The sequence below is a fragment of the Malania oleifera genome, chromosome 13 (genome assembly GCF_029873635.1).
Source record: "Malania oleifera isolate guangnan ecotype guangnan chromosome 13, ASM2987363v1, whole genome shotgun sequence".
NCBI lineage: Eukaryota > Viridiplantae > Streptophyta > Magnoliopsida > Santalales > Ximeniaceae > Malania > Malania oleifera.
Window position 1 is genome coordinate 37,421,049 of NC_080429.1, and position 144,179 is coordinate 37,565,227.

The window sequence follows — 144,179 nt, forward strand, 5'->3', positions numbered from 1 at the left end:
GACACAAAGTGGATATAAAAGGTAAAAGATAAAGTTGATGGTACTTTAGAGAATTACAAAGCACACCTTGTCGCACAAGGATTTTCTCAGGTAGAAGGTTTTGATGTTACTGAAACCTTTGCACCAACAGCTCGCATAGAAACAATCCGTCTGGTTTTAGCTACTACTGCACACAGAAGCTAGGTGCTATTTCAAATGGACATGAAGTCTGCATTCTCAATGGTTATCTTAAAGAGGAGGTTTATGTGATGCAACCACCTAGATTTTAATTTCCAAATTTAGACAACAAAGTGTCCAGGTTGAAGAAAGCCTTGTATGGGTTCAAACAAGCCCCCCAGAGCTTGGTACCAGAGGATTGATTCTTTCTTCACCAATTATAGGTTTTGTAGAAGTACCTTTAATGCAAATTTATATATACTGAAGTAGAATGAGATGTATGTAATAATTGTACTATATGTAGATGATCTTGTGCTTACAGGTGACCATGAGGATAAGATCAATAACATCTGTGAATGCCTATGCTCATAATTTGAGACGACAGACTTGGGGCTACTCCACTTCTGCTTAGGCATTGAAGTGTGGTAGCATCTAGGAGAAATCTTTATTTCTCATCAATGATATGCTCAAGAGTTATTGAAGGCATTTGGGATGGAAGAATGCACTCTAGTGGTTACTCCAATGGAAGTAAACATTAAGCTCTCCATTGAAGATCCCTCTCCACTTGTTGATACAAAGAGGTACATAAGCCTAATTGGGAGATTGGTGTACTTATGCAACACAAAGCCCGATATTAGTTTTGCAATTGGTATTCTGAGTAGATTTGCAAATAAGCCACGAGAAATTCACTAGAAGGCTAAAATGACGGTCCTCAAGTATATAAAAGGGACTCCTCATTTTGGCATCTCTTATACATCAGGGAACTCCCTAATTGGATATTGTGACTCCGATTGGGCAGGAGATATTGATTCCCAGAAAGTCACTTTTTAGATATTGTTTTCTCTTTGGGAATGGAATTATCCCATGGATAAGCAAAAAGCAGCCAATAGTGTCGCTATCATTCAAAAAAGTCGAGTACAAGTCAACTTGGCTCACCTCATGTGAAGCTATCTGGATAAGAAGACTTCTTACTGATATTAGGATAACGATAAATGCTGCAACTTCTATTCACTATGATAATCAAAGTTGCATAGCTATCAGTAAGAACCCGATGTTCTATGCAAGAACCAAGCACATTGAGATTTAGTATCACTACATATAAGAACTCATTGAGGATGAGGTTGTTGAGATGGAGTATGCCCAATAGAAGATAATTATGCAGATATCTTCACCAAAGCATTGGGTAGTTCTAACTTCCAAAATTGGGATGCTCTTAGTATTAGTTCAAGAATGTAGGTGGAGATTGAGGGGGGTGTTGGTGTATATATGTGTAATGCCCACCTCTCATGAGCTAATTGGCATACTTACCTGACATATGGTTTAGATGAGGTTGAAGCGGTAGACTGCAATGGTACCATGAAGACAGAAGACATTCCCTTCTAAGACACAGGGGTTCGAGGGCAGCGCCCCCGGTGGGGGGTATGGGGGGGGCAATGCCCCTTGAGACGGTATGACCTATCCAATGTGAACGGTGGGCACGGTATGTTAAAGACGGCCACTAATGTCAAATATGACCACTAATGTCAAAGACGACCACTAATGTCAAAGTTAGCCACTAATGTCAAAGATGGCCACTAATGTCAAAGTCGGCCACTAATGTCAAGGTTGACCATGGTAGGTGAGCTACCACCACCTACCATTGTAGGTGAGCCACCCATGTGCTTTTTCCACAGACCAGAGGCTATAAATAAGACCCCCCTCACCAGAGCACCACACACATCTCGACTGCAAGATTGAGTCATCTTTTTTTTTTTTATTCTATTTGTTGTCCTTTCACAATTGAAGCTTATTTAGTGAGTCCATGATTGGACAGATTGTTGTAATCCGATTGTTGTAATAAAATTGTGTTATCTCTTCAATCGTTTCTTCAAAACAGATCTTGGTGTTATTATTCTACACCACACACATTCGAATGTACCAAATCCAGTATCTATAAATTTATCGAATGAGGGGAATTCTTAAAGGAAACGCTGCTCTACTTCCCTGATAAACAATGAGGACACCTTTTCAGAAGTGTACTTTTCAGTCCATGTAGTATACTTTTCTTCCTTAGTAGAGCTAATCATTTCTCACTTATGTGAGCTAGTCTCTTGTGCCACAACTCTGTTGTACCATTATTACATTAACAATGTCACTAGATATCTTTGCTTGCAGAACATACAGTGCAGAGTACTTCATGCCTCAAGCCATAACCATAGAACCACTAGTGAGCTTCCATTGGCCATCACTAAAAGTGCTGCAATACCCTTCGTCATTAAGTTTACCTGCAGAAATCAAATTCAAACGAATGTCAGGAATATGCTTTTTATCTCTGAAAACTAAACTCATGCCATTAGTTGTCTTCAGATACACATCACCAATCCTAATGACTTTAACCAAACCATCATTGCCCATATTTATAGGTCCAAAGTCACCAAATCTATGGGATGTAAAGAGATCCTTCCGAGATGTAGCATGAATGGAGGCATCATTGTCAATCACCCAACTAGTCTCAAGGTATGCAACATTTATCATCTAATCATCATAGACAATAAGGAAGTTTGCAGGATTGGTGATAGCAACTCTATCATCACCATCTTTGTCATCTCCATTCTTCGTTCCCTTCCTTTTCTCATTCTTGTTTTCTTCTTCAATTGCTTGCAATATTTCTTGATGTGTCCCTTTTTTTCCCGCAGTGATGACACTCAACATTTGCAAACTTGTTGGACTTGCTTCTACTGTTATCTCTGTTCCTCGAACCTCTGCTCTTACTTCTCCCTTGAGAATCTAGGTATACTCCCAATAGGAAGGGGGTGGAGGTGAATTGGGATTTTAAAATTTCTTTTCTTGCTTTCTATTACAAGTTCCTTAGTTGAGTTTTATCTTCAGCAAAACTTTAGATATTTAATCAACCTTCAATCAATTACTTAAATAATATACAATTGATTAATCAACCAAGTTTAGTCAATATTCAAATCAAATTTAATTCTTTGATATTAAAAGCCGACTGGTAAATTCAAAGTATCAATTTAAGATTGTTATAAAAAATTTTTAGAACTTTTTGAAATAAAACTCAGATTTAATGAAATATAATTTTCAGAGATTTGATTTTATAAAACTTGCAATTCAAAATACCTTTTAGATGTTGATATTCAAATCATAATTTTATATGTTAACCAATATGATAGTAAGCTAATTGCAAATATGGATCAAAAACCAAGATTCGATCAATCCCCAAAATTTTGCAAGATGTAAAGATCATACATGCATACAATATTCTTACAGAAAATTAAAGAGAGTAGGGAGAAGAGCTGAGAACTTGATTTTTTACAAGGTTCGGCCAACAGCCTACGTCCTTGTCCCAAGCAACTGCTGTGAGGATTTTCCTTTCCAACTTTTTAATAGGTTAAGTTACAGCTTCTCTCCTTCTCAGGTGGAGATCCCTCTCTAACAAGAATACCCCTTCTTGGTAGGCAACGATCCAATACCCTTGAATTGTCAAAAAATAATTCAAAGAAAACAACTTTGTGTCGTACAATAAACACTCTCAGCTAGAGAAAGTTTGTACATGTTAAAGAACAATATACTTCAGCAAAATAACAATATAATGATTAAGATCAAGTAGATATCATTGTAGTTCTATCTTAGATTGAAAATCTCAGTGAAAGAGCGAGAATCGTGAGCTTTTATTTAGCAAGAACTTAGCAAAAGTATTTAGCAAGATAGCTTTGAATGTATGAAAATTTGATTGATTGCTAATTGTTGGTGTGTTTAATTCTTGGGTTTAACATGTATTTTTAGATAGAAAAAGTAAATTTTTGTATTCCCCAAGTTACTTGCAGTGTTTCCAAAGTTTTCTCAAAGATTGGGGACCATGCAATCAAATTTGGAAACTTTCCCTCATTATTTTAATTTTGAAAATACGTTTATCAGTCGACTAAGATATTAGGGTCAGTTGCCTGTGCCTTTTAATTCAGCGTATTATTCAAACACAGAATGGGGTCATTCGCCTAAGCCTATGAGGTCAGTCGCCTGTCTCTATTCTATCTATTTAGATTTTAACAACATAAACATATCAGTCGCCTGATGGTGTTTCATCAGCCACCTGATTTTGTTCTGTGTGTTCAATTTATTTAGCATAAATATGTTTGTCGCCTGATGGTAACACAATAGTCGTATGTCCTTGCAAAACATATGCTTTCAAGAAATTTGTTTCCAAAACTTTTTAGCTTTTAAACTTGGAATATTGAAATGAGACTTTTTACAATATTTTCCAGGGTTTTCAAAAACAAGTCTCTAAGTCAATAATAATTCCTAAAAGCTTCAAACATTTATATTGAAATTTGTGAAGTACTTACATGAGACTTCTTAAGAACTATGACTTTCTAATCACTAAGTCTTCATGCTTTGCTTCCATTATTTATGTTTGATTTGACTTCTTGCTTCAATAGTCTTTAGCTTCATCATGTCCTCTAGCTTTGAGTTCGAGCTTTCAAAATACTTGTCAAGCACTTGATCTTGATCTAAAACACTTGAGTCCCGAATCTTCACTTAACTAAATATGTTAGTCATGCACTTGATCTTGATCTAAAACACCTGAGTCCCGAATCTTCACTTAACTAAATATGTTAAGTTCTTTTGATTTTAGTCATCAAAACAAAATTCTAAACCTTGTGAGGCCAACAATCTCCCCCTTTTTGATGATCACAAACAAAGAGCAAAAATGTGTAAGCCTAAAAAAGACTCCCCCTAGCAATAAGCTTAACTTAACAATATTTGTAAGGTATGTCAGTATTTAAACATATATATCATGAATGCATACTTAACTAATTTTATATATTAAAAATCAATTTCAATATCATACTCATATATCAAGATTACTATCAATATCATACTTAATATCACATCATATAAGAATTCAGGATCATGCTCAATAATATCATGTTCAATTTTTCAATTTTCAATTTATAGTGAGCCAATATTCATAAGTGAAATGTCAAGTCATTAGCAATATCTGTGCATAGGTATGTATTATCATGCTCAATCTTTGCCCAAAAATTCTCCCCCTTTTGACATCAATCAAAAAGAGCAAGATATGAAGAAAAGTATACAATTGCTCAGGCAAAGAGCAGTAAAAAGCATAAGATTAATATGATGTAGCATGCTTAAACAGATAAGCAATAAATCCAAAAAGCATGTAAAAAAAGTAAAAAAACCATAACACAAAGCTGTTTTGTAATACAAGCATACATTGTTCCAATAAAAGTAAATCTATGCAGTTCCAGCAACTGCATCATCATCATCTTCTTCTTCTTCTTCATCTTCCCCTTCTTCTTCTTCATGTCCTTCTTCATCATCATCTTCTTCGTATTCTTCATCTTCTTCATCACCAGCATCAACGAAAATTATATCCATTGGATCTTTACCATGGGAAGAACTGGCCATATGTTGTTCAATCTAACCAAGCTGTTTATCAAGAGAATTTTAATTAGAATGAAGAGATGCATAATTTTCTTGAATTACGGTGAATCCATATCTCATTTCACCACAAAACTAGTGAATTGCTGATTATAAGCTAGGAACCATGAAGGTGCATTATCTGCTAGAAGAGCAGGTTGTTGAACTAGTTCATGAACTTAAGGAGGTGCTTGACGTACATGTCTTCCTTTCAGAAACCAACCTTGTTCATGTTTTTCATATCCCATTTGCTCGAGTATTGTAGATGAAAAGAGATCATAGTGAGTTCGCTTAATGAAGAGTTCAAATGGAGAAGTGATGCTTAGATGAGCAAATACATGATTCAGAATACCACCATATGGAAGAATTACACGACGAGCTCCTACTCGAGGCAGAATGTTGTATATAATAAGCTTTTGGAGGATTTGAGCTTGTAGGTTCAATTTCTTATAAAAAGGAGGATGGCTAAATGGAACAGGTGGTTCAGTCATAATTAGTGGGAAAAACTCTTCAGGTGGGAATTCTTAAGCTAGAATCCAAGATTGTCCAAAAGATGGACACTAAAAATCTCCCAGCATGATGTTAAAAACTTGTGCCAATGTTGGTGGAGTGAGAGCGAGTGATTTTCCCATGATTTCAGTCGAGATTACTATGTCTCCTTTAACCAATTTTGCATAAAATAATTTTACCAAGTTCGGATACACTCCCTTGGCTTGATAGGTAATAAACCTTTTCCATCCTAATGTACAAAACATTGGTAAAATGGCTGGAAACTCATTTTCAAAGAAAGTTGTATCTAAGACCTTATCGAGAATCGACTCAGTAGAGCGAAGATGATTTTGGTATGGTTGCCTCGCATGTGGAGTGACAAGCCATTTTTCTATATTGTTATTGCCATCTGTTCTAGAAGTAGAGCCTTTGTTTCCTCTTGTTTTCGTGCTTTGCATTATGAAGCTGAGCGAAAATGAACGGTGAAAACTTGTTAAATCGAGTGGGAATGAAGTAGGATAATGGTTTTCAAAGTTTAAACGGAGGATTTTTAGTGAAGGAGCACTTAGGATTGAAGGAGAATAGGTGTAGGAGATGTGAGAAATAGAGTCAAGAGACTGAAGATTTCAAAAATTAGGATTTAGCATATAATCGATATTTAAACCGCCATTAGTCAGTAGAATGATATCGAAGGGTCAGTTGCCTGACAATTTAGCGCATTTAAATTTTCTCAAACAATAGCGAGTCAGTCGACTAAAGCTCAGAGAGTCAGTTGCCTAACCTTACTGATTTTGAAAAATCAAGTAAGTTAGAAAGGATTCAGTGGACTGCGAATTAGTTGTCAGTTACCTGACCTCACATGTCCTTCAATATTTTCTTGGTTACTTATCTAATTTCTTATTTAAACAACTTCTCTACTATGCAACAACCCTAGTTCACATCTTATAGACATAAATATGTCTTTTATAAGAGGTTTGGTAAATATATTTTCCTATTGATCACTTGTATTAACAAACTCAAGAGTTATATCTTCTTTCTTTACATGATCTCATAAGAAGTGATGCCTAATGTCTATATGCTTGGTTCTAGAATGAGATATTGGATTTTTGGAGATATTGATGATGCTGGTATTATAACATTTTATAGGAATAGTCGAATACTCCAAATTGAAATCTTTTAATTGTTGCTTCATGTAAAGAGTTTGTGCACAACAGCTACCTGCTACCACATACTCTACTTCTGTAGTAGATATTGCTACGAAATTTTGTTTCTTAGAGAACTAAGATACAAGAGATTTTCCTAAGAAGTGACAAGTACCACTTGTGCTTTTTCGATCAATTTTACATCTAGCATAGTCCGCATCTGAATAGCTGATCATCTTAAATTTTGCGTCTTTAGGATACCATAGTTCTAAGTCAATAGTACTGATCAAATATTATAAGATTCTTTTGATGACTATTTGGTGTGATTCCTTAGGGGCTGCTTGAAACCGGACGCACATACATACACTAAACATAATGTCCGGTCTACTGGCTGTCAAATAAAGCAAACTACTTATCATACCTTGGTAGTATTTCATATCTACTGTCTTTCTTTGTTCATCTTTATCAAGATTTATTGATGTACTCATAGGAGTCCCTAAAGGTTTTTCTCCTTCAATATTGAATTTCCTAATAATTTCTTTTATGTATTTTGACTGATTTATAAAAGTTCCATTTTTAGCTTGCTTAATTTGAAGTCCTAGGAAATAAGTCAACTCTCCCATCATACTTATTTCAAATTCATCCTGCATACACTTTGCAAAATTTTTACATAGATCTTCATGTGTAGCACTGAAAATGATATCACCCACATAGATTTGAATAATAAGCATATCTTCATTTTAAAATTTAATAAACAATGTGTTGTTCACTTTTCCTCTAGAAAAGCCATTATCCAATAGAAATCCACTCAACCACTTATACCAAGCTCTAGGGGCTTGTTTTAATCCATATAATGCTTTTGTTAATCTAAACACATCATTAGGACAATGATCATCTTCAAATCCTAGAGATTGTGCTACATAAACTTCTTCATTTATAAATTCATTTGAGAATGCACTCTTTATATTCATTCGATAGAGTTTAAAATCTTTGTGAGATGCATACGCTAATAACATTCTTATGACTTCCATTATTGCTACAGGAGCAAATGTCTCATCGTGGTCTATTCCTTCTTCTTGATTATATCCTTGAGCTACGAGTCTAGCTTTGTTATGCACTACAATATCATTTTCATCCTTTTTATTCCTAAAAACCCATTTGGTTCCAATTATTGAATGATTAGTGGGTTTAGGAACTAGCTTCCAAACTTTATTTCTTTCAAATTGATTTAATTCTTCTTGCATGGCTACTATCCATGAGTCATCGTTTAAAGCTTCATTTATATTTTTGGGTTCTTTTTGAGATAGAAATGCATAGTGATTACACAAATTTTTCAATGAGGATTTGGTAGATACTCCTTATGAAGGTTCACCAATAATTTGGTCCTTTGGGTGATTTCTCACAAACTTCCATTCTTTAGGTAGTTTTGTTTGTTCTAAAGATCTATCATTTGAGGTTGCACTCGGTTCTTTGTTCTTATCCTTTACTTCTTGAATTTTTAAGTCATCTTTATTTTCCTTAATTTCAATTTCTTCAATCTCTGGTGATTTCGAAAATGAATTCACCTCATCAAAGGCTATATGTATTGATTCTATAATTGTGAGGGTTCTTTTATTGTAGATTCTGAATGCTTTACTATTTAATGCATACCCTAAGAAGATTCCTTTGCTTGATTTTGCATCAATTTTTCTTAAGTCTTCTTTATCATTCAATACAAAACACTTACATCCAAATATGTGAAAATAAGATATGTTAGGCCTTCTTCCTTTCCATAGTTCATAGGAGGTCTTGTCTAGGCTTGATCTTATGGAAACTCTATTCATCACATAACACACGGTATTTACCGCCTTAGCCCAGAAGAACTTTGGTAAATTATGCTCATTTAGCATGGTCCTAGCCATTTCTTAAAGAGACATATTCTTTCTTTCAACAACTCCATTTTGTTAAGGAGTTCGAGGTGCTAAAAAATTATGATTTATTCCATGTTCATTACAAAATTTATCAACTTCTTTATTTTTAAATTCTCTTCCTTGATCACTCCTAATATTTAGAACTCCATATCCTTTTTTCGTTTTGAAGCTTCTTGCATAGATTAATAACATATTACAAGCTTCGTCTTTGGAGGTCAAGAAAAGTACCAAGGTAAACCTAGAGTAGTCATCAACTATGATGAAAGCATATTGCTTTCCTCCTATACTTTGTGTTCTAGTAGGGCCAAATAAATCTAAGTTGATAAGTTCCAAGGGCTTACTAGTGGAATTATGTTTCTTCATTTTAAAACTTGTTTTAGTTTTCTTCCCAAGTTGGCAAGCATCACAAATTTTGTCTTTTACGAACTTTGTGTTGGGTAGACCTTTTACTAAATTCTTTTTAGCTAATTTAGATAATAAATCCATACTAGAGTGTCCTAGTCTTCTATGCCACATCCAGCTAGTTTCATTCATGGTTGTTAAGCATGTGACTTCTTAAGATATTAAATTTTCAAAGTTTATACAATACACTTTATCAACTCTGTTTGCAATGAACAAGATTTTATTCTTTTCTGAGTTTTCAACTATGCATTTGTCTTGTTTAAATATTATGTCAAAGGCTTAATCGCTTAATTGACTGATGCTAAGTAGATTATGTTTTAACCCGTCAACCAGTAAGACATCATCAATAGTTAAGAAGGGTTCTTTACCTACTTTATACCAATTATTCTACCTTTGGCATTGTCTCTGAAGGTGACATATCCACCATCCTTTTGCGTTAATGTGGTGAATTTTGACTTGTCTCCGGTTATGTGTCTTGAACATCCACTATCCAAGTACCATTTGTTTTTTGATGGAGTGGTTCTAAAAGACACCTACAAGAAGGGTTCAAGGTGTTACTTTTTGTACCCAAGCCTTCTTAGGTTTTTTAGATTTAGTTTTCTCTTTACTTTTGATTCTCCATACTTTCTTGATTTTAACCTTCTTTCTTTTAAATGGACAATCAAATTTTATGTGTCCTTTTTTCTTACACAAGAAGCAAGTAGTACGTTCATATCCATTGGTGAAGATGTACTAGCATAGTTTTTTTTATGCCTTTACAAAATACCCCATTGACTCACTCTAAAAATGAGTAGCCCAGAAGTTATCCCAAGTATAGGAGCTACATCGTGTAATAAATAGCCCAAGGGCCAGATCGTCTCCTTAGGGAATGTGGCTTAATCTCAAATCTTGCGTAATTCCAATCGAAAATAAAAAGTCACTGAACACAGTTTAGATTCAGGGTTTTCAGGATGTTTGAGATTTCTTTTGACAAACTAAGCGAACATGCAAATTAAATTCTAATCCTAACATGCACTGAATTTAACAATGAGAAACAGAAATCCTAAGTCTAATCAAGCAGGAATTGAAACACGCGTTGAACTTTAGAGAAAACTAAAAACGATAACTTTCCTACATAAATTAAAACACGCAATTCTAAAAATCTTAATCGAATGCAAACTCAGGAACCAAAGATTTTACGCAATTAAGAATTAACCAAAAATTAATACTTTAACAATAACACTAAACGGAAACACGATAAAAATACGAACTTAAATTAAACGAACTAAATTTAAATATAAACTAAAAAAATTTAACTTCTAAAGAAAGACAACCAATTTAAATCATAAGGAAGGTATTTTGTTTTTCTTTGGTATTTTATTCTTTTTTTTTTTATTTTCAAGAAATCAAACCGACTAAAATCAACCAGAAATTAATTCAAGAAAAAAGTAAATCTAGTACTAATGTTAATCTAATAAACTAATCAATAATCAACCAAGATTTAAACTACTTAAAAGAAATAATAAAAAAAAAGGGAAAGGAAGACTTTTTTCTTTCTTTGCCCGTGTCGAGGAATGCAGCAACAGCCGTGGTAGCTTGAGGAGGCTTTGGGTTTGCTGGCAGTTGGAAGGAAGAGCATCACTAGTAGCAGCTGCAGGAGTTTTGGCTCAACAACAGGCAACAGGTACACAACTTGGGAGCACTTGTAGTAAGGGAGAGGAGCAGCTTGGCCGTGGCATCTGGAAGGAGCAGCAGGTATGGATCCTCTTGGCTTCAGCAACCAGCAGCAGCTCAAGTATGGGAAGAAGGCAGCATGGGTAAATAGAAACACTGAAGAAGAGGAAGAAACAACAGCTGCAGGAGGAAGAAAAAGGCATCTAGAGGCTCAGGTTTGCAACAAGACAAGGAGGAGAAAGGGAAGAAGGAAGAGAAAGGAAAGGAGAATAAAGGAGAAGAGGGAAGAAAGGGAGGGCCATGATTGTGCGTGGCTGAAAGGATAAAGAGGGAGAGAGAGCTGATAGAAAGAGAAAATGAAAAGAGAGTTGTGATAGCAAGAATGTTAGGGAGAAGGAAGAAGGAGAAGAGAAGGGAAGAGGGGCTGCCTGTTCAAAGAAACCAAAAAAAAAAAGACTATATATAAGGGAGAGGAGGTTGAGAGCCCTACCCAGCATGCGTTTATAGCTCTAGACTCGATTGCATGGCCTGGTCACATCAAAATTTTTTTATTTTTCTATTTTTTGTTTTTTTTGCTTCCCTTTCTTCTTTCCTCTTTGTTTTATCCATAGCGAATGAGGATGATTTTGGCCATCTTAGAGCCTGTTTCTCTTGAACGTTAAAACACTAAAGTTGTAAATAATCTTCTCGTCTTTCTCTTGGATTTTGAATCGTCTTGATTGAAACTCGAATGGAAACATTATGTGCAAATTACAAACTGGTACTGGTTTTAGCTCCCAAGAATTTTCTTATGATAAAAAAAATGCCAAAAATTCATAAATTGCTCAATAAAACACAAATATTATAAATAGGACACCTTGTTAAAATATTGAGAGTAATTAGTTATTTAATTAAAAATATATACCCCAATGCATGAATTAAATCACCTAATTACGCAGTTTAAGCATGTAATCAGACCCCCAACTAACATTTTTCTAGTTTCTAGAAAATAACGTGAATGAATTTCAGGGCGGTATCCACAAATACTAACTCCAACAAATATAAAATGAGTGCACATGTGGCACAACCATACTGTTTCACATACAGGGATATAACTGAATTTCACACAAGCTCATCATATACAATGCACACATCTTCGAAGTAAGTCATTCATGCAAGTTTCATTGTTATATAACAATTAAGAACAGTATAATCTCATGAAGATACCTAGAAGTACAATTCAAAGTTAATGTGTTCATATAAATTTGAGTATAAACAAGTGAAATATCGAGGAATGTGTGATGTGCATGACTCGTTACACCTAGGATACCAGTGGACACGTACAGAAAGTTGTTTTGACTCGGCCTAACTGGTATACCCTAAAAAACACTAAAAAAGAATGGGTTAACTCGTCATATGTGAGGAGAGTGTCGCGATCAAACATACCGCATATTGCAATGAATAAATGCTAAGTATATGGAGTGGACTAGTTTGAAAATGATCTAACCTATCTGTGAGGTGTTGGGTCCTTTACCCTAATATCTTCTCACCTACTCACCATATCCAACTGAGACCACCCTAGATCAACTTATTCACAAACTTGGCGTGAATAAATCTAAGGTATTAAACGGTTGAAGAATCTTCATACGTGGAGAACATGTTTCATGTCCCTGACTTTTTTAGTATTTATGTAGAGCAAGTATTAATCTTTCATTTCATGTGCATTTCTAATTTTATGATTCTTTCTTGTGCTCATTCTTTAATTTTTGTCTTTCCTTCGTCAATTAGGATAATCATTACACTTTTTTATTGTCTTCATACCACTCATGTGAGTTAAGATCAAACAGTAGTCCATGAACTAAGTCTATTTCTAGGGGTGGCTCAGCCTTCAAATCTTGAGTAGGTTACAAGACCTAGGTTCTTATCTCCCCACTAGATGTCACCTCTAGGCTAGCAAGTAAAAAACATAGACTAGTCTACAAAGAGTATTTAGAAAAAAGAAAAAGAAAAAAGGAAAGTTGAGTTTCATGAACTTTAAGTTGACGTCAAAAACTCAAAAGAACGATAAATGGCTCAACAATACCTCACAAGGTGTCATAGTCGCCACGGGCACTCTCTAAGTGCTCATAAGGAACCCTAAGTGCTACAAGTCACGTGAACGTGTATTTTTAGCCTCATAAGATACCATGCAAATACAAGAGTTTATATAGCCAGATTAACACGAGTGTACTACCAATAAATTCTTCATGGAGTTACAAAATCATATAAAGAGAAATTACGCATAAATGACTCGAGTGTGTAATTCTTAGGTTATATGCAAGTATGTGAAGGGTATAATTCAGTGTTCATCATGGCATAATCATGTAATTCCTCAATACTCTTTCTTTCTTCCTTCGTTTTTTTTTTTCAAATTAATATAAAACCTAGCAAGTATACGTGCACAGTGTCACATGCAAATTCTCACCCCCCAACTAAAGTGGAACATTGTCGTTAATGTGAAAGCATCTGGGAAATAGAAAAACTATGCACGGGTGAAAAAACTAATAGAACATTACTACCAACTAATGCAATAGAAAAAGAAAAGAAAGATGCAAATAAAAACAAATAAAATGAAAAGAAAAAAAATGAAAAAGAAAAACAGTAAGATAGAAAGGTCAAAGGACTCCCTTAGGGCGTTGCAGAAGCAAGACCTCTTTATTTGGTTCGAATGGAGTCATGAAGGGCTTTAGATGCTGTCCATTGACTGTGAAGCGTTTGCCACTCTTTGGATCTACAATCTCTATAACACCATGAGAATGAACTTTTTCAACGATGTACGGGCCACCCCATCAGGACTTCAGTTTCCCATGAAACACATGCAATCTAAGGTCATAGAGAAGCACTTGCTGAGAAGGGAAAAATTGTTTGTCTTTGATTTTTCTATCGTGCAGAAACTTCATCCACTCCTTGGCTAAGCAGACATTGTCGTAAGCTTCCCTTCTAAACTCTTCAAGCTCATTACCTACAATTTCCTTAAACCTTTGGCATTATCAAGTGAAAGGTTAATCTGTTTTATAGCCCATAAAGCATGATGTTGAATTTCAACAGGTAAATGACATGCCTTATTGTAAACTAACCTATAGGGGGACATCCCTAAGTTTGTCTTGAAAGTAGTTCAGTAGGCCCACAGTGCATTAACAAGTTTTTCTGACTAGTCCTTTCGATTAGGACGCATGGTTTTCTCAAGTACGATTTTGATCTCTCTATTGGCCAACTCCGCTTGACCATTAGTCTGAGGGAGGTATGGAGCAGAGACCTTATGGGTCACGCCATACTTTTGCATAAGTTTTTCGAAAGGTTTATTACAAAAATGCAACCGTCCATCACTAATTATCGCCTTGGGCATGCCAAAACATACAAATAACTCCTTGAGAAAATGGATGACGACCCTGTGGTCATTTGTTTTACAAGGTATAGCTTCCACCAATTTTGAAACATAATCCACAACAACAAAAATGTAAGAATGCCCAAAAGAGTTTGGGAATGGTCCCATAAAGTCAATTCCCCAACAGTCAAAATTTTCAAGAGTCAAAATGGGAGACATAGGCATTTCATTCTTTACTGTAATTTTCCCTAATTTCTGACAAGCCTCGCAGGTTTTACAAAAATTCTCAACATCTTTGAACATAGTAGACCAGTAGAGTCCACTTTTCAAAAGTTTTGAAATGGTTTTCTTTGTGGCAACGTGACCTTCACATGCTCCACTATGACAAAAATGCATCACAAAAGTGAATTCATCATTAGGAACACATCTACGAACCAACTAGTCAGAGTGATATTTAAACAGATATGGATTGTCAAAATAATAATGTCGTACCTCCACAAGGAACTTACACTTATCTTGAGTTAACTAATGTTCTGGCATTCAGTCGATGACAAGGTAATTCACAATATTGACAAACCACGGAGCGTGTGACACTGCAAAAAGACAGAGAGATGGTTAGTTACAACATTTTCCATGCCCTTTTTATCTCAAATACTGATGTCAAATTCCTAGAGAAGTAGAATCCATCTGATCAACCTAAGTTTAGCATCCTTCTTTACTAACAAATATTTCAGAGCAGAGTGATCAGTAAAAATAATAACATGCGATCCAATGACATAAGAACAAAATTTTTCTAAGGCAAATACAATAGCTAACAATTCTTTCTTAGTGGTGGTATAATTTTTTTGAGCATCATTCAAAGTTCGACTCGCATAATAAATGACAGACGACTTTTTATCAATTCTCTGACCCAAAATGGCACCAAGGGCGTAGTCACTAGCATCACTCATGATTTCAAATGGCAAGTCCCATTGAGGAGGTTGCATGATGGGTGCAATAGTCAAATATTTCTTTAGCGTTTCAAAAGCTTGTTGACATTCATCAATCCACAAGAATTCAGTCTCATTCTATAATAAAGTACATGATGGTTTAGCAATACAACTAAAGCCCTGAATGAAATGCCTATAGAAGCCGGCATGACCAAGGAAAGAACGGATATCCCTAACCATCTTAGGGATAGGTAACTGGGAAATTAGCTTTACCTTGGCCATGTCAACCTCTATACCACGCTCAGAAACCAAATGACCAAGTACTAAACCACTACTTACCATAAATTAACATTTTTTTCCAATTCAAAAGCAAATTCTTTTCTTCACATCTTTTCAAAATAGCAATCAAATTTTTTAAACAAATATCAAAGGAATTACCAAACACAGAAAAGTAGTCCATAAAAATTTCACACATATCATTTAACATGTCAGAGAAAATACTCATCATGCAGCGCTGGAAAGTAATAGGTGCATTGCATAGACCAAATGGCATTCTGCGAAAGGCGAAAGTACCAAAAGGACAAATGAAGGTAGTCTTCTCTTGATGCTTAGTACCAAAAGGACAAATGAAGGTAGTCTTCTCTTGATGCTTAGGTGCTACAACAATTTGATAATAACCAGAAAATCCATCCAAGAAACAGTAAAAGGAATTACCAGCTACTTTTTCGAGTATCTAATCTAAGAAAGGTAACAAGAAGTGATCTTTTTGGCTAACCAAATTCAATTTACGATAATTAATGCACATTCTCCAACCTGTTACTTTCCTAGATGGGATCAACTCTCCATTAGCATTTTGAATGACATTCAAACCAGATTTTTTTGGAACTACTTGTGTCAAGCTTACCCATTTGCTATCAAAGATCGGATAGATGATGTTGGCAGCTAATAATTTCAACACTTCATTCTTTACCGCCTCCTTCATGATTGGATTTAGCCTCCATTGTGCATCTCGAACTGGTTTAGCATCTCCTTTAAGGAAGATGTAGTGAGTGCAAATCGCAGGATCGATACCCTTGATGTTTGCAATGGTCCATCATATTGCTTCGCGATGTTTCCTTAGTACCTGCAATAACTCAGTTTCTTATTTAAGAGTAAGATGAGAAGAAATTACCACAAATAATGTGCCTTCTGCTGGACTTAGGAAAACATATTTCAGCTCTTTAGGCAATGGTTTCAGCTCAAGTGTCAAAATTTCTTCTTCTGATGACTTCATAATTTCGGGTAGGTCAATAGCCTCAAATGTTGGCTTACGCCAACTACTTGTGTAACTTGCATCCAATAGGTGAGGGGAACCATCTATCTCTAGAAACTGCCCCTCCGATCCTAGCAATTTTTCATCAAATACCTTAAGTTGTTCAAAAGAGTCATTTTCAAATGCAGCATCAACATCAAGTACTGATTGTAGCTCTGAAATATACAAATTATCTATTACGTCAACTACATGTGTTTCTGCATCATTGCACCCACTTGACATATTGTGAGCATTGAACACGTTCATTTCCAATGTCATGTGCCCAAACATGAGCTTAAGTACTCCGCTTCGACAATTAATTAAGGCATTAGAGGTAGAAAGGAATGGTCGCCTAAGAATAACTGGGGCCTGATATATGGTGGAGACGGGCTGTTGCATGTCCAGAACAATGAAGTCCACGGAGTAGTAAAATTTGTCAACTTGAACCAATACATCCTCAACAACGCCTCGTGGAGCTTTTACAGATCTGTCTGCCAACTGTAGTATCATAGTAGTTTGCTTCAACTCACTTAAACACAACTGCTCATATATCAAATATGGGAGCAGGTTCACATGCTCCCCAAATCAAGTAAAGCTCTCCCGATACGAGATTCACCAATCATGATAGAAATAGTGGGAGAACCAGGATCTCTGAGTTTCTACGGAGTCTGACTTAATATCAACGCGCTAACTTGCTTAGTTAAGAAAGTCTTTTTCTTCACGTTCAGTTTCCTATTTACTGTGCATAGGTCTTTCAGAAATTTTGCATATGTAAGGTGGCATCCAGAAGTGGAATTTTGATCTTCACCTGTTTGAATATTTATTGGATCTCAGTGTGATACTTATTTTTCTGATCAAATGTCAACCGTTGAGGATAGGGTATCACATGTTAATATTCCTTAACAGTCTCATCCTCCTTATTATCTGACTTCTTTGAACTTGAGCTTGCTTCATCTGATTTTTCTTTTTCTTTATATGTCTCAGCTATCACTTTAGGTGTTGGAGTAACTATTTGTCAATCAATAGGAATTTCAGGACGAGAAACTTCCTTTCCGCTTCTCTAGGTAATAACTGCCTTAGTTGACTCAAAAACATCCTTTGAAACATTGTGCATCGGTTGCTGTTGTTGTTGATATACTTGGGTTTTAGGCTGAGGCTGTGCTGAAAATTTCCCTTTTTACAGGGTATTCAACTGTTATCTTAATCATGGTATCTCTCAATTCTCCAGTGGTCATGGCATGAAGCTGCATGAATTACTGGAACATGTTCTCCATCTGCGTCATGCTATCATCAGGAGATTTATTTGCTGGAATAGAAGCTAGAATTGGTTAGAATCTCGGTGGTGCGTAGCTCTGAGAAATCTATTGCAACTGATACTGCTGTTAAGGAGTTGCAGCTGGGTGATATATCGACTGCGAAGGCGGTGCATAAGATTGAGGAACTTGAATTTGTTGATTCCGTGAGGTTGATGGACCGGACTGATCATTCCTCCATGAGAGGTTCAGATGATTCCTCCATCCCAAATTATAAGTCTTCAAGAATGACTGATTCTGAGTTTTGTTGACCCAATTCGCCAATGGCACCCGATCAAATCTACTCTCCTATCATATTGGTAGTAAATGACAATCCTGAAGTATGTGGTCTGAGGTCTCACAGATAGAGCAATCCTTAGCTTTCACTTTTTTTGATTCCATAACCTCTAGTTTCTTAGACAACGCAGCAACAAGAGCCTATAAGCTAGGTTCCTCCTTGACCTCGTATCTACCTCCACCACTGATCGCTCTGAGAGGTTGTGCTGTTATTGGTACCCATTCATGACGTGTGTTCCATTGTTAGGCACTCTCAGCTAAATAATCGAAGAATGATAGAGCCTCATCTGGTTCCTTGATGAAAAACTCCCCGTTGCACATAATTTGGACAAAATGTTTACACGCAAGGGTTAGAACAGTATAAAAATAATTCACTAACCTCCAAGATTCAAATCTGTGATGTGGACATATGTTCATCAGGTCCTTAAATCTCTCATAGCAAGCTTGGAATGTCTCATCACCTTTTTGCATGAACTGAATGATCTGCTTCTGTAGGTATTGAGTTCACTGAAAAAGGAAAAAATTATGTGAGAACTCGCACTGCATTTCAGCACAACTAGTAATAGAGTTTAGTCGCATATAATTAAACCATATTTTTGCCTTATCTTTCAAGGAAAAGGGAAACAAGTGAAGTTTGACATACTCATCAATTCCAGCCCTATTAATGAAGGTGGTGCAGACCAACTCAAATCTGTCAAATGCTGGTATGGACTTTTAGAATCCATCCCATGAAATTAGGGTATTACAGATAACATGCCATGCTTAATGTTGAAGTTTGGTGCATCTTGTGGTAACACAATACGAGAAGGTGTGGATGTGCGTGTAGGCTATAGAAAATCCTGAAGTGTACGTGGTGCAGGTGCAGCCATAACTTCCTTAAAGAATTCTTCAAACAAATTACTCAAATCAATTTCAGAATCACTTGTAAAAGTAAAAGGAGAATAATCAGATTCTGTGCTCTGTGTGTCACTACTAGTGCTAGATGAAATTTTAGATAGTCTATTTGAATTATCTCGAACCTAGGGCATCAAATCATCAATGCAAACAACAAAATTTCACCAACATAGTAGCAAACAAGCATGATCAATTTTTTTTTTTTCAAAATTTTCAAATTTATTTATTTATTTTTATTTTTTTAATTAATAAAAAATAAAAATAATTGGGAAACTACAAAATTTGAAATTAAAACTGGCACTCCCCAACAACGGGGCCAAAAAACTTGACTCACTCTAAAAATAAGCAGCTCAGAAGTTATCCCAAGTATAGGAGTTACGTCATGTAATAAACAACCCAAAGGCCAGATCATCTCCTCAGGATATGCGGTTTAATCTCAAATTTTACGTAATTCCAATCGAAAATAAAGTCACTGAACACAGTTCAGATTCGGGGCTTTTAGGATGTTTGAGATTTCTTTTGACAAATTAAACGAACATGCAAATTAAATTCTAATCCTAACATGCACTTAATTTAACAACAAGAAATGGAAATCCTACGTCTAATCAAGTAGGAATTGAAACACGCATTGAACTTCAGAGAAAACTAAAAACGATAACTTTCCCACGTAAATTAAAACATGCAATTCTAAAAATCTTAATTGAATGCAAACTCAAGAATCAAAGATTTTACGCAATTAAGAACTAACCAAAAATTAATACTCTAACAATAACACTAAACAGAAACACGATAAAAATCAGGACTTAAATTAAACGAACTTAATTTAAATCAAACCCAACAAAATTTTCCTTCTAAAGAAAGATAACCAATTTAAATCATAAGGAAGGTATTTTTTTTTTCTTTGGTATTTTATTCTTTTTTTTTCTTTTCAAGAAATTAAATCGACTAAAATCAAGCAAAAATTAATTCAAGTAAAAAGTAAATCTAATACTAATATTAATCAAGGGAGAAGAAAGTAATAAAATTTAATAAAAACACCCAACCATTAATTAAAAAAAAAATAAAACTTTAAAGGAAACTCTAATAAACTAATCAATAGTCAACCAAGATTCAAACTACTTAAAAGAAATAACAAATAAAAAAAAGAAGGGAAAGGAAGAGTTTTTTTTTTCTTTGCCCGTGTGGAGGAATGTAGCAACAGTCGTGGTAGCTTGAGGAGGCTTTGGGTTTGTTGGCAGTTGGAAGGAGGAGCAGCATGGGCAGCAGCTGCAAGAGTTCTGGTTCAGCAGCAAGCAATAGGTACGCAGCTTGGGAGCACTGGCAGCAAGGGAGAGGAGCGGCTTGGCCATGGCAACTGGAAGGAGGAGCAGCAAGTATGGATCCTCTTGGCTTTAGCAACCAGCAGCAGCCAAGGTATGGGAAGAAGGCAGCAGGGGTAAACAGCAACAGTGAAGAAGAAGAAGAAGAAGAAGAAGAAGAAGAAGAAGAAGAAAAAGAAGAAGAAGAAAGGGAGAGGAGCGGCTTTGCCATGGCAACTGGAAGGAAGAGTAGCTGGTATGAATCCTCTCGGCTTCAACAACCAGCAGCAACTGAGGTATAGGAAGAAGGCAGCAGGGGTAAATAGCAACAGTGAAGAAGAAGAAGAAGAAGAAGAAGAAGAAGAAGAAGAAGAAAAGTAGCTGCAGGAGGAAGATGAAGGCAGCTGCAGGAGGAAGATGAAGGGAACTTGAGGCTCGGGTTTGCAACAGGACAAGGAGGAGAAAGGGAAGAAGGAAGAGAAAGGGAAGGAGAATAGAGGAGAAGAGGGAAGAAAGAGAGGGCCGTGTCTATGCGTGGCCGAAAGGATAGAGAGGGAGAGAGAGCTGAGAGAAAGAGAAAAGGAAAAGAGAGTTGAGAGAGCAAAAGAGTTAGGGAGAAGGAAGAAAGAGAAGGGAAGGGAAGGAGGGGCTGCCTATTCAAAGAAACAAAAAAAAAAAAAAAAAAAAAAGAGACAATATATAAGGGAGAGGGGACTGAGAGCCCTACCCAGCGTGCATTTGAAGCTCTAGACCCGGCTGCATGGCCAGGTCACATTATTTTTTTTTTTTAAGTTTTTTTTTCTTCTTTTTGCTTCCCTTTCTTCTTTCCTCTTCTTTTTATCCTTTACGAATAAGGATGATTTTGGCCATCTTAGAGCCCATTTATCTCGAAGCTCAAAGCACAAAAGTTGTAAATAATCTTCTCATCTTTATCTAGGATTTCACATCGTCTCGATCAGAGCTTGGACAGAAAAATTATGCACAAATTACGAACTGATACCAATTTTAGCTCTCGATAATTTTTCTGCGATAAAAAAATGCCAAAAATTCATAAATTGCTCAATAAAACCCAAATATTATAAATAGGACACCGTGTTAAAATATTGAGAGTAATTAGGTATTTAATTAAAAATATAAGCCCCAATGTATGAATTAACCACCTAATTACGCAGTTTAAGCGCGTAATCACCCATGTAGGGATTCTTTTTCTTCTTGTTCTCTACTCCATTGAATCCTATTCCTTCTTTATCCAAGGACATTCTTTGTGATCTAATCATTTTATCAAAATTGTCCTTTTCTCTAGTAAAATTGTAGATGGTTCTATCTTTGTCTTCAATTTTGCTCTTAAGATCACTTATCTCTAAGTTCTTTTCACTTTCACCATTTACTTGAAGCTTTACTAAGCCTTGAGATATTTTATTTATTTAACTCATAAGATCATCAATGTGTGAGTCCTTTTCTTTTCCAGCTGATTTTGAAATTTCTAGCTGTTTCTTTAGCATTTCATTTTGTTCTTTCAATGCTATATTTCTTTTGGTTACTTTTATAAATCTATTATGCAAAGAGAATAATTTAGCTTACATTTCTTTATATGGAGGCATGCTTTCACATGAGTCACTACATGATTCATCACTAGATTCCTCTTTTTTTGAAGTAGAGTAGGAATTTACCTCATCATCTCTTGCCATGAAGCAGCGGTTTGTCATATCTTGATCGCTTGATTCATTCACTGATTCACTTGAGCTTGAGTCATCCCATGTAGCTTTCATTGCCTTCTTTTTCTTATTTTTGGCATCTTTCTTAAGTTATGGACAATCAGGTTTAATATGTTTAACTTTCTTGCAGTTATAACATATAGGGGGTTCATTCTTTGTTTTCTTTTTGCTTGTCTCCCCTTTATCAGATTTTGAACCTTTAAATTTTTGAGTGAACTTCTTATTCTTTTTGAAGAATTTTATAATTCTTCTAGGAATAATGGCTATATCATTGTCATATAAGTCATTGTCTTCTTCTTCACTAGAACTTTCTTTAGCAACCTTAAGAGCTATTGATTTTTTATGTTTGTTATTTTCCAATTTTTTTTCATTTATTGTCATCTCATATGTGAGGAGTAATCCTATTAATTCATCAAGGGAGGTGTTTTTCAAGTTTCTTCCTTCCGTAATTGCAGTGGCTTTAGGTTTCTAAATTGGTGGAAGTCCTCTAAAGATTTTCCGGATCATCTCATATGTAGAGTAGTTTTTCGCTAAGGCATTGAGTGAGTTTATTATGTGGGTGAACCTAGTATACATACTAGTGATGGTTTCATTAGGGTTCATCCTAAATGCCTTATACTCACTAGTGAGCATGTCAATTCCACTATCTCTTACATTTACCGTTCCTTTATAGGTTACTTCAAGTTTATCCCATATTTCTTTCGATGATTTGCATCCCATAATTCTATTGAATTCATTAACATCTAGAGCACAATATAGTGCATTCATAGCACTTGAATTTACTTGTAATATCTTTAGATCGTTATCGATAATCTCTTTTTCTTCCTTAGGTATTTCTTCATTATTCATAGTTTTAGTGGGGATGAGGTCACCATGTGTGACTACTTTCCAAGCTTTCCAATCCATAGTTTGCAAGTATATTCTCATTTGTTGTTTCCAAAAGGTGTAGTTAACACTGTAGAAGATAGGTGGTCTAAATGAGGATTGACCCTCAGCAAAGGGAGATACACCTAGGTGTGTCATAGGGATCTTTATGTAACTTCTAGATTAGGATTTACTACAAAGAATCTAGGTATACTCCCAAGAGGGGGGTGAATTGGGATTTTAAAATTTCTTTGCTTGCTTTGTATTACAAGTTCCTTAGTTTCCTTAGTTGAGTTTTATCTTCAGCAAAACTTTAGATATTTAATCAACCTTCAATCAATTATCTAAATAATATACTATTGATTAATCAACCAAGTTTGGTTAATATTTAAATCAAATAAAATTCTTTGATATTAAAACCCAGCTGGTAAATTCAAAGTATCAATTTAAAATTGTTATAAATAAATTTTAGAACTTTTTGAATTAAAACTTAGATTTAATGAAATATAATTTCAGAGATTTGATTTTATAAAACTTGCAATTCAAAATACCTTTTAGCTGTTGATATTCAAATCAGGATTTTATATGTCAACCAATATGATAGTAAGCTGATTTTAAATATGGATCAAAAACCAAGATTCGAGCAATCCCCAAAATTTTGCAAGATGTAAAGATTATACACGCGTATAATATTCTTGCAGAAAAATAAAGAGAGTAGGGAGAAGAGTTAAGAACTAGATTTTTTACAAGGTTTGACCAGTAGCCTACATCCTTGCCCTAAGCAACCGCTGTGAGGATTTTCCTTTCCAATTTTTTAGTAGGCTAAGTAACAACATATCTCCTTCTTAGGTGGAGATCCCTCCCTTACAAGAATACCCCTTTTTGGTAGGCAACGATCCAATACCCCTGAATCGTCAAAAAACAATACAAAGAAATAAACTTTACCGTATAATAAACACTCTTAGTTAGAGAAAATTTGTACAAGTTAAAAAACAATATACTTCATCAAAATAACAATATAATGATTGAAGCTAAAGTAGATATCACCGTGGTTCTATCTTAGATTGAAAATCTCAGTGAAAGAGCAAGAACCGTGAGCTTTTATTTAGTAAGAACTTTTAGCAAAAGTATTCAGTAAGATAGCTTTGAATTTATGAGAATTTGATTGATTATTGATTGTTGGTGTTTTTAATTCTTGGGTTTAACATGTATTTATAGATAGAAAAAGTAAAATTTCATATTTCCCAAGTTACTTGCAGTGTTTCTCAAGTTTTCTCAAAGATTGGGGACCAAGCAGTCAAATTTGGAAACTTTCCCTCGCTATTTTAATTTTGAAAATACGTTCATCATTTGACTGAGATATTAGGGTCAGCCGCTTGTGCCTTTTAATTCAGCATATTATTCAAACACAGAATTGGGTCAGTCGCCTGAGCCTACAAGGTTAGTCGCCTATCTCTATTCTGTCTATTCAGATTTAAAAGCGTAAAAATATCAGTCGCCTAATGGTGTTTCATCAGTTGCCTGATCTTGTTTTGTGTTTAATTTATTTAACATAAATATGTCAGTCGCCTAATGGTAACACAATAGTTGCATGTCCTTACAAAACAAATGCTTTCAAGAAATTTGTTTCCAAAAATTTTTAGCTTTTAAACTTGGAATATTGAAATGAGACTTTTTAAAATATTTTTTGGGGTTTTCAAAAACAGGTCTCTACATCAATAATAATTCCTAAGAGCTTCAAGCATTTATATTAAAATTTGTGAAGTATTTACATGAGATATCTTAAGAACTATGACTTTCTAATTTTTAAGTCTTCATGCTTTGCTTCCATTCTTTATGTTTGATTTGACTTCTTGCTCCAATAGTCTTTAACTTCATCATGTCTTCTAGCTTTGAGTTCGAGCTTTCAAAAGACTTGCCAAACACTCGATCTTGATCTAAAACACTAGAATCACTTGATCTTGATCTAAAACACTTGAGTCCTGAATCTTCACTTAACCAAATATGTTAAATTCCTTTGATTTGTTATCATCAAAATAAGATTCTAAGCCTTGTGAGGCCAGCATCCCCCTTTTTTCTGTAACCAAGATCTCTAATTGTGAAGGGGATCCCTGTGTTTTTCTTCTCAGCTCTTCATTTAGCAAACAACTCTTGGCCATATCCTTTGTGATTACACATTCTGAAGTGAAGTTAAACAATGAAGTTTTGAGTGTCTCCCATGAGTCCGGTAATGAACCAAGCAACCATAACCCTTGTATCTAATCATCAAACTTAATACCCATTCCAGCCAATTAATTAATAATTCCTTGGAATGTATTCAGGTGATTAAATAAAGGAGTCTCGTCCAGGTACCTCAAAGCCATCATTTGTTTAATCAGAAACAACTTATTATTTCCAGTCTTTCTAGCATATAGTTGCTCAAGCTTACTCTATAGAGAACGTGCATTTTTCTCTCCACTAATATGGTTTAAAACATTATCATCTACCCACTTTCTGATATACCCATACACCTGTCAATGTAACAAAGTCCATTCTACATCGGATTTTTTTTTTTTCTAGTTTTTCAGCACTAAACACTGGTAGGTAATAATATTCCACATAAAGAAGATCCTCCATTTTTCCTTTCCATATGTGATAATTTGAACCATTGAGATTAATCATTCTACTCATATTTGTTTCCATAACTCAAAATGCCAACTTGACAATCTATCAACCTAGCTCTGATACCACTTTGTTGGGAGAGATAACGACAAACAACCACAGTAGAATAATTTTTCTCCCTATATGCAAGCAAATATAGTGTATCTCTACTTTTATACGTGTTGAAAATAATAGGAAAAATGATTAATCACACCAACCCACAAGAACACAAGCAATTTTTTACGTAGAAAACTTTTCAAGTGTGAGGAAGAAAAACCACGGGACCTAGTCCAATTGAAATACCCATTATCAACCAAATAATGGGTACCCAAAGTCTTCTTTAATAGAAATTAGAGGCTACAAATATATCTCATTAAGAAATCATCAATCTTGGCAAATATAAAGAGAATTGGAGAGAATATACCAAAATCGCAGTTACTGTTCACAAGCACAAATCCCAACTCTCGAGCTCAAAATCCAATCTCCACCATTCAGATTGTATTTCCTTAAGTCACGAACCTCTCCTCTAAATTTCAGCTTGATCGGACCACGGACGTAGTGGGATCGAAGTTTTGATGAAATCTGGGCAGTATGAGGAAAACAAAAAAAAAACCCCGTTTTTCTCTCTTTCTTTTGAAAAGTGGCGGCTCCTCCCCTCTTTCCTCTCTTTTTATGACTTCCTTTAGGTTATCACACTAAAGGGTTGGGACTTTGGGCTATTAATAAAACCTACTTGGGCTTTCCTTCACATGGAAGGAAATAACCCAACATCTAGATCCCATTCTCGGTGCAGTTGAATCCCTTACAGATGGTAGAAGGCACAGGCTTGCATCTGTTGGTGCCATTTTACCCTTTCCTTCATCTTCCTTCTCTTTGCTTTCCAACAACTGACATGTAATTTCTTCATCATCCGGGACTAGTTCATGGATCACTACATTCATATTAAACCTAACTTTGTTTTTGATTATTATTCTTGATCGCTCCTTGGCCTCACCTCTGTAAAATGAGCAAAGATGTTACAAATTTAATGATGATTAAGATGATGAAAGAGCAACTTGCCAAATTCCCTTTTGACATAAAAGCAATATTACCATCATTCTTCCAAACCAACAAAACAACTATAAATTCAAGATGGGAAAATATGTGAGGAATGACGTTTTCAATGACCAAAACTTTGTCTGCACCAAACATAATGATTATGTGGAAAAGATTTCAGGGAATTTACCTTTGTTCTGAGCTAGGACCGTGCCCTGCAGGTGGAATTTCATCCATTGATGAATGTGTGTGTGTGTGTGTGTGTGTGTGTGTGTGTGAGAGAGAGAGAGAGAGAGAGAGAGAGAGAGAGAGAGAGAGAGAGAGAGAGAGGCCTTTGGATTTGAATATGGTTGTCTTCAATGGATTCTATACATAAGAGAACACGAGTGAGGACATTGGAAACTTGACCACAAAGTTAGAATTCAATTTATGGAAATGTTCCTACTAAAAAAAATTATGGAAACTGTTCAAATTCGAAAGTATTGGAAAATGAAAAAAAAAATTGAAATAATTTATTTTTGTGAAATTTAGCTATTATAACAAAATTTACAGTAAAATTTAATACTTGAGCCCAAAACCCATATGTTCAAAATAAGACCCAAATGTTGAAGCCCAATTTCAAGGCCCAATTTCAAAGCCTAAATGCATTTAAAGGTTCATAGTGGGTCTGAGCCCAAATCACCTGTGGCCCATTGGTTAACTAAGCCCACAATAGGCCTATGCCCAAATTGAGTCTCAATTTCAAAGCACCGATCCTTTAACCCAATTCACTGCAAGCAAGTGCCCAAGGCTCACAATGAGCCTAACTCATTTAGACCTTATCCAGATCAGACCCAACAAGGCTCATCTGGCCAAAATCACAAAGTTCAATTGAGAGAGCCCCAAGGCCTGTTAGCTACCCCAAGATCTAACCCTAGTTAGATCGAACCCGAGCCCCAAATAGTGTTCGGTTCAAGAAAAAACAAAGGAAAATAAAAAAATTGAACTTATCTTGATTTTTGATGTGGTGTTGGGAATTCGAAGATCTCTCCTTCTTTTGCATAAGATCCAACCTGCAAAATAACATAAATAAATGAAAATTTGAAAAATAAATGAGAAAAAATGTTAAAACAAAAAGGGAGAAGATCAGAAAGAAAAAAATAAAGAAGAAGAAAATTAGAAAAGAAAACAAGAAAAGAAAGGGAACGGAGAAGAGGAAGAAACAGAAGAGAAGAAAAGAAAAGAAAGGAGAGGATCAAATTAGAGATGAGAGAGAGAGAGAGAGAGAGAGAGAGAGAGAAGGAAAAATCGAGGGTGTCATGACATCCCGGGCGTGAGGTGCTTCGGGAGGCGAGGGAATTAAATAAGTGTGTTTTTTTTGGAACAATTGTGTTGGCCTAACATGGTTTACTAATCTTGTTTTGATGATAACAAATAAAATGTTATTTAACATGTTTGAGTTGTGAGTATTAATCTTCAACTAACAGTTATTTAAAGCTCAAGTTTAAGTTTAAGTAAAGCTCAAGATCAAGTAATCACAAGAGTACAATGAAAACATACAAATAAGTTATTCAAGAAAAGCTAATATCAAAGTGTTACAAAGCTCAAAGTTTGAAAAATATCATGGAAGCTCAAAGAATGTTGAAGTTCAAGACAAGATGGACTCAAAGTAAGGACATACATTAAGACTTCAAGAATTGAAGGATTTAAAGTATTAAGGAAGTCTTATGTGAGTACTTCAAGTAAAAGTCAATATAAATGCATTGAAACTCTTAGGTTAATTACTTGGACCTAGATACTTTTTAAAATACTTGGAAAATATTTTTACAATGCCAAAATATATTTCAAAAATGTTAAAATTATTTTTGGAATGAAAAGCACCAAAACAGGATTTTCCAAATTCTGTTATTTTTTTCTATATCTGCATTGATGAGCATTTTTTCTATCAAACACTCCTTATCTTAAAATGTATTTAACATGAAAGTTGTGAGATTTTATTTTATCTTTTTGTTGATACCAAGAATGTTGAATTTGGAGCTGTATAGAAAATGTTATGACCAAAATAATGAAGGGTGCTCAAGGAAGACAAGATGGTGATAGGCGCCTCAACATAGCCAGACACGCGCCTGCCTTGTCAACTGGGGTGACTGACTGTGTTTTGATAGGAGCCTACCTATACACTGACTTTTAAATAAAACTAAGATAGGCGTCTGACCTTGTGAGGTAGGCAACTTCCATTCGAGAGTCTTTTAAAAATTACAAACAGGAAAGTTTCAAAAATTGATTTCTTGGGCTCCAAACTTCGTGCAAACTTGAGAAACACTTCAAGTAAACTTGGGGAACAAGGAATACATTTTTTAAACTCTATATATAGCCCTCAAGGCAAATATTTTCACAACAAGAAATATTTTCAGCAATCAACGTACTCTCAAGTGCTCTCAATTCTCAAAGGCTATATTGCTCACATCTTACTGATCTTTCAACTGAGTTTTTGCTGAACTTCTCACACCGAAATTGAGCATCAAGTCTGAATATTTCAATCATAGAAAGATTATACTGGTGATAGATTTACATTGAGCTTCAATTTCATTATATTGAGATTTACGTTGAAGTATATTTTGCGCTTAAGCTTGTACTAGCTACTCTATCTGAGAGTGATTCTTGTACACATATCTCTTCTTCTTGTTTCTTGTTTCTTGACGGTTCAGGGCTATTGGATTGTTGTACCGTGCATGGCGTATCGCTTGGAGAGGGAGCTCCACCCTATTGAAGAAGGGATTGTAACGGTCTGTTCCGCCTGTAAAGGAATGTGTTAATGGAATCCTTAGGTTGTTGCCTAAGGCGAGGATGTAGGCTAGGTATAAGCCGAACCTCGTGAAAAACTTGGTCTCACTCTCTTTCCCTTACTCTTTAATTTCCAGCATACTTATTAACTGCATGGTTGATTTAAATTTCTTGATCATAAATATTACATTGACTAGACTTTAAATAAACTAAAGATTAATTTGTTTTTGGGACTTGTGGAAACCAAAAGGAAGTACGTTAGTTAATCAATATAAATTGTGGAAACCATAAGGGAGTATGCTGATTTGTTAACACCCAAAATCTATTAACTGAAAGTTTATTTGAGATATGAATTTTGGAAAGAGTGTTGGATTTTATATTATTTATCATTTTAAAAGACGAATTTCATTAATACAGGGCTTAATCTCTGCAAACATTCATATTCAAAATTTGTTATTGAATCACTAAATCTTGATAGTGCTACAGTTCATACATTAACTTGTGTTTGGTAAATCAATTGGTTGATTTTCGTTAAGAATCATTACTTTGTGTTGATATTGAATCAATTCATTAATTGTGTGTGATTTGTGATTGGCCTATACAAGCATTGAATATCAAATTATTCTTGAGTGATTGCTAAATACAAAATAAGTTGGGAATTTATAAAAGGAATCAAAAGAGAAATTTTATAAACCCAATTCACCCACCCTCTTGGAACTACACCTTAGTTTTTCAAATTGGAGTTTGGAGTCGCCACTAACCTATTTATCTTAGGGAGGTTAGAATATCTGATTACTACTCAATTAAGAATAGTATCGAATTATGTATACCAGGATTGGGATTGAGAGTTCGATTATGCTAGGGGAAGGTATTCGCACCCCCTACACACCCGTTCTACGAACGATACCTAATTAACTAAGAATTATCCCCAAAATTGAATTTTAATAACCTTTTAATTTACTCATTTTTAAATCAACAGATAAATTAAAAAATATACACAATTATGGAATATAGTAAAAATAAGGTGTGATTTAGGAATGTCTAATAAGACCCCCGAAAGAGGGAATCTTGTTATAAAACCCCCTCAGAGCTAATACACGTGAGGTTTGAAATACCCATTGCCCTTTTTATAATCATAGGGAAACATCCATTTTTAAAATCAAGAAAATATTTTAGAGAAAATACTCCCTAAATTTGTAGGAAATTTTCAAAACATTAAGAGGATTTTTCTAAAAGTTTTGGGGTCTTTTTAAGGTTTTTTTTTTTTTAAAATTTTTATGAGTCAAAATGATTCAAAATATTTTTATTAACTTCAAAAATATTTTTCCAAAATTTTCCTAATTTTTATAAATTTTTGTGATTTTTCTATTATTTTTATCCATTTTAAAATTAAATAAATAATATAATAACGAAAATAAATAAAAATAAGTGAACTGGTTTGACTTGTCCAAATCGGGTCAACTGATTAAGTGGGGAAAGGGTTTGATCATCCAACCGGGCCATGTGTCAACTCTGGGTGGAGACGGCCCTGTATATATGTATTTTTTTTGGGTTGTGGGGTTACGTCATGCTAATGTCACCCAACCACGTGTTGTACATTGGGCGACTATCCTTTTTATTTACTTTTTATTTTTCAAAAAAGGTGGTGATGTCAAGTTGATGTCAGCTGGACACGTGTCAATATATGAATAGGCTGGGCTAATGACCATAGATCGATGACATGGCAAAATCTGGGCCGCCTTAAAAAAGCACATATTGGATGGTTCCAGAGTGACCACGTTGTGCCTTAAATATGTGGATGAGATCATGCCATGTGCCACTTATCAGTGGTGACATGTGGCCTCGAAACCTTTCATATAAAAAGCAATTTTTTTTTTTCTTTTGGGTCATTTTTCATTTCTCTCATCTCTTTCTTCTCCCAAATACTTTCTAGTCTCTTCCTTTCCTTCTCTCTCTACCTTTCTACGAACAACCCAGAGACCCTGGTTTCTTCCCTCACTCTCTCCTTCTCCTTCATTCTATACCCTCTACAAGCACCTCAGAACATTAGTTTTGAATCTCCTAACCCTTCCCCTTCTCCCACTCTCTTTCATTCTTTTTCTATTCTCCAACACAAACCCACTAGGTCTTATGCTTCCTCACACCCCATCTATTCCTACTTTGGTTTTAACCCCTTTTCTCTCTATTCTTGTGTGTGAATTATGGTGTTATCCCAAGAGGGGGGTGAATTGGGTATTTCAAAGTTATTTAAGTTTATTTTACTGCTTAATCCCTATTTTAATGTTTAAAAAAATAATCACAGAGGTCTGAAATTAATTCAAATAATTTTATCAATAAACTCAATTATACCCAATTAATTATCAAGTGCATGTAATAGTAATCAACATACAAATATGCATAAAATGATAATGAAATGTAGGTGGAAATTAAAAAGTTAAGGGAGGAGAGAAAGCAAACACGATTTTACGAGGTTCACCCAACCCGGCATATGTCCTTGCCTTGAGCAACCCACTCAAGGATTCCACTAAATCCCTGCTCCTTTAACTAGGACGAAACTTCTCTTACAATTTGCTACTTACAAGAGGTACAGATTCTTCCTACTTCGCTGCTTACAAGAGATACAACTTTCTCCTCAAACCCGATTCACTGCCCGAACCGTGATTACAATATAGAAGTTACAATTCTGCAAAACTCAATATTGCTTCTAACCAAACTAGTGAGCATAATAGAAAATCCTAACACATATTTATATGATAAAACTTGAAGCTCAGTATGAATATAACGACGAAATCGTTATATGAATGATATGCTTCACAAATCTACCCTTAAATAAATATCTCTCAAAAATGATTTTATAAATAAATGCTTTGGAGAAACTTAGGGTTTATTTTCAAATAAATTTAAGTAAGATTCGACAACAAGATCCTTTGAAATAATGTTAAATAATGCTCGGATTTATATTCTTGCTATCAAACAATTGGTAATATCGAATCTTTAAATAAAAATGACTTCGAATATTTTGCAAAGATTTAAACAATACTTAAAAAATATTTCTCAAAAATATGTTTCAAGAAGCTCTTAAAATTTCCAATCAAATACCCAAATAACAAATCTTGGAACAAAAATAGTTTTAAAATATCTCAAAGATTTAGTTATTTCAAAAATAACTTTCTCAACTATTTATTCAATCAATCAATATATAGTACCAAAATATTGATTTATGCTCCCAAGAAGTATATTAAAATAATGAATGTGGGAAACAAAAAAATTAGATTTATATGCTCAAAATACTCAAACCTCAATACCACCATTAATTTCAGAATACATGGGTGAATATCGTTATGATAAACATAACCAATGCCCAAAAACTAGATGTGAATCAATTAGAGTGCAGGCAATAGTTCAGCAGTATGTTCAATTTGTCAATCTTGTGCAAAAAGTGAGGCACTAGGGTTTAAAGGTTGTTTTTATAAGTAATCTCGGCCTTAGGTTAAGTCTAGACTGTTGGATCAATTGGATTAAGTAAATAATCTCCGTGTTTTCTCGCAAAAGTTCAAAACTTTAAAATTTCCGTAGGTTCAGACGACTGAGCTCTCGGGTTCAAACGTCTAATGTTCCTTAAAGCATTGAAAATTATAGTCTGGACACAGGGTCAGACAACTGAACTGTAGGTTCAATCTTTTGAAGTCCCAGCTCAGATGGCTGAACTTGATGGTTCAAATGTCTGAAGGTGTTCTACCTGTTCTGTGTTTCAAAAATTAATTCTTTAGATGATTGAACCAATTCTTCAATCTTTTGAGGAAATTCTTCAAATATCTGAAGTAAAACTTCAGTCATCTGAGGTTACATCTTCAAACTTCTGAGGGTACACCTCAGTTGTCTGGGCAGACCAACTTCAGAATTTTTATTTTCAGTTTCAAAATCAAAATTTCCCTCATGCTTTGATTTCTTATAAAACATTTTTCGGGGTTCAAAGTAAGGTCTCTAAGTCCATGTTTAGTCTTAGAAAATTTTCATGAGATGCATGTGTAGGGAATATTTTGAGCTTCTAGCTATATCATATAAAATATGCAAATACAATCAATTTTAAATACCCATTCCCATGACGATCTTGCACTTTGACGCCTGCATCTTCATTCTTCTACTCATTTAGTTCTATGGATTGTGTCAGGTTGTATATGCTTTAATCCTCGTGGCTTCCATGATTTCATCACCTTCCATGCATGCTAAGTAATGTTCCTGCTCACAATCTCAATGGATAAACTTATCCTTCGCAAATGGTTTTGTGAATATGTCAGCCCATTGTTCATCTATGCATACAAACTCAAGTGTCACATCTCCTTTTTGCACATGGTCATGAAGAAAATGATGTCTAATTTCTATGTGTTTAGTTCGTGAATGTGATGTAGGGTTCTTTGAGATGTTTATTGCACTAGTATTGTCGCACTTTATTGGAACTATGTCATAACTTAATCCAAAATCCATAAGTTGTTGCTTCATGTATAGCTTTTGAGCACAACAACTTCCAACCGCTACGTATTTAGCGACAGTGGACAGAGCAACCGAATTTTATTTCTTTGAAAACCAAGATACTAACGAATGTCCTGGGAAATGACATGTGTCACTAGCACTTTTTTTTATCTACTTTACATCTGGCAAAATCAGCATCTTAATAACTAATAATCTCAAAGGATGTACACTTAGGATACCATAATCCAAGTTCGATTGTTCCAATAAGGTATCTAAGTATTCTTTTGATGGCTGATAGATGGGACTCTTTAGGTGCAGTCTAAAATCTTGCACATAAGCATACACTAAACATTATGTCAGGTCTGCTGGCAGTCAGATATAGTAAGATGCTAATCATCCTATGATAAAGCTTGACATCTACTGGTATACCTTGTTCATCTTGTCTAATTTCAAAGAAGAGCTCATATGTGTCCCTAGTATTTTTTCCATCTTCCATATTAAACCTTTTGAGTAAGTCTCTAATGTACTTCGATTGATTTATTATAATTTCATGTTTTGCTTGTTTGATTTGAAGTCCTAGGAAGAAATTGAGTTCACCCATCATGCTCATCTCAAATTCATTTTGCATAATACTTGCAAACTCATTGCACAATTCTTCATTTGTTGCTCTAAGAATGATATCATCTATATATATTTGAACTAGGAGCATGTTTTTGTTCTTCGATTTTATGAATAGTGTTGTATCTATCTTTCCTTTGATAAATCCATTATCTAGTAGAAAACCACTTAGCCTTTCATACCAAGCTCTAGAGTTTGCTTTAACCAAACAAGGCTTTAGTTAGTCTATAAACGTGTTTTGGATACTTATGGTTTTCAAAGCCTCGGGGTTGTTCTACATATACCTCTTCACTTATGTAGCCATTTAAAAATGTGCTTTTGACATCCATTTGATATAGTTTGAAATCCTTAAAAGTAGCATACACTAACAACATACGAATGACTTCCAATCTAACTACAAGTGCAAAGGTTTCCTCAAAGTCTATTCCTTCTTTCTAGTTATATCCCTGAGCTACTAGTCTTGTCTTATTTCTAACAACAATCCCATGTTCATCTTTCTTGTTCCTATATATCCATTTTGTTCCAATAATTGTCTTCTCCTTAGGTTTAGGAACTAATGTCCATACTTTATTTCTCTTAAACTAGTTTAACCCTTCTTGCATGGACATCACCCAAGATTCATCCTCAATTGCTTCACTCACATTCTTAGGTTCTTCTTGAGATAGGAATGCACAATGACTAATCATTTTTCTAAGTGAGGATCGTGTGGCTACCCCACACGATGGTTCACCTATTATTTGATCAATGGGGTGTTTCTTTATGTACTTCTATTCTCTAGGTAGTTCATTAATCTCATTTTCAATTTGATTATTTTCAGCTGATGGTTCCTTAATTTCATTTCTCTCATCTGAATCATTTTCAATAGACAATTTTTCAAATTCCTTATTAATATGAATTTCATCCTCATCAATCTTTTAATCAAATGGATTGGATTCATCGAATGCAACATGAATGGATTCTACAACTATTAATGTTCGTTTATTATATACCCTGTAGGCTTTACTATCTAAGGCCTATCCTAGAAAAATACCTTCGTCTAATTTCACATCAAACTTTCCTAAGTGTTCATTGTCTCTAAGCACAAAGCATTTACAACAAAAGGCATGAAAATACGAGATGTTTGGTCTATGGCCATTCCAAAATTTGTAAGGAGTCTTATTTAGAGATGGTATAATCAAAACTCTATTTAGAACATAAAAGGTAGTATTCACTGCATTAGCCTAGAAGTACTTAGGTAACTTATGTTCATTAAGCATAGTTCTGGTCATTTCTTATATAGACCTATTCTTTCTTTCAACTACTCCATTCTATTGGGGTGTTTTAGGAGCTGACAAGTTATGAGATATTCCTAATGAATCACAATATTCTTCCATATCTTGATTTTTAAATTCTCTACCTTTGTCACTCCAGATATTTTTTATTGTAAATCCTTTTGCATTTTTAATTTTCTTGCATAGTTTAATGAATTATTCACACGCTTCATCTTTGTGACTTAAAAATAGCACTCATGTATATCTAGAATAATCATCAACTATAATGAATGCGTATGATTTTCCTCCTAAACTCTGAATTGGGTTTGGACCAAATAAATCTAAATGTAACATTTGAAGTGGCCTAGTAGTAGTGATTACTTTCTTCTTCTTAAAACAAGATCTTGCTCATTTTCCTAGTTGACATGCATCACATATTTTACTTTTTACGAATTTTGCCTTTGACAGTCCATTAACTAAGTCTTCCTTAACTAGTTTAGATATTAAGTCCATGTTTGTGTGTCCTAGTCTCCTATGCCAAATCTAGCTAATCTCATTCATAGCAGAAAAACAAGTTACATGTTGAGAAGCAAGATTATCAAAGCTAGCGGTGTAGACATTTTTATGACGATCAGCAGTAAACAATATTTTGTTTTCAAATTTGTTCTCTATAGTGCATTTGTCATGTTCAAATGAGAATTTATAACCTTTATCACATAGTTGACTTATACTCAATAAATTATGATTTAACCCATCAACTAATAACACGTTATCAATGACAAGGGAAGTTTCCTTACCAACCTTACCAACTCCAATGATATTACCTTTTGAGTTATCCCCAAATGTAACGAATCCTCCATCTTTGGATATGATAGATGCAAATTTAGCTTTATGTCCTATCATATGTCACGAGCATCCGCTATCCATATAGTACTTGTCCTTGGAGGTAGACAATCTCAAACACATCTGCAAAGCATAATTAGATAACTACTTTTGGTACCTAGATTTTTTTGGGTCCATGGGGGTTAGTGCTAGACTCTCCTTCGACTTTCCAGACCTTAAGAGGAGATTCAAATTTTATGTGACCTGACATCTTACATTTAAAACATGTAATATATGTATAAGAATCTTTTGTTGGAACATAAGATTTTGATTCTCTTACAAAATATCTCATGTAAAGATGTCTCTACTATAGGTTATCTTTTCCATTAAAACCAATACCTTCCTTTTCTAGGGAGTTTCTTTGAGCTCCAAGGAGTTTTTCAAAATTAGTTTGACCTTCTATAAATTTACAAATAATCTTAGATTTATCTTTCAAATTCTTTTCTAACTCCTCAATTTTCAAATCCTTGTCTCTCATTAATGATGCATGAGATTCATTTTGACTTTGTACTAACCTTGAAAGTTCCTTCAATTTTAACTTCAAATCAGAATTTTTCTTATTCATTTTCTCAAACATTTTAAATGTATACAAATATTCCTGTTGTAGTTTATCATAAGAGAACATGTTATTTTCATTTTCTGAATCATTGGAATAATAAGATAAAGTAGAATAAAAAGATTGTACCTCGTGGTCTTTGTGAGCCATCAGATACAGATTTGCAATCTCGTCATCACTGGATTCATATTACAAACTACTGGTACTGTGAGTATCCCTACCAACCTTTAGTGCCTTCTTTTTCTTATTAGATGCTTTCTTTAGTTGGGGACAATCTGGCTTAATATTCCCAACTTCTCTACAGTTATAGCATGTAGGAAGTTCATCCTTTTGGTTCCTTCTGCTTGACTCTCCCTTTTTTGTTTTTGAGCCCTTGAATTTTTTGGTGTATTTCTTGTTCTTTCTCATGAACTTTCCAAATTTCTTAGTGAGAAGAGCCATGTTATCATCTGATTTTGAATCACTTTCTTCACTAGAATTATTAAATGATGCCTTAAGTGCCGTGAATTTCTTTGCTTTATTCTGCTAATTTTTCCTCTCATTTATCGCTAGCTCATAAGTGATGAGTGATTCAATTAGTTCATCAACCGACATCTCCTTCAGATTCCTTCCTTATGCTATCGCAGTAGCCTTAGCTTCCCAAACTAGCGGTAGTCCCCTAAGTATTTTTCTGATCAACTCATAAGTAGGGTAAAATTTACCAAGAGCATTTAAAGAATTTGTGATGTGTGTGAATATAGTGTACATGGATTGAATAGACTCATAAGCAGTCATTTTAAATGCCTCATATTCAATAGTAAGCATGTTTATTCTACTATCTTTTACTTCCTTAGTACCTTCATATGTAACTTCTAATTTTTTCCAAATCTCTTTAGCAGTGTTACAGGCCATCACCCTATTAAACTCATTTACATCTAGTGCACAAAATAGCAAGTTCATTGCAGTAGCATTTATTTGCATAGATTTCCAGTCTTCTTCAGTATACTCATCTTCTGTCTTGGGTACATTAACTTTATCAACTACTTTCATAGGGACATGGTTCCCTTAGAAACTATTTCCCACACTTTCTAATCCACATTTAAAAGATATATACTCATTCTTCTTTTCCAGTAGGTGTAATTTACACCACAGAAAATAGATGGTCTAGTGGACGAGTGTCCCTCACTGAATGGGGTTACCCCAATGTGTGCCATGTGATCTTTTTACAAAAATGGCGGTTAAGTCTATGTAACGAGGCTCTGATACCAAATTTGAATTATGGTGTTATCCCAAGAGGGGGGGGGGTGAATTGGGTATTTCAAAATTATTTAAGTTTATTTTACTACTTAATCCTATTTCAATGTTTAACAAAATAATCACAAAGGCCTGAAATTAATTCAAATAATTTTATCAATAAACTCAATTATACCCAATTAATTATCAAGTGCATGAAATATTAATCAACATACAAATATGCATAAACTGATAATGAAATGCAGGAGAAAATTAAAAAGTTAAAGGAAGAGAGAAGGCATACATGATTTTACGATATTCAACCAACCCAACTTATGTCCTCGCTTGGAGCAACCCACTCAAGGATTCCACTAAATTCCTGCTCCTTTAACTGGGATGGAGCTTCCCTTACAATTCGCTGCTTACAAGAGGTACAACTTCCTCCTACTCCACTGCTTACAAAAGATACAACTTTCTCCTCAAAGTCGGTTCACTGCATGAATTGTGATTACAATATAGAAGTTATAATTCTGTAAAACTCAATTTTGCTTCTAACCAAGCTAGTGCGCACAATAGAAAATCCTAACACATATTCATATGATAAAACTTGAAGCTCAATAGGAATGTAACGATGAAATCGTTATATGAATGATATGCTTCACAAATCTACCCTTAAATTAATATCTCTCAAAAATGATTTTATAAATAAATGCTTTAGAGAAACTTAGGGTTTATATTCAAATAATTTTAAGCAAGATTCAACAATAAGATCCTTTGAAATAATGTCAAATATTGCTCGGATTTATATTCTTGCTATCAAACAATTTCTTAATATCGAATCTTTAAATAAAAATGACTTTGAATATTTTTCAAATATTTAAATAATACTTTAAAAATATTCCTCAAAATTATGTTTCAAGAAGCTTTTAGAATTTCCAATCAAATACCCAAATAACAAATCTTTGAACAAAAATAGTTTTGAAATATCTCAAAGATTTAGTTATTCCAAAAATAATTTTCTCAACTATTTATTCAATCAATCATTATACAATACCAAAATATTAATTTATGCTCCCAAGAAGTATATTAAAATAATGAATGTGGGAAACAAAAAAAATCAGATTTAAATGCTCAAAATACTCAAACCTCAATACCACCATTGATTTCAGAATACATGCATAAATATCGTTATGATCAACATAGTAAATGCCCAAAAACTAGATGTGAATCAGTTGGAGTGCAGACAATAGTTCAGCAGTATGTTCAAGTCTCTCAATCTTATGAAAAAAGTGAGGCACTAGGGTTTAGAGGTTGTTTTTATAAGTAATCTCGGCCTTATGTTAAGTCTTGGCCGTTGGATCACTTAGATTAAATAAATAATCCGCGTGTTTTCTTGCTAAAATTTAGAAATTTAAAATTTCCGTAGGTTCAGATGATTGAGCTCTCGGGTTCAGACGTCTGATGTTCCTTAAAGTACTAAAAATTATAGTTTGGACATAGGGTCAGACGACTAAACTGTAGGTTCAATTTTATGAAGTCCTAACTCAGACAACTAAGCTTGATGGTTCAGACATCTGAAGGTGTTCTGCCTGTTTCATGTTTCAAAAATTAATTTTTTAGATGACTGAACTAATTCTTCAGTCTTTTGAGGAAATTTTTTAGACTTTTGAGGGTACACCTCAGTCGTCTAGGTAGACCAACTTCAGAATTTTTATTTTCAGTTTCAAAATCAAATTTGCTCTCATGCTTTGATCTCTTATAAAATATTTTTCAAGGTTCAAAGTAAGGTCTCTAAGTCCATGTTTAACCCTATAAGATTTTCATGAGATGCATGTGTAGGGCATATTTTGAGCTTCTAGTTATATCATATAAAATACGCAAATACAGTCAATTTTAAATACCCATTCCCATGACGATCTTACGCTTTGACGCCTACATCTTCATTCTTCTACTCTTTTAATTTCATGGATTGTGCCAGGTTGTATATGCTTTAATCCTCGTGGCTTCCATGACTTCATCACCTTCCATGTATGCTAAGTAATGTATCTGCTCACAATCTCAATGCATAGATCAAATACCAAGTGATTTGTCAGTATCAAAACTGGATTGGACTCAAAGAGTCAACATTGTGGTTCGATGTTTGTTTGGTGTAAATGGGGTTCAGGAAGAACTTCTTAAGAGATAAGTATCTATTTTTTTTTTGTCCTAGTTTGCATTTTGTGATTTGTGTGTGGATTTTGTATTCTGGTGTGTGCCTCGAGTGCTGTTTTGTGCTTGGTTTTGCTATTATGTGCTGACATGGTATTTGTGTGTGAGCTTCAAGTATGGATGTGGATTTGATTTGGTGATTGTGCACTATTTTTGGTGAATTTGTGTTGAATTTAGGGTTTGTGATGGTGTTTGGGTTTGAATGACTATTAGGGTGCAAATGGGGTTTGTGGGCGAGTTAACTAGCCCAAACCCCCAATGGGTTAATTCTAAGTTGAGTCAAATGAGTCAACCCTTTTGTTCTTGTGTGCTTCGATAGGTTTGTTTAAAAAATGGGTTTGGGTTTGGTTTATTTTTAAAGAAATGGGCTTTAGGGTTTGTTTTTAAAAATGGGTTTGGGCGTGGTTTATTTTAAAATAAGTGGGCATTGGAGTTTGCTTTAAAAAAAGGGGTTTGGGCCTAGTTTGTTTTAGAGAAGTGGGCTTTGGGTTTGTTTTAAAAAATGGGTTGGGGCCTTGGTTTATTTAAAAGAAGTGGGCTTTGGGATTTGTTTTAAAAAATGGGTTTAGGTCTAGTTTATTTTAAAATAAGTGGACTTTGGGGTTTGTTTTAAAAAATGGTTTTGGGCCTTGGTTTAGTTCAATGGGTTCGGGTCTGTTCTAGTTCAGGGGGTTCAAGCCTGGTCTGGTTCTTTAGGTTCAGGTTTGGTTTGGTTTCCAGTAGGGTTCATGTCCTCTTAGGGGAAGTAACCTAAAAATATACACAAGGCCAGTTCTGTATCATAGAATAGGATGAGGAAGGATTAGCCAATTTACCTGTGGACTTCAACTCCTCTGGTCTTATTTTTCTTTCGTCTGTATCTATCTGGGTAGCCCTCTGAGCTGGGAGGTATGCCTTTGACTATTAGGTGGGGCATTGATGTGTGCCTTGTGAGTGGAAAGAACACTCCAACCTTTGGAGTTCCTAGGGTTCTGCCCCTTTGATACTCTCTTTCAGAATTCTCTCGTAATGCTATGTGAATTTCTCTCTTTGAACTCTCTATGTGTTGAGTTCCCTCTGTCCCTCTTGGTATGTGCAAGACTCCCCTATTTATAGGGCTAGGCCTAGGTCTATTTAGGTAGTGTCTGGTCTTTGTTTCTTTATTATTCCCTTCTAGGAAGAAACCCTAATTGTGCTTTCCTTCCTACAGCAAATCAATCCCCCCATCTTAGTGATCTAGTCGATTCTCCTTTTAATGGAGAGTCTCGCCAAATATATGGGGGGGATACACCCTAATTTTTAAAAATCCCTTAATCAATTTGTGTGATATATCTGGAGGATTATTTCCAAATTAGTTCACAAAATCAAGGTATCTTTCTTGCATATTATGGATACTGCGAACGTTCCCAATTGTTGCAAATTTCTCATTAATTTCCTTGATTCATTCAAATTTCCTTCCTATTGCCTGGTTTTCTTTCTAGATTGGTGAACAGGTACCTTTGGAGATGTTGTGGAATATCCTAGAGCACAAAGTCATTGCTTGGCCCCCTTTGAGAATTTTTGTATTTTTTAATATATTTTTCAATGTATTTCCTGCAATATGTATGCATTTGAATCTATACTCTCGTATGTATCCCCTTGTGCATGTGTTCTTGTATGTACATTCTAGCATGCTAAAATAAAATAAAATAAAAATTTTGATTCCTTTTTTTTATGGCCACATAGGATCCATAATTTGAGGAAATTAAAATCAGACTCAATACAAGACTCAATGGTAACTTGATATAAAATCAGGGACTTGTTTTCAAAAGGACTTAATCTGCAAGACTTAGTGAGAAGGGACTTGGTAAACAAAACAAAATAAAAGGCCTTTAGTTAGCAAGGACTAAATTTCAAAATTTAAATAAATATTTAACAAGGACTCTGTTGTGACTGGTGGCTCATTTCTTGAAATGACTAATTTACACAAGGAGAAAAACATAATGTAACATTTTGAGAGAAAACCGTCAATGGTTTTCTGTGGCTTTTATGAAATCGTCGACGGTTTCACTGAAATCTCATATATTTTGAGAAACATGCTCTCGGTATCTCAAACCATCGACAATTTTAGAAAATCTCAGAAAATTGTCGACCGTTTTTTTCCCTGTGCAGCAAAATAGAAATTCAAAATTTGAATTTGAATGTAAAGTTGGTTGGTTTTTGGGGGGAACCTCCAAAGGAAAGTGTATATATTCTTGTCCGCGTGTATTGTGAGACAAGAGAGATCACTTTTAGAAGTGTATTGTGTACTCTATAATTTCTTGATGAAATTGTTGTGTCGATTGCTTCTGTGGATGTATGCATTGCCGAAACATGTAAACCTTGTGTTGATTCTTATTTGCTTCTTATTTACTGGTTGTGTTTGATTTGCTTGTTGTGTTTTATTCCGCTATGCATCCTATATCCGATCTATTTTACAATAAAATAGTATCAGAGCGATTGTTGTTATGGCATCGGGATCATCTTTTGCAAGATTTGACATTGTCAAATTCGATGGAATCAGAAATTTCGGTTTATAGCATAGGAGAGTTAAGGACATACTTGTACAACAAGGAATGGAAAGGCTTTACTTGGCGTTCAACCAGATGGAATGGGTGAGGCAACATGGGGAGAATTGCAAGCAAAGGTCGCTTCTACAATACGCTTGTGTTTGGCCGAGAGAGTGCTCTATCGTGTGATATAGGAGGATTCTCCAGCAACTATATGACAAAATTTAGAAAGCTGGTACATGTCCAAATCATAAAATAATAAACTTTTTTCTTAAGAAGTGCCTTTATTGGCTTAAAATGGTCGAAGGATCAAACTTAGATCAACATATCAATGCCTTTAACCAAATCATAAGTGATTTGATGAGAGTTGATGTTAAGTTTGATGAAGATGACAAAGCTTTGATGTCGTGGAACTCCTTGTCGTCAACTCATATCTATGAAAATCTACTTACCACTCTTACGTGGGGAAAAAAGACTTTTGATCTAGAAGAGGTAACAAGTGCCTTATTGAATTTTCATCAAAGGTTGAAAATATGTAATGAAGGAGAAGGACTTGTGGTGAAAGGTAATAATGAGCATGGAAAAGGAAAGTTCAAAAGTGGGTTAAGTCAGAAATCCCGAAATCAATCCAAAGAAGAAAAAGGAAATCTAGTGTTATAAATGCAGTAAAAAAGGGCATGTGACACCGGAGTGTCCGGATTGAAAGAAGAAAAATGCTAAAAAGCATGAGGGGATTTTGAAATCAGCGAATGTGGTTCAAGAAGGAAGTTCAATTTGCAGTGATTGTGATGTTCTTTCAGTTTCATCGGGCTCGGATAACCTTACGAACTCTTGGATACTTGACTCGGCATGTTCTTACCATATGACTCCAAACAAGGAGTGGTTAAGCACTTACAAGTTAGTGAACTTAGGTTTAGTTCTTATGGGTAATGATGTTTCTTGTAAGATCATTGGCATAGGAAATGTTAAGAAAAACTTTTTGATGGTGTTGTGAGAACCTTGAGCAGTGTAAGACATATACCGAAGTTTAGGAAGAGTTTAGTATATCTTGGCACTATGGATTGTAATGGTTTCAATTACAAGTCCGAAGGTAGAGTTATGAAAGTTTGCAAAGGAAATATGACGGGAATGAAAGAGTGAAAATTAGATGGGAATATCTACACATTGGGGGGAACTATAGTTGTAGGTGGAGCTGCAGCTGTAGATGTTGAATCTAATGAGACTGTCTTATGGCATATGCGCCTTGGGCATATTGGGGAACATGGAATGAAGGAATTACACAAGAGGAAACTCTTGAAAGGTCTAAAATCATGTCAACTAGATTTTTGCACAATTTGTGTACTTGGAAAACAAAATAGGGCAAAATTCAAGTCAACTGTACATGAGATGAAAGGTATTCTTGATTATGTGCATTTTGATGTTTGGGGCCCGGTTAGAGTTGCATCAAAGGGTGAAAATGTGTATTATGTGAGTTTTATTGACGATTACTCACGGAAAGTCTGGGTATACTTCATGCGGCACAAGTTTGTTATGTTTTCCAAGTTTAAAATTTGGAAGGCTGAAGTGGAAAACCAGATGGGGTGGAGAATCAAATACTTGAGGTCGGGCAATGGGACCGAGTATGCTAATTCTTGGTTTATGGAGTTTTGTGCGCAGTAGGGTATTAAGAGACACTTTACTATTCACCAGACACCTCATCAAAATAGTTTGACAGAAAGGATGAACCAGACTTTGGCTTAAAGAGGTCAATGTCTCAGGCTTAATGCAGGACTACCAAAGAACTTTTGTGTCGAGGCAGTTAGTATGATTTGTTTTCTCACAAACTGATCACCAAGGGCGTTACTGGAGGGTAAAGTGGCAGAAGAGGTATGGACAAGAAATGCAATGGACTACTACAGATTGAAAGTATTCGGGTGTCTAGCCTATGTTCACGTGTCTAGTGAGGAGAGGTTTAAGCTTGATCCAAAATCTCGTTGTTGCATCTTTTTGGGATATCCAAAGGGTAAGAAAGGATACAAGTTGTGAGACCCAGTGGAAAACAAGGTGGTGATTAGTAGGGATGTAGTCTTTGATGAGAAAGCTATGGTGGAGCGTACTCAAGAGTGTGATGAACGGAAACAAGAGCCAAAAAGCTGGGGCAGTGATGAACATGTTGTGTAGGTGGAGTTGGAAGCTCAAAGCAACAAAGATGATCATGGTACTATGGTTGTAGGGAGCTCTAACTCGAAAAACCAACAAGTTGATGATCTTCCTATATGGAGATCCAGACGCACTATCAGACCACCAACAAGGTATGGATTTGAAGAATTAGTGTCGTGTGCTTTTCTAACTAGTTGTAACGATCCAACTACGTTTCAAAAGGCAATGCATGACCAAGAGAAAAGTAGGTGGATGGGAGCAATGATTGAGGAGATGGAATCACTACATAAGAACCAAACTTGGGATTTGGCAAAGCTTCCCTGTGAGAAGAGACCGATAGGCTGCAAATGGGTGTACAGGAAGAAAGAGGCAATTTCAGAAAAGGAAGGAGAGAAATTCAAAGCACGGTTGGTGGCAAAAGAAAACTTAGTTTGCAAGTTGAAGAAATCTCTTTATGAGCTGCAACAGTCTCCAAGGCAATAGTATAAAAGATTTGATTCTTACATGATCAAGATTGGCTACAAAAGGTATGAGTATGACTGCTGCATATATGTGAACAAGCTTGATGATGGTTCTCTTATTTTCTTGTTATTGTACAATGATGACATGTTGATAGATCCAAAAGATTTAACTGAGGTGAATCAGTCAAAGGAACTATTGCATAAGGAGTTTGGCATGAAGGATCTTGGTTCAGTCAAGAGAATACTTGGGATAGAGATTCGTTGGGACATAACTGTAATGAAGTTATGGTTATCTCGGGGTGGTTATGTACAGAAGGTGTGTGAAAGGTTTAGCATGACTGATGCAAAACTAGTGTGTACACCTCTAGCGACTCATTTTAAGTTGTCTACTACAGATTGCCTAAGTACGGATGAGGATATCCGAGACATGTCAAAGGTCCCCTATGTTAGCGCTGTGGGCAATTCAATGTATGTCATGGTGTGTACGAGGCCAGATTTGACACATGCTATAAGTGTGGTAAGTAAGTTTCTATCTAATCCAGGAAGACAACATTGGGAAGTCGTCAAATGGATATTCAGATACTTGTGGGGAACATTGGGGTATGACATTATTTTTGGAAAGCAACAGGGTAATCCTTCAATTGTAGGGTTTATTGACTCTGATTATGCAGGAGACATTAATGACAGAAGGATTACAATGGGTTATGTTTTTACCCTTGTAGTAGGACCTATATGTTGGAGATCCATGGCTCAATCTCTGATTGCATTGTCTACAACTGAAGCTGAGTATATGGCAGTTGCCAAAGTTATAAAGGAAGCCTTATGGCTTACCGGTTGGTCAAAGAGTTAGGATTACAACAAGATGGGGTGGTGCTGCATTGTGACAATCAGAGTGTTATTTACTTGGTGAAGAATCAAGTGTACTATGCTAGAACTAAACATATTGATGTGAGGTTTTACAGAGTTTGGGAATTGATTACTTCAGGTAAACTTGTGTTGGAAAAAGTTCACACATTTGAAAATGTAGCAGATATTTTAACGAAATCGGTTAATTCTGAAAAGTTCAAGCCTTGCTTGGACTTACTTTATATCTCCAAGTGCTAGAAGGGAGGCAACCAACTCAACATTCAAAGGTCAAGGTGGAGCGTCGGGCTATGTTTTTTGTGATTCTCCTAAAGGGAAGAAATTCACCAAGGTGGAGATTGTTGTGATTGGTGGCTCATTTCTTGAAATGACTACTTTACATAAGGATAAGAACATAATGCAGCGGGAGAAAACTGTCGACGATTTTCTGTGGCTTTTCTAAAATCGTTGATGGTTTCACTGAAATCTCAGACATTTTCAGAAACATGCTTTCGGTATCTCAAACCATTGACGGTTTAAGGAAATCTCAGAAAATCATCGACGGTTTTGTTTCAAGGCAGTGAGACAATAATTCAAAATTTGAATTAGAACGTTAAGTTGGTTGGTTTTTTCGGGGGGGGGGGGGAACCTCTGAAGGAAAGTCTATATATTCTTATCTAAGTGTATTGTGAGACAAGAGAGACCACTTTTAGAAGTGTATTGTGTACTCTATAATTTCTTAGTAAAGATGTCGTGCCAATTGCTTCCGTGGATGTAAGCATTGTCGAACCACATAAACCTTGTGTTGATTCTTGCTTACTTCTCATTTACTAGTTGTGTTTGATTTGCTTGTTGTGTTTTATTCTGCTGTTCGTTCTATATCCGATCTTTTTACAACAGACTCAATAACATAGACTTGACTATAAAGAAAATAAAAGGACATATCAACAAGGATTTGATTTCAAAAATAGAGAAAATAACGTGGACTTGACTATGAGAAAATGAATAGGATTTAACTAACAAGGATTTGATTTCAAAAATAAAGATTTAAATAAAGGACTCAACTTAAAGGGATTTCAATAACATGGACTTGTTCTCAGGGATTCATTGACAGGGTTTTGATTTCAAACTCACACTAAGACTCAAATAGATGCTCCAAAGATGATCTTCCAATTTATGAAACACAAAATTGCCTCTTTCTTATACACATCATGTAACAACCTGCTTAACTTACTATATAATCAACAACATTTAATTCCCTGGTACCATTAACTTATAACATAACAAAGTCAACCCAAACCCGTGGGTAACAAGGACACACCTGTCATACACAGTGGACACTTAAGCACCGGTAAAAATAAAATTTATCCATAGTAATAGTACCAGAGCTACTCAAAATCCACAATATTTTTGTAAAAGTGTATATACAATCCCCAAAGACACCAAAAGATTAAACCAGGATCATACATCAAAACTAACTGACCATAGTTCAAAACTCACCCTCTTAGTAGGGTAGTATAAACTGCCCCTAATGACGCGAAGCTCGGTCTGCCTATTTGTGTGGGTTTCCTAAAATATTTTTAAGCTTGGGTGAGACACCTTTCAGTAAGGGAAATAAACTAAATACAGTTGTGTGACAACATGAATATTTGCGTGTTATAATAAATATACAGTACATATTACATAACTGAAAACACTGATAATATCATAACTGAATAAACGTACAATTTTATAGTTATACTAAATCATACTGTATCTCAATGTTCATAAAATCATCTGCTATACTAGTAGTACTGAAATATACCCACTATGAATAGCTAGTTGGTGTCATGTATTACCCCCCATTACGGGTTATGCAACCCGAAGACGAGACCCGACAATGGCTGGCCGACCACTGTCGAGTCAAAATGTCTGTAAGTATGATGATCCCACTACACCCTGGTCTAGACTGTTAGGTGGACGTCTACAACTCTGCACTAAAAGCCACATCGACTATCCATCTCCCGCTCCCTCTACTGGTAGGGGTGGTTAGCACAAGTCTGAATTGAATAGCTATGGTATCATGCTTCTAAAAACTGATTTGAACTATCATCCGGGTTCTAATAACATACAGTACAAGATCATATACTGTTTTAACATAAATACATTGATAGCATTTTCTGAATTCTGTCATAACATAAATAATCACGGCCTTGCGCTGGATAACATACATAATTGCGGCCTTGCACCACGACCTTGCGCCAAACATATCATAAATACTGAACTGAGTATATGTACTGTTTATCATATGTTCTGAAACCATAATCTCTTATATTATCTATGTTATTCCTGAAAATAACTGTAAACATGTCTTTTTTGTAAATTTGACTTAACATAATACAATATACGTGAAATAATATTCATGCCACACAAACTAAATAAAAAAAAAAAAAACATGAAATCTGTTCTAGAATTACATTTTCTGACATTTTACACTAAAAACATATTCTTGTGTAACAATAGTATTTTCCCAAATATATTTTCCCCAAGTATACTCATACATAATACATGCTTTCTAAAAATTAATTTTCATAAAAAATTACTGCTTTAGTTTATTCCCTTACCTGACTACTAGAAAACCCCTAAAAAGACTAGTCTTGCACCCGCAGGGTTCCCCACTCAACACCCTAAAAACAACACTGCCCCAAATAAAAATTTAGTATTTCTTCAAATGCTACATTTTCAAAAATTGTAGGAATGCTAAATATTCAATAAAAAGCCTTACCTTGAACCTAGTTTGGAGTCTAAGTTAGCCCCATCAACGATCTACTCCAGCAGACTTGAAGAGAACTTCCTCAGGAGTAGTGTAGCAGCTTTAGATTGTCAATCCGACAAAGAACGGACCCAAAATCTTAGAGAGAAGGAAAGGGAACCAAAGAGGAAAGAGAGAGAGAGAGAGAGAGAGAGAGAGAGAGAGAGAGAGAGAGAGAGAGAGAGAGAGAGAGAAGTTCTTCAAGTGAATTCTGCGGTGAAAATCGAGTTCAGGCTATTTATACACCCGCACTCGTCGATGAAACACGTCACCTCGTAGACGAGGCCACGAAGGGAGTTTGTCAACGAACGCTTATTTCTTTTCGACGAAATTCAGAACTGAAAACAGCCCTTCAATAACTTTTTGTCGACGAGACGCGTGTTCACGTCGACGATCCCATCAAGCGTGTTCGTTGACAAACGCGCTGCGTTCATTGACAAGACCTTATTGAATTCCAAATTTACAATTTCCTTTTCTCTCCTCCTCTTATTATTTAATTAATATAATTCATTAGTCTCTACACATTACCATATAGTAAGGAAAAGAGAAGCCTGATAAAAATTGGAGTGCCTACAAAGGGAAAAGGAAAAGACAGCTGAGTGAGGAGAGCCGAGAGAAAAATCAAGAGGAGAAGGAAGAAAATAGAAGAGAAAACGGGAAGAAGAAAGAAAGAAGAAGAACTAAAAGAGAAAAGAGAGGAGAGAGAGAGAGAGAGAGAGAGAGAGAAAGAGGAAGAGTGGAAAATGAAAAAATGGAAAAAAAAAATTCAATTTTTATATTCAGGGTAGTGGGCCACGTGTCACCACCGCATGGAGACATGTGGCGCTTTCTAGACAAAGTATTTAATAGGCGACGTGGCTCAATCTCAACCGTCCAATATGTGCTTTCTCTGGACAGTTGGATCTCTGCCATGTCAACAATCCCTGTTGAATGATTCAGACCACTCAGATGAGGCCACGCGACAAGGTGACATCATGCTTATGTCACCCTTTTGTTCAATTTTTTTAAAAAAAGGAGTCACATGATGACACATGTCAAGATGAGGTCATGCTGACGTAACCCTATTACAGTAAAATTGAAAAAAATAAAATTTTAAAATTTTTTTAAAATGCCACGTGTCACCACTGTGGGTGGACACGTGGCCCCCATTGAAACGAACCGGTTGACCCGGTTCAAATTGATTGAACCAATTGACTCGGTTCAAATTGAATGAACCGGTTGATCTGGTTCAAATCTCCTGAACCATTATTTATTTATTTATAATTTTATTTAAATTTTTAATTGGTTTTTAATTTCAGAAATTGGAAAAAAATAATAATAAAAATCATAAAAAATCATAAAAAATAGGGAAAATATTTTTGAAGTCAGGAAAAATATTTTGAGTTATTTTGGCTCAAAATTTTAAAAATGGAAAAATAAAAATATCAAAAAAAAAAAAAAAATTTGAGGAAAAGCCTTTAAAAATATGAGAAAATTTCTACAAAAATTTTGGAAAATTTGGGAATGTTTTTTAAGATATTTTTCGATGATTTTACTTGATATTTGTATAGGGGCGTCCCAATAATTTTAAAGAGTAAAGAGGTATTTCAGACCTCAACCGTACTAGCTCTAATGAGGGTTTATCTAACAAGATCCTCTCGTTTAGAGGTCTTATTAGACATTCCTAATCCCACTTTAATTTTTATTTTTCTTTTAAATTTTATTTATTTATTTTGTATATTTGTTTTTTTATTTTTTTAGTTTATTTATTTATTTTTTGCAAATGGGTTAATTAAAGACCATTAGCTTCTATTTTGGGATAATTCACGACTAATTAGGTACCGTTCATAGAACGAGTGCGTAGGAGGTGCTAGTACCTTTCCCTCGCATAACTAAACTTCTGAACCCAATTCTAGCAAAGTAGACTGAGACTATTGATTCCTTGACCTAGGAATAGTCTAGAGACCAATCAATGAATAGTAATTAGGTGATCTAACCGCACCTATGTGAATAACAGGTTAGTAGCGACTCCATTCAAATTACAATATTATTATTCCTTGCCATTTCAAATCTATCTTCAAAATGTTTAGTGGTCTTTTTATTATTCCTTGACATTTTGTCTGTAAATATGATTGTTGAATACCTTGAATATTTCTCTTGTATGTTTAATTCTTATATATTTGGAATGGATGGTTAATTATGTGCAGGGTTTAACGATATGTGGGGGTTAAAGAGATAGACTTTAAAAATATATGTAAGAACACATATTTTCACGAGTCTTCTACCTAGGTTTTACCTTTTAGGAGTAAATAGAGATGTAATACCGTTAGCTTTCATAAAACAAGGTCTTTGGAGGCGTGTGAACCATTCTGCTCAGTGTGAACTTTGTCCAAGCCCATTGGGTAAGGATAGGGGGCATGTTGGGAACCTATTGTTGATAGGGAATAGAGCTTGAACCACACATATTTTAGCCCCTAGTTTCATTATTTAGGAGAGTTTTGATGAAAACATGAGTAATATACCTACCTAGGGTTGGAATAGAGGATTCATCTTTTCTTCTATATTAGATCTAACTAAGTTCTTTTGTGTGGCGTCATACATTTTGCATCCGTATTAGACATACATACTACTTTGCCATGATTTTAAAAATGACCCGATTTACCCCATGGATAGATCAGTAGTGGCATACATGCTATTTTGCCATGATTCTAGAAATGACCTGATTTATCCCATGGATAGATCGGTAGTGGTATGAGGAAGAAGAATCTATAGTACAATTATATTCTAAAAATCAACAAAGTCATTGGGAAGATAGTCTAAGCCTAGAGACTACAATGATGTTGCCATCTCGGATCAGGATTGATACTCAAATCAAATTCTTTAAAGGAACTAAGAACTATTTGGGTAGGGAAGCCTGAAAGCACTTGAGGTTAATTTGTTTCATTCACATACATGATTTGGGAAACAAAAAATAATTTAAAATTACTTTTAAGTAGTGTGTGTTTAGAAACATAAACTTCAATTTTAAATTTGAATTTGATGAATTTGAAAATACTTAATACAATTCGATATTGTTTTAAATCCACATAAAATTCAAATCCCGAACATAGGGTTGGTATCATATGAAATCAGTTCATTACTAAGAACCAAACCAAACCCCAGGGGTAAAAAATTGGCATTGATATGAAGAACTACCAAACTCAGTTGTATTCTATGTATTAATGGGGTTTAAAATTTACATAAATTTAAAAGAAAAGTAATAAATTTTATATTATATTTTATTTAAATTGGCACAAATTTAAATTTAAGGTGCCCCACGAATGGTAAATGTAATTTTTCTATTTATGAGAAAAACAGACCCCGAGTCGGTCTTTCTTGGTGTGCCCACCAACAGTTGCCAACCCACACCACCCCACCCCAGCGATTTATTTGTTTTCTTTAAATTCATTCTCCCATCTTCCTGTTCGGGGAAGCAGGGAGTGCACAAAGGTTAAAATGCTTTCATGCGCCCATTCACCTGCTCTCTTTGCCCGGGTTCCTGTTAGTCTTGTGTCCACCATCAAACTCTTATTTTGCATTTGCATTTGTGGGCAAAAAAGTTCAAATCACACTGGATCAGTCTTTCTTTGTGTCAATACTTAAAATCCATTGCTTCAAGCCTGTACTTCAACCCTTCATCAATCACAGGAATGAACTCACCAGGGCACCCTGTCATGGCATTCTGATATATTCTTCATCATCATAGAACAATGGAAAATGGCATCCAAAAGAGATGAACTTCAAAACAAAAGTGAACATGAGAAATCAGAAAAAAAAAAAAAAATCATAATACTCATTAAATTCAGTGAAATCACTACATAACAGATATTATTGAAGATTGAAAGGTGGGAAGGGCCAAATGAGCAGAATCTATGGTGTCACAAGCATTGAAGTGCAACATGATCGTCCTGCTTATTCAACATGGAAGGCTCGTATAGAGGGAAGGCTGCTGCAAAACAAAGATAGCAACCTCGAACTAACACCACATTATGCACCTTCAGTTGTTTTCCTCAGCCTGTTTCCGAGCTTCTTCTCGCATTACTGCTCTAACATAGATTTCATAGCAACAACCTGGAAGAAAAATATTGAAGAAATTGAGAGATTTTTGAATGGCAAATCACAGTTCAAGACTGCATTGTGTGACGAGAAGATGTACCATATATAGACATACTGACCAGTAGTCGGGTCTAAGCAAGCATACATTACTTTTTTTTTGCTAAGCCTAAGCAAAGCATACAGGATACATAAAATCACTAGTCCAAGTCAGTATCTTCCATCACATCAAGCAATGGATGAACTAATCCCACAAGGGGTGATATGATACAAGCTGAAGCAACTAAAAATGAGGGGAGATCTCCAGGACGTGCATAAGGTCATAGTATGGCTATGCAACGGCAGCTAGCTCTTTTTTTTGTAAGTTGAAATCTATTTCAGAGGTCAGAACAGTGATCTTATGGTCCGGCTTAAAAATAATAATAATACTGCTACAAATAAATCATTAGTGATTCTGCAATTTTTGATAGCTCAAAAAGAAGAAAAGCATAACAACACACACTAAAGGACTGAAAAAAAGCGAGTAAAAATTTGAGAAAAATTCAAGGCGCATGACTGCTTCAGAGATAAAAGGTTACTAAATGGCCCATGAGGCTATAAAAAATGTTACCAGATTGACAGCCTATACAAACCAAATTTCCAAATCTACAGGTCTCAATATTTGATGGATTAAAATTAACCCAAGTTTATTCCTATTAAAATTTTGAAAACTGAAAAATGACGAAACAAGTCTAATAACATAAGTGCATGATGCTGCTTACATATATTGGCAAATTTGAAGCATTAGGTGATGACAAATGGAGAAATTTTTTATGGCAGAAGAAAACAATTACTAGGAAAAAGAAGGAAAATGACAACTAAGGGCATGAAGTCCTCCAATAAAAAATAACAATGGAAATTGACGAAATAAAAAGAAAGAAAATAATGCAATTACATCAAAGGCTCATTTTCAAACCCTCTCCATCATACTTTATAGAGCACTATATGTGGCTAGCTCACAATTACCCTGTTTCATTTGCTCTGGCCACATCCACCCTAGCTTCTTGGCCTCGATGAGGACACAACCACAAACTCACTAACCTCCTTAGGAGAGACAATGGCGGACAAAATACCATCTCCTTTGGATTTTGGTATCAGTTACTTCTCCCAAACTAACCATTCTCAAAAGGGCAAAAGACACTAACCTCCTTTGAGGTTTGGCAAAAAAACACAGACCTCTCCAGAGGTTTAAAAAATCCCACTGACGTGACTTGAGATTTCAAAATCCCACAAACCTTCCTTGACATTTGGATTTTTGGGACACTTATACCCCTCAAAAAAGAATTTACCATTTCGCTGAATATAAGGAGAGATTTATGTTTTGGCAAAATGTAGGAGAGGTCTATAGAATTTTTGAAACTTCAAAGGAGGTCCCTATAATTTTTGAAACCTTAGGAGAGAGTGTCTTTTTTCCAAATCTTAAGGGACTTAAGTGTCGTTTACCCTTCTTAAAAATAGGAACACTATTCAAACCTTCTAAAGGAATTGTGACACAGGAGAAATGCCAACCATAAGTTTGAGGAACTCAAATTATGCCAATATTGCTCACATAATTCATCAAAAAATCTATCACGTGCAAATAGGAACGTAAATGAGGTTAGCAGGATGAAAGGAAGCAGTACTATTTCTCATGCCCGCCCTTGGAAGTTCGTGTCCCAGGTGGTGGGCCAGTTTTTTCCTCACTTGTTTTAAAGTTAATAGGGTACACTTCTCGGAGGATGTTCTTGGGCAGGAGAGATTTCTTTGGAGCTGAATCTGCCTTGTTTGTTTGTTTGTTTTAATAGAAAAAGAAATTCATTAGATAAAGATAGAATTTACAAGCAAGATAGTGGACATATCCTTAACAAAGTCTGATAATCTTCGGGAAAACCAAAAAGAAAATTGCAAAAATAACCAATGAAAAAAACTCTAAGACGCCCTTAGAAGAGACTTCCGATTGCACTGAACTTCTGAAAGCACACATTAGCTTAAAATTTCCATAGCCCATACACCAAAAAGAAGCCATAAACAGAATCTTTTCTCCACCAACCAATATGGTAACTCCTCCCCTGCAAATAATAGCACATTACATTCCTTCCACAAACCCCAAAACACTGCAAATACAGCACAATTTCATAATGTAATTCCTTCTTCCTCCCAAATCCCACAAAAGAAATTGCCAAGAACTCCTCCACATCTCTAGGACAAACCCAGCTTTCTTCAAAGTAATTGAATAACTTGTTCCAGAACTTCCATGCATAATCACAGTGCAGGAAAAGGTGTGAAACATACTCTGAACAATTAAAGCACAGTGTATAAATATCAGGAAGGAGAGCCTTTAAAGGTCTCCTCATCTGCAACAAGTCATTAGTATTTATCCTATTAAGCACAATCAACCAAAGAAACACTTATTTTAGGGGGAATTTTGGCTTTCCATATTACCTTGTAAAGAGGAAAAGAGGAATTTGTCCAAACCAAGAATTCAAAGAAAGATTTACAAGAATAGACTCCTAAAGAATCCAACAACCAATATCGGCTATCATTTTCAGAGGATGCCCTACAATTATTCAACATAATCAATAAAGAAGTTAACTCAATAATTTCCTTATCATTCAAGGTTCTCCTGAAATGGAAATCCCAAGAGGGTAAAGGACCATTTGAGTCTACTCTAAACGAAGAAATGGGATCATTTTTCCCTGAGCTCGATCAAAAACGAAAAGGAAAATAGGTGGACAAAACACCATCTATAGGTCTCTCAGAAATAGATATTCCAACCTTACTCAAAACAAATTGAGTATAGGGAATAAAGAGAGGGTGAATATGATCTATAGATTTCCATGGATTATCTGAAGAACATCTAAAACCCAAATTAGTATCCCATCAATTCCCATCAAGTCCAAATTTACTTTTAATAACTCTATGCCACAATGAAGAAACCTCTAGTGGGAACCACTAAAGTCGCTTAGCCAGAAGAGCTGTGCTTTTAGACACCAAATTTCTAAGACCCAAAACACCCTCCTTTTTAGGCTTACAAACCCTCCCTCCCCAAAGCTCACGAAATGATACCTATGCTACCCCTGACCAAAGAAAATCTCTCATAATTCTCTCAATCCTACTAGCAACTCCCGTTGGAATTTTAAAATAGAAAGAAAATACAATGAAGTACTAGAAATAAAAGCCTGAATTAGAGTAATCCTCCCTCCCAAATAAAAAAGAACGGCTGCCTTCCACCCATCTAAATGCTTGGACACTCTATCCGCCACAGGATCCCAAAAACTAAATGATCTAGGATTACCTCCCAAAGGAGCCCCTAGATAGGACAATGGCCAACCAAGCTTAGTGCACCCAACTTGCATGGCTAAATCCCTAACACACTTTGCAGGCACGTTAATAGTTGCAATACCACTCTTTCCCAAGTTAATCTTGAGCCTCAAAACCTATTCAAATATATAATAATGAAAGAAGGCTTATGGTACTCTAGAAAAAAGATAATATCATCCGCAAATTGAAGGTGTGACACTGTGATCTCCTCCATACCCACTTTAAGGCCTTTCACTAAACCTCTATCCACAGCCCTATCTACCATTCTACTCAAAATATCAGCCACTAGCACAAACAAGAACGAAGAAAGAGCTCCTTGTCTAATTCCCCTTGAGGCCTTGAACCAAGATTTTGACTCACCATTCACTATCATTGCAAAATTCACATAAGACATACAACCTTTCATCCATTTACGTCATCTCTCTCCAAACCCCTTTCTCACAAAAATCTTATCCATAAAGTTCCAAGTCACTCTATTATAAGCTTTTTCAAAGTCCAACTTAGAAAACAAGCCCCTTCTTCTTCCTCCTCATATCCTCAACAATTTCATTAACATTCAGGATTGTATCCACAATCAATCTACCCCACCACAAAAGTGCTATGGGCCTTAGAAATAGTCTTATCAAGCGCCACACTTAACCTCTTAGCTAGCACTTTGGTGATTATTTTATAAAGACCCGAAATGAGACTAATCAATCTATAGTCAGAGATCTTGATAGACCTACTTTTCTTAGATACCAAAGTTATAAACATAGAATTTATTCTCTTACTTAAACCCCATTCCAATAAAATTCATTGAAATCCCTCATTAGGTCATTCTTCACCACTGCCCAACAATACTAATAAAAATCTAAATTAAAATCATCCGTCCCAAGTGCTTTATCCCTCTCCATCCCAAAATTCTATGGCCCTAACTTCCTCTTCCTCAAAAGGTCTCTCGAAACAATCTATATTATCAATAGGCAAAAGATCCCATTCTAATCCTTCCACCATCGATCTATTCTCATCCTCTTCAGTATACAAATTATAATTAAAATCCATGATCTTAAGAGGCAATCACATTAGGATCTAAGATAATATTCCCCCTATCCACCTCTAACTCCCTATCAAATTCTTCCCCATTTTTCCATTGGCTATCCTATGAAAAAGTTCAGAATTACAGTCACCATCTCTAACCCATTTAAGCTTTTGTCCTTATGCCTCCAACTTCTCATATCCTTAAAAATGAGCTCTTCCAATTTGTTCTCCAGAGAAACCTTTTTAACCTCTTCCTCCCTAGAAAGGATCACAACTTATTCCTTCCTAACTAACTCTTCCAACTCTCCTGGAATAATAGACTTTAATCCTAATGTCGCCAAACACCTCCCTATTCCACACTTTCAGATTTTCTTTCAACCTCTTCATAAATCTAAATCCCTGCCAGGCTCCCAGCCTCTTCCACTTCCTCACTCCACAAATACCTAACCAAGGTCTGAAAGGAGCCATGCTCTAACCACATATTCTTGAACCTAAACGAGGTGGGACCCCAAGGCACTTTCCTAGATTCCAACAAGATAGGAAAACGATCAGATGTGGGTCTAGGTAGCACCACTTGAGAAAGATTAGGAAACTCCTCCTCTTCATAAATCTAAATCCCTCCCAGGCTCCCAGCCCCTTCCACTTCCTCACTCCACAAGTACCTAACCAAGGTCTGAAAGGAGCCATGCTCTAACCACATATTCTTGAACCTACACGAGGTGGGACCCCAAGGCACTTTCCTAGATTCCAACAAGATAGGCAAATGATCAGATGTGGGTCTAGGTAGCACCACTTGAGAAAGATTAGGAAACTCCTCCCAGTCAATGGGATACAAGAATAAGATTTGTTCAAGTGAAACTCTTTCCCTTTTCAACTCATAGGAATCTGCCTTGTTCGTCTAAGGTTTCTTCTTTCTACAATGCACCTATTAGCTCACTAGTTTCTTCGGAGGGGGTTTCTCCTTTGTAGGATCCATTTCTTCAGAGGGGATTTTCTCCTTCGTAGAATAAAGATTCCTATGAGTTGAAAAGGGAAGGCAACTTCACTTAAAGGGGGGAAAAAAATGTCTCACATAAATCAAAAGCAGGAGGAATACACAGCCACCCCAAAAATATCTTGCTCCGGTCAAGCAGTATTCTCCTGATATTTGTGTACTTGGGAATCCTAGTCACCAACCGTATTGCAAGCCAACCACCTGCTTCTCACCCTTATCCAACATCATACCATGACAATTGAAACAGCAGTCACTGTTTATTGTGGGTGGTGAGTGTTGACTGATCAACTCCCTTTACCACATCATTCCACCCAACCCTCTTTCTTCAAATTTGTCAAATCCCCACCCTGCTGCACATGAGACTTCAAATTCTTAAGAACAACAATCAAAAGCAAAGGTATATCTTCCAGTGAGAGAATCATTTCAAATGCACAAAAGCAGAAGAAAACACACTTAGAAAACCAACATTAGTCATCATCAAAAGCCTAATCCATCATTCAATTGAATTCCACCAAGTCACTCATTGGCATAATCATATGCATCTGAATACAATTTTTTTGGTGTCTGATAGGCCAGAAGATTTCCAAACTTCCCTTAAAAAATAAAAACCATAAAGACAAATTATACACAAAAAGCCTTCACAAATCATGTCCACATAAGTCATTAGAAATCTATAGCTAGTTTCAGAATTCCAGCGGTGGAAGTTTGTAGGATACTGATTAATCTTTTGAGTCTAAGAATAGTCAGACAGACCCTCAATTGAAAATATCTGCATTTTATTTTGGAATCTATTTTAGTTCTTATCAAAGTTATCCTCTAATATAGAAATCCCCTCAAGAAATTAAAGTTGGCAATGAAACGGTTCAAACCTATTAAAAGAAATTTAAACAAAACAAATATTTTGAAAATAACAAAAAATCTATTGTTAAATTAATTTGAAAAAAAAAAAAAAACATCATTCCAAGTGATATGCTTATTATAATGGAAGTATGTATGCAGAGTTTCAATTATGCAAAATCCACAATATAAAGAGCTTGCTTGATCTTCAAGAGGAAAGCAAAGACCTCTCCCCCGCCCCCCCAAAAAAAAATGAAGGAAAATGATAAACCGAATTTGATCAATTTATAATGAAAACACTAGCATACCAGCTACAACAACAATCGTGAGCACATCCCCCATTCTTTTGACTCGCCAAACATTCTTCTTATGTGATTTGAACCGCTTCAATGCCGGTGCAGCTTCCAATAGCTGCAAATAAATGAGATTAGTTTAAGACATTGCACAAGGGAACCTTCAGATACAAATTGACACAGAAAAAGAGATAAATAACATAATTCAAGGATATCTAGCCAAAGGTCTGAATACCAAATTGAAAATTGATCTCTTTCTTTTTTTTGATAAGTGATCCCCCTAAAAATATTGTCCAACATATGGCTTTCTTACAACTAACAGATAGAAATCTTACTTTTGAAAATAATTCTTGAAGCATTATGCAAGGAAAATACTACAAAAACACTGTACAGAACATGTGATAAATTGGAAATACAGAACAAGAAAACATACAGATGAAATGTTGATTGAAGAATATGACAAATAAGAATGCAGAAAGAAAATTGACGTGAAATTTTCAATTTAAATCAACACAAAGCAATGTATTCATTCAGACAAAGGCAATATAGAAATATTCCAACAGTATCTACCCATGTATTGCTTTCTCAGTCAAGTTTTATGGTTTCTTACAGCCAATATAATTTTTTTTTGGCATAGACAGTAGGCACGAGTAAAACTAAAAGTATTGAATCAACCCTGCCTACAAAGTGCACATAGTATAAAATTGTAATAGAAGAGAATAGGACTCACTTAAAAGCTAAGGAAGAAATGGTGGAAGTGAAATTAAGCGATTAAAACCTTCTCTCTTTTCAAGTAAAAAGGATACAAATTTTGATATAGACGAATATTGTAACATAAGTTTTAATATTTGATTAAAAATGAATTACCTACCTTGAAGATAGGTCTCTCCCTCCATTTATAATAAAAAATTAAATACATTCTAATGCCAACAATATATCCTGACCGACTCTCACTAATTAACATACTAATACACTCAATAATAATAATACTAAAAGACATATATAACCTCTAACACTCCCCCTCAAGCTGGAGCATAAATGTCATAGGCTCCTAGCTTGTTACAAATGAATCTAACATGAGCACTCCCCACCCCACCCCACCCCAACGCTTTGGTAAACAAATCAGCAAGCTGCATGTCCGACTTCACATAAGCGGTTGTAATGAGCTTCTACACGAGTCTCTCCCAAACAAAGTGGCAATCATCTTCAATGTGCTTTGTCTGCTCATGAAAGACCAGGTTGGAGGCAATATGAAGAGCAACTTGATTATCGCAAATCAACTTCACAGGCTGAGAATGCAGAAAACCCAATTCTTCCAACATGTTCTTCAACTAGACAAGTTCACAGGTAGTGTGAGCCATAGCTTTATATTATGATTAAGCACTTGACCTTGCTACCATAGTTTGTTTCTCACTTTTCCAAGAAACCAAATCACCAACCAAGATACCGTACCCAATGGTGGATCTCCGATCGAAAGGCGATCCAGCCCAATTTGCATCTGTATATCCATGGATATAAGGTGTGACCCTGATCACGATATAAAAACCTCTCCCAGGTGCACCTTTGAGATATATCAAGATGCAAATTACTGCGTCCCAATGACTTGTACTCGGAGAATCTAGAAATTGACTCACAACACTTGTTGCAAAAGATATATCCAACCGAGTAACTGTGAGATAATTCAACTTTCCGACAAGTTTCCAGTATTGTCCAGGATTAGGTAGCAAATCACCCATATCCGAAATTAACTTTCTGCTAGGATACATATGTGTATCAACTGGTTTAGATCCCAACAAGCCAGTTTCATTTAATAGATCAAGAACATTCTTCCTTCATGATACAACAAGCTAGTTTCATCTAACAAAGCAAGAACATACTTCCTTTATGATACAACAGTTCTGATACGAGATCTCGATACTTCTAAAACCAATAAGTATTACAAAAGTCCCTAATCTTTGGTCTAAAACTTACTTAGTAGAAAATGTTTGAGACTCTAAATAGCTTTATCATCATCACCTGTAATAAAAATATCATCCACATAAAAAACAAAAAGGATCCTACTAGATGAAGTATAATGATAAAACACAAAATGATCCACAACAAATTGTCAAAGACCAAACTCAAGTACTACAACACTGAAACGGCCAAACCATGCTCTGGGAGATTGTTTTAAACCATATAAAGCCTTTTTGAGCTAACACACTAAGCTTGACTCCCCCTGAGCAATAAGCCTAGGTGGTCGCTCCATATAAACCTCTTCTTCAAGGTCACCATGCAAAAAGGCATTTTTTTTTACATCTAACTGATGCAAAGGCCAATGACAAATAGTAGCCAAAGAGATGAATAGACGTACTGATGTAAGTTTGGAAACTAGAGAAAAAGTACCAAAATAATCCAGACCATACACCTAAGTGTATCACTTAGAAACAAGACGAACCTTTAGACGAGCCACAGAACCATCAGGGTTGAATTTCATAGTGTAAACCCAACGACAACCAACCACAGATTTGTTCGGAGGAAGAGGTACCAAGTCCCAAGTACCATTGTCATGTAAAACATTCATCTCATTAACCATAACACCCCTCCATCCTAAATGGGCGAAGGCTTTCGAAAAAGATTTAGGAAGGGTAGTAGATGATAGAGCAGTGGCAAAACAATGAAAGGAAGGTGATAAGGAGTCATAAGAAACATAGTTGGAACTGGGGTGTTGGGTACATGTGCATTTACCTTTCCAAATAGCAATAGGAGGATCAACATCATGAGAAATATGATCATTAGACGAGGAAACCAAAGGCGTTGTAGTAGAAGCTAAAGGGTACTCTCTACCTTGGAGCCGCCGTCATGAATACACCTGCAAATTAAGATGATCAAGGTGATAAGAAGGACTCGAACTACATGGACACTCAGATGGTTGGTTAGGCAAGGATAGAAACGTAAAATTTGGAAGATTAGGCAAAGGAAGAGACTCATTGAGCTTAGAAGCACTCAGTGATTGGGTGCAGTAAGGTGTGGACTCAAAGAAGGTAACATTGGCAAAAACAAAGAAGCGATGCAGTACAGGACTATAACAACAATATCCATTTTGAGTACACGTGTAGCTCGGAAAGACACATTTTATAGCACGAGGATCCAACTTATCCACCCCAAGAGTTAGTCGATGAACAAAGGACACACCCAAATATACGAGGAAGAGAAAATAAAGGTGAATTAAAAAAGAGAATGGAGTAGGGAATTTTACCACTAAGAACAAAGAATGGAGTCCTAAATAACCACAGAATTAGGGAAGAATGTCACTAAACAATTCATGGATTTAGTAATTTTGCTAACAGACATAAGATTGAAAGGAAATTTGGGAATATAAAACCAAAGTAAGAGAAATAGAAGAAGTGAGATTTACAGTCCCAATTCCCTTGACTATAGTAGTGGTTTCATCAGCAAGAGCAACACAAGTTAAATTTGCAAGATATTGAAGAGTGGAGAAAAAGCTACACCTATGATATGATCAGTGGTAGCAGAGTCTATGACCCAAGGACTAGGATGAGAAGTACTGGATGACAGGCATATTGTGTGCTTACAGGATTGGGCAAAAGAGGCAATGTGAAGAGAAGCTTATTGTGACACTTGATACTGCTAGAACTTGGAATACTCTTCCTCTTACATAGAGACAATACGTTGCCCCCCACTCGACCCCAAAGGTGATAGAGTCGGTGGTGGCTTCATTTGCTGCCCCCAAAGGTATGAAGTTAGTGGTGGCTGCATTGCCAACACGTGAAGGTCTATTGTGGAGATCCCAACATTACTCAATACCATGATTATTCCGTCCACAATGAGTGCACTTGGGAGGAGTACATCTGCCTCGTCCATCTCTACCACTACGACTACTTGAACCACCATGATAACTTTTACGGCTATTTGGTAGAGAACTAGAATCACTCTGTATGGCAAAGGCTGTCCTCTCAGAGCCAGATGCAAGAACATGAGAATGTGTGCTAAAGGAAGCATGAAGGACACGAGAATAAACATCAGAAAATGATGGCAGCCCAGCACTACTGAGTATCTAGGACCGAACTGCCTCAAACTCAGGTCTCAAGCTTGCTAGAACATGAAGAACTGTCATATGCTCCCTCTACTTCTGCATCTCACGAATGTCGGCAATTATACGTTGCACAATGTTAAGCTCCTCATGAGTATGCTCCTTCTCTCCAAAACAATCTACAATGCTCCTATCTCCTTGTTGTAGCTGAAAGTTGTGGGGAATGATGTATTCCCAAGAGGAAGGGGGGGGGGTGAATTGGATTTAAAAAAAAAATTTCGGATTAATTAACCAATTCACCGAAACATATCCCAACTTAAAACTCAAAGCGTGTATGCAGAACAATTATAGCAATAAGCAAATAGGCATACACGTGGGGTAAATTAAAGTGCAGAAATGAAAAGCAGATAAGAAAGAGAGAACGACACCATGATTTTTAACGAGGTTCGGCCAATAATACCTACGTCCTTGCCTTAGGCAAAACCCCTAAGGTTTTCACTAACCAGCTCCCTTAACCGGGCAGAGCCAAATCATTTACACTCCTTACAGGGTGGAGCCCCCTTTTACACACTCCTTACAAGGTGGAGCCCTCCTCTTCAGGTGATACCCCACACCTGGTCTGCTACTTCTAAGCACAGCTGCCTCTCTGAGCGATGTACACTCGCTCAGTGCGGATCATTCTGCAACCACTCCTTCAATAGGGCAAAGCCACCCTATCCAAGTGATGTACCATCACTTGGCCATGGTTCACAACTTGAACCGGGAAGGGCTGCTTCGGAAAACACTTTTTGTACAATTAAGAATGCTTCTATAAAAGCTAGTTTGTACACATTTAAAAACTAAATGCACTCTCATATGATTTATATATGAAGCTCGGTAAAGTATATGAAATTCCCCTCAAAATATTTTTTAAGTAAAAGCCGAGAGTTTGGAAAATGATTTTTCTCAAATATTTGACCTTAGAAAGTATCAAGAACAAGAATGCTTTGAAGTAATGAATATGAGTGTAATTATACTCAAAGCATTCAAGACTAAGGGACCTTTCAAGCAAGCATATATAAATGAAATATATGCTCAAAGCACTCTTGAGTAACCCAAGTGAATTTCCGCAAAAATATTTTTCAAATAAAAGAATGAGAGAAACTAGGGTTTTCTTTCTCAATATGATTGACCTATAAAATTGCAAGTAGGCTCTCAAGCAATATAAATATGAATGTAAAATATATGCTCAAGCCGTAATTGAATAAAAAAATTTCTCCAAAAATAATTTTTCAAAAGGAGAGTATAGGAGAATTTGATCTTTGAAATCTCACAAGAATAAGGAAACTTTCAAGCAATATATATATGAATTAAATATATGCTCAAGCCTTCCAAGAAACCCTTAAAAAGTTTTCCCCCAAAAAAATATTTTCTAAATAAAAGGAGTATGGGAGAAATTTGATCTTTGAGAAACATGAGAATAAAAAGAACAAGACCTTCAAGCAATATATTATATGAATTAAATATAAGCTTAAGCCTTTTTCAAATAAACCCCAAAAATATTTTCTCCAAAAAGATTTTCAAGAGTAGGAGAAAATAAGAATTTGATGAACAAAAGGGTGTAAAGATATGAGGGAGAATCAAAAGATATTCAACTAAATTTACAAAGGGATTCTCCCAACCTTCTCCAAGTGAATGGGGTTAGTATTTATAGGCAAAAACAATTTCTGACCGTTATATGACCATTGGGCAATATAATATTATTTTATTTTGAATTTTCTAGCCATTAAATGCCCCAAAATTTGAAATCCCGAGAGGTCCGGCCGACTGGGACAAGGTCCAATCGACTGGCCCTAAGGCGATTTCCAATTTCGCGAGAAATGGCATGCTAGGCTCATGATCCAGTCGACTAGGCTTCAAATGCTTTGAAGGCCGGTCGATTGGGCTTCACTCGTTTTAAATGCGCCAGTCAATTGAGCCATTAAAGATTTGGCCATGTGCACACTCCGGTCGACTGGCCCAAATAGACTTATGGGAGGCCGGTCAACTGGGCCTTTTGTAAATTGCCCATTTGCACATGCCGGTCAACTGGGCCTTAAATAAAAATGTGTTTTGCCTTCATTTTAAGTTCAAACCCATTTAAAAACCTTTTGTAAGTTTAGCCTTTAAAGTAAAAAGGTTTTTCATGATACTTGAAGGTCCTAAGGTTCTAAGGTTGTTTGTGAGATGAACTTCAATTTTAAACCAAATGATCATGCATGCACAAATAAACCTAAATACTATTTTCAGTCTTCTGCTCCTAAACACACCATGGAATATGCCATAAATAGTGCTCAATTAAGTACTTCTTGGCTTCCATATTGCATCTCTCATTTGCGCCTTTTGCATCATAAATCTGTTCAAAGACTGAACGCACAAATGAGATGTTATGGGTTGTCATTATCAAAACAGGGATCGGACTCAAAAAGTCAACAAAAGTGTTCCTAGAATAAATCATACATACGTGTAATGTTACTAGAGTAAATAAGTTTGACATAATCCCAAATCTCCATGCACATATCTAGATGCATACACATCTGTGCAATCTATAGCTCCATTGAATTCCATAAAAGGGAAACAATCAAGGCATTTTCTTGAACCTACACGTCTTTTCTCTTCTCATCAGAAGACTCATATTGGAGCAAGTGGTCAGATATCTCTAATCCTACTAAATAAATCCGAACAGCTTTAAACCATTGCATACGGTTCTTTCCACCCAACTTTTGAGTCGTTATTTGCGGCAAGAATGTAGAAAACAATTTTTTTGGGATTCATAGATTCCATCCCAACAAACAACAATCACACCAAAAACAAGAACAATCAAAACTAATTGGGACAATCACAAACTATGTGAAGCACCAACACAACAACGAACAAGGTGAAAAACTCACCGATGGATATAGCGCTGCCACAGCACTCACAAACAGCTACCACACCAAAAACAAGAAGAGCAATTAATAATCGGAACAATCACAAACCAGTGAAACACCGACGCAACCACAGACAAGGTGAACAACTCACCGACGGATATAGCACTGCCACAGCCTCACAACTGAACATACGAATGCTGCTGCAGCTCCAAAAAAAACTAACAAGGAAGCCTTCACAAACCCTGAACAGAAATTTACGGAATACTGCGAGTGCATGGTTGAAAAAGGTTGATTTTTTGGCAAAAAAACTGGCCTAACAGCTTGATAATATAGTCTTAAGAAGGAATCGGAGTATGGGAGAAGGAAAAAAAAAAAGGCAAAAAGTGGCCAGAACTGCTCTCATGCACCAGCGTGTGGGGTCGGCCCTGCGGCATTTGGCTGGCGTGTGGGGGCGCGTGGGGAGCCCTCTGGAAATGGGGTTTTGTGAGGTGGATCTTTGCAGAGGGGGGGGGGGGGTCTGATTATGGGTATATGGTTGGTTTTGTGATATAGTATGGGATGGAGGTGGATTAGGGAAAACCAACCGCAGGAATAGTGTTTTCTGGCGGCAACTGAGGGAAATAGAGTTTAGATAGGATCATGCTCTGATACGATGTTAAGATTTGATTAAAAATGAATTACCTAACTTGAAGATAGGTCTCTCCATCTATTTATAATAAAAATTTAAATACATTCTAATGACAATAATACCCTTACTAACTCTCACTAATTAACATACTAACACACTCGATAATAATAATACTAAAAGACATATATAACCTCTAACAATAAGAAAAGAGAAGAAATGACAAATGATTAATATCTATGAAGTAAAATTGACACGTAGAGAGAATAGGAAATGAGATGATATTGATGTCGTGTTTCTAAAAAATTATGCAATTAGTAAAACATGTGCCCATGCAACCTCAACGAGACAGCTAAGGAACACCGAGACCGACACATGGCACGTGCAAGGCACAGTACAGAGTATGACGACATCAAGGAAATAAGGATATGACACAATGGTGACACATCAATAAATCAGTTAAATGATTGATTTAAAATATTGTTCAATAATATTTTATATTAGTATTTTCCATTTGGCTGTAATAAGTGTGTGTATGTGTGTGTCTGTAGTGCATATATAAACACATAGGCATGATGCTGGTACACTAGCATATGTATAGGCGCAAATGCTTAAATACTGTATACAAAAAAATTTACATTTGCATGTGCTTATAATTTGGTATTACAAATTCATAATTTGAATGAATGACACTCCAAGGCCAAGGAGTTTACAATAGTCATTGAGGCCAATATTTGTACACCCATAGAGACATAGATACTTGCTGGAGATCAAATGCCACAAGCTCAAATAATCAAATGAGCTTTGTCTCCTGCTAAGGCTCTAAAGTTTGAAGTTGGACCAAATGACCGAAGGTAGTGTTTATGCTTATAAAACACCCCTCCTTCCCCCCAACTCCACTCCCTAAGATGCATCATCTTGCCAAACATAGTTGTTAGAATCTTACCATTCACGTTTCAATCATACAGTTGGTATCAATTCCATACGAAATCGATTTGAATCTTACTAGCAAATCTAAAAACAACTGAATTATTGTCGACTCTATCAATTCACCTTGTGAATCTAACAAATCAATCTGAATATATTGATTCATACGATTCTGGATGATTTTAAAGATCCAACTAGTTTAAAACTTCAAAACAACATTTCTTTATTTTTGTATTGCTTTCATTTTTACACCATTACTGTCCATCCTTGCCTACGTCAATTTTGTGCAAAAAAAGAGGAGAAATTAGAACTTTAGGTCTTATGTTGTCTTCATAAAAAGATATTTTTCACTCTCGGAAGAGCATAGTGTTGTTCTGTCATTGAAGGGCAAAACACTCATCGGCTAAGGTAGTACTCATGTTTCATTATATTTTTAAGATTCAAAAGTTGGTTTTTTTAGTAGTTTGTTCAATTATTATCCTTTTTTTAGGTTCATTATCTTTTTGTTTTTAAATCGAGAAAGAATATACATGAAATATTTTTTTTCTAATTGTTGATAAACACCAAAAGTTCAGTTTTTTATTTTTTATTCTTTATTCTTTCCCTTAAATAGCATAAAGTTCATATTTTTATTAATATTACTTGACTCCTTCCGTTACTTTTTTCATTTGTCCATGGAAAGCATTCTTATGAAATATAATTTTTTTTTGAGTCAAAATTTAAATGTATTTTACTATCTTGCTGCTTGTTCATAAGTCAATACATGCAAATCATTTAGAACTGATTTTAGAAATTTGTACTGATTGGTTTGATTCGATTATTCATGCCCAAAATTGGAATTTCGATTCACAATTTGAATCTCGATTTGATACCTATGTTGCCAAAAGACATGTCCATCATGTCTAAAGTGTGCCCTCAAACTGTCTGACCATGTCCAAGAGTGCCATCATAGAGCAGTGAGGTGCATAGGGTACTTGAAAACTAAGCATTAGGCTCATATTTATTAAGCATGTGTAAAATTCCCTATACAATATACTCTTAATTTGTAAACTTATGATCACTAATAATCGAATTCAACATACTAAAAAATTCAATACTACAAGAGAAGTCTGATGATATCCTGAATGGATAAGAACCCGAAAAGAGATGTCTCACCAGACCATGAAAGATGAAGACAAAAATAAAGAAAGATGACAAAGGAGAGAAATAAGAAAGGAGAAGAGGAAAAAAAGGAGTGAAGCACTGAGTTGAAGGAACGAGAAAGTATCGTTCAAGCTGGTTATCAAAGAAGAGAAGTGAAACATTGAGGCCCAAAAGAAAAACTACTAGGAGAGGTCAAAATTTAGAAAATGAAACACTGAAGCAGAAAAGAAATTGGAAAAAAAAAATTCAACCTTGTTGTGAAAGAAGTAGAAGAGATGTACAGAAAGAAGACATTAAGAAAGGGAGGTAAAACACAAATTCTGGGGGTTCTCGGCAACTTGATGTCTAAACATATCACTCTAGTGGTGAAGTGGTTATGGTGTTCCCGTAAAAAGTTGATTCTATTAAGCATAAGGTGATAAAAAAATAAATATGGTTTATACGAGAATGGGTGGGATGCTAATATGGGCATTAGAGCTACCATATAAGCCCTTGGAAATTCTTTCCAAAGATTTTACACTTGTTCTTTCCATTTGCTAAAAAACAAAGTGAGGGATGGCTCTTGGTTTCAATTTGGGAGAATATTTGGTTAAGGGAGCAACCCTTTACTGTTAATTTGCCTTCTCTTTTTCATCCTACTAATGTTCATAATGCATATATTTCATCATTTTTTGGTTCTAGACAGGGATTATGCTTCTAGGGATTATGCATTATCCCATGAAGAAACTAAGTCCTTAATTGAGAACAGAAGGCACAAAAAAATATTAAACAACTCTGAACAATATTTTCTTAAATACAGCCAAGTCATCCTAGAGTAGTCATCCACAAATGTAACAAAATATCAGAACCCAACTTTGATGTGACATGACTGGGAACCCAAAAATTGGGATTAAAAGGCTGACTGTTCATTAACTCGAAAAGCAAAGGGTACATGATGATGCTTTCCTAATTGACAAGACTCACTTAAAATTAGACACAAAACTTAAAGTAGGAACTAGCTGTTTTGACTTGTCCAATGAAAGATGACCAAGGCGATACTGGATTTGATGAGATATAGCAGCAGCAGTGCAAGCAACAGGAGGAGAAAGCAACTCAAGGTAGTAAAATCTACCAGCCATGCATCTTGTGCAAATCATCTTCCTCATCTTCAAATCTCGAATAACAAAAATCAAGAAAGAAGGTTATATAACAATTCAGCAACCTTGCAATCTTATTAACAGACAAAAGATTAAAGGGAGATTTAGTTAGGAATATACAAAACTGAAGAAAAAAGAGACTGAGAATCATCAATTTCAGTGCCTTAATGGCATCAGTCTTATCCCTTTCTTCTTCACTTCCAGAACCTGCTAACAAAGGATAGCACACCCTCACTTAACTCCCTTCTGAATGTGCAGCCTATGATGAAATTGGCTTGGGTAGGATTTACCATCCAAATCCCTTAACTGCCACAGTGGACCCATTAACAAGGGTAACTCAAGGTAGGCTTTTAAACAACTGGAGGGCAGAAAAGAAATCAAGGACTAGTGGGAGAGATGCTAGATAACATGTAGGTTGTAGGATTACCTTTCTAAGCAAAGATGCAATGTGATGAGATGCTACTTGGGATGCCAGATAGAGCAGGAACCTCAAATACTTTTCCTTTGAGACAGTTATAGTAAGTTGTTCACCAAAAGGCCAAACAAGTGACCGAGGGAAAATTTTTGAGACTCATGGCCTCCATCCTAAAACACACAACGTAGACCACCAGAGCAAATTACAAGCACAAAACAAACAAGATAAACAATCGAAGCAACTCACAAACACAATGAGATGCCACTGTTTCAGGCCCCAATGGGCTTGGTAAACATTATCAAACAGCTTCCAGCCGAACCAGCAATGATTCCTAGAATGGCGCAAATTAAAAACTAAAAGGGTGGAATTTTGAACAAAATCCATCACCAAAAACTCTAATATGGTTCATAAAGGGATTCAAATGACATAGGAACAGTTCTGGCCAAAGAAACATAGCTAAATGGAGCCTCAGGTGCCAGTGCACTTCTATGCTTCGACCTCCGTGTGAGGGTGCATGAGGCAGTTTCCAGTAATGGGGTTTCAAGGATGAGTGGATCGGCAATGTTGTGAATGCTATGAGATTGATTTTGCAAAACTGTAGAGATTCCAAGGGTTCTAAACTGTTATTGGCATCCGAATTTTAGCGATGCTGCGTTGCCCGGTGAATGCTGGAGTTTTTACAGGCCTTCAATAGTTTGTATGACCCTCTTACAGTGGAAAACATGCATAAGACTACGAGGGTTAGGGTTTGGTTTGGGTGTGGCTATGACACTTAGGGTATAGGATGTATCATGCTCTGATATCATGTTAAATTATTGGGTAATTGGGAGGAATAATCACAACCAATGTTTTAAAAGGCGAAGGTGTAAAGTGAGGCATTTTACCCTCCGCAAGGCGAAGCCTTGAGGCATTGAGGCGTAAGCATTTTGGGACTCTATTTTTTAAACTAATTAATAAATAAAATAAATTTATATATAGTATTATATTGAGAAAAATTTTAGAATAATGGAGAAAAAAAATAAAAACATAATTTTTAAATATCATATAGGCCAATTTTAGCTAACAAACTCAAACAATGAGTTTTAGAGACACTGGCAGACTCTTGGGAGTTTGCTACAAATAACACTAGAGAGAGAGAGAGAGTTGAATACTCAAATTAGTTCGAGGAGAGACCTTAGACTGAGAAGAGATCTCGAAGTAGAGAGGCTGTAGGGGGTCGCAGAGAGAGACGAGAGGCTGAATACTCAAATTAGTTCGAGGAGAGACCTCAAACTGAGAAGAGATCTCGAAGCAGAGAGGCTATAGGGGGTTGCAGAGAGAGACGAGAGGCTATAGAGGGTCCCTGGAGAGAGACTAGAGGTCTGAAAGGGTCGTCGGAGAGAGACAAGACGTCGAAGGGGTCATCGGAGGCAAATGAGAAGTTGGAAAGGGTCGTCAACTCGTCGGAGAGAGACGACAAGCTAGAGGAGTATTCGAAGCTAGATGCAAGCTTGGAAAGAGACGAAAGGTCTGAGGGGATCGTCAGAGAGAAACAAGACGTCAAAAGGGGTTGTCCACTCTTTGAAGAGAGACGAGAAGCTGGAGGAGTTGTCGGAGAAAGATGGAAGCTTGGAAGAAAGAAACTTCGTCGAGAGTGGGGGGTTTTGACGCTTGTCAAAGCCCTATCAGTTTTGTTTACTTGTTTTTTTTCTTAAATAATTTTAAATTAGGCTGCTCCCAAAAGGCATACGCCTTTCAATATAAGGCGTAAAAAGCGCGCCTTTTGTCCTAGGGTATACGCATTCTCCCTTGAGGCGTACACATTTTAAGATTTACGCCTTTCAAGTTATGCCTTAGAGCATTTTATGAGGGACGCCTCATGAACACCTTTTAAAACACTGATCACAACAATAGGTCTCTCCCTCTATTAATATTTTATAATATATGCCAAGTACATAACAATGATCATATTACCCTCAATAACTCACAAACTAACTAGCGCTTACTCGCACACAAATAACGCACTACAGAAATACTAAAATTGTAACTCACAAACAAACTAACTAACGCTTACTCGCACACAAAAAATGCACTACAGAAATACCAAAATTTGTATTACTTTTTTATTTTCTCAAAATCTTCTTGAAACATATCATCATCATCATTATAATTACTATAAATGCTAGTAGTGTTGATTTGGTTCAATTTAAAAAAATTATTTAAGTTGTATAAACCATATATATTTATACATACATACATACATACATACATATATATAGCGAGACTTCGACCTGTTGCAAAACCCAAGCCCAGTCTAAGTAAGTTAAGGGGGTTGGTTGAGCTCAGGAAAGAATTTCAGGAACTCATTGAGGCCTATTTATATTCCAGCCTCCAAGGCTGTTTTTCCCTATCGTTTAAAAGACCACGCGTCGACCAAGGCTAACTTGACCTTCCGCTCTAGGGACGGTGAAGGACACTCAAACGATAATCTTTTGAAAGAATCCAATGTGTAAAGCATATTGATGTGACCTATAAATATATATATATATATATATATATTGGGGACAAGAAGAGATTTCCTTGATAAGAGGAGAATTTACGAAAAAGAGAAAAAGACTTCTGCTGTCAAAATTCTGGAAAAATAGAGAAAAATAAACTAATCAAACAAAAGCTAGAGAAAACATAATATAGCAAAAGATTCCTCCATTCTCGCTGAACCTCCAAAAAACAAACTTCCTTAAAGCAACTGAACCCATCACACCATAAAGAAGCCAGGTAGTGAACCTTCTCCCAAACCAGCTGCCAATTTAATTTTCTCCCTAAGAAAATCCGTACATTACGCTCCAACCATAATCCCCACAATACAAAAATACCGCATTTCCAAAGTGCAACCCTCTCCTTCCTTTTTATCAACTCCCTTGATGCAGGGGCAGCATCAAGGTTCTGCAGCCATGGAGAAATCAGAAGAGAAGAAGAGGAAGGGAGGAGAGAGAGGAGATACCAGGGGGAAACTCAAGTTCACTTTATATCAAATTCATCAACAATTGCCTACAACATGGCATTCACACACTATTTATAAGAAAGCCTCTTAACATACTACATTACATTACAAACATACCCCTAGAATACACAATTACTACAAACAAGCCCCCAACATAAATAATCCTAATACAAGCGACTACACACATATACTTAAAAAACTAAATAACTAAGCAAATTTGGGTTTCTGACCCAATAACCATTCACCCTATTCTTGGACATAGGCCTCCTAATTAGGTCAAAATGATCCATCCAAATAGCCGCTTCTCGTCCTAGATCACCCCCTCAAAAGAAATAGACAACAATTCCTCCACCAACACTAGGCAGACCCAAGATTCTCCCATCACACCAAATAAATTATTCCAAATTCTCCAAGCAGAGTCACAGTGTAAAATAGATGAGGTGCCATTCCAAAATTCAATTAGCATAGCAGGCAAACATTTGGAGATAAGGCCTTCAAAGGTCTCCTTATCTGCAAGTTTGCAACAGGTTATTAGTGTTGAATTCATTAAGCACAATCAGCCATATGAAAGCCTTAACTTTGGGGGGAGCTTTTGCCTTCCAAATGCATTAATATAGGGGAAAACAAGAATTGGAAGGGTCAAAAACTCCAAAAATATATATATATATATATATATATATATTATATTAACAAGAATACACCCCTGAATGATCCAAAACCCAAGACCAAGTATCCCTAGCTGAAGAAAGATGACAGTTGTTTAATAATGAGAACAAGGAGGAAAGTTCCAACAATTCTCTATTGTTAAGAGTTAAGAGATCTTCTGAAATGAAAGTTCCATGAGACTAGAGGGCTACCCAAGTCAACTACAAAGAAAGAAATCATACTACCTTGCCCTAAGCTCAAAAGAAAAAAAAAAAACAAGGAAAAGATGTGGCTAGAATATCATTCCCAAACTATGGATCTCTAAAATTGAATCCGACAATCCATTCCCACCACAAATTTAAACAATGGATAAATTTTGAGAAATAGATCTCCATGGGCTCTCCAATGAACATTGCAAACTAACATTGGTATCCCACCCACTCCCACCCGCCCCATACTTGCTTCATATCACACTATTCCAAAGGGAGTGATCTTCTAGGGGAAAACACCATAACCACTTAGCTAAAAGGGCAATGCTTTTACACAAAATTTCCAAAGCCCCATCCCTCCCTCTGATTTACACCTACAAACCTCATCTCACCTCATTTTGATCCCTAAAACCCCTAACTCTGGACCACAAGAAATCCCTTATAATTTTCTCAATCTTCTTAGCAATCCCCACTGGAATCAAAACAGACAAAATATAACCGGCTACTAGATAAGCAGGCCTAAATGAAGGTGATTCTACCCCATAAGGAAAAAAAAAAGCCCCCTTCCAACCGTCAAGTCTCTTAGCCATTCTCTCCACTACCAGATTCCAAAAATCTGCACATCTAGGATTGCCCCCCAATGGAATCCCTAGATAAGTCAAAGGCCACACCAGTATACCACACCCCACAATAGAAGACTGCTTCATCTGCTATTGACAAAAAAATTATATATATACTTTTTCACTTTTTCCCTAATGCTTCCTAACTTCATCAACATGCACATTAATATTTGCTAAACCACTTTTCCCCATATTTATTTTAAGCCCCAAAATTCTCTCAAATATTTTGAGGATACCCGCAACACAGCAGAAAGAAGGGTTGTGATCTTCTAAAAAGAAAATGGCGTCATCTGCATACTGAAGATGAGAGATCACCACTCCATCTCCACCCACTTCCAACCCTCTCACCATCCCCCTATCCGTAGCCTTCTCCACTATTCTACTCTACACATTGGCTACTAAGGAAAATAGAAAAGGGGAAAGTTGTTGGTATTTTATGTAAAGGTATTTCAAATTTCAAAAGCCTTTACTACTCTCCTCTAATGGTCATTTAAATTATTTATTTAATTTTATTACAGCTATAAAAAAAATTATGACCATTTTGTGACCATTTTGTGACCCTTTTGAAATTAATTGTGTATGTCAATATATATATTTAGGAAGGTAGAAGATTTAGAAGTATGAAAATGCTATAATTTCCTTCTTCCTAATAAAGTCTTCTATCTAAAAATTCTTTTATTATTGGTCAAATCGATGTTTTCTTTCATATGATCATGTATATGTGTCTGATTTAACTAAGATGTGTGTTTCCTATCTCCTAATTGGTGAGTGCACACCAATCGAAGGAGTTGTATCCTGGGGGTAGATGTCAATGAGCCTTTTGCACCAGTTTGAACCGGGTCAGCAGTTTCTCCACCATGTCAATCCAAATCTGGTTTTCAGCTATCACCTGGCCAGAACTGGCCAGCCTGGTCCAAGTTTCAAAATAGCTCTACAACTAGTTGCCCTTGCTCAAGCCCTACACCCAGTTGGATATGGATTCAAATAATAAATAAAAAAAGTTCTACTCTTAAGAGGGCTAAGAATACATGCTTGATGAACTTGGGGTAGATTTACCCCAAAAGTTGTAATCCTTGGATTTTGAGTGAACTTACAATCCTGGCAGATAAATGAAGTTAAGTTTTAGCTGCAGAATATAAGCTACTTCTATAAGATGTGAGTATTAATAGATGAAAAAGAAAGAGGAATAAAAAAGCAAATCAGGACCGCACACCCTATTTGCCAAATTTGAGAGGAGAGCAGTAATACACATAATTATAAAACAATTCCAAAAAAGTGATTAATTTTTAAGTGGAACAAGAAACAAGATCTGCTCAGAAAATAGGAAGAGAAAATAGCTATTTATGCCAAAAAGTAACAAAAAGGGTCTTCAAAGGATTTAAATTGGATAAGCCGCCATCTAGGGCAATCTTGGTGCCAGAGTGATGAATTCAATCAGTTTAACACAAAATAGCCTCTAAAAGATCTCATTAAATGTGTAAGCTGAAGATTAAAAACATAAATGCACTCAACATGCAGTCCCGAAAACTAATAGTACTATAATTTAACTCGTCAATCTAATGCAGTACGGGTAAAATAGTTTTTTGTAACTTAGTTAATTGCATTGACTGGTTTTCTTTCCAATATAAGGTGGAAAATACACAATGCACTCTCATTCTCCCTTTTTCATCTCTTCTCTTTCACTTTTATACCACTTTCCATAAAATTACAAACTTTAGAGACTGGGAAAAAGATTATTATTATTATTATTATTATTATTTAAAAAGATTATTACTATTATTATTTACTTAAAGAGTTTAAGCAAAGGATGATGTGCTAAAGGAAACACAAGCCAAGGATAATGGGACAAAGGAAGGGCAAAAGAATAACTTCTATAAAACTTTTCATTAAAACCCAATAGATTATTGGATTTACAAGCGCATAGAGCTTCTTAGTGCAATAGAAATAATATCATACACAAGGTACGACTGCATTTAAAAGCTTAAACATACTATCTAGAAGGATGAAAATTAAAAGCTGACAAGCAGGAATGTTGCATGAAGCACACAGTATGTTGGCATTCATGACACATATCGGGAACAAGTTGCTGAGCAAGTTTATCAAGACTCAAAGCACAAAATATGCATTAGTAAGATTATAATGTATACGTACGATTAGACAAGTTAATCAGAGTCATTCCAGTACTATAACATAAAGCATATGGGTCATATCCCCCAGCACAGAAATAACTAATTATCTGACCAAAAAGAACTCAAGCCTATTTGGCATTAGGCCACTCACTTTAACCTAATACACAAAGATATCTTCCATTAGAGACGACACTGAAATTAGATATTCAAAGTTCTATTATTTGTTTATTTTTTTCATTGTTAGATGTTGACTTAAACATGATATGAAGGATGAAATGCATAAAAAGTATGTCCAATGTGCCATTTACTTGCAATTCCATAAATTGACCTATGAGATTGTTTCAAGAAAATAAAATTAAGAATGAAACAGGTATCCCTTTATGGTAGGCCAATATATATATTTTGTTTAAATGTAGCATAAACAACAGAAAATTAATAATGACCACATAACCAAAACCAATCAATGAGTTCCCTCAATGAACATATTACCGTATATGTTAGAGCATGGTGTGACATGCTCGCTCTCCACTGAATAGGGAAAGAGGCTCAAAGATTATTCACCCAACAAAACAAGAAAAATCAAATCATTCAAATGGCAATCACGCATTGAACTTGGTACACAAATATAGACACCAAATTTGGGGATTAGTAAGCCAAATTTGGATTCAGATTGAGAGCACAAATTCCACAGAACTAAAACTTGTGCAGAGAAAAATCAGGTCCTAAATTTTTTATCAAAAAAATTAAAAAAAAAAAAAGTCCTAAATTTGGTCAAGGCAAGCATTGGGGAGGAAATTCAGAAAAGCTGGGTATTTTATTTCCATCAAATTGGCTGAACTAGGGGCAATAGTTTTTTTGGAAAATAAGGGCAAGCCAAAGAAACTAATTGAATTAAAAAGTTAAAAATTCTAAATGCTTTGACCTATCAAGATTTGGACACAAATTGAGCGTTTTGTACTAATTTGATTTGGGGGAAGACATAATTAAGGATTCTCTTCCCATTTTGGAGGAATTCCCATCGGAACTCACCCATTTGCTCCTAATGATCTTCAATAATTTGAACCAAACTCCGGTAATTCACAATGTCATTAATTACTCCCTAATCACGATTATGCAGAAAAATTTAGCTAACCGAATACTACTACAGCGACAGAAAGGGGACGATCCAAATGAACGGAGTCCGGAATTATTGTCAAGCAAAAAACCCAATAGAAGTTATGAGAAAATACTCACAGCCTTTTCGCGAGCCCCTGGTTCAATATGGAATCCACGTCGTGAAAGAGCTAGTGAGTCTTCCGTCTTCTGCGAGTTACAGAGGGAGAGTGAAAAAAAATACAATAAGATCATTGAACAAAGATACACACTCGTATGCTCAGGGAGAGAGAGAGAGAGAGAGAGAGAGAGAGAGAGAGAGAGAGAGAGAGAGGACCTGAGAATGGGATCGCAACTGAGAAAACAAGGTAGATTTGCTGAGTAAGAAGGCCATTTCTCCGGCGGTATTAGAGCTCGGGGAGAGAGAGAGAGAGAGAGAGAGAGCGCTGTATCAGCTAGCTCGATTGCTCTGAGATGTGAAGCCTCGGCTCTGCAAGTACAAATGCTCCAAACAGGGGGGGCAAAATGAAAGCAAAATGCCAAAATGTGGGTTTTCCAAAGAAAATAAACAAAAATAAAATTTTGCAAGGGTACGCCAAACACCTCTCCATATTCCTATTTTTACCCCCCGATTTTCGTGATCCCAAACGACGTCGGATTTCATCACAGTTAAACCGACGTCGCATTGATGTTCCATTAAAACGACGTCGTTGAAAGATCGACACGACGAACGTCGGGTGCAGCGAGAGAGTAGTTTGGATGTAGCTGGTGCTGCCACGTACGCGGGGAGGTTGGAACCACCAGAAAACAGTTTTGTTTTTTTTTTTTTTAAAAAAAACAAAAACAAACAAACAAAAATGCAGGGCAGCAGCAGCTGAAGAAAGACCGGATGAGGAAAATGGCAAGAATGGCTGCTGCAATTGCTGCAGCTTCCATTGAAAAACCGCCAAACGCACCTCTCCATTTCATCCCAAATTACTATTTCGGAATCAAACCCAATTTCCTTGCTTTATTTCCTCTTCCCAGAACTCTTTCATTCCCTTCTCCTCAAAATGGTACTCACAAAGGTCCGTATGTGAACACATCTCTCTCTCTCTCTCTCTCTCTCTCTCTCTCTCTCTCTCTCTCTCTCTCTCTCTCTCTCGTTGTTTCCAAGTTCTTTCCCCTATTCCATCAGACCTAGTTCAAATTTTTCTTTAGCCTCTCAAGATCTTTTTTTTTTTTTTTATAAATGTTGATGTATTTCTTTTATTAGCGGGAATTAGATGTTCGATTCGTGGAATACACAAGGGCACGGCCAACCTGGTAGCTCCTGAGAAGAAGAAGAAGAAAGATGAAGAGACATCATCTGAAAGTTGGAAGATTAAAATGCTTTATGATGGGGATTGCCCCCTCTGCATGCGCGAGGTTTGTATTTCTGGTTTTAGGGTTATCCATCTTTGTTTTCTATTAAGCTCCAAAGGATCTTATTTGAGAAAAAAATAAAAAATAAAAAAAAATAGAAAGAACATCAAATTTTCCTTCTATTTTAGCTCTTTATTAAATACTGTTGGGCCACAAGAACTTCTCACACTGTAACAGGCAATGATACAAGACGAAATTGCAAAAGATAAAAGAAAATTGAACAACCACAACACAAGTTAACGTGGTTTGGCACTAGGTTTACATGTACGGGAATCTAACAAGAGTTCACTATCAAGGTATTGAGAGAATAGAACAAGAGTTTATCACTCCTCTCCCCACAAGTGTGAAGTACCCACAACCATTTCCTAACCCATGAATATAATTGTGTAGGAGGAAGGACCCTGGTGAACTTCCTTTACAAACTCATTCTCTTTTAGCTTAAACTTACAATGCACAAGGCACAATACACCTCTCTGACATGGCAATGTGATTCCTTAATAGACTTGACATGCATATAATGATCAACTGCTCAATAGATAATCATGCTACAATAATTTATACAATTCTCCCCAAAGTCAAGACATGGCTTTGAAAAGAAATGCCATTGCATGCATGAGAAGTTAATCCATAGAAATTATTCCCCAAGTAGTCTTTAAGGAAGAAACCACCAAATCGCAAAGTCAATCATGCACATTCCAACCAAACAGTTACGACCGATGCAAGGTACAACTTCCAAATGCCCTTCTCCGTTCTTCATTTTTATTTTTATTTTATCATTTGAATAAGTTGGATCCCACCACATGGGCGGGACCAACCCTACAAATACTATCAAAATGATATTTTGTTCTAATATAATTAATTTTTTTTTTAAATAAATAATTAATGATCGTATAAAATTAAATTTATATTCATTAATTTACTATATATTTTATCATGTTCTCACCTTTCTTGATAACTAAATATGAAAACATAAATCTCAATCATATTTCATTTTTTCTTAATATTTTCCAAGTTTTATCCAGGGAATTAATGTAAGGGAATGTTATGCTGAATCGTCAGGTCAACATGCTGAGAGAGAGGAATAAGCAATATGGAGCTATCAAGTTTGTTGACATAAGTTCTGATGAATACTCTCCTGGGGAGAATCAAGGCTTGGACTACAAAACTGTATGTTCATTAATTTTTTTTTTATTTTTTTTTTTTGAATTATAGGTGTTAATACATTGTAATTATTCAATTATTCATGTTCAATTTTCCCTTATACTGAAGTACTCTGCTCAGTTCAACACAGTAGAAGTTGTTTATTCATTTTATCCTATATCCTGCACATATCTATACATATATAAAGGAGATTCCCCTAGTTTGATGCTCAATTTCCATTTTCTAAAGTGCCCTTTGGTAAATGTTGAAAAATTAATGAAGGGAACATAATGTAGAAAAGTATTTAAGTAACTCATAGCTATTAGAAATTTAGAACTAACACATAATTTTGATATAACTAACTGGTGGCTGATCCATACCCTTATTATTCTTTGATGTCTTTTTCAACATTCTAAAATATTCTAATAAATTTTATATTTCAACAAGAAAAATTAATCAACTGTATTTTGTCTAACTGCTCAAAATTATTCGTGTTGTAATAGCAAGTCAATGTTAAGGATATAGAAAATAAATTTAACTACGTTAAAAATTTCTTTAAAGTTAATTATATAAAAATAAATAAATAATATATTACACATGCATTGCATGTCAATAGTACATATATATAAGGGGAATTGCACTACTTTGATGTCCACTTTTCATTTTCTAAAGTACCCATGTTGTAAAATAGGAGATGGGGAGAAAGGAAGAGAAGAAGAGAAGAAAGAAGAGAAAAAGAAAAGGGGCAGCAGTTTTCTGGAGCAGTTCCAGGTCTGCCTCCTCTTATATATATTGTAAAAAAAACATGAAAGAGATAATGCCCCCACTCAAACCATGTAATTACTAAAATAGCATATTGATATGAACCCACAAGCTCCAATTCCACATGATGATCTGCACGTGCCAAGCGGACCCATCACAAGAGCTAGAGCCAAGAAGGTCAAGGAGGCTATGCAAGTACTAATTGAGAAGTTGTTTGAGCAAGAGTCAATGAGGGCCATGGACACTAAAGAAAAGGACTTTCTTGAAGAGCCCAAGATGCTAAATTGTCTAAAGGCGTGTAAAGCTGGAACCTTAAGTCAATAAGGGCTGTTTGGGGAATTTTTATGGATTAAATAGTGGGCCAATTGTGTCAATTAAGCATGACATGTGACTCGCACATGTTTCATTAAATGACATGACACATGGCATGTGACTTGCACATGTTTCATTAAATGACACATGGCATGTGACTTGCACATGTTTCATTAAATGACATGGCATGCTTAAGGTTATGTGGGATTATTTTATTGGCCAGATTGATGTCATAGCTTAATTCTATTGGCTGAACTGATGTCATGGGTTTCTTTTATTTTCTATAAGTAGTCAACTCTCTATTGTATTAAAGGATATTGATTTTTGCTGAATAGAATTCAAGTGAGGTTATTTCTCTTCAAGTTCTTCATTGAACTTTCACCGAACTTATCAAAGGTGCTACCTTTGTGGCGTTCATCCATTAATTTGATATTCTTGGTTTGTGCTTCACGTCAAGCAATAGGTCAAGGATCCTATACCATGTCAAATCTTATTTTGGGTTTGGGGTTTTGATAAATCTGATTTGGGGTCTCCGGACGTTTATTCTTGGGGTTCCGTATCATTTGGTATCAGAGCCAGGTTCAAATCAGGTTCTATCTATCTTATTTTTCTTGATTGCTTTAGAAAATTCTTTTATCTTATAATCATTTATCCTTATTTCATATTCTTCTATCTTCCGATCTACCTATCTTGTTTTCTTGTTTTTGAAATTTTCCAACTCTTCTTTAATATTGTCCATCATCAAGATTGAATCTTTTGTGGCTAGAAATTGCAAGAAATACAGCAAGGCTGATAGCGCATTAAAAAAAAAAAAAAAAACCATTTTGTGCATCCAAAAAAAAAAAAAAAGAAAAAGAAAGAGAAAGGGCAATATTTTGCAATCATAAAAAAAAAGAAAAAAAAAAAAAGAGGAGGCAGCAACTTATTATTCTGATATATCCTTGGTCGAGTTGGTCCATTGAATTTCTTTTTATTTCGTTCGCGTCATTATTGTTTTTCTTGACTTCTTTTTGTCTTTCCTTCGTTGTTTCGTGTCTTGATTTAGTTGTTTTCATTGATTTAGTTGCGTTTGATTTGTTTTGGGATTAGTTCATTAAAGAACTAAAAGAGAAATCCTGAGTGGTAAGAGACACGAGTGTGTGAGCGCATCAGAGGGAAAAAGCCAAAAAAAAAAAAATTGTGTCAAAAACACGAGCGTTGAGTGTCATTGTTTGGAGGGTAAACACGTAAGGGAGTGAGTGAGGAATTTTTATTTTATTTTTCTCTCTAATATCCTTTTTGCAGGTTTGAAATTATGAGTAGAAAGGTGGTTGGCGCTGAAACTTCCAGCAAAGGTAGCGAGAATGAGAACCCTCCACAAGACTCATTCTTCACCTTGCAAGCCATTCAACAACAATTTGAAAGACTCAATACGGTTTTTGGGGAGTTCAGAGATAGATTGGATAGACAAGACGCTGCAATTGATGGACTGAGAAGAGGGCAATCCAATGAAAGGCGGCAAAGGCCACATACTCCTCCGATTGCTGAATTTGAATATGATATAGGTAGCAACGAAGCAAGTGATGATGAACATGGAGGTATGGGAAGATTTGCTTATCGAGGTGCTAGGCAAGAGTGACAACCTCGATGGGAGCCAAGGGGTCGAGATAACATTGATAGAAACATCGGAAGCATCAAAATGAAGATTCCTCCTTTTCAGGGGAAAAATAACCCGGATGTATACCTTGAATGGGAGAGGAAGGTTGAGCTCATTTTTGAGTGTCATAACTACTCCGAAGAAAAGAAGGTGAAATTGGCAGTTGTTGAGTTTACTGACTACGCACTGGTATGGTGGGATCAAATTCTTCTTAGTAGGCGTAGAAACATAGAAAGACCTATCCAGACATGGGCTGAAATGAAGGCGGTGATGAGGAAGCGATTTGTACCAAACCACTACTACCGAGACTTACACCAACATCTTCAAAGCCTTACCCAAGGTACCAAAAGTGTGGAGGACTACCACAAGGAGATGGAGATAGCTATGATTTGGGCAAATATTGAGGAAGATAGAGAAGCTACAATGGCACGATTCATATGTGGGTTGAACCGGGAAATTGCTAACATAGTGGAGCTGCAGCACTATGTGGAGTTAGAGGACATGGTGCATATGGCAATGAAAGTAGAGAGGCAACTCAAACACAAGGGTGGAAACAAACATGCTACAACAACTTCGGCTTCCCATTCCACATGGAAACCGAATTGGGGGAAATCAAAAGAAGAAATGGTAGTTTCCAAATCCAAGGAAGAGAAGGAGAAAGGCAAAGACAAAGTGGGCAGCCATGAAAAAGGTATAACTTCTTCTCAATCTAGTAGGTACAGAAATACCAAGTGTTTTAGGTGTTTAGGGACTGGCCATATTGCATCACAATGCCCAAACAAAAGAACAATGATTATGAGAGATGATGGTACTATTGAGACTGATGATGAAGAGAGCGATCATGAGTCCAAGCCTTCACTAGAAGATTCTAGCGATGTTGAGTATGCTGTCCATGGTGAGGCATTAGTAACTAGGAGAGCTTTAAACATGCATGTGGTGAAAGATGAAAATGAGGAGCAGCGTGAGAATATATTTCATACTCGATGTTACATCAATGATAAGGTGTGTAGCATGATCATCGATGGAGGGAGCTGCACTAACGTAGCTAGTGCCACATTAGTAGAGAAGTTGGGGTTGCAATGCATAAAACATCCTAGGCCTTACAAACTTCAATGGTTGAATGAGTGTGGGGAGGTTAGGGTGAATAAGCAAGTGTTGATTGTATTTTCAATTGGAAAATATTCTAATGAGATTCTATGTGATGTGGTCCCTATGCATGCTAGTCACATCTTATTGGGCAGGCCATGGCAATATGATCGACGTGTCACTCATGATGGGTTCAAGAATAGGTATTCTTTTCTAAAAGATGGGAGGAGTGTGACTGATGATCTGCACGTGCCAAGCGGACCCATCACAAGAGCTAGAGCCAAGAAGGTCAAGGAGGCTATGCAAGGACTAATTGAGAAGTTGTTTGAGCAAGAGTCAATGATGAGAAAAATAAAAAAGAGGCTGAGAATAAAACAAAAGGAGAGGCAGAGAGCATTGAAATTAGAAAAAAAAAGAGTGGTAAAAATGAGAGAAAAACAACGAGAGAGGAAAAAGTGAGTTTGTATGCAAAAGAAAAAGAGTGTATGAAAGCTTTTTATGCACAAAGACCTCTAGTTGTACTCATGTACAAGGAGGCATATTTGAGCACTAACGAACTCACCTCTTCCTTGCCTAGTGCTATTGTTTCTTTGCTGCAGGAATACAAGGATGTCTTTCCTGTGGACGTGCCCAATGGTTTGCCACCAATTAGAGGAATTGAGCATCAGATTGACTTCATTCCCGGGGCTACGATTCCCAACCGTCCAGCCTATAGGAGCAGCCCCGAGGAGACTAAGGAACTTCAAAGACAAGTTGAGGAGCTGCTTGCTAAGGGGCATGTGAGGGAGCATGAGTCCATGTGCGGTACCCGTGCTACTGGTACCGAAGAAAGATGGATCATGGAGGATGTGTGTCGATTGTAGAGCCATCAAAAAAATCACTGTAAAGTATCGCCATCCTATCCCTAGACTAGATGACATGTTAGATGAACTGCATGGCTCTTGCATCTTTTCTAAAATTGATTTAAAAAGTGGCTACCATCAAATAAGAATGAAACCGGGCGATGAATGGAAAACTGCATTTAAGACAAAGCACGGTTTGTATGAATGGATGGTTATGCCCTTTGGTCTGACCAATGCACCTAGTACTTTCATGCGCTTGATGAATCATGTGTTGCATGCATTTATAGGCAGATTTGTTGTTGTCTACTTTGACGACATCCTAGTGTATAGCAAGAATCTTGATGATCACTTGGATCATTTGAAAGGTGTACTAGATGTTCTTAAAAAAGAAAATTTGTTTGCTAACCTAAAGAAATGTGATTTCTGCATGGAAAAGGTTATTTTCTTGGGTTATATGGTGAGTGCTAAAGGCGTAGAAGTGGATGAGGAAAAAGTGAAAGCAATAAAAGATTGGCCAACACCTAAATCTGTGACTGATGTATGTAGTTTTCATGGGTTGGCTAGTTTTTATAGGCGGTTTGTGAGAGATTTTAGCACCATTGCTGCACCTTTAACTGAAGTAATAAAAAAGAACGTGGGGTTTAAATGGGGTACTGCACAAGAACATTCCTTTAAAATGCTTAAAGATAAGTTGTGTTCTGCTCCATTGTTGCTTTTACCTGATTTCACTAAAACTTTTGAGATTGAATGTGATGCCTCCGGGATTGGTATTGGAGTTGTTTTGATGCAGGATAAGCGTCCCATTGCATATTTTAGTGAAAAGCTCAATGGGGCAGCATTGAACTACTCCACGTATGATAAAGAACTGTATGCCTTGGTGCGGGCATTGGAGACGTGGCAACACTACTTGTGGCCTAAAGAATTCGTGATCCACTCTGATCATGAATCTTTAAAGCATTTGAAGGGGCAAGGTAAGCTAAATCGCCGCCACGCCAAATGGGTAGAGTTCATCGAAACCTTCCCATATGTCATTCAGTACAAGCAGGGGAAAGAAAATGTCGTGGTTGATGCGCTTTCTCGCAGGTATGCCTTAATTACTACACTTAGCACTAAGCTATTGGGTTTTGAGTACATAAAGGATTTATATGCTAAAGATTCTGATTTTGCTAATGTGTATGAGACATGTCATAAAGTTGCGTTTCATAAATTCTATAGGAATGATGGATATTTGTTTAGGGAGAATAGACTTTGTGTGCCTAACTGCTCCCTAAAAGAATTGCTTGTGCGAGAGTCACATAGTGGGGGTTTGATGGGACATTTTGGGGTACAAAAGACTTTAGATATTCTACATGAACACTTCTTTTAGCCACATATGCGTAGAGATGTAGAGAGAGTGTGTTCTAGATGCATTTCATGTAAACAAGCTAAGTCTAAGGTCTTACCTCATGGCCTTTATACTCCTTTGCCTGTACCTAGTGAACCTTGGGTAGACATTTCAATGGATTTCATATTAGGTTTGCCTAGGTCCAAAGGCGGTAGGGACTCTATATTTGTGGTGGTTGATAGATTTTCTAAAATGGCACATTTTATTCCTTGCTATAAAACTGATGATGCCACAAATATAGCCAATTTATTTTTTAGGGACATTGTGCGATTGCATGGCATTCCAAGGACAATTGTGAGTGATAGGGATGTTAAATTCCTTAGCTACTTTTGGAAGGTTTTATGGGGAAAATTAGGAACTAAGCCATTGTTTTCTACTACTTGTCATCCTCAAACCGACGGTCAAACCGAAGTAGTTAATCGGACTTTAGCAACCTTATTGCGTGCGGTCATTCAAGGGAATTTAAAATCATGGGAAGAATGTATACCACTTGTTGAGTTTGCTTATAATAGAACTGTGCATGCTTCTACTAATTTTTCTCCCTTTGAAATTGTTTATGGTTTTAATCCTTTGACTCCATTGGATTTGATACCGCTACCTGTGAATGAGATAGCTAGCTTAGACGGCCGACACAAGGCTGACTTGGTGAAGAGGATCCATGAACAAGCACGGCAGCACATCGAAAAGAAGAACCGACAATATTCATCTCAAGCTAATAAGGGGCGCAAGTTCGTTACTTTTGAACCAGGAGATTGGGTATGGGTGCATATGAGAAAAGAGAGGTTTCCTACTAAAAGGAAAACAAAGCTACACCCGAGGGGTGATGGACCTTTTCAAGTGGTAGAAAAGATCAACGATAATGCATACAAGTTGGATCTCCCGGGTGAGTATAAGTTCAATGCAACTTTCAATGTTTCTGATTTATCCTTTTTTGATGTAGGTGATGATTCGAGGACGAATCTTTTTGAAGAAAGGGGGAATGATATGAACCCACAAGCTCCAATTCCACATGATGATCTGCACGTGCCAAGCGGACCCATCACAAGAGCTAGAGCCAAGAAGGTCAAGGAGGCTATGCAAGGACTAATTGAGAAGTTGTTTGAGCAAGAGTCAATGAGGGCCATGGACACTAAAGAAAAGGACTTTCTTGAAGAGCCCAAGATGCTAAATTGTCTAAAGGCGTGTGAAGCTGGAACCTTAAGTCAATAAGGGCTGTTTGGGGAATTTTTATGGATTAAATAGTGGGCCAATTGTGTCAATTAAGCATGACATGTGACTCGCACATGTTTCATTAAATGACATGACACATGGCATGTGACTTGCACATGTTTCATTAAATGACATGGCATGCTTAAGGTTATGTGGGATTATTTTATTGGCCAGATTGATGTCATAGCTTAATTCTATTGGCTGAACTGATGTCATGGGTTTCTTTTATTTTCTATAAGTAGTCAACTCTCTATTGTATTAAAGGATATTGATTTTTGCTGAATAGAATTCAAGTGAGGTTATTTCTCTTCAAGTTCTTCATTGAACTTTCGCCGAACTTATCAAAGGTGCTACCTTTGTGGCGTTCATCCATTAATTTGATATTCTTGGTTTGTGCTTCACGTCAAGCAATAGGTCAAGGATCCTATACCATGTCGAATCTTATTTTGGGTTTGGGGTTTTGATAAATCTGATTTGGGGTCTCCGGACGTTTATTCTTGGGGTTCCGTATCACATATTCTCTTCTAACACTTTCTATCAAGCCAGAGGTGTACAAAAATCACCTAATCCCAACATTTTACAATCAATTTTTTAAAAGGTAAGGCATTTTAACCCTTAAGAGGCCAGGCTTACGCCTTAAGGCATTGGACCATTACCCTTTTAAGAATTTTATTTTTAGATAAAAATATGTAAATAAATTACATATATATTTTAAATAAGAAAAAAATTAAAGAAATTACAAAAAAATCTTAAAAAATAACATATAATTTGTAAACCACTTGTTGGCCATTCAAAAAAAATACTGACTTGAATTCATTAAGTAATCATGCCAAGAGATAGCTATAACTTCACAAAATGGTATCTCACTAATGGCTCGCCCCCACCCTACCAAAAGGAGGCTAAGTTATTTTTAATATTTAGGATGCAACTCTTTATTATTTTGAAAAAGTTGAGGTTCAAGATTTTTAGATGCCAACCCATATTTTGACATTCCTTCCACATAACATGCAGTTAAAATTTTATAGCAAAACCTAATTTGAAATTTACTCAAGAAAAATGCGTAAGCCTTGACTAAAGAAGGGAAAAGGCGTTCCTTTTTGTACAAATGTGTAAGCCTTGGTGTGTAATGCATTGTCCTTTTGGGAATATGGTATTTTAAACTAAGCCTAAACTTTGTCTTGAAGTGAGCCTCGTAGCCTTTTGGTTACAATCATTAGATAAGACAAGCTTAAAAAAAGCCTTTGTGTAAAGTATTTAGTCCTCTAATGAAACACTAGGTTGCTACAAAGATAAATGGCAGCTTGATTATCACAAATCATACGTATGAGTTTTGTAACCAAGAATCCCATGTCCGACATAACAAACTTCATCAACATAAGCTCACTTGCTTACAAGTCATAGCTCAGTATTCTGCTTCAGCACTAGATCTTGATACAGTAGTTCGTTTCTTGTTACACCAAGTAAAAGACTACCTCACACAAATGTACAATATCTTGTAATAGATCTTTAATCATCAACAAAGCCAGCCCATATCTCACAATTTCTTTTATATTTATATATCAGGAGACCTTTGAGATACAAATCTTACAAACAGCATCCCAGTGTATTTCACAAACTGATTCACCACCCCTGCAGTAAAGGTTATGTCAAGTCTAATGACAACCAAGTAGCTCAACTTGCCAACCAAGTGCCTATGTCGACCTTTGTCAAAGTTTAATTTAGTCCAGCATCCCTAACAACTTCACATTGTGATCCTAAGAGTATCAACTAGTTTAGCTCCCAACATATTAGTCTTACTTAGCAAATCCAAGGCATACTTTAGCAAAGTTAGACTCAAAACATTTCTTACACTGTACAATCTCAATACCAAGTAACACAGAGTACCCAAGTCTTTGATTTGAAATTTTTCTTGAAGCCATTGCTTCACGCCAACAATCTTGCTCAGATCATTGCCAGTGATGATGATATCATTAACATAAACTACTAGGAGTAGCACTAGATATAAAAAAAAACTAGAGACACAAATACTAAATTTGTCAAACCAAGCTCAAAAAGATTGCTTGAGGCCAAAAATATCCTTATCCAACCTAAATACCTTACCATCCTCCCCCTGAGCAACATACTTAGGAAGTTGCTCCAAGTGTTCACAGATGTCCATACAAGAAGGCATTCTTCACATCTGTGTAAGGGCCCATCAAAGTCAACTGCCAATGAGATCAATGCAAAAAGAGAATTTAGTTAAGCAACAAGATAGAAAGTATTAAATTAATCAATACCACATGTTTGAGTGTACCTAGCTGATCGAGCCTTAATTACTACGTTAAAGCTGTCAAGAAGATATTCGATGGTGTAGACCCAATGACATCTAACTCCTTACAAGGAGAAAGATCCACCAACCTTTTTCTAGATGATTCTATGCATGCATAGCAAGCGATTCAGCATGTGAGGAAGGGATAGAAACAAAGATAGTTTGGAAAAAGAAGGCATAGGACTAGCAAGGTGAAGAACTGAAATATAATGAGCATATAAGCAGCTAAAGACTGATGATACATGTTCAGATAACTTCCGCATGGGCAATGGGCCCAAGGCATGCTAGGATGGATATCCAAAACTAGAAGGTGAAATAGTAAAGGGATAAAGGAAGTGGTTGGCTAGTTGCATGGTGGTAGTGGTCTTTGGCTGCATTTGTTCGTTTATAAACCCTCAATTGTTTCTATCGATCAGTAACTAGAGGAGCAGAAGTTTTTTCCATAGGGATAAGGCTGGGAACAGGAAGATCAACAAATAAGGGTGAATCACAAATTGTTGGACTCAAAATAGATTCATCCAAGGAGGACTGGATACTAGAGAAATAAGGTGTCCCCTAAAAAATGGTTGCATCTGCACTAACATATTTCCTGCAAGTGTGGGGATCAAAACATCCATATCCTTCTGATTTCTCGAGTACCCAACAAAGACACATTTAGGATAGAATTTGTCTAGACCAATTGATGCAGGACAAGAAGTAAGACCTTGGGAAGATCCTTGCTGGAAAATAGTTAAGAAGAGTTGGGTTAAGGAATTTTGGGGTTAAGTTAGTAGTTTATTATGTGTGTTTAGTATTAATAAGTATAGGATTATGTGTTTTTGGAGGTTGTTTGCAATATTTGTCTAAAGTAGGGGTATATATGTAATGTAATGTAGTTATAGAGGTTTATGTGTAATTTCATGTAAAGAGGCTTTCTTATAAATTTTTTGTGAAAGCCATGTTGTAGACAGTGATGAATTTGAATTGTTGATTGAACATGAGTTCTCTCCCCCCTCCCCCCCCCCCCCCCCCCGGCCCCTCATATCTCCTCTCCCCTCCCTTCCTCTCTTCTTCTCTCATAATTTCTTCATGGCTGCAGAACCTTGATGCTTCCCCTGCATCATTTGGTATCAAAGCCTAACTCCAATCTCTTTCTTCCATTTCAATTCCTCCATGTTTTCCTTTCAATCTTCTTCTTCCCCCCTCTTCTTCTCTTCTTCCTCCCCCCACTGTTCTGCAACTTCTATCTCCTTTCTGCAACTTCTATCTCCTTCTGCTGCTGCTTCTTCTCCTTCTCTTCTTCTTTCTTTCCTTCTCCACCTCTCTTCTGTAACTTTTCACTCTGTATCTGCTGCTTCTTTTTCTTTCTTCTCTTCTTGTTCTATAGCTTTCATTCCACCCATTCTTCCTCACTCTTCTCTTCTCTTCATCTTCCTTTCTTCTTGTTTCTTCTGTTCTGTTCTCTCACCCTCTGTTCTGTTTTAATCCTCCCTTCTTGTTCTTCTTCTTCTTCTTCTTCCATTATCTCCATTAATCTCTCCTTCTCTGCTACTCTCTCATCTCGTAATTTCAGTTCTGAAATTTCAGTACTAAAAAAAAAACCACCGAAAGACAGTTTCTGAAATTCTCAGAAATGCCAGTCATGTCCCCAATCTCAAACACCACTTTCCAGCAACCATCCTGCAACAGAACCCACACCACCAAAAGCAGAACCCTCTGAAACCCTTCCCTTTCAGTTTTCATTGCCATCCGAACTCCGGAAGACACCTCATGTGTCAACCAAAACAGATCCAGCTGTCAACTCTTCAAAAGCTCTATTTTCCTGTGCTTTCCTCATCACACCACCAACACCATTGTACTTCCCATTCCTTGATCTCCCATCACCCCAAAAATCACTGCCGGAAAGTCGCCGCCCGCAACTCACGCACCCTACGTACTGGCAACTGCAAGTGAGCTTCTGCCAGACTCCTCTTCTGCTGCCAGAATCGGGAGAAATTGGATCCAGCTATGAGAAATTGGTGTTTTCTCCCGATATTTTGATTTGCAGCGGGATATTTTGGTTCCTAACTTGAAATTGTGCAAGTAGCGCGATAATTTTCTATGAGAAGCAAGATATTGTTGCTGCCAGCACCAAAAATCAGGTTTTATTGCTGCAATTTGGGAGTTTTGTAAGTGAATTTGTTTTATTTCAGCAAGACACTCAAGATCTAAGGTGAATTGAAGATATTTCTTGAAAATTAGGAGTCAAGTTTATGGTTTTGCATGATTAGGTTGAGAATTGTGGCAAGTGTGTTAAGAACTTTTAGTGATACATAGTTTGAGTGTATATAGTCCAGCAATATGGTGACAAATTATTGGACAAAGGAATGCCATTTATCATACTTTGGGCACAATTTCAAGCTTTTCCCACCTTTATCAAGTGTGCAGAAAAGGTTTGCAAAATCATCATTGATGAAAAATGCCCAATTAATGTGGTTCCCATAAATGGAATCATTCGAATACAGCTTCATCTGGAACCTCACCCAAAGCCTTATGTGATATCCTGGGTTGATAACTCTATTGTACATGTTTATGAAAGATGTTTGGTTCCAAATGGGTGAATATTTGGCTAATGTTTGTTTTGATATCCTACCTATGAAGATTGACCATGTACTCCTTGGTTCTTCTTGGTTGGATGATTTAGGTGTGACTCAAAGACATGAGAACACATATGTCTTTCACTATAATGGGGAGAAAATTGTTTTGAAGTCCTATCTACCAATGAACCAAGACAAAGAATGAGTCATAATTACTCATCTTGAAGACAATACAAGGAAGGAAATGAATGTGCTTGAAGACATCCAAAGTCCTTCAGACATTCCAATTGTTGATTTTGTCATTCCCGATGTGTTTATTGATGCCAACTTTCAATTCAAGCCTATGATGCTGCCAAAGGATCATGGTTTCCTGTATCACTCAAGCGCTGGCTTTCAAAGAATCTAAGTTTGCTTCTCCCTTTTGATTCTCCAACGTTTCAAAATTCAAGGCCAAAATTTTTTACTACGGAGAGTTGATGTAGGACAAGTTGTAAGACCTTGGGAAGATCCTTGGTGGAAAATAATTAAGAAGAGTTGGGTTAAGGAATTGTGGGGTTAAGTTAGTAGTTTATTATATCTTCTTAGTATTAATTGGTATAGGATTATGTGTATTTGGGGGTCATTTGTAATATTTGTCTAAAGTAAGAGTACATTTTTAATGTAATGTAGTTTTAGGGGTTTATGTGTTATTTCATGCAAAGAGGTTTTCTTATAAATAGTGTGTGAAAGCCATGTTGTAGGCAGTTATTGATGAATTTGAATTGTTGATTGAACATGAGGTCTCCCCCTGGTATTTCCTCTCTCCTCCGTTCCCCTCCCTTCCTCTCTTCTTCTCTCCTAATTTCTTCATGGCTGCAGAACCTTGATGCTCCCCCTGCATCACCAATGTATGGAACATAAACAAAACGTGTGCACCCAAAGGCACGAGTCACAACAGAGAGCATCAATGTTTCTAGGCACTGAATAGTAAAAGGAATGTCTCCCAAAAGCACTAGAGGGCATTATTTTAAGGAGAAAGGCTGTTAGAATACAAACCGTGCTATGTCAAGTAAATTTCTATTTTTTCCATTCCACTCTGCATTATGCTAAGGGGGGGGTATCTACACAAGATATTTAATGAATAATCCCTTTGTCTAAGCCCAAAAAAAAAAAAAAAACTAAGTTTCATTTTAAATGAATTCAAGGGCATTTTCAAATCAGAACATTTGAATACTAATGTAAAACTGAGTTTTTATTTTCTTGTAGAATTGATTCAATACATTAAGAAGTTAAGGCTTGTCTTTTAACAGATAGATCCAAGTCATACACGAAAAATAATCTGCAGACACAAATTATTGATGACTAATCAAATTATTGCCTCTACACGAACCCCAAATACCTGAATTAATAAGAGAGAACAATGATTTACTAGAAGACTCAACTTTATATGGGAAGGATGTCCTAATATGCTTTCCTAATTGATAGCTCAATATAAGAAATAGACTTGATCATGGGAAAAATATGTTGCAGTTTCTCAAGGGGTGGATGACCCAATTGAGTAGGCCAATGATCCAGAGAAACAATGTGAGTAGAAATTGAACATGTGACAAGAACTGGATTTACCACCACCTCCATTGAAATAATACGAGCTATCATTCTCAAGCCCTCCACCAGTCTTTTTCTTTGTCCAGAGATCCTGAATAATGCAGTGAAAAGGAAATAAAGTCATAGAATATTAATTGATAGCAGGTGCAAGGGAAATTTAAGCACATATAGCACAGAGGAAAGATGAATAGAAGGAAAGAAAAGAATATTAACACAACCAGAAACCAGTGTAAAAGCAGGGTAACTGAACTATTAGCAAGAGTGACCTTAGAGTGCAAAGTAGTCGGTTTCAAGGATAGAAATAAATTAGGACTACCTGTCATATGGTGTTAAAGCTTGATATACATTTTTGGCACACAACCTAATAGCTTAAGCTTTTAGGTAAAGGTAATTTAACATGTATCAGAGCCAAGTTACTGGGAGGTCCTGGGTTCTAGGCTTGTTGCCCATGTTTACTGTGGTATTTAAAAAGAAAATTATTATTATGTTCCCTACTATGGGTGCTATTTACCGTGTGTTTATCTCTCCACATGCCTTCGGGTTGTACGTGTGGGGGAGTGTTAAAGTTTGATATACATTTTTCGCCCACAACCTAGTAGCTTAAGCTTTTAGGTAAAGTGGTAATTTAATATATGGGAAGAGGCACCACAATCAAACCTAGGATGTGAAGGATGAAGAGGATCTGAATGATCCACAATAGCACTAGATGTAGAAGACTAAGTTTTTAGTTGTTGAACCATGCAGACAACTCGTGGGACATGGTGGTTGATTACGCAACTCCCCAACAGAGTGGTCAGGTGCACTTGAAGTGTCAACACTAGAACCACCATCAACAACAGATTTATTGGCCCAAGTCAGTTTCTCATGGAGATCTCAAGTATGTTTTTCCTTGCTACAATGTGTCAAATGCACAATTGTCACAACGAACTCCTCTTGATACACTACCCCTGCCAAGATTGCCACCTAAATCTTGCCCTGGTCCTCCAACACTTCCCCTACTGGCATCAGAGGCAATGTTAACCATGGTTGAACTATCATAGTAAGAAGCATGAGAAGAAGACTAAGAGCCATCTTTGGTGATCTGTTGGATTATAGAATATGCTTCATTCATGGATGATATGGATTTCGTGGCAAGACTATGATTGCAGATGGGTCAAAGCTTAGGATTCAACTCAAACAAAAACTTGGTGGCCAAGAGCTTTGCCATTTGCCTCTTATAATCATCTCAGTGTCAAAACTAACTGGTTCATAGATGTTGAGTTCCTCTGTCATACCCTTAAAAGCACTATAATATTCTCTAATGGGCATACTGTCGTGGTCATATTTGCAAATTTTCTTAGATAGGTCAATAACATGAGTTTGATTTCTATCTCGTGTGAAGCTTACATGAAGATCATCCCATATGGCCTTGGTTCTATGAAACATCACGTCCACATCAATTCGTGGCTCCATGCTATTCCGCAAAATACAAGCATTACGTCATTCTCTTTCATCCAAGCTTCATAATCCTTGGAGTCTAGAGATGGAGGAGAATGCAGAAAATACTTGGGCTTGCCTCTCAAGTTAATATACACACACTCTGGCTGAGGCCACAACAGGTGTTTGGAGGACCCAACATATTTAATGGCTGTGATATGTACTCTAGTTTTCTCTTTAGAGACCATCAAAACCACCCCTAATACACTACAATCCGACAAACCAGTATCAAAAATGAACAACATGGCAACAGTGCAGAATCAGACAACACAAACAAGCACTTCAGAACTATAAGAGGCAGCGCTGACCACATAACTGAAGTTACAATATCCTATGAGGAATTACTTGATCAGACAGAAGAGACCAGAGGCACTTAATAAACAACTTAGCAGCGCAGCAACTACCTTCATTATGGCTGGCGGCATTATGCAAGTGCAAGTAGGAATAGGAAATAGTCATTGAAAATACCAGCAACTGATACAAGATCACAAGCAATCAATCATGAAGACACACAGCATAAACACATCATTATGCCACGAACAACAATTGGACAGCGGAACAACAACAGCAGCATACAGGAAACAGAGTATAACTGACTTCACATCAGCAAAGCACCACGAACACACAAAGCATCCTACCAAGGATGCTGCACAGTGTAACTGAGATGGAAAGAGGTGCCCCTAAACAACACTCAAAACTAATCAGAAAATCAGATTTGAGAACTGGTTAAGGGAAGATAAAAGGGAAAAAAACAAAGAACAGTGTCCAAAAAACAACTCAGGTGAAGCAGATTTAGAGAAGATTAATGCTCTACTACCTTGTTGTAAAGCTAGAGATGGAGGAGAGAAGAAGAGAAGGAGAAGTAAAGAAAGAAGCAGAAGTTTCGTAGAGCTTGCATACAGAGGCCTTCCCCCTCCCCCCCTCCACCCGCAATATGTCAATAATAAAAAAAAACATGAATGACACTATTGCCCCATTCAAACAATGTAATACTAAAATAGCATGTTCTCTTCTAACAACCTTTAAAACAGATATTGGTTAAATATTAAAGGTAATGTAATTTAGAAAAATATTAGGTAATCAACAACTAATTGGAACTAACACACATGTTATAACTAATAATTAATCCATAAATACAATATTTTCTTTTGTTTCAATTTTCAATATTTTTCAACAATTTACAATAATTTATATTGTGATAGTGAGTCAATGCTAGAGCAGAAAATGAATTTGACTAAATTATAAAAATAAACAAAAAATAATTAATTAAATAAAAAATAAAAATAAAAAATAAAAACATGTGTGTCCCAACTGCCATAATATGTGTAATATGAATCTTATTACTTCTTGTAGTGACTGTTCTGGACACACTGCAAGCTTGTCAAAACACTCACCACCCCACCCCACCCCCCCACCGCGTGTGCGCGCGCGCACCCGTCAGCTCCGCTCCACACCATCCAAAAGAACATATAATATTTTGTTCTTTGCATGTTTCTCTTTTTCCTTTTTATTTTTCTAAATTTAAGTTACTATCTTGCACCTATTCCAAGATATGCATTTGTGTTCTCATTAAGCATACAAAAAATCAAAAGCAATTTTGATTTTTGATTTCTTTTTTATTCATTTATGCTTACTTTCTTTTTGAAAAAAAAAAAAGGGCTAGGCTATGGTTTCATGCCCGATACTGTATAAAGCTATGCCTCTCCAAATCTTAATGGACATTGCAAAGCATAAACATTTTGAAATTAATTTTTTAAATATTAGAAAAAAAAAATTTGTTACAATAAGAACTAACATTGAAGTTTATTGATTATTTTAGGTTATGGGGAGAATTCATGCTATCCTGGCTGATGGAACTGTAGTCACAGATGTTGAGGTATGGCCCCTTCCAAAACTGATCATACTCCAGTTTTTTAGTATTCTAATTTCTAATCAGGAATTGATATTATATCTACTCAGCCGTCATTTCCTCAAAAAGAAAAGGAAAATAAATCAATAGTTAAGATTGCCTCTATAATATATTCTAAAACTGTTTTAAAGTACTGTTAATGTCAAAACAATAATATATAATTTGATTACATATGTTTTGTTATATTAATTGTATTAGTAGGATCTGCAACTTATGTTTGAAACTTCTCTCTCCCAGCCACACATGGTGCTTTTCAGTTTTCTCCTATTTGTTTCAGCAAATAGCAATGGCAGGATTTGAAGAACTTTTAACACTTGACATCACATTGAACTTCAGTCCACTGAACAAGGATTAACTTTGCAGAGCTCCTGATAGTAAATAATAAAAGCAATATCAACTAAGAGTATGGAATCTTTTGAACTAAAAATCAATATTACTCGAGCAATAGACCTAATTTGCAAAAGCTTGAGAAAATTGAAAACCGTAAATTGGTCACATGCCCCATACAATTGCTTCCAATTGAGTATTGGAAGGATCACATTGGACTGTGTTACTCCAGCCATTCAATGTTACCATACCAAGAAAGTGAGTTCAAGATAGCCCAAAACTAGGCAGGAACAACTGTAATGTTTTAATGAAGGGAGATGCTCAGAGTATATGCAGTATACACCAAGTGTGCAGTAAGTGTCCTGAGGCCTTATTGTGGGCATGTATGACTCCAATGTTTGATTTGGAGCCTAATCAGCATTTATAGCACAATCCAAACTCTGAGCACAGCTAATTTAGTCTCTTTCCGTCTCACTGTTTCTATGACATGAACAGTGTCGCTTTTACTATTCTTTCTTATTTAGAAATTAACTTCAAGAAACAACTTCTGCAGGCATTTAGAAGACTATATGAAGAAGTTGGTCTTGGATGGATTTATGCCGTTACCAAATATAAGCCTGTAAGTCCCTCATCATGCATAACATCACCTATAGTTACATTGGTGTACCTCCTTCACGTGGAATTTTAGAGGAAATTCATTAGTTTAGTTGCTTGCACTTTGCTCTTACTGAGGAAAGCGTGCCATTCACAGATGGCAAAAATAGCTGATGTTGTATATGGTGTATGGGCTAAATATCGCCTTCAAATAACAGGTCAGTCTATATCTCTTAAATGATCTTGCAAGTTAGACTCTGTCTAAACATTCTAACGGCCAAAATTATCTCTATGCTTAATTGTTTCCACTTCTCCTTGAGTAATTAGTGCTAAAGCTCTACACTGATTCTCATCTTTAGGTTGACTGTAAACTTAGTGATTTAGTTTCATGGTAAGACTAGGACAATATTTTTGTGCACTTATGGCATTTTTTTCCTCTAACCGTTACACGAACAGAAGTTCAAATTAGTGCAGTAACTAATGGCTTACATGGCTTCTGTAACCCCCCCCCCTCCCCAACAAATAAATAAATAAAATAATCGTAATAATAAGAACAAAACATCTTCAATTTATTCTTCTTGTTAATAATTTCAATAATATTTTTTTATCACAGGCCGGCCACCTTTAGAAGAGGTTGTGGAAGCACGTAAGAAAAAGGTAAGCATATGCAGTCACGTGAAGGTTCTTGGGGTATGAGGTGTGAACATGATGTCTGCACCGTGAAAGTCTTGCCTGCCCTGTTCTTTACTATTGCAAAGGACAGTTTCCTATGCAACATTTCCATTTTTATAATTCTTTGTGTTGAAATCCCAGTATCCTTGTATATTGAGTAAATTAGGAAAGTAGTAAATGTAGAAAATTGTATATTATTTTGTAAGGAGATTATTTACTTACTTAGAATCCTTGATTGTATTATATATTGTAAGATTGAGATGTACAAAATATTCAATCGAAAGAATACAAAAATACCATTCTATTTTCATGGTATCAAAGCTAGGGTTTCTAAATCTTAGTTAGCAATGGCCGACAGCGCCGTCAGCAACAGAGGGTCGTGCTCCTTTGAGACTCTCGATGGTGACTCTGATGCCACCTCCAACATGGGGTCTCTCGGATTGGGTCCAATGGTGGCATCACGGCGACTCAGAGAACTCCAATCGTAGCGGGCGAACAAGATCTGCGTCGATTGCTCGCAGAAGAACCCGCAATGGGTGTTGGTATCGTACGGCGTCTTCATGTGTCTCGAGTGCTTTGCTAAGCACCGCGACCTCGTTGCTCACAACAGCTTCGTCCAATCGGTGACAATGGACTCCTGGTCGGAGATCCATCTCAAGAAGATGGGCACTAACAGCAAAGCCGAAGCGGCGAGAGCTCACAAGAGCGCCACAGAGGCCGACCACAAGGACCACAAGGCTCACGAGAAGGAAGAGCAGTATTGGCACGACGCCGCGGGCACCAAGTCCCGCGCCGCCAAGAAGCACAAGGAGGATGCTGAGAAGCGCACCGAGGCCGCTGCACGCAAGGCCAAGGCTCGCTGCCTAGCCAAGCAGGAAGAGAAAAGCCTCGAGAAGTCGTTGAAGAAGCCAAATAAGAAGGCCAGCCACGTCTCCATCCCCATTCCCAAGTCACCGAGGCAGAGCCTTTTATTGATTGGAAAATGTTGAGGCAAGGCCTACCTAGTTCGGCGGACTAGACCTCATGACTTCGTTTTCAACAAACATTTTTTCGGGTTCTTTAGCCTAAAGAGGTAATTTTTTGCAAGCCTTGAATATAACCTCTAAATCCAAAACTCCTTGGATTATTGATTCTGGTGCTTCTGACCACATGACCGATGCCTATCATCTTTTCTTATCATATTCACCCTGTGCTGGAAATTTGAAAGTTAAAATTGCATATGGATCACTCTCATTTGTCGCAGGCAAAGAGAATATCCGACTCTCTGACTCCATCACACTAGAGTTCGTTCTTCATGTTCGTAATTTATCATGCAACTTACTATCCATTAGCCAGTTAACTAAAAACTCCAATTGTTCTGCTAAATTTCTTCCATCTCATTGTGTTTTTCAGGACCTATCATCGGGGGAGACGATTGGTAGTGCTAAGGAATGTAAGGGACTCTACTATTTTGAGGAGACAAATGTAAGTGAACAATGTAAAACTGCTATTTGTGATTCTGCATTTGCTTCTAGGGATAGTTAAATTTTGTCATGGCATTCTAGGATGGATCATCCAAATTTTCAATATCTAAGACGTTTATTTCCTTCCATTTTTTCAAATAAAACGTCTTCTGAACTTCAGTGTGAGATTTGTGAACTTGCAAAACACCAACGTAATTCCTTCCTAAAATCCACATACAAACCATCCAAACCGTTTACTATGATTCACAGTGATTTATGAGGGCCCTCACGCTCTCTTAATCGCACTCACACGATATGGTTTGTTACTTTTATTGATAATCATACTCGTATTTGTTAGGTTTACTTGTTGAAAGATAAAACTGAAGTTCGTTCTATTTTTACCAATTTCCATTCCATGATTCAAACACAATTCCAAACTCACATTCAAATTTTACGTACTGATAATGGTACGGAATATTTCAATGATATCTTGGGACATTTTTCTTCAAGAAAATGGAATTGTTCATCAAAGTTCCTATGTGGATACTCCTCAACAAAATGGGGTTATTGAACGTAAAAATAGACATATTCTTGACATTGCTCGAGCATTGATGTTCACTACAAATATGAAAAAATATTTTTGGAGCGATGCCATTTTAACAGCTGCACATCTCATTAATTGAATGCCTAGTCGAGTTCTTTCTTTTGCCACTCCTCTCCAGAAACTCCAGGAATGGTTTCCCAACACTCGGCTCCACTCCAATCTCTATGAAAATCTTTGGATGTACTACTTTTGTTCATGTTCATGCTCACAATCGGGATAAATTGGAACCTCGTGCTATTAAGTGTGTTTTCATTGGTTACTCTCCTACTCAGAAAGATTACAAATGTTATGATCTTGTCACAAAAAAATTGTTTGTTAGCCTCAATGTCGCGTTCTTTAAAACCACTCCTTACTTCCCAAAGCCCTCTCTTCAGGGGGAGAAATGGAGTGAAGATTGGTTCTTTGATTTCTCTGTTGATGAATCCGTGTCATACACTGAGTCAACCATTGCATCATTTCCTAACCCGTCGTGTACAAAAGATCACTTAACCTCAGGGGGAGATGCAGAAAAGCAAAATAGCACATAAATACTTGTTTACTCAAGAAAGCCAAACACAAAGAACAGAGAGAATCTCATACCTGAGGCACCAAGAGAGTTGGAACAAGTGATAGCTCCAAGCAACCATGAGTCCATGCCCAATCCCGATCAGGTAATTGATGGTCATGAGCTCCCTTTTGATAAGCCTATACCCATTGCAATCAAAAAACAAACCAGGTGATGTTCTTAATATCCCTGGTTAAAATACATGTCTTACAAAAGTCTATCTACAGAATATCGTGCTTTTACTTTTAACCTTGATAGGATAAAAATTTCAAAGAATATCCAGGAAGCCTTGGAGATTCCTATATGGAGGGAAGCTATCATGGAGGAAACGTGGGCTCTAGAAAAGAATGGAACTTGGGACGTTATGAATTTGCCGAGAGGGAAGAAGCGTTGGTTGTAAATGGGTCTTCACAGTGAAATATAGAGCTGATGAGATAGTTGAACGATATAAAGTCAGACTCATTGCAAAGGGGTTTACACAGACTTATAGCATTGACTACATGGATACATTTGCACCAGTCGCAAAATTGAACACGGTTCGGGTACACCTGTCCTTGGCAGTTAACTTCGATTGGCCACTACGGCAACTCGACATTAAGAATGCATTTCTAAATAGCGAGCTAGAAGAAGAAGTCTACATGACTATACTACCAAGATTCAGTAAGAAAGGTAAAGAAACTAAGTATGCAAACTCAAAAAGTCTTTGTATGGACTCAAACAATCTCCCAGAGCATGGTTCGACAAGTTTGCAAAAATGATTAAAAATCAGGGTATCGACAAGGGCAATCAAATCACACTATGTTCTTCCAACAATCTGAAAGTGGTAAGAAAACAATTCTGATAGTATATGTTGATGATATAATCCTAACTGGAGATGATACAATGGAGATGGAAAGATTAAAGAAAGCTCTAGTTGTTGAGTTTGAAGTTAAAGACTTTGGACAAATGCGGTACTTCTTGGAAATGGAAATTGCTAGATCAAAAAAGGGTATCAGTGTCTCTCGGCAAAAGTATATTAGTGATAACCTAACCAAAACTGACATGCTTGGTTGCAAATCTAGTGAAACTTCGATTGAAGCTATAAAGAGGGTCGAAGAATGTGGAATACCTGTTAAAAAAGAAAGGTATCAAAGATTGGTTGGTAAACTAATTTACCTATCGCATACTAGATCCGAAATTGCATTTTCGGTAAGTGTGGTAAGCCAACACATGCATTCACCGAAAAAGACTCACCTAGATGTTGTGTATATGATCCTCAAGTACCTCAAGGGTTCTTTGGGCAAAGGACTTTTCTTCAAAAAATGTGAAAGTAAGGAAGTAGAAATCTTCACAGATGCGGATTGGGCAAAATCAGCGGAAAACAGAAGGTCTACCACTGGATATTGCTCCTTTGTATAGGGAAATTTGGTAACTTGGATGAGCAAAAAACAGAATGTAGTGGTCCGAAGTAGCACTAAAGCCGAATTTAGAGCAGTTGCACAAGGAATATGTGAAGGACTGTGGTTACGGAAACTCTTGGAAGAGTTACAAATTTCGGTGAAATTCCCTATCAAACTCTATTGTGACAACAAAGCAGCCATCGGTATCTTTCTCAATCCAATTCAACATGACAAGACTAAACATGAAGAAGTGGACCGACATTTTATCAAAGAGAAGGTTGAAGAAGGAACAATCTATATGACTTATGTGCCTACCAAGGAACAAACTGCAAACATCTTTATTAAAGGGTTAGCACGACAGGACTTTGATGATTTCATTGACAAGTTGGATATGATTAATATCTATGATCCAACTTGAGGGGGAGTGTTGAAATCCCGAGTATCCTTGTATATTGAGTAAATTAGGAAAGTAGTAAATGTAGAAGATTGTATATTATTTTGTAGAGAGATTATTTACTTATTTAGAATCCTTGACTGTATTATATATTATAAGATTGGGATGTACAAAATATTCAATCGAAGGAATATAGAAATTCCATTCTGTTTTCACTTTGCTTTTGTCAAGCATGTATTCACTTGCCTACTATAGCAAAGGAGCCTCAATAGCTTTGATCCCATATCCCATAAAAGGTGTGACAAATTTTTTGAAGCCCCTGAGACCTGCTTCATTTCAAATGATATTTTAAAATTTTAGTTTAATAATAACAGGGGAGAGAGAAATTAGAGGGATGGATCCATTTTGGGGGGAATTCTGTACTGCGGTGCTAGAAATATAGGAAGCTCAGGGTGCTAAAAAACTTGTAAGAAGAGGATTACATATGTAAATAGGATAATTTTATGCCATAACAGAGCCATACAGTACATTACGAACTCAAGGATGAGTAAAAATGGTATAATTGTTAACCATGGAAATAAAAATGTAAAATGTCACGGTTATCTTGTCCACCTACATAACTAATATGCCCGCTTGGTATGTATTTCTTAGCCCTTTTTATCATATCTATCTTTTTATGGATTTATTTTTTCCACTCAACACCACCATTAGATTCATAAAAATTATTTCCAGTGTCTCTGGTATTCATTTCTCATTTGGCAATGCTTACTTTTACATTGAAAAGAAATGCAATTCTGAAATATTTAGTCTTTACTTTTTATAGGGTCAAGTTTGCAACGACAGCAAGGCGTGCAAGATGTGAATGTCCCAAAACTGCTGGAAGTTAGGAATCAGGATCTTGAAGGATGGCTAATCTGCAGTTAGTGGTTTCAACCATGGACACGAGCTCAATCGAGAACTGGCCGGCCACGGTATCAAAGAAAGATACAGGGATGTTGCTGGGTTATGTAGGGAAAAATATAAATTATTAATTATTATTATTATTATTATTATTTGTAGATGTACAAATCTGCACATTGAACGTTTAGTGCCCTTTATATATTGCCCTCTTATCTAAATTTATCTTTGCTGTCATCAAAATTCAGCTTTCTTCTACACATGCAATTAAAAAAATGAGGTAGGAAAAATAGTTGAGGTTGAAGGTGCTGAGGACAATATTCTGAAAGTTTCATAAGGCCTAGTGAGAGAAGGTTTGGCAACACACCCAACTTGGACAGCGACATTTAACAATAGATTGAGAATTTCCAGAGTTTTGCATTGAAGTGGGGGAGAAGGTGATTCCATGTGTGCTGTTTTGTTTTGCCTTGTAAAGAGTCCAATTAAAGAGGGTATGGCATTCAATGCATTCTTTAGGTTTGAATTGTCTCCCTCATTTCTTGAGCCTTGGAGCTTGAATTCTCCAAATAATTTCTTTTCTTGGGCATAATTTCTCATAGAGGGTAAGAAATGCCCTCATTTTTGTGGCCTCATTTCCTTTTTCTTTTTTTTCTTTTTTTTGAGAAATTATAAAGAAGATTTGTTCTTCTATGTTTTCCATGTGGTTTTCTATATGCTAAATATGTGACAATCATTTAGCATCTAACAAATGGACAGATGGAGACATGAAGGGTAGGTCCATTATATATATATATTTTGGGGGTGTTTAATTCGTCAAATAGACTTGTGTGGCATTATGTCACATAAAAAAATCTTGACCATAGATAACAAGATTTAATGGGGTTAGTGTTGGCCTAATAACGCTTAATATTGTTTTGATGATAATAAATCAAGGTTACTTAATGTGTTTTTTGTGAAATCAAGTGAGCATACGTGAAAAGATTGAATGAAAGTTACACTTAAAGTTATGAGTCATGATGAACATAAAGCTTCAAGTCATGAGGGATATGAAAGTTATTGAAGATTCACTAAAAGCTCAGAAGGATATTAGAAGCCTCATCACATGAGGACTTATGAACTTAGATAAATTCATATTATAAAAGTCTCATGTAAGTACTTCAAATTTCAATATTATTAATTGAAGCTCTTAGGAAATATCATTGACTTAGAGACCTATAATCATTCCAGTGTTCACATTTCATCATTCTTACTGCAACATTAACATTGCAATTGTTAAATTCTCACAAATCTGCTCTTCTGAGAGTATTCTATTGTACGAATAAAAATTGTTTCTTGTTTTTGTTTTTTACTATTTAGGGTATTTGAATCTTTGCCTAGTAAGAGGGTTGTTCTCATTAGAGAGGTGGCTCCACCTTGAACGGTGAGAGGCTTGCTTCACCTAGTAACGAAGTGGAAAGGAAATTCTCACAGCAGGTTGCTTGAGGTAAGGACGTAAGCTGCTAGCCAAACCTTTTAAATTAAAATTCCGCAAAGAAAATTTTAAATACCCAATTCAACCCCCCCCCCCCCCCCGGGAGTACACAGATCTTAAGTTTGTGAACGAAGTTTGTGAGATTTAATGGTCAAAGTAAATAATTCCATTTTAAAGTTAGACCAAGATTATTTATAGTAAATATAAAGTTATTTTGGGGACATTGTCATATGGGTGAGTCATATTAACGAGTATGAGGGTACCTAACATCACACATGTATAATCAAATTTTGGCCAAATAAGGACATTAGTTTTCAACTTTTTAAATGCTTCATTTATAAAGAAATTTCAAAAAATAAATTAGAAGATCTAATAAGTCAAAAGTAGATAATATCTTGTCATAGTTAAGTTTATTCCACTTAATCTTGGGGTCTAAGTGTTCATGGCTTTGTTAAGGTGTACGTTATATAATTATTAAAAATATGTACCCTACTCTTTTTTACATTTCCTTTTTCTTTGATTGGTACAACTTATATTTGGTGAGAGAACAAGCCAAAATCATCCATCACACTTTTCAAGCATGGGGACAAAACTACTAATATCATGTCATCACAAGACTATTCATTTTGTGAGAGGCTTATTCATTTTTTTTTTTTTAAAGAAAAAGAAAAATATAAGTTTAATATTTGCACTACATTTGAGAGTATGAATTTTGGGTTTAAATTTAAATTTAAATTTGAGTGAATTTAAATTTAAATTTAATATTATTTTATATTATATTTTATCTAAATTCACACAAATTTAAATTTAAATTTTTCCCAAACATAAAATTAATGAATGCAATTGATACCTTAAAGATGTATTATGTGATGGTAATAGTTTATGAATATGATGCAGAAGTGGATTATTGTTGGCATATGATGGCCTGCCTCTTGTGGGGAATACTGTATCTTTTTGCCCAAAAGGAAAGGCAATGCTGCGTCAGTCCACATGGGAGTCCCATCATTGAATGGCACTATGGCCTAGGCTATATTATAGAATCCCAAGCTGTTAATCTATAGTTAAATACTGAGGCATAGGGATTCATGCATGCTAGTGCGCTTGATTTGCAGTCCCTGCTACTTTCCCAAGTCAAATCCGATGGAACCAAAAATTTTGGTTTGTGGCAAAGAAGAGTTAAGGATATACTTGTGCAATAAGGAATGGCTAAGGCTCTACTTGGCGCTTAACCAGATGGAATGGATGAGGCAACTTGGAAAGAATTGGAGGCAAAGGCCGCTTCTACAATACACTTGTTTTTGGCCAACGAAGTGCTCTATCGTGTGATGGTGGAGGATTCTCCAGCAGTTGTATGGCGAAAGTTAGAAAATTAGTACATGTTCACTCAATAATAAAATTTTTATTAAGTAGCATCTTTATTAGCTTAAGATGGTTGAAGACTCAAACTTAGATCAACGTGTCAATGCCTTTAATCAAATCATAAGTGATTTGATGCGGGTTGATGTTAAGTTTGATGAAAATGATAAGACTTTGATGTTACTAAACTCCTTGCCATCTACTCATATCTATGAAAATCTAGTTATCACTCTTACATGGGGAAAAGAGACTCTTGATTTAGAAAAGGTGACAAGTGTCTTACTGAATTTTCATCAAAAGTTAAAAATATGTGATGAAGGAGAAGGACTTGTGGTGAAAGGTAACAATGAGCGTAGCAAAGGAAAGTTTAAATGTGGGTCAAGTCTGAAATCATGTACTCAATCCAAGAAGAAAAAGGATATTCAGTATTATAAATGTAGTAAAAGGGGGCATGTCACTACAAAAAATCAGGGTATTAGTGAAGGATCAAATCCGTCACTAATACTTATAAATTTGTCACTAATACTATTAGTAACGAATTTATAAGTATTAGTGACGATTTTAAATTAGTTGTTATATCTGCCGTTACTACTAACTATTAGTGACGAATTTTAAATTCGTCACTAATAATACAGTATTAGTGACAGATTATAACCATCACTAAAACCCTAATATCGTCATCATAAATTCTACATCGGTTCTACTCAAATTCGTCACTAATAGCGGGGTATTAGTGAAGGATTAAAATTCATCACTAATAGTAGGGTATTAGTGATGAATTACAAATTCATCACTAATAGTGTAGTATTAGTGAAAGATTAAAATCCGTCACTACTAGTGCAGTATTAGTGAAGAATTTAAATTCGTCACTAGCCTACTATTAGTAGTGAATTTAAATCCTTCACTAATACCCTACTATTAGTAATGAATTTTAATCATTCACTAATAATTTAAAATTAAAAAAAAATTAATACTAATTTTTTGTAATCATCAGTTCATGTAAAAATCTGTAATTACATTTTTGCATACATAACCTGAAACCATAATTACTACAAAATTCATAAATTATTCAAAATTTCGAATTCAAATATAAATTCAATTAAAATAAAAAAATAACATATGTTCAGATAACAAAAAAAACTCAAAATTCAAGTACAAATGCATTATACAAATTCAAATTAAAATACATAAATTTCATCTGTTCAAATAACAATAAAAATTACAAAGAAATAATCAACAGTTGCTTCTAAGACGACTGTAGTGCATGCATGACATCGTGCTGATATTATAACAGCCGCAAACCCTACAAATTAAGAATCATAAAATAAAAATTAGTATACAAATGGAGAGCATAATGGAGAGCTGGCGCTTAGCATAAATGGGAGGAAAAATATAGAGAGTGTGTCGTACAATAATTTTCAACCCTAAACGAATAACTGAAATGAATGTGAATGGCATGCATATGAATATATATAGTTGCATGCATCAAACCACACATGTAAACACTTTAACTCATTCTCAAAACAGAATATCCCTGATGGTGGACAAATGATAATGCTTATCCATAGTTAAAAGCAAATGATATGTCGTGTATATTAATAGATGCAAATTTAGGGCTTAATGAAATGACTTTTCGTTTAACTTTACTCATCCAAAATTCATTTTATTATAATTATCTTTATTATAATTATTATTTTAAGATGGTTGAAGACTTAAACTTAGATCAATGTATCAATGCCTTTAATCAAATCATAAGTGATTTGATGCGGGTTGATGTTAAATTTGATGAAGATGATAAGAATTTGATGTTACTAAACTCCTTGCCATCAACTCAGACCTAGGAAAATCTAGTTACCACTCTTACGTGGGGAAAAAAGACTCTTGATTTAGAAGAGGTGACAAGTGCCTTATTGAATTTTCATCAAAAGCTGAAAATATGTGATGAAGGAGAAGGACTTGTGGTGAAAGGCAACAATGAGCGTGGTAAAAGAAAGTTTAAATATGGGTCAAGATAGAAATCTCGTACTCAATCCAATAAGAGAAAGGATATCTTGTGTTATAAATGTGGTAAAAAGGGGCATGTTAAATCAGAGTGTCCGGATTGGAAGAAAGGAAATGCTAAAAAGCATGAAGGAATTTTGAAATCAACGAATATGGTTCAAGAAGGAGGTTCAGTTTGCAGTGATGGTGATGTACTTTCAGTTTCGTCAGGATCAAATAACTTTACGGACTCATGGATTCTTGACTTGGCATGTTCTTACCATATGACTACAAAAAATGAGGGGTTCAACACCTACAGGTTAGTGAATTAGGTTCAGTTCTTGCAGGTAAGATGTTTCTTATAAGATCATTGGCATAGGAAATGTTAAGATAAAAAAATGTTTGATGGTGCTGCGAGAACCTTAAGCAATGTAAGAAATATACCGAAGTTAAGAAAGAGTTTGAGATCACTTGGCACCTTGGATTGTAATGGTTTCAATTACAAGCCCGAAAGTGGGGTTATGAAACTATGGAAAGGAAATCTGACGGCAATGAAAGGGCAAAAGTTAGATGGGAATATCGACACATTATAGGGAACTACTGTTGTAGGTGGAGCTGTAGCTGTAGATGCTGAATCTAATGAGACCGTCTTGTGGCATATGCGTCTTGCGCATATGGGGTTACATGGTATGAAGGAACTACACAAGAGGAAACTCTTGAAAGATATAAAATCATGTCATCTGGACTTTTGCAAGATTTGTGTTCTTGGAAAACAAAATAGGGTAAAATTCAAGTCAGTTGTTCACAAGACGAAAGGTATTCTTGATTATGTGCATTCTAATGTTTAGGGCTCGGTTAGAGTAGCATCAAGAGGTGGACATTTGTATTATGTGAGTTTTGTTGACAATTGCTCATTGAAAATATGGGTATACTTCATGCGGCATAAGTTTGATACGGTTGCTAAGTTCAAGTTGTGGAAAGTTGAAGTGGAAAACTACACGGGGAGGAGAATCAAATGTCTAAGGTCAGAGAATGGGACCGATTACGCTGATTCTCGGTTTATGGAGTTTTGTAAGCAGCAAGGCATTAAGAGACACTTTACCGTTCGCCGAACACCTTAGCAAAACGATGTGGCTAAAAGGATGAACCGAACTCCAACTGAAAGAGTTCGATATCTCAGGCTAATACAGGGCTACCAAAGAACTTCTGGGCTAAGGCAGTTAGTACGGCTTGTTTTCTGATAAATCAATCACCAAAGGCATCACTAGAGGGTAAAGTGGCAGAAGAGGTATAGACAAAAAATGCAGTAGACTACTCTGAATTGAAGGTATTTGGATGTCCAACCTATGTTCATGTATCTAATGAGGAGAGATCGAAGTTTGACCCAAAATCTCGACGTTGCATCTTTTTGGGATATCAAAAGGGTGTGAAAGGATACAAGTTGTAGGATCCAGTGGCAAATAAGGTGGTGATTAGTAGGGATATAGTCTTTCATGAGAATGCTATGGTGAAGCATACTCAAGATTGTGATGAACAGAAACAAAAGTTAGAAAACTGGGGCAAAGGAGTTGGAAGCTCAAGGCAATGACAATGATTATGGTCCTATAGTTGCAAGGAGCTCCAACTCAGGAAACCAGCAAGTCGACAATCTTCCTATGTAGAGATCTAGACAAACTATCAAACCATAACTAAGGTATGGTTTTGAAGAGTTAGTGTCTTATGCTTTTCTTACCAATTGCAACAATCCAACTACATTTCAAGAGGCAGTGCACGACCAAGAGAAAGGTAAATGGATGGGTGCAATGATTGAAGAGATGGAATTACTAAATAAAAATCAAACTTGGGAATTGGTGGAGCTTCCAGATGGGAAGAGACCAATAGGCTTCAAATGGGTATTTAGGAAGAATGAGGCAATTTAAGAAAAGGAAGGAGAAAAATTCAAGGGACGGTTAGTGGCAAAAGGGTACTCACAGAAGAATGGAATAGACTATGATGAAATCTTTTCACTTGTGGTCCAACACACTTCGATTAGAATAGTGTTGGGGTTGGAAGCCCATTATAATCTTCATTTGGAACAAATGGATGTGAAGATGGCATTTCTACATGGCGACTTGGAGGAAAATATTTATATGGTGCAGTCATAGGGATTCAATGAACCAAGGAGAGAAAACTTAGTTTGCAAGCTGAAGAAATCTCTTTATGGGTTAAAACAGTCTCCAAGGCAATGGTGTAAAAGATTTGATTCTTATATGATCAAGATTGGCTTCAAAAGGTTTGAGTATGACTACTGTATATATATGTGAACAAGTTTGATAATGGTTCTCTTATTTTCTTGTTATTGTATGTCGATGACATGTTGATAGCTACAAAAGATTTAACTGAGGTGAATCAGTTAAAGGAACCATTGTATAAGAAGTTTGACATGAAGGATTTTGGTTTAGCCAAGAAAATACTTGGGATGGAGATTCGGCGGATAGAATTGCAGGGAGGTTATGGTTATCTCAGAGCAGTTATGTGAAGAAGGTGTTGAAAAGGTTTAGCATGGCCTATGCAAAACCAATGTGTACACCTCTAGCGAGTCATTTTAAGCTGTCTACTACAAATAACCCAAGTATGGATGAGGATATCCGAGACATGCCAAAGGTTCCCTATGCTAGCGCTGTGGAGAGATTAATGTATGCCATGGTGTGTATGAGGCCAGACTTGGCAAATGCCGTGAATGTGGTGAGTAAGCTTCTCTCTGATCCAGGAAGACAACATTAGGAAACCTGTTGGAAGTCCCAACCCGGAGTATATAGTCTAAAGGGGGGGTGAATAGACTCTTTTTGCGAAATATGTAGTCTTCTACAAAATTAAAACTCTTGGCAAGATACAAGAAATTATACCGTAATATAAATATAAACCATGCACAAGATATAAAGTAAAGAGTATAAGGGAGAGAAAGAACAATACCGGTATTTTTACGTGGTTCGGCACCAAGCCTACGTCCACGCCTTAGCACCAAGTGAAGGATTCTACAATCTACTATAATCGCTCCTTCCACAACAGAGCAAGCCTTACAAACTTGGGAACAAATCCCTACCGCTCCCAAAGAGCCTTTACCGATTCGGTTCACAAAGAACCTTACAACTTGGTTCACAAAGAACCTTTCACAAGAAGATGGAAGATTACAAAGAATGCTCCTTACAATGAGCAAATATGATTTACAACTCAAACCTCAAACTATTCTCTCAAGAATTGAATCAAACATAATAAGTGAGCAAGAGAGAATGAGCACATGTAATGAAGAACTAATATGCAATGTGCTAGGTTTTGTATAAAATGATGTTTTTTTACTAACAATGATCAAAGACCTTCAAAACCTTATTAATACAAGTCTAATAGCTTGTATTTATAGCACAAAAACCTTAGGAGCCGTTAACTAGCCGTTGGGGGGAAGAAAAAATATTTTATTTGGCAAACTAGCCGTTTTCTGCCTGTTGGAGCGCTTTTGCCCAAAATTTGTCGACGAAATTTGAATTTCATTGACGAGGTCCCTGAATCAAAAAAAGTCAACAACATTAAAGTTGTGGAATTTTCTCTTAGATTTCCAAGGACACCAAGCTTGTCCCAGTTGGACTTTTCTATAAAAAGTTATGCCCAAAATACCGTAAGATGTTCAGGACTCAAGACTGCACTACAGCAGTGACGATTACTTTGTTTTTCCTTGTCAAAAATTGTTTTAATGACTCAAATCATTATTAGACAAAATTATATGAAATATATTAAGTCTAATGAAGATTAAATCTTGTCCAAATGAGTTTCCTTTTGAATATAAGATATTTTAATTAATAAAACACGTTTGAAAACCCATTTTGATATCTTATATGCTTAGTATGTCCTTTTGTAAATATACTCGACTTTATTTGAACCTTTAAGACATTAAACTTGTTTTAACACAATCGAGACTAAGTATAAAAATGTTCTTAATTTAGGATGTTAAAAACTTGTCCCTTTGAAAACATATTTGAGTTTTAGGATTCATTTTACAAACTCTTGTTTTAACTTAGAAAGTTATGAAAGGTGAGTTTGTGTTTATGTCTTTAGTGCAATGCTATAAACTCATGTGTCCTAGTATGCATGTGCTTTGATCAACTCTTACTCAGAAATCATGCAAGAAACACACTTGCAAGAGTTACAAAACATACTACCTCACACAACTCTTATTACAAATAATTCTACAATTAAGCTTTCTTTGGTTGTGCTTGGGTCATTCCGAGTACGTGTCCATTTGATCTTTCCTTCTTGACATCTACTCGGTCCGATCTTTGCCTTAAATCCAATAATTCATGTACGAGTACCTGTACTAAACATGATCTGCAAAGATAGGAAAACACTAGGAACAACATATAGGTTAATATCATCAAAACACATTAAACAATGATGGTGTAGCCACTAAGGCTAACAAAACCGTCAAGTGGATCTTTAGATACGTATAGGGTACACTGAGATATGGAATCATGTTCAGCAAGCAACAAGGTTATGGATCTTCAGTTATGGGTTTTGTCGATGCTGATTATACAAGGGATATGGATGACAAAAGGTCTACAATGGGTTATGTTTTTACCCTTGTAAGAGGAGCTATATGTTCGAGATCCATGGTTCAATCTCTGGTGGCATTGGCCACAACTGAAGCTGAGTATATGGCAGTTGCCAAAGCTACAAAGGAAGCCTTAAGCCTTACTGGATTGGTTAAAGAGCTAGGCATACAGCAAGACAGCGTTGTGCTGTGTTGTGACAGTCAAAGTGCTATTTATTTAGTGAAGAATCAAGTGTACCACACTAGAACTGTCACGCCTCAAACCCAAAAATGGAATCCAGGGGTAAAAAAGTAAACCAACCAGTCCTTGTATTATACAAAACACCCAAAGATATAGGACAATAGATGAGGGTCTGACCCCATGGGGTTCCTAAGCACCGTATACACATCTAACCATAACAGGATATACGCAACGGAAAAAGGTCATACTATATACATACAGTACCATACCAGAGTCTACACATGGACAGAATCAAGGTCCCATCAATAACGTACAAATGGGTGCCCAACATATCTCAAAACGGCAACCCACAAAATACAAGTCCTAGCACTTACCCAAGCGCTACCCGCAGTACACCGGCCACTATGCTCCTGACACAAGGACGCTAGTTCCGATTACTCGAACGATCTGTAAAAGAAAATGTACGTACAGTAGGGGTGAGACACCTCTCAGTAAGGAAGAATACAGGTTATATCGGTGTGTGGCATTTGAGTGTTATCATGATGCAACATACACACAGTTAAATGCAATTCAGTACTAATTTTACCCAGTGCATACACGCACATGCACGCCCATGATCAAAACACTCAGTGTCGTCACACCCTTCGGCCCGAAGCCAGCCCGCGACATACGGCGTTGGCCAGTAGCCAACCATTAAACACGACGCCACCGGCACATGGCTAGTCCCCGACTCCCATGGCATCGTATCGGCGCTAACTGGTGGATCCACACCCTTCGGCCTGATCTACCAGGATAGGCTCACACCCTCAGATATAGAGCTAGACACTCTTCCAATCTATGGCGAATGATTTCATATGCCCTTGGATATAGAGCTAAACCCTCTTAGTACTTGGAACAATTCGAAACCGCATTCCTACTAGCATTTAAACCAATCACACACATGCATGCTCATATAACCAAACAAACCATACCTATTTGGTAATCTAAATTCACAGTTTTCCAAACACATATAGTTTAAACAAGTTAAGGCACGACCATACCTATAACACAGTATAAATCAACATATACGTTTGGTTTTCAACAAAACCAAGGATGCAGCCCGTCGCCCCCCCCCCCCCTCCTTTCCCTTTTTCCCAAAACTGTAATCATGAAAAACCTATAGTTTTCCTTGCTAGATCCCCCCAAATGAGTAGCCAAAACACTCACAGGACCGTGAACCATAGTTCTACCGAGTTCGATTTCAAAAATAACCAATATAAACACAATTCCCCTTACCTTTTCCCCAAATAGAAAATCCTGAACTCCAAGGCCCCTAAACAGTGAACCGAGTCCCAAAACCTACAATCAACAGTACAAAAGACACTCACAACATTATTCTCTACTAAACTACTGGATCAAAAATGAAAACCGAGCCTTACCTCGATTTTAAGCCGAAACCCAAAAATCTCTGAAACGGGATTTCAATCCGTAGAACTTGTAGAGAATCCTTCCATGATCCTCGTGGTAACTTCAGATTTACCATTCTCGCGAGGAATGGCTAAGAAATCTAGAGAGATAGAGAGTAGGGAGAGTTCTAGAGAGAGAGAGAGAAGATATTTGAGTTTTCTTAGCTTGGAAGTAATGAAATTTCAATTTATAACCCTTTGACCTGGCCACTTCTCATTGATGAATTGCATCCTCGTCTACGAGGCTCTAGAGTCTTCTCGTCGACGAAATGGTGTCCTCATCGACGAGTCTGGGATCTCTAGTTTTTCAAAACCCCTTGGCTTCTCCTCGTTAACGAGCCTCTGAACTTCGTCGATGATAGATACGTGGACTTCGTCGACGAATCCTGGCTTCGTCAATGAAATCTGCCAAATTCCCAATTTTCCCCTCTCTTATTTATTTAAACCCATATATCACGGTTTGGGTTCTTATATCCTCCTCTCCTTACAAAAATTTCGTCGTCAAAATTTTCCATCTCTCATTCACAAACTCACACATACAACTGAATACACATATGCAACACTAGGAAGAAAACCGGCGACTACTACAGTGCAGCCCCATCATACACATATACATACATACCCTCACTTATGGCGAAGGAATACCGTGGTTACATATACACCAGTCTCAAGAGTTCACAATACACACACTCCCGATGAATAACCACCTATCCCAACCCAAGGTAGGATAACATACAAGTGTTCAAAACAATTGTGGATACTTCCGGCATATTTTCATTTCCAGTTCCTAAGAAGCTTCCTCAACCTCATGGTCTCACTACAATACCTTCACTAACGGTATCTCTTTAGTACGAAGCTTTTGAACTTTATGGTCTAAAACCTAAATAGGTATCTCCTCATGCGCTAAAGTATTTAAAACTTATCATAACTGGTAACATGTGATGGATCCAGCACGTACCTTCTCAACATGGATACGTGAAACATATCGTGGACCCTCGAGAATGTTGGGGGTAGTGCAATCTTGTAGGCTACTGGACCCACTCCCTCAAGTACCTCGAATGGTCTGATATACCTCGAGCTCAGCTTACCTTTTCTCCCAAATCTCATCACCCCTTTCATCAGAGCGATACGCAGAAATACCTTACCCCCCATCTCGAACTCTAAATCACGGCGGTGAACATCTGCGTAACTCCTCTACCGACTCTGGGCCGATCTAATCCTCTCCCGAATTAAACCTACCTTCTCAAACGTCTGCTGCACAAGTTCAGGTCCTAACACCTGATGTTCACCGACCTAATCCCAATACAAGGGAGATCAACACCTCCGACCATACAAAGCCTTAAACGGTGCCATCCTGATACTAACCTGGAAGTTGTTGTTATACGCGAACTTTATGAGTGGCATAAATTGTATCCAGCTACCACCGAAGTCCAACACACAAGCTCGCAACATATCTTCCAAGATCTGTATCGTCCTCTCTGACTGTCCATCAGTATGGGGGTGGAATATTGTACTGAAAGTAAGCTTCGTCCCCAATACCTTTTGCAATCTTCTCCAGAATCGAGAAGTAAACCTCAGATCTCGATTTGATACAATGGACACCGTTACTCTATGTATTCTCACAATCTCATGCACGTACATTTCAACTAGCTTACTCAAAGGATAGCCAACCTTCATCGGTATGAAATAAGTAGATTTCGTCAACCTATCCATGATCACCTAAATAGCATTCTTCCCGTGAAGTGCTGGCAGCAATCCGGTCACAAAATTCATGGAAATATGCTCCCATTTCCACACCGGAATAGGAAAAGGCTGCAACGGCCCTACCAGTCTCAAATGTTCAGCTTTCACCTACTGACATGTCAGACATTACTCCACGAACTGAGCAATCTTCCTCTTCATACCAGACCACCAGAAGGTCTCACGCAAGTCTCGATACATCTTTGTACTAATAGGATGTACTGTATACAAAGAACAATGCGCTTCCTCCAGAATCGTCCTCCTGATCTCGTCTTCGTTTGGAACACACAACCTGGTCCCAAACCTTAGCATACCTCCCTCAAACATGTTAAACTTTATAGCTAGTCCTTGCTATACCTTTTCCATAACCTCTACCAACTCTGCATCACCAGCCTACGCGGCCTTAATACGCTCAAACAAAGTCGGCTGGACCACCAAACTAGCAAAGAAGGCCTGATGATCACCAGACACCAACTCTATTCCTGAACTCTCCAGATCCTGTCTGATGTGTTGCTGAGCTACAACTGCAGATACAGCCGCAAATCCTGACTTCTGACTCAACTCATCGGCTACCACATTAGCCTTCCTCGAGTGATAACTGATCGTGCAATCGTAGTCCTTAATCAACTCTAGCCACCGCCTTTGCCTCATGTTCAACTCCTTCTGCGTGAAGAAATACCCGAGGCTCTTATGATCAGCGAAGATCTCACATTGCACACCATACAGATAATGTCGCCAGATCTTCAGTGCATATACAACAGCAGCCCAATTCTAAATCATGCATAGGATAATTCTTCTCGTACTCTTTCAATTTTCAAGAAGCATATGCTACTTTCTTACCTTGCTGCATAAGCACACATCCCAGACCTTTTAGAGACGTGTTGCTATAAATCACAAACCCACCATCCCCCGAAGGAATGGTCAAGACTGGAGTAGTAACAAGTCGGTGCTTCAACTCCTGAAAACACCGCTCGCAATCACTGGTCCACTCAAACTGCACTCCCTTCCTGGTCAATCGAGTCAGAGGCCCAGACAGTTTAGAAAAGCCTTCCACAAATCGACGATAATAACCCACCAGTCCCAGAAAACTCCAAACCTCCTGCACACTTTTCAGCCTTTCCCAGTCAACCACAGCTTCAATCTTGCTAGGATCAACTGATATACCATCACCAGTAACCACACGGCCTAAGAATTCAATCTGACTCAACCAGAATTCACACTTCTTCAGTTTAGCATACAACTTCTTCTCCCATAGAATTAGTAATACTAACCTCAAATGGTCCTCATGCTCATCCGAACTCATTGAGTATACCAAAATATCGTCAATGAATACCACCACGAACCAATCCAGGTACTCATGGAAAACCCTGTTCATAAGATTCATAAATACTGCTGGAGCATTCGTCAACCCAAAAGGCATGACTGAGAACTCATAGTGGCCATATCTGGTTCGGAAAGCTGTTTTTGCTACATTCTCAGCTCTAACCCTCACCTGATGATATCCTGACCACAAGTCGATCTTTGAAAATACCCGCGTCCCCTGCAACTCGTCAAAAAGATCATCGATATGAGGTAGAGGATAGCGATTCTTCACAGTTACCTTATTAATCTCACGGTAATCAATGCACATTCGCATCGACCCGTATTTCTTCTTCACAAACAGTACTGGAGCTCCCCCAGGGTGAAACACTAGGTCGAATGAAACCCCTGTCCAATAATTCCTGCAACTGCTCCTTTAACTCTCGAAGTTCAGCTGGAGCCATCCGGTACAGAGTTTTAGAGATCAGTGCCTTGCCAGGCAGCAATTCTATAGCGAACTCCACCTCACGATCTAAAGGTAAACCAGGTAAATCATCTGGAAACACGTCTGGGAACCCGCTGACTACCCGAATATTCTCAAGTCTCAACTCTTCCCGCAGTGGTTCCTTCACACAAGCTAGGTACCCCTGACACCCATCCAAAAGTAACTTCCTCGCCAGTAGTGCTGATAGAATCTGTGGCGCCGACCGCACACATAATCCTACAAATCCGCACTCCTACTTCTCAGGAGGTCTGAACACTACCATCTTCCTACAACAGTCAATCACACCATAACTGGAGAAAACCCATATCCATCCCCAGAATGATATCGAACCCCAACATGTCATATACTACAAGATTCACCGGTAGCAGCTTCTCCTGAATTACCACTGGGCAGTCTTCCAAGATCCTCCTACAGAATGATACACTCCCAGATGGCGTAGTAACAAATAACACCTCGTTCATGTCTCGAGTCTCAACCCCACTCTGTCCAACAAAATTCACGGATATAAAAGAATGGGTTGCACCCAAATAAAAAAAAAAACAGAAGCCTTATTTGAAAGCAATAATAAGGTACCTGTCACTAGGTTCCCTGCATGCTCTTCATCCACTGGATTAAAAGAATATACTCTGGCCGGAGTTGTATTTGTCTAAACAATTCCCTGAGGTATCTGATTGCTCCCTTTGTTCACACTAGATGCAGTCTCGCTTCAGTGCATGACAATTTCGAAACATGTGACCGGGCTGGCCACAATTGTAACAATTACCCCCAAATGATCGGCACTCACCCTAGTGCCGTCTGTGGCATCTGATACAACGACCACTAATTTGGCTCCCCTGAGAATCCTAGCACTCGGTATTCTGGTGATAACCCAAGCCCTTGTTCCTCTTTTTCCACGATTCCTGACAAGATCCTGACTGAGAACCAGAAGGTACTGTCTTCTTCCTCGATTCCTAATCCACCTCATCCTCTTGGATACCGGTCTCAATCACCGTGGCTTTATCCACCAACACCGAGAACTCGCGAATCTGAAGCATACCCACTAGTCTTCGGATATCCTTCCTCAAGTCCTTCTCGAACCTCCGAGTCTTCTCATACTTTCTCGAGATCAAACACGGTGCAAACCAGGATAGCTCTATGTACCGAGCCGCATATCCCTGTACCGTCAAACTTCCCTAAGTCAGAGCAGAAAACTCATCCGCCTTTGCATCACGTACAGAAGCCAGCAAGTATCTGTCAAAGAATACCTCCTTGAAACAGCTCCATGTCATCTCCTTAGATTCGGCTCTCTGCTTCTCTAGCAGACTCATCATAGTCCACCATCGACCTGCCTCCCCAGATAGCTGGAAGGTAGCATAGAGGACTCGCTGCCTATCCGTGGAGTGCAGGACTTCCAGAATCCTCTCAGTCTTCTCCACCCAATCCTCTGCCATCGTTGGGTCAGATCCTCCAGAGAACGTCGAAGGATGCATGCATGTGAACCTCTCAATGGTGCACCCTGTAGTAGTAGGAGAGCGCTCATGTTTCCTCACACTCTGCCCGATCTCCCATAACACCTGTCTTATCAAACCTCGAGGTACTGAAGGGGACTCATCACTCGTAGTCTCCTCGAAGCCACTTCCCAGGTAATTATCCTTGGGCTTCATTCTGCAACACAACAGGAATCTATCAGTATCCCTAAAACATATACAGTTAACACAATTATCTATACTAATTGTGTTAACTACTCCTTACCAGGTCTATGTTTGTCCTATCGCACCAACACGAAAGTCATCAATGATCTGCCTTGCTTTTACTGGAATCATCATCCTAGGAAAAACACGGAATACCTTCGACAAATCCGGTCTAGCAACCGAACAACCCTTAACCAACTTTACCCATATCCAACATCCTATACTCTGGTATGTACTCATAGCTAAGCCTAACCAAGTTTACAAGACCCAATAACCTAGGTCTGATACCAAGCTGTCACGCCCCGAACCCGGAAATGGAATATAGGGGTGAAAATGTAAGCCAACAAGTCCCTGTATCATACAAAACATCCAAAGATAAAGGATAATAGATGAGGGTCCGACCCCGTGGGGTTCCCAAGCACCCTATACACATCCAAACATAAAAGGTACGCAGCGGAAAAAGGGCATACTATATACATACAGTACCATACTAGAGTCTACACATGGACAGAATCAAGGTTCCATCAATAACGTACAAATCGGTGCCCAACATAGCTCAAAAAGGCAATCCACAAAATACAAGTCCTAGCACTTACCCAAGTGCTACCCGCAATACACCGGCCACTACGCTCCAAACACAAGGACACTAGTTTTGGTTACTCGAAGGACCTGTAAAAGAAAATGAACATACAGTAGGGGTGAGACACCTCTCAGTAAGGAAGAATACAGGTTATATCGGTGTGTGACATTTGAGTGTTATCATGATGCAACATACACGTAGCTAAATGTCGTCCAGTGCTAATTTTACCCAGTACATACACGCATACGCACGCCCATGATCAACACACCCAGTGTTGTCACACCCTTCGGCCCAAAGCTGGCTCGCAACATACGGCATTGGCCCATAGCCAACCCGCAAACACAGTGCCACTGGCACATGGCTAGTCCTTAACTCCCATGGCATCGTACCGGCGCAAACTGGTGGATCTACACCCTTCGGCCTAATCTGAAGACAGCATTTCTTCACGATGACTTGAAGGAACATATTTATATGGTGCACCTAGAGGGATTCAATGAACTAGGGAGAGAAAACTTAGTTTCCAAGCTGAAGAATCTCTTTATAGGTTAAAATAGTCTCCAAGGAAATGGTATAAAAGATTTGATTCTTATATGATCAAGATTGGCTACAAAAGGTTTGAGTATGACTGCTGCATATATGTGAACAAGCTTGATAATGGTTCTCTTATTTTCTTGTTGTTGTACGTCGATGACATGTTGATAGCTGCAAAAGATTTAACTGAGGTGAATCAGTTAAAGGAACTATTGTATAAGGAGTTTGACATGAAGGATCTTGGTTTAGCCAAGAAAATACTTGGGATGGAGATTCACTGGGACAGAATTGCAGGGAGGTAATGGTCCTCTCAGAGCAGTTATGTGAAGAAGGTGTTGAAAAGGTTTAGCATAGCCTATGCAAAACCAGTGTGTACACCTCTAGAGAGTCATTTTAAGTTGTCTACTAAAAATAGCCCAAGTATGGATGAGGATATCTGAGACATGTCAAAGGTTCCCTATGCTAGCACTGTGGGGAGATTAATGTATGCCATGGTGTGTATGAGGCCAGACTTGGCAAATGTCGTGAATGCTGTGAGTAAGCTTCTCTCTAATCCAGGAAGACAGCATTGGGAAATCGTCAAGGGGATCTTCTGATACGTATAGGGTAAACCGAGATATGGCATCATATTCGGCAAGAAACAAGGTTATGGATCTTCAGTTATAGGGTTTGTCAATGCTGATTATACAAGGGATATGAATGACACAAGGTCTACAATGGGTTATGTTTTTACCCTTGTAAGAGGACCTATATGTTGGAGATCCCTAGTTCAATCTCTGGTGGCATTGTCCACAACTGAAGCTGAGTATATGGCAGTTGCTGAAACTGCAAAGGAAGCCTTAAGGTTTATTGGTTTGGTCAAAGAGCTGGGCATACAACAAGACAAGGTTGTGCTGTGTTGTGACAGTCAAAGTGCTATTTATTTAGTGAAGAATCAAGTGTACCACACTAGAACTGTCACGCCCCAAACCTAAAAATGGAATCCAGGGGTGAAAATGTAAACCAACCAGTCCTTGTATCATACAAAACATCCAAAGATAGAGGACAATAGATGAGGGTCCGACCCCGTGGGGTTCTCAGGCACCCTATACACATCCAAACATAACAGGATATATGCAGCAGAAAAAGGTTATATTATATACATATAGTACCATACTAGAGTCTACACATGGACAGAATCAACGTTCCATCAATAACGTACAAGTAGGTGCCCAACATATCTAAAAACGGCAACCCACAAAATACAAATCCTAGCACTTACCCAAGCGCTACCTGCAGTACACCGACCACTACGCTCCTGACACAAGGACGCTAGTTCCGATTACTCGAATGACCTATAAAAGAAAATGTACGTACAATAGGGGTGAGATACCTCTCAGTAAGGAAGATTATAGGTTATATCTCTATGTGGCATTTGAGTGTTATCATGATGCAACATACACGCAGCTAAATGTAGTCCAGTACTAATTTTACCCAGTGCATACACGCACACGCATGCCCATGATCAGCACACCCGATGTCATCACACCCTTCGGCCCGAACTCAGCCCATGACATACGACGTTGGCCCATAGCCAACCTACGAACACAGCGCCACTGGCACATGGCTAGTCCCTGACTCCCATGGCATCATACCAGCGCTAACTGGTGGATCCACACCCTTTGGCCTGATCTACCAGAATAGGCTCACGCCCTCGGATATAGAGCTGGACACTTTGCCAATCTATGGCCAGTGATTTCATATGCCCTCAGATATAGAGTCGAACCCTTTAAGTACCTGGAACAATTCGGAACCATGTTTCTACTAGCATTTAAACCAATCACACACATGCATGCTCATATAACAAAACAAACCACACCCATTTGGTAATCTAAAATCACGATTTTCCAAACCCATACAGTTTTAACAAGTCAAGGCACGGTTATCCCTATAACACAGTATAAATCAACATATACGTTCGGTTTTCAACAAAGCCAGGGATGCAGCCCATCGCCCCCCCCCCCCCCCCTTTTTCCCAAAACTGTAATCATGAAAAACCCATAGTTTTCCCCATTAGATCCCCCCAAATGAGTAGCCAAAACACACACAGGATCGTGAACTACAGTTCTATCGAGTCTGATTTCAAAAATAATTGATATAAACACAATTCCCTTTACTTTTTCTCCAAATAGCAAATCCCGAACTCCAAGACCCCTAAATAGCGAACTGAGTCCCCAAACCTACAATCAACAGTATAAAAAAAACTCACAACATTGTTCTCTACTAAACTATTGGATCAGAATTGAAAACCAAGCCTTACCTCGATTTTAAGCTAAAACCTAAAAATCTCCTAAACGGGATTTTGATCTATAGAACTTGTAGAGAATCCTTCCACGATCCTCATGGTAACTTCAGATTTATGATTCTCACAATGAACGACGAAGAAATCTAGAGAGATAGAGAGTAGGGAGAGTTCTAGAGAGAGAGAGAGAAGATATTTGAGTTTTCTTAGCTTGGAAATAATCAAACTTCAATTTATAGCCCTTTGACCAAGCCACTTCTCGTTGACGAATTGCGTCCTCATCGACAAGGCTCTATAGTCTTCTCGTGGACAAAATGGTGTTCTTGTCGACGAGTCTGGGATCTCCGGCTTTTCGAACCCTCTCGGATTCTCCTTGTCAACGAGCCTCTAAACTTCGTCAACGAGAAATATATGGACTTTGTCGATGAATCCTATTTTCGTCAATGAAATCTGCCAAATTCCCAATTTTGGCCTCTCTTATTTATTTAAACTCATATATCACGGTTCGAGTTTTTACAAGAACCAAGCATATTGATATGAGATTCCATCAGGTTTGGGAATTGATTACTTTGGGTGAGCTTGTATTGGAGAAGGTTCATAAGTCTAAAAATGTAGCGGATATTTTGACAAAGTCGGTCACCACTGAAAAGTTCAAGCATTGCTTGAACTTACTCCATGTATCCATGTGATAGAAGGGAGACAAACCCAACCAAGGGTTCTAGGTTCAAGGTGGAGCAGTTAGATATGTTTTTCGAGGTTTTCCTATTGTTATATTTGTGTGTAGCTCTTATACTTGGTGAGATTCACAAACAAAGGAAGAAAAGCATATGGATGAGTTATTGAATACAACAGCAGTGACTCATCGACAAGTGCTCTGTACTCGTCAATGAGTAAATCTCGAGAGCAAGGAAAATTCAAAGATTCTAAGATGCAAAGAGTAGATTTAAAGACTCGTCGATGAGTGGGCTAACTACTCGATGAGTGTCCTTCTCTGACTTATCAACGAGTGCCCTATTCTCGTCGACGAGTGTATCTGGGTTGTGAGAAAAAATTTGAATTTTGAATTGGAACATTGGGGTGGTTAGTAATTTGGAGGGAAACCTCTGAGAGACTGTTACTTATGTTCTTCTAGGCATATTTTGACAGAGAGAGAGAGATCATTGTGAAGTTTATTGTGTACTTAGTAATTTCTTAGTCTTGTGTGGATTGCTTCCGTGGATGTAGGCTTTGTTGAACCACGTTAATCCTTGTGTTGATTCTTGTTTTTTCTTATTTTTGTGGTTATGTTTCATTTACTTGTTTTGTTTTACTTATTTCGATGTGCATCCTACATTCGATAATCACAACACCAACTCTCTCCAATTACAAGCATTCCTTTTGATGTCTTCACCTCTTTCATCATCCATAACTTCCCGTATACACATCTCTAGTTCCTCCCTACTCACAATTCCTTTTCATCATGTTTAGCTCTCATTCTCATATGCCACGCCTCCACAAATTTGGCATTAGTTGGCTGGTCAACCCGCTTCATCCCCACCATCGGGACGCCTAGGCTTAACCCCTCTAGTGTTGAGTTCCAGCCACAATGCGTTATGAAACAACACACAGCTTGATGGGCTAACACCTTCAGTTGAACACACCATGTCACAACTAACCACATCTCACCTATTAAGCCCACAAATTCACAGGCAACTTGCCATGTTCAGATTCCTTCAGCGCCTATAAGAAGTTTTTATTGCTTGCTTTCCATCCCCAGGCAACTTCTTCAACCTATTTTTCAACAACTTCTTCCATGCTCCCAAATGACAAATAAATCACCGAATTAGGGGACTTTGTCTCAGCCATCTCAAGCACTGATTATAAGTTGACTTCCAGAGGTCGGCCCTGTAACATGTATGTCCCTCGATTTGTTGATCTAGGTAGGTTGATGAAAACATTGGACCGACCATCACCACCCGCCAAAATCCTGACATAGCCTTCGCTAGCTTTTAAATAGAAATGGCAAGATGCAAAAAGAGTGTTGAATAATTATGTAATAAAAAATTGTCACATATTGTGAAACTAGTACAATTTGGCTTATAACATTCTTTGAATTTTTTTGAGTTAGGCCTCTTTGATAAATCATATATGATCCAAATTCACCGCATACAATTCAATACCACAATCCATGAATTCTTGGCTATTTTGAACAAACTATCGGTGAAATTTCCTATTCAATTGAAATCATATCTAATTTACTGCAACCCCCCCCCCCCAGGATTTTTTTAGCCCTCTTCACCTCCTTTTATTTCCCACTTGCTCAATTAATCCCTTGATTTTGATTATTCCTCTTCTAATGGCTCAATAACCCATTTCTATTAGTGTGTCATTTTCCATTTCAATTAACACCCGATATTTTTGTTTGTTGCTTAGTTTACTTCCAGTCTATGTTATGTTCTTAAAATAGAATTGATCTTAACTATAACTAGTGGCTTTCAATTGAGAAATAAAATCTTAAGGCATAAAAGGAAAAACTATTAGTTACCTCGCTCTTTATCTCTTCGAATGTGTTTGCAAACGCCCACTCGTGTTGATCCAAAGTGGAAATCTATTCAATCAAGGGTACAAGATAAGCAGACAGGTGTGAAGGGTTCACAAGAGAAGTTGAAAATTCAGAAAAGCCAAGCAGAGGAAGGCCGAATAGTGACACTGGCAGGGCTTTTGGATTCATAGACATGGTCAAGGCACCACCGTGAACATGCCAGAGCATGTAGGAAAAAACAACTAAGTTGGTAAAGAAAGAAGCTACACGAATGCACGGTTTCTTAGCCACATCAAGGCCCCATGGAAGTTGCAAATCATATACGAGGTAGTCAACAAGAGAGGCCAAGTCTTTGAAGTTCAATATGAGCTCTACTAGAGTTTTTGAGCCAGCAGTTTTGAGTGACTCCAAGTAGTCATCTGCCCTAGGAGCATGCTTGAAGCTGCCTTGATCAAAACCATCTGAGATGGCTTCGATGCATATGGTGTTTGAACGGAGGGAGTTGACGGTGTAATGGGTGGTGGCAAAAGTGGCCTTTAGCCCTTTGGAGGCCAAGCATTTGGCAAATTGGAGGAGGGGGTTGACCTACCCCTGAGCAGGATATGTAAGCACCACTACATGGTGTAATGACCTGAAAAATAATGGTATTTAAATAATAATTAAGAGAGTGGAAAATGGAAACAGGGAAAGGGGGGCACTGAATTTTGTCGACGAATTGCCTATTAACCCTGTCGACGAGGTGACGTGGCTCATCGACGAAAACCCTAGTATAAATAGTGTCAAACTCGGTTCTAAACGTAGAAAAATCAAGAAATTCACTCTCTCTCTCTCTCTCTCTCTCTCTCTCTCTCTCTCTCTCTCTCTCTCTCTCTCTCTCCTCCCTACGGCTTCTCTCTCCCCTCTCTTCGATTTCGGCTCCGTCTTTTTCCGGATCAACAATCTGAGGCCACCACGATGCTTCTGGGGAAATTCTCTCCAAATCTGCCAGAGCGGATCGTTGGTGGAAGCAAGTTGAAATTCATCCCTGATTTGAGGTAAGACTTTTTATGCCAAATTTGGTCTTTTCATAGTTATAGAAAATGATATTCACGCGAAAATACTGAAGTTTAGTTCTGGAAGTTGTTAAATTCAGTGTGTTGAATGGGGAACCCTGCAGGTGCAGGACAAGTGAAATTAGGGGGTTTCTTTTTAGTACCAGGTAAGGGAATAAACTAAAACAGTTATTTTTCCATGCAAATTAGTATTATTTATCAGCAAATAAATTTTCAGGAAAGCATGTTTTATATTTGAATATTATTGAGAAAATGCATATTTGGGAAAATATTGCTGTTATATAGGAAATGTAATTTCAGAATGAAAAGTATGATTTTACACAGCATTGTGTGGCATGAATATTATTTTTACATGATACGTATTCTATTATGGCAATTTTACGAATAAGCATGTTTTCACGAATTATAAAATAATGCAATATATGATGATTTTGAAGTACATGATAAAAGACTTATTTACTCAAAATGATATGTATGAGATTTTCGGCGTAAGGCCATGTATGTTATATTTTTTCCGCGCAAGGCCGTGTTTATGAAATATTCGGCGCAAGGCTGTATTTACGAAATGTTCGGCGCGAGGCCGTATTTATGAAATGTTTAGTGCAATGCCGTATTTATAAAAGTATAGAAATGCTATCAATCCATTTATGTTAAATGCTATATTATCATGTACTATATGTTATCAGAACACGAATGTTAGTTTAGTTTAGTTCAGGAGCACGGTACCGTAGCTATATAGAACAGATATCTATGTTCAGATTTGTGCTAGCCGTCCCACGAGGGGGTGGGAGATGAATAGTCGATGTGGCTTTCAGTGTAGAGTTGTAGACGTCCTATTGGCAATCCGGACTAGGGTGTGGCTAGCCCATTGTACTTACAGACCTTTTTTTTGACTCGGCAGTGGTCGGCCAGCCATTGCCGGGTCCTGCCTTCGAGATGCACAACCCGTCATGGGGAGTAATACATGACACCAGCTAGCTATTCGTCCTGGGTATGTTTTCAGTATTATCAGTTATATCAGACATTTTATGAACTATATGATTTACTATAAAATACGAAAGTATATGATTATTCAGTATGTTATGATTAATGTTTTAGGTATATGAAATGTATAGTATAGGTATAATTGCATTAAATGTTCATGTTGTCACGCAACTGTATTTAGTTTATTTTCCTTTACTAAGAAGTGTCTCACCCCCGAACAATAAATGATTTTTAGGAAACTCAGAAAGACCGGCGGATCGAGGCCGCCGTTGAGTTAGTGTGTTACTACCCTATCAGGAGGGTAAGTTTTGTCTAGGAACAGTAGATTTGAGTTTTGGGTTCCTAGATATGCATATATGTTTTGTATTTTGGGAGATGTATATAAACACCACATTTATGGATTATAGTTAACTCTGGTATTATATCTTTTGTGGTTATGATGATGATGTCTTATATTTACTGTTGCCTAGGTTCTGTTGTCAATGACAGGTGTCCCCGTTACCCATGGGTTCGGGTTGGCTTATTTATTAAATTTGTATTATTATATGATAAATTAGGCAGGACGTTATAGTTTGGTATCATAGCCTAGGATACTAGGTTCTGTAAACTCTAGAATGCAGCAGTAATAATACCAAAATATAGGATAAGGGAATTTGAGGTCTGGTTTTGTAGTCTAGATATAGCACTTCTGTGGTGGTTTGTGTGATTTTCCTAGGGTGATGATTTCAGGAAAGTCATGGTAAACTATCTTTGGGTTGAGTATCTAGGTTGTAGGATTGAACCTTGAATTAAGATCATGAGAGATGAATTAATTAGGAGTATACATTATATTAGTTGGGTGAAATGTATAGCGAAGGGGGTTCTAACTTAAGTTATTTGTTTTTCAAGATGGACTTTGGTGGCAGTAGTGCCCATGCTAGTGGAAATGAGGGTTCTGGACTCTCAGGCGCTGCAGGCAGTGATTCAGATGAACTTTTACCCAGTGTGGCATAGCAGGTTATGACCAAAATTGCCAGGAGTTCGAGGGAAGAGGGTGATCCGTTAGCAGGCCACGGTAGTTCGATCGAGAAATTCATTAAGATGAATCCTCCGGCTTTCTCAAGAGGAACATATCCTGCAGTCGCTGAAAACTAGGTGCAGGAGATTGAGAAAATATTTGCTGTGCTGCAGTGTCCAGAGGAGCAGAGGGTGCTATTTGCTACCTACAGACAGATTGAAAAGGCCGAGAGATGATGGTCGGCGGTGAAACTCTTAGAGCAGCAGAGAACAGTACCTATGGAGATGACATAGGAGCGGTTTAAGGAGATATTCTTTGATATGTATTTTTTGACCTCGTTTAGGGAAGCTAAGATAGTGGAGTTCCTAAATATGAAGCAGGGACAGCAGACCGTACAGCAATACACAGCGAAGTTCATCGAATTGTCTCGCTTCGTCCCGTATATCATACCAGATGAAGCAAAGAAGGTACGGTAGTTTGAGAGAGGCCTGAGGAGAGAAATACATAAGTAGGTGTCGATATTGAAGTTACAGTATTTTACTGAGTTGATGGATAGGACCACTATAGCAGAGGTTGGGGAGTGGTTAGAGGCTAAGGAGCAGAGGCAAAAGAAGAGATCCACACCTTCTGGTTCCCAGAAGGGAGTTGGCCATGGTTCGTGGTAGAGAGGTGGTTACTACAGGGATCAGAGGCAAGAGACAGGGAATCGCGGTTTTTTGAGTGTGCAGCTATCTCCAGCTTGCCCGACTTGCGGGAAGAAACACTTGGGGGAGTGTCGTGCCGGGCGAGGTACTACTACCGGTGTGGGGAGTCAGGGCATATGATAAGGGACTGTCAGGCTCAGATTGGCGCTACTCTTGCTCCTAGACCTGCTTAAGAAGGCTACCAGGCGCCACGTGGAGGCCAGTAGCAGAATATGGCCCCAGCTAGGGTTTTTGCTCTGACGCTGGGAGATGCTAAGATAGCCGGCAACGTGGTAACAGGTATGATTAATATGTTTTCATTTAAAGTTATTACATTATTTGACTCAGGGGCCACACACTCATTTGTATCTATGGGGTGTGTTAAATTGTGTGGGGCCAAAACACAATCACTAGATGTTGAATTAGTAGTGGCTACACCGACCAGGTCAATGGTGAGATGTAGTAGGATACTTCGTGATTGTCCAATTAATGTTCAAGGGAGAATTCTATCTGCTGATTTGGTGGTGCTAAACATGCATAAGTTTGATATCATTTTCAGCATGGATTGGCTAGTAGCTAATTTTACTAGTATAAACTATCGTGCAAGAGAGGTGATATTCCGACCTCTAGGAAAACCAAAATTCATATTTACAGGGTCACGAGTGCAGTCTCTACCTCAGATGGTCTCAACTGTTCAGGCGAGGAGACTCGTCTTGAGTGGTTGTCAGGGATTTGTAGCCTTTGTAAAAGAAATTTTGGAGAATGAATTGAAGCTTACTAACACACCAGTAGTGAAAGAATTTATTGATGTGTTTCTAGATGAATTGTTAGGTTTACCACCTAATCGTGAGGTAGATTTTCCCATTAATCTAATTCCAGGTACAGCGCCGATCTCTAAAGTACCATATCAAATGGTTCCGGTAGAGTTGGCAGAAAATGAAAAATCAGTTGTAGGATTTACTTGATAAGGGTTTCATACGAGCTAGTGTATCCCCATGGGGAGCTCCAGTAGTGTTCGTGAAAAAGAAGGGCGTGTCTATGAGAATGTGCATAGATTACAGGGAGATTAATAAAGTGGCAATCAAGAACAAGTATCCTCTACCTTGTATTGATAATTTGTTTGACCATCTCCAGGGTACATGGGTATATTCTAAAATCAACCTTAGGTCAGGTTACCATCAAGTAAAGGTAAGAGCAGAAGATGTATCGAAGACGGCTTTCAGGACCAAGTATGAGCATTACGAGTTCCTTGTTATGCCATTTGGTTTGACGAATGCTCCTACGATATTTGTGGATTTGATGAATAGGATCTTCCACCCATATTTAGATCAGTTTATTGTTCTTTTTTTGATGATGTACTGGTCTATTCGAAGAGTTATGAGGAGTATAAGGTACATTTGAGGCAGGTTTTGCAGATCCTCGGGGAAAAGAAATTGTATGCCAAGTTCAGTAAATGTGACTTTTGGCTCAAGAAAGTTGTGTTTTTGGGGCATGTTATCTCAGGAGACAGAATTTCTGTGGATTTCGATTAGATTGAGGTGGTAGTAAATTGGGCTAAGCCGAGGAACGCCCAGGAGATCAGGAGTTTCTTGGGGTTAGCTGGTTATTACCATCATTTCGTTGAAGGATTCTCAACTTTATCAGGGCCTCTGACACAATTGACTAGGAAAAATGCCAGATTTGAATGGGACGATAGTTGCAAATAGAGTCTTCAGGAATTGAAGAAGAGGCTAGTCACAACACCAGTACTAATTATCCCATCAGGGGGTGAGAATTATGTCATTTACAGTGATGCGTCTTTAAAGGAACTTGGATGTGTATTGATGCAGCATGACAGGGTGGGGGCGTATGCATTTAGAGTTAATTAAAGATTTTGATTGTACTATCAAGTACCACCCAGGGAAAGCAAACGTGGTAGCTCATGCACTGAGTAGGATGTCTAGGGAATTGGTGTTTACGGCTATGGAGATTTGGTATCCAATCATGATGGATCTGGAGAGACTCAGCATAGATTTGGTTGAGAGTAATCTTTCAGTATGTATCGCCAGCCTAGTGGTACAACCTACTCTGCAGGAAAGAATTAAAGCTGCTCAGAAGGAAGATCCAGAATTAGCAGAGGTGATGGATAGAGTGCAGACTGGTATCGGAGAGGAATTCTGTATTTTAGATGACAAGGCTTTACGGTTCTATTCTAGACTGTGTGTTCCTGCTAATGCTGGGATTAGGAAGACTATTTTGGAGGAGGCTCACAGATCCTTGTATACAGTTCATCCTGGCAGTACGAAAATGTATAAGGATCTACGAGAGTTTTATTGGTGGAGTGGAATGAAGAGAGAGATTGTCGACTATGTAGCCTAGTGCTTGACATGCCAATAGGTAAAAGCTGAGCACTAAAGGCCAACGGGTCAGTTGCAGCCGCTATTTATCCCAGAGTGGAAGTGGGATCATATTTCCATGGATTTTGTCTCAGGGCTACTATTGACATCACATGGCCAAAATGCGATTTGGGTGATAGTAAACCGATTGACTAAGACTATCCATTTCCTCCCTATCAAGATCAGCTATTCCCTTAGCTGTTTAGCAGAGATTTATGTTCAGGAGATAGTTCATTCTCACGGAGTGCCTGTGTCCATAGTGTTAGATCGAGACCAGCGTTTCATGTCACGGTTCTGGAGAAGCTTACTGGAAGCTTTAGGGTCTCAGCTATCGTTTAACACAACATTCCATCTTCAGTCGGATGGGCAGACTGAGAGGACGATATAGATACTAGAAGATATGCTCCGAGCGTGCATATTGGATTTTGAGGGTAGTTGGACTCAGTTCATGCCGCTGGTAGAGTTTGTGTATAATAACAGTTACAAGTTCGGCATCGGCATGGCACCATTTGAAGCTCTATACGGTAGAAAATGCCGTTCTCTGTTATATTGGGACGAGATGAGTGAGCGGCGAGTTATGGGGCCAAAGCTTGTACAGCGGGCATACGATTAGCTTCAGCTCATCAGGGATAGAATCAGTGTAGCTCAGAGCCGACAGAAGAGTTATGCCGATAATCGCAGCAGGAATCTAGAATTTGATATTGGTGATCATGTATTTCTGAAGATAGCTCCGTTAAAAGGAGTTACGGGATTTGGAAGAAAGGGTAAACTTAGCCCTACGTTTATCGGTCCATTTGAGATTTTAGAAAAAATAGAGTCGGTTGCCTATAGGCTAGCTTTGCCACCTACACTATCCAGGACGCATGACGTATTTCACATATCTATGTTAAGGAAATACATCCTAAATCCTTCTCATATTATTAGTTATGGTGAGTTAGAACTCAGTGATTCACTAGTCCATGAGGAGGTACCCGTGCACATTCTGGATAGAAGAGAATAGGAACTACGTAATATGAAGATTCCTCTGGCAAAGGTTCTATGGAGGAATCACACAGTAGAAGAGGCTTCTTGGGAGCTCAAGGAATAGATTAGACCGAAATACCCGAAATTATTCCTAAAAGTCCAGATGTGATTAAGAAATGTGAGTAAATATGTAATGTTTCTTTCGCAAGTACATGTAATACTTTAGTTAGTAAGTGGTATTTTAGTTTTGGGGGAATTTTCTTTTGATTTATGTAATCTCCCAGGCTTGGAATGTAACCACGGTATTTCTCCGCATAAGTGAGGGTAAGTAATAAAATAAGTAGACCGTTTTGTCTTTAAGGGATAATGAGATATATAAATAGTAAATTTCAAGGATGAAATTTTATAAGGAGGAGAGAATGTAATGACTCGAAGAATAATGATATTTAAATATTAATTAAGAGAGTGAAAAAATGGAAATAAGGAAAGGGGGGTATAGCAGGCTTTTTCGATGACATTGCATTATGAACTCGTCGATGAAGGTGAATTTCGTCAATGGGAAGATACTGAAAGGATTTTCGGGCGACTCTGAATTTCGTCAACAAAGGGGAGAGTTCATCGATGAATTGCCTATTTACCTCGTCAACGAGGTGATGTGGCTCATCAATGAAGCCCCTAGTATAAATAGTGTGAAACTCGGTTTTAAATGCAGAAAAATCAGGAAATTCACTCTCTCTCTCTCTCTCTCTCTCCTGTCTACGATTTCTCTCTCTCGTCCTTTCGATTTTGGTTCCGTCGTTCACCGGATCGACGATCTAAGGCCACCATGACACTCTTGGGGAAGTTCTCTCCAAATATGCTGGAGCAGATCGTTGGTAAAAGCGAGTTGAAATTCATCCTTGATTTGAGGTAAGGTTTTTTATGCCAAATTTGGTCTTTTTATAGTTATAGAAAATGATATTCACGCGAAAATACTGAAGTTGAGTTCTGAAAATTGTTGAATTCAGGGTGTTGAATGGGGAACCCTGCGGGTGCAGGACAAGTGAAATTAGGGGGTTTCTTTTCAAGACTAGGTAAGGGAATAAATTAAAACAGTTATTTTTCCATGCAAATTAGTATTATTTATCAGCAAATTAATTTTCAGGAAAGCATGTTTTATATTTGAATATTATTGAGAAAATGCAGTTTTGGAAAAATACTGCTGTTATACAGGAAATGTAATTTCAGAATGAAAAGTATGATTTTACACAGTATTGTGTGGCATGAATATTACTTTTACATGATACGTATTATATTATGGCAATTTTATGAATAAGCATGTTTTCAAGAATTATGAAATAATGCAATATATGATGATTTTGAAGTACATGATAAAAAACTTATTTACTCAGAATGATATGCATGAGATTTTCGGCACAAGGCCGTGATTAATAGCCGGCACAAGGCCATGTATGTTATATGTTTTCGACGCAAGGCCATGTTTATGAAATATTCAGCACAAGGCCGTATTTACGAAATTTTCGGCGCAAGGTCGTATTTATAAAAGTATAGAAATGCAATCAATCCATTTATGTTAAATGTTATATTATCATGTACTATATGTTATCAGATCCCAGATGTTGGTTTAGTTCAGTTCGGGAGCACGATACCGTAACTATATAGATCAGATATCTATGTTCAAATTTGTGCTAACCGCCCCACGAGGGGGTGGGAGATGGATAGTCGATGTGGCTTTCAGTGTAGAGTTGTAGATGTCCACCTGGCAGTCAAGACCAGGGTGTGGCGAGCCCATCGTACTTACAAATATTTTTTTGACTCGGCAATGGTTGGCCAGCCATTGTTGGGTCTCGACTTCGAGCTGCACAACCCATCATGGGGGGGTAATACATAACACCAGTAAGCTATTCATCTTGGGTATGTTTTCAGTATTATCAGCTATACCAGAAATTTTATGAACTATATGATTTATTATAAAATACGAAAGTATATGATTATTCAGTATATTATGATGAATGTTTCAGGTATATGAAATGTATTATATATGTATAATTGCATTAAATGTTCATGTTGCCACGCAACTGTATTTAATTTATTTTCCCTTACTAAGAAGTGTCTCACCCTCGAACATTAAATAATTTTTAGGAAACCCAGAAAGACCAGTAGATTGAGGCCGCCGTTGAGTTAGTGTGTTACTACCCTATCAAGAGGGTAAGTTTTGTCTAGGAACAGTAGATTTGAGTTTTGGGTTCCTAGATATGCATATATGTTTTGTATTTTGGGAGATGTATATAAACACCATATTTATGGATTATAGTTAACTCTGGTATTATATCTTTTGTGGTTATGATGATGATGTCTTATATTTACTGTTGCCTTGGTTTTGCTGTGAATGACAGGTGTCCCCGTTACCCACGGGTTCAGGTTGACTTATTTATTAAATCCGTTTTATTATATGATAAATTAAGTAGAACGTTACACATGGCCCCTTTGGTTCTCCATTTCTTTTTCCTTTTTCTAGCCCCTATTTCCCTCATAGCAGAAGATGCATTATTTCCAGGTCATGAATGGGGAGCATCTTATAAAGATAGATACGTCAAGAGTGAACAAAGCTAAAATGTTTTTTTTTAACCTTTTAATAGTAACAAACTTTGACTTTGAAATTCTGAGATGTAGGATATATATCCCAACAGATATGTCCCGCATGAATTATATAGGTCCCACATATAGGGTATATGCCCATATGATAAGGGTATTGAATGGATACATTTATGAATTAGCTGGAAAGATTAACTTTGAAAATGAATGAGATTCAATGACTGGAAGTTGAAAGGATTCTTATATATTAGCTACTGTTATGAAGAGTAGCTATAAGGAAGTAGTGAGTTGATTTTTCCTACATGTTCATGGAATGAAATGGAGAGAGATATAGGAAGGATTGTCCTTTCTCTACCTTAACTCTCTGTTCATTAGCTATACTCCCATAAAATCTGGTTATGAATAGAGAAGAGATCGAGGTGAAGTGAGAGAAACGATTCTTAGAGCATTCTTCTCAGTTTGTATACACCATGAACGATCCCGGTACGGTTACTTTGTGGTTTCTTTTATTTTTTTCACATCAAAGATAACATGCATATGTGAAGAACATGATAGTTAAAGATCCTACAACATATAATATTTTCTTACATGTGGTATAAGAGCCAGGTTAAAATTATTATGTTCTTTCTTTTGTGATAAAAATTGTTTCTATTAACCCTTTACGATTTTGTTATTGTTTCGTATGAAAAATTGTATTCATGATATTTTTTGGAATCAAACTAGAAATTCATATGATATATGATTCCTGAAAAATTTATGTGATATATGATAAATTTATTGAGTTTTGTTGGTCTGAAATATTGAAGTTCTGTACTGTGAACTTGCTGGCCGAACAAAACTATCGATTGTTTTCCCCTGTACAGTGATGCTAAAGAGAGATGTTAAATCAAATGCATGCAAACTGTTTTAATTACTTGATTAAGAATGGAACGCTCACACATTTATAAGAGTAAATTGATAAGGATGGTATGTTCTGTACTCATTTGTTTCCAGAGAACAATTATGTTTATGCATGCATAAGCTGTCGAATTTTTACATAAAAGTAAGCAAGTAAAATTCTTATAGTGGGGAATTGATCATCTACTGTGAACTTAAACAATTTTTGCTGAGTAAGGTATCAATCAATGTTTTTTTTTATGGTTAGCATCTTGTAACCAAAGTGATCTTGCTAAGAAAAGTTATAAACATTGTATTGAAATATGATTTTGCAAAAATTATTACAGAATGGTTATTTGATTATTATGGTTGACCCAAAGGTGCACCAACTTTCAAGTAATCATTAAATTAGTCAGGATAATTGATAGAATGGTTGTAACGACCTGCTTATATTAATATATAATAAAACATAATAATTAAAATAGTCAACCCGAACCCGTGGATATTGGGGACACCTTTCATACACAATGGAACCTAAGCAGCAGTAAATAAAAATTACATTCATTAACCATAAATTACATAATACCAGAGTCTACTACATTTCTAAAAATACTGTGTTTATATATAATCTCCAAAATCATAATTTTCCTAGGATCATACAACAAAAATCTCCTAATCCTAGATAAATACTTACCCTTCTAGCAGGGAAGCTCAACTCACTCAGTGGCGGCCCTAACCCGCCGGTTTCTCTGGGTTTCTTGAAAATCATTTAATGTTCGGGAGTGAGACACTTCTCAGTAAGGGAAAATAAACTAAATACAGTTATGTGGCAACATGAATACTTAATGATAATATAGATATACAGTACAATCATCATACCAGAAAACATTCATCATTTAATAATGGCAAAAACGTATACTTTCATATTTGTAATAAATCATACTAATCATAACTGTCTAGTATAGCTAATAATACTGAAAACATACCCAGGATGAATAACTAACTGATTTCATGTATTACCCCCCATGACAAGTTGTGCAGCCCGAAGGCGGTACTCGACAATGGATGGCTGACCACTACTGAGTCAAAAATATCTGTAAGTACGATGGGCCCGCCACATCTTGGTCTGGATTTCCCGGTGGATGTCTACACTCTACACTGAGAGCCACATCAACTACCCATCTCCCACCCCCTTGTGGGGTGATTAGCACCAATCTGATCATAGATATCTGATCTATAAGCTACGGTACCGTGCTCCTAAACTAAACTAAACTAACATTTGAGTTCTGATAACATATAATACATGATAATATAGCGTTTAACATAAATAGATTGATAGCATTTTCTATAATTTCATAAATATGGCCTCGTGCCAAACATTTCATAAATATGGCCTCGTGCTGAACATTTTATAAATACGGCCTCCCGCCAAAATCACACATAAAACACGGCCTCGCGCCGACTATCAATCACGACCTTGCACTGAATATATCATACATATCATTCTGAATAATAAATCAATTATCATGTATTTTAAACATCAATTTGTACTGTAATTGTAATAACCCAAGAATTTCTACAGGACTCGTCGACGAACATAGGGGTTTCGTCAACGAGGGCTCTTCAGTATCTCTTCAACGAAGACCTATCTCATCAACGAGAAGATACCGAGAGAGGGTTTAAAGCAAACTGAAACTTGTCGACGATGGTGCAGGCTCGTTGATGAACTTTCTACAGGACTCGTCGATGAGGTGACGTGTCTTGTCGACGAATCCCGCCCTATAAATAGCTGAAACTCATATTTTTAAACAAATCTTCAGTGCAAACCCTTCTCTCTCACTCTCTCTTTCTCTCATATGACCCCCTCCCCTTCTCTCTTCGATTTTGGCACCATTTCTCGCCAGATTGAAGATTTGAGGCCACCACGATGCTCCTGGCAAAGTTCTCTGCAAGTCTTCCGGAGCAGATCGTGGGGAAAGTTGGTTTGAAATTCACCCCAAATCCAGGGTAAGGTATTTTATTCAAATTATGTCTTCCTTGTAGTTATAAGAAATGTTGTAAGTAAGAAAATACTGATGTTTTATTCTGGGGGATATTGTTTTCAGAATGTTGAGTTAGGAACCCTGCGGGTATATGGCTAGAATATAGTATGGACTTTTCAGATTTAAGGTAAGGGAAATATGTTATGCTAGAAATTTTTAATATGTATATAGAAGATTATGAATGTGTATTTACGAGCATGTATCTCAGATTATTTTTCCAGAGAATTATGAATATTATTTTTATAGCAGAATTACAGAAATTGAGCATGAGATTGTGTTTATTCAAATGTGTGGCATAAGTTTATTAGAGTACAATATATATAGATTTTACAGTATTACAGATATATAGATATTCAGATATTTCAGAATATTAGAAATGAATGAGACGTATAGTATTTCTCAAAAAACATGATTTCTAAACCATAACACTCGAACAGTTTATTCAAACAGATTATACAATGATAGCATCAAGATGCCATAGTAGATATGCATAATATACAAATATTATATTCATAACATACAGATATTATATATAAAGCATACAGATATTATATACAGAGTATACATATATTATATACAGATATTTTATACAGATATCACAGATAGTACAGACAGAAAACACAAATGTTACAGACAGATTATATATATAATTCAGTCAGATATCTCAGATAGTACAGCGCAGAATTATAGTGTTGTGGTTGTTTATGAAATCATGTTAAAAGCAACAAGATGGTTATATATTTATATATGTATACAATATTACACAATATCAGATTCCTGTGGAAATTACAGACAGATATATATACAGCAGAGCACGTTACCATTACTAGTTTCAGACACGTGCAACCACATAACTCAAATAGCATATGGATTTCGTCTAACTGTGCTAGGAGAGATTGCAATCTCCCTAGCACCCTGGGTTGAGGTAGTTTGTTAGACGATAATAGAGGTTTGAGACAACTCGGAGTGATTGCAGTGGGCTAGGATCTTTATAGATCATTACAGATTGGCGGAGGATAGAGATTGACTTACCTAGAGGGCTGACCAGAGTAAGTCCAGCCTACAGGCCGTACAACCCTATCATGAGGGGATATATCATGATATACAGATCCTAAGGTATAGCAGAAGTTCCTATGTACAGATATATCAGACATCAGCAATTTATATTATTATACTAGCAGTACCTTCAGATAGCAAACTCAGATACATAGTCATATTTTAAAGATTACATGATAAATAGATGTATTTTGTACAGTTTATCAGTTTTCTCAGATTACAGTATTAATTCAGTATTTTAATTATTTAACTCAGTCGCCACACACTAGTAATAGCATATTTCCACTTACTGAGCATTGTCTCATTCTAGTGACTTATCATTTTTTAGGAGATCCTATTAGGCGAGCAGATCAAGCTCTTGAGTAGAGGTTGACTTGAGCTACCCTTGTGGGAAGGGTAGGTATTTTTGAGATAACAGTGTTTCGGGATAGTTTTCAGATCATAGAGACATCACTAGGTATTTTGCATTGTAATAATATTTCAGAGTTCTATAGTTTTCTGGTATTGTATTGTACTTAGCAGTTCCAGTTTTATGTACCGCTGCCTAGTTATGTATGACAGACAGAGTTTCCTCAGTGCTCCTTTGGGCCTGGGATGTTACTAGCAATATTTCAAACAGATGATATTATATATATAAAAAAAATGAAGAATATATAGCAAGTCGTTACAGTAATATTTCATATTCCTGAAAACATGTTTGATTCGTAACATAGTCATATCATAATACTTATCACGTAACGTAATATTCATGCCACACATTTGCTGTATAAAATCATACATTGTATTCTAAAATCATAATTTCTGGCATCTTATACATATATATACATTTCAACAAAATAGCAGTATTTTCCCAAATGTGCATTTCCTTCGTAATATAGAGATATAATACATGTTATACTGAAAATAAATTTACTGATAATTAATAATAATTTGCATGGAAAATAACTATTTATTTTATTCCCTTACCTGACACTGAAAGAAACCCCCTAAAATTTTCGATCCTGCACTCACAGGGTTTCCTGTTCAACTCCCTGAAAACAATAACTCGCAGAACTAAATTTCGGTATTTCCACGTGAATATCATTTCCTATAACTACAGTAAGACCAAATTTGGCATAAAAAGTCTTACCTCAACTCAGGGATGAATTTCAACTAACTTTCACCAACGATCTGCTCCAATAGATTATGAGAGAACTTCTCCAAGAGCATTGTGGTGGCTTCAAATCCTCGAACCGATGAAAATCTGACCTAAAATCAAAGAGAGAAGGGAGAGAAATCAAAGGGAGAGAGTGAGTGAGTGATTTTTTCTCAATTTGCTGGGTTTAAATTCGGGTTTTTGTTATTTATAGGGTCAAATTTGTCGACGAGACACATCACCTCATCGATGAGTCCCGTAGAAAGTTCGTCAATGAACCTACACCTTCATCAACGAATTTCATATTTCCCCAAAATCCTCTCTCAGTATCTTCTCATCGACAAAACTTGTCTTCATCGACGAGGCCCTCTTGTACCCTCGTCAACGAATCCCCTGTGTTCATCGACGAGGACCTGATAAATTCCCTCAGTTATTACTCCCAAAGTGCAATGTCGTCGACGAAGTCTGCTGTCTCCTTTTGTTTCTGTTTCCATTTCCCTCCCTCTTTTTTATTTAAATTCCATTATTCTTCAAGTCGTCACATTCTCCCTTTTTATAAAATTTCGTCCTCGAAATTTACTATTCATATAATTCATCATCCCTTATTAGGTAAAATGGTCTACTTATTTTATTACTTACCCTCACTTATGGCGGAGGAATACCGTGGTTACATTTCAAGTCTTGGGAGATTGCATATACCAAAAGAAAATTCCCCCAAAACTAAAATACCACTTACTAACTAAAGCATTACATGTACCTGCAAAAGAAATACTAACTATTTACTTACATTTTCCCATTACATCTGAACTTCTTGGAACAATTGTGGGTACTTCTGTCTGATCTGCTCCTCGAGCTCCCAAGAAGCCTCTTCTATTGTATGATTCCTCCTTAGAACTTTTACCAGAGGAATTTTCTTATTACATAGTTCATGTTCCTTCCTGTCCAGAATCTGCACTGGTACCTCCTCAAAGACTAGTGAATCACTGAGCTTTAACTCACCATAACTGATAATATGAGAAGGATCTGGGACGTATTTCCTCAACATAGATACGTGGAATACGTCATGCATCCTGGATAGTGTAGGTGGCAAAGCTAGCCTATAGGCCACCGACCCCACTTTCTCTAAAATCTCAAACGAACCGTCAAACCTAGGGCTAAGTTTACCCTTCCTACCAAACCTCATAAACCCTTTTAAAGGAGCTATCTTCAAAAATACTTGATCACCCACATCGAACTTCAAATTCCTACAGCGATTGTTGGCATAACTCTTCTGTCGGCTTTGAGCTACAATGATTCTATCCTTGATAAGCCGAACTTTATCGTACGCCTGCTGTACCAGTTCTGGCCCCACAAATCGCCGCTCACCCATCTCATCCCAATAAAAAGGACATCGGCACCTCCTACGGTATAAAGCCTCAAACGGTGTCATGCTAATATTAGACTAGTAACTGTTATAATACGCGAACTCTACCAGCGACATGAACTGAGTCCAACTACCCCCAAAATCTAATACACATGCTCGGAGCATACCTTCTAGTATCTGTACTATCCTCTCAGTCTGCCCATCTGACTGAGGATGAAATATCATGCTAAACGATAGCTGAGACCCTAAAGCTTCCTGCAAGCTTCTTTAGAACCGTGACGTGAAACTCGGTTCTCGATCTGACACAATAGATACAGGCAATCCATGAAAATGAACTATATTATAAAAGTAAATCTCCACTAAACGGCTAAAGGAATAGCTGATCTTGATAGGGAGGAAATGGGCAATTTAGTCAACTGATCTACTATCACCCAAATCGCATTTTGTCTATGCGATGTCGACGGCAGCGTTGAGACAAAATCCATGGAAATATGATCCCACTTCCACTCTAGGATAAATAGCAGCTGCAACTGACCCGCTGGCCTCTAGTGCTCATCTTTTACCTACTGGCACATCAAGC

At 36.9% G+C, this 144,179-nt stretch overlaps 3 protein-coding genes across 3 annotated transcripts; 2 read left to right on the forward strand and 1 right to left on the reverse strand.

The window, feature by feature from the left end:
* Positions 1-53,222: 53,222 nt before the first annotated feature.
* Positions 53,223-79,471, reverse strand: LOC131145584 (succinate dehydrogenase subunit 7B, mitochondrial-like). The gene is made up of 4 exons (XM_058094754.1): positions 79,217-79,471; positions 79,021-79,089; positions 60,053-60,155; positions 53,223-53,575 (listed from the first exon to the last, which is right to left on the reverse strand). The coding sequence occupies exons 1-4, from the start codon at positions 79,271-79,273 to the stop codon at positions 53,502-53,504; spliced, it is 303 nt and encodes a 100-aa protein (XP_057950737.1). The 5' UTR covers positions 79,274-79,471; the 3' UTR covers positions 53,223-53,501.
* A 248-nt stretch (positions 79,472-79,719) lies between these two features.
* On the forward strand, positions 79,720-105,560 carry LOC131145585 (uncharacterized protein At5g50100, chloroplastic). The gene is made up of 8 exons (XM_058094755.1): positions 79,720-79,946; positions 80,135-80,286; positions 81,343-81,450; positions 98,397-98,453; positions 99,367-99,432; positions 99,565-99,625; positions 100,021-100,064; positions 105,266-105,560. Exons 1-8 carry the CDS (start codon positions 79,769-79,771, stop codon positions 105,302-105,304), a joined length of 705 nt encoding a protein of 234 aa, XP_057950738.1. The 5' UTR covers positions 79,720-79,768; the 3' UTR covers positions 105,305-105,560.
* Positions 100,352-101,211, forward strand: LOC131145587 (uncharacterized). The gene has a single exon (XM_058094756.1). The coding sequence runs from the start codon at positions 100,640-100,642 to the stop codon at positions 101,066-101,068; it is 429 nt and encodes a 142-aa protein (XP_057950739.1). The 5' UTR covers positions 100,352-100,639; the 3' UTR covers positions 101,069-101,211.
* Positions 105,561-144,179: the final 38,619 nt, after the last annotated feature.

Excerpts from the sequence above, each read along its gene's own strand:
- LOC131145585 (XM_058094755.1), top strand. The coding sequence starts at position 79,769 with ATGAGGAAAATGGCAAGAATGGCTGCTGCAATTGCTGCAGCTTCCATT. Across the intron at positions 81,451-98,396 it reads AAGGCTTGGACTACAAAACT|GTTATGGGGAGAATTCATGC; the intron begins GTATGTTCATTA and ends TGATTATTTTAG. Across the intron at positions 99,433-99,564 it reads CCGTTACCAAATATAAGCCT|ATGGCAAAAATAGCTGATGT; the intron begins GTAAGTCCCTCA and ends TGCCATTCACAG.
- LOC131145587 (XM_058094756.1), top strand. The coding sequence starts at position 100,640 with ATGTGTCTCGAGTGCTTTGCTAAGCACCGCGACCTCGTTGCTCACAAC.
- LOC131145584 (XM_058094754.1), bottom strand. The coding sequence starts at position 79,273 with ATGGCCTTCTTACTCAGCAAATCTACCTTGTTTTCTCAGTTGCGATCC. Across the intron at positions 79,090-79,216 it reads AGTTGCGATCCCATTCTCAG|AAGACGGAAGACTCACTAGC; the intron begins GTCCTCTCTCTC and ends TGTAACTCGCAG. Across the intron at positions 53,576-60,052 it reads CACGATTGTTGTTGTAGCTG|GTTGTTGCTATGAAATCTAT; the intron begins GTATGCTAGTGT and ends TTTTTCTTCCAG.